The sequence below is a fragment of the Mesocricetus auratus genome, unplaced genomic scaffold (assembly GCF_017639785.1).
Source record: "Mesocricetus auratus isolate SY011 unplaced genomic scaffold, BCM_Maur_2.0 Super-Scaffold_100676, whole genome shotgun sequence".
NCBI lineage: Eukaryota > Metazoa > Chordata > Mammalia > Rodentia > Cricetidae > Mesocricetus > Mesocricetus auratus.
The window spans coordinates 110529557-110673735 of NW_024429266.1; positions in this window are offsets into that span (position 1 = coordinate 110529557).

Genomic DNA, 144179 nt, shown 5'->3' on the forward strand with positions numbered 1-144179 from the left:
GAGTCGGACCCAGGCACCATCTTCCTTTTGCACCACAGTGCAGGCCAGCAAGGCGGCATGTCCGAGAGGTCCACCATTTAGCTTGTTTAACCACATGTCTTTCTAGAATGGCTGACCTCAAAACCCTTCCTGACAAACAGCAGTTGACACCTCATGGAAATTCTGCTTGGAGACTGTGGTTCAGAGACGTAGATTGGCAGTTGGAGCCCACAATGGAAGAAACAACCCCAGAGAGAGAGGTAGACTGAGATAACCCCTTCCAGATTCGTGGGTTAGCTCATCTCTGTGAACTAAAATGGCCTCAGCACGGAACTGAGGCAGTTTTGTAATCTTCCAATAGTATAAAAAGCAATTTGAAAGACAACCATCTTTACTTAAAGAATTGTTGATTTTGTTAAGATCATTCATTTAAGTCCATTCTTGCCTTATGTTCATATACATGTTTGTTTGTGTGCACAAGCATGTGCACACATGTGCACACAAGCACTCACACACACACAGACAGACAGAGAGAAAGAGAAGGAGGGAGAGAGAGAGAGAGAGAGAGAGAGAGAGAGAGAGAGAGAGAGAGAGAGAGAGAGAGAGAGAGAGAGAGAGAGAGAGAGAGAGAGAGAGAGAGAGAGAGAGAGAGAGAAGAGGGAGTTCCCTATGGGCTGGTGTTTCCGTAAGTGCAGTCTAATTGAAATGTAACTCAGAAAAGCACTCTGGCTCACTACAAAGGTTTCAGACACAACCACTAAAAAGACTTTAGGCTAAACCTGGAAAGGGGGGCTGGGGGAACCTTATTATGCAACAGTTTCTTGTCTTTGCCAAACACTGATGCTTGGAAGTTGAGAAGAGACAGCCGGCACACCTGTGTCCATTGGCATAGAGTTAAATCGATACAAAACAGTGGGCAAACAGCCAATTATCTGTCACCTAAAGACTCACTTGAAGGGTTTGAAGGCATTTTTTTACAATTAGGAATGTAAAGCTTCCATACCTATAAGGAAGTCTTCCTCAGATACTTAGAGACATTAAGACGGTATGTAGCAAATTAGGGAGTTACCTTTTAACAGCATCTTGTAGCCTGCTGTGCACAGCCCAGGGGACCCTGCAGAGGTCTGAGCAGCTGACTCCTCACCACCCCCCACTTGTGTTTGCTCTTCCCCAGTACTCCTGGCTCCACTGTCCTGACAATCATGTAACCACATATAACAGCAGTCTTCCTCTCAGACACCCACTGGGATTTATTCTCATGGCAGTCATCATGCAGACAAGGACCAAGTTCTAGCCACACATCAGGTATGCCTGCCGGGGAGAGGAGGAGGGCATGACAAGATTCAAGCAGCATGCCCTTAAGAATTTTCCATGCCAGCAAGAATCTCAACATGATCACAAGTTTTGCTCTGTAAACAAAAGGGGTCTTTTTTTAACCTCAAAGCAGAAAATGGGACATAAGGAACAGCTGGGTAACATCCTATCACTCTCATAGATCACTTAAACCTCCATATCCTGAGACAAGGGCTCATAAGATGTTGTGGTTTGGATTTTCAGCATCCCCTGGGGCCTGTGTTGAAGGCTTGATCTCCAGCCTATGATGTCAAGTGTACAAGCTTTAGGAGGTGGGCTTAGTGGGCAGAGGTTAGGTCTTTGGTGGTATGCCTGTGAAGGTGACACTGGGAGCCAGCTATTTTCTTTCTATCTGTCTATTTATCATCTATTTATCTGTCTTTATCTATTTATCATCTGTCTGTCTCTCTGACTATCTTGGTCTTACCATCTTTTTTTTCCTATCTATCATACAGAGCTTTGCTCTGCTATCCAAATGATAGTTTCAAATAGTCATTGACCAAAACCTCTAATAATGCTTTCTTCCTTTCAGTTGCTTTATTTCAAATATTTGTCATAGCTTTGGAAGTATGTCTGACAAGCAAGGGACTTCCATGACCAACAGGCAGCGATGGGGCATGAATTCAATTAAAAGGTTCCTCTGTGGCCTTGGGAGAATGAATGCAACAGGAGAAATGGCATGTTTCTGTGTCCTTTCATGCAACCATAAAAGTGAGCATTTTAAGAGCAGTTTTAAGACAGGTTTATTTTCTTTGTGGAGTCATAACCATAATGGATAAATGGTATCAGCCAATGACAGTTTTCAGCACTTCACAATTACTCAAGTACTTCTTAGAAGCAGTTTGTATTTGGGACACATATTACCCTGTATGCTTGGAAGTGCTTCCCTACCACACACAGCCAAAGTAGACTGGATCCTAGACTTGGCTCAAGGCAGCTCACCAGACAACATCACACTTGGTCCTGACTTCATGTCTCAATGGTTCAGCTTCCCAGAGAGTCTTAGCCCATCCTGTGCTAAGGCTGCCCCAGGCATGTTAGTCTATGGAGAATAGATTCACTTCTCAAAGTCCTAGAGGCTGACAAGCCCAAGACGAAGGGGCCAGCATCTGGTGAGGGCCTTTGTGCTGTCATCCCACAGACAACAGAAGACTGAAGGACCAGAGAACATCAGGAAGGAGGGAGACAATGGGGAACACTTGCATCTAACAAGCCCACTTGATATACATCTTAGGATAGCTATATCAATCATCCCATTAAGGTGGCATCTCTCAGCACTGTTGCATTAAAGATTTAGTTTCTGGGCTAGAGAGATGCCTTAGTGGTTAAGAGCACTGGCTGCTCTTTCGGAGGACAAGAGTTCAAGTCCCAGCACTTACATGGCCTCTCTAACCTGTAATTCCAGTCCCAGGGAATCTGGCACCCTCACACAGACATACATGCAGGCAAAAAAATTACATAAAAATAAATCTTAAAAAAAGATGTATTTATGTGATGGGTGATCGTCAACTGGACAGGTTAGAATCACCCAGGAAGCAACTCTGGCCTATCTTAAAAGCATTTTCAAGAGGTTTGACTGAGATGGGATGATTCATTACATCCTCCTGTGGTTCAGGATCCCAGATTGAATGAAAAGGGAAAATGGAATGAGAAGGCTGAGGACCAGCCCTCTTTCTCAAAGCAGAATGTGATTAGCCTGCTTCAGACTCCTGTGGCCATGCTACCCCTGCCATGATGGGCTGCACCCTCAACCTGTAAGCCACAATAAACTCTTTGTGTTGGTAGGTTTGGCTGTTAGAGGAACATGGTCTAGATAACCTGGGAACCTTGGTTGAAGAGTTACCCATATCAGAATGACCGGTCAGAACTAATGTGGATGGATGATTGATGAGGGAGGCCAGAACCCACTGTGGGCAGCACTGTCCCTAGACAGGCTAGCCTGGGCTACACAAAAAGCTGCATGAGTATGAGCCAGCAGGTGACCAATATGTGACATTTCTCTGTGGTTTCTGCTCCAGCTCCTGTTTGAGTCCCTGGCCTGGCTTCCCTCAATAATGCACAGTGACCAGAAGCAGAAAAGTAGAATAAACACTTTCTCCCTAAACTGCTAAAGGTCAGAGAGGTTTTGTTTTGTTCTTTCTGTTTTTTTACAGTCACAGAGGAGAAAACTAAGAACACCCTTCCTTGTTCTTTTAATACTTATTTTTATTATTTTTAATTGTGTGTAGGTGTGTGTGCCTACATGCGAGTGTGTGTGCATGAGTGAAGACACCCGCAGAGGCCACAGGCATTGGGAACTGCAGTTACAGATGGTTGGGGGCTGCTTGACGTGGATGCTGAGAGCTGACCTTGGGTCTTCTAGAAAAGTTAGCATATACCCTTAACCTCTGTGCCATGTCTCCAGCCCATGCCCTTCCTTCTTTAAGTTGTTTTTCCAGAGGTTTTGTCACAGCAACAAGAAAATGAATAGTTGCCCACATCAACTTTGGAGACCACATTCAAGTCACAGCACCCTAACCCTAGAATCTAAAACTTCCACCTTATTACACACAGTCACCCCAACAATTCTAAAGTTTTAACCCACTTCAGCATCAGCTCAAAAGCCCCAAGTCCAGAATTTCCCCTTAAACACAGACCCTGAGATAGCGTCTCCATGCTGTGAACCTCGAGTATACAAGCCAGACTAGCCCCAAACCCACTGGTGGGGTGGGCACAGGACGGACATTTTCACTCCAAAAGGAGTAAAGAGGCAAGAAGGAAATGAGTCAGGCCTTAATGCAAAATCTGACAAAGCAGAAGCCGTGAACTCTTGAAACTCCAGGATGGCCTGACTCCAGGCAGCCGATCCCTCAGGTCACCAGGCTCAGCCCCATTAGCTTTTCAGTGGAGTCTTGCTACTGGGAATCTCCAGGCTGGTGCAGTACACAGTGGCTCTGTAGTTCTCACACTCAGTGCCACTCCTGTGGTTCCACGAAGCTCTTCCCTGATAGGATCTACAACAGTAGGGTCCCTGTGAACAGCGTCCTCACAGGTCCCAGGCTGTCTGCTGTGCCTTGGAATCTGATGGGGGCTCTCACTCTATGCACCATAAGGATGAGAACCAGGTGAGTGCTGCCCCAAATCTGCACTCCTGACTCTAAGCAGGGGCTCAAGCTGTACCCTGGACCCCGGAACCCTGGCTGGAGTGACCAGGAGCACTGTTGCCTACTGCTGAGTAGAACCCCTTGGTAGCTCAGGCAGAGAATCCCAAGGTCCAATGGGTGTTCTCTGGAACCCCGGCCCTCTGGTCCTGCTCTAGATCACCAAGAACTGTTTCAGTCTGAATGGAGTCTTTCCTGCTGTGGGCTAGCACTTGGCCCCTTCTCTTATAGTGGACAGAGGAGGGCATGTACCATTAAAAGGTGTCTTGCTGTTCTGCATTGGACTTTGCAGACTGACAGAAAAACTCCGAAATGGTGGTTTTCTGTATTCGGCTCTAAAGGTGAGCTTCCCCCTGAAAACTAAAACCTGGTTTATTTCTCACAGTGAGGACTTTGCCTCCATTTTGATCTTGCATTTCCAACACTGATACTCAAATTGGGGCAGAAGATGATGTCTTCTCTGCTGCCATTTTCCATTACACATCTGCTTGTATTTCTTTGCTATCTGCCTGCTGATTTCAGACAGATTCAACCCTCTCTCCCACACAGGAAATGGGAGTGGGGTCTTGAGGGGTTGGGGGAGACTATGAGCTCACAAGCATCCACATGTAGCATCCTTCATGGCAGGCAATGGGACCACATAGCTAAGATGGTGGGTATAGACTTGAGGTAGCTCTGGGAGATCAGTCTGGTCTCATGCTGTGTCACCTCCAGTCTTTTTAGTAATTATTAAGAAAGAGACACAACCTCTGACACTGCCAGTGATGCTGAGGCAGAAGTCACCTATACTTAGACCTCTCCCTCTGCTGAGGGACAATTCCAAACCTTAGTCTCAGTCTGAAGTACAGCCATAAGGACTTTATCCAAAACTCTGAGTTTCCCAACTTCAAATAGAAAGCTCCCACATCCCCAGCAATGAGAGAGAAGGTTGCATAAGAACAGTTATCATTGTTTTGTTAATGTCAAAGGTTAAGTGTTCAAGCCATGCTCAGGAGTTTATATTGCTGTCTTGCCTTGATCTAAGAGCCCCAGTGGTGTCATCTCTGGAAGCTGAATGCTGTTTATTTAACATACTGGTCCTTGGGATCCATTAATACAAATGGCTATCTACAATCTAAGGCTGTGCATTGCAAAGACAGATTTCCTCTGAAGCAATAGTTCCATCAGGAGTACTTTATCACTGTGACTATCTGCTTGTTGCCATCTCTTGCAATAAACAGCAACAGTAACAACAGAGGTTTCAAATGAAGAACTACTAAGGTCATAACACATCCCTGGACAGGTTTGGTGGCCCGTGTTCTCAGTATCTAAAGGAAAGCTGGCAAGTCTTCCCATTTCTACTTAGAAGTGCAAATGACGACCAACATATCATTTACTCAACAGGCTTTCATAGAGTCCCTTCTAAGGCTCAGTGTGGGAAGCCTTTGTTGGGGACACTGTCATAAAAAGGAGACAGTGACCCTTTGCATGCCATCCAACTTGCCCAAATGCTGATCCATAAAGTGAAGGTGAAGAAGACCAGAGGACTGAGTGCAGAGCACCGTGAGTCCACAGAGGGGAGGCAGCTCTAAGTTCAGCCTGCAATCGAGATGGGGATGTCTTGCATTGCATCTTGCTAACGTGTCCACCATTTGGTCATTGAGCCAGGATAGTACCTACAAAGTTCATGCTTCAGAACTGGCAGTGGAACTCCCAAAGAAAACTCAAAATCAAACCCCTCGCAATGGCTATTATATTGCATTGGGTCATATCCATAACTATCTTTGACCAAACATAGAGCAGCCCCAGGCAATGGGCTCGTCTGTGCTGCTGCTTGAGAAGACTGCCAAAGGCCTGAATTGAGTGTAAGTTGCCAGCATGAGCTGGGTACGTACTGCTGGATTCGGGGGCTAAGGAAGAACAGAAGGGGGCTCCACAGAACTTCAGGGCCCCTGGAGTTTTCAGGGGTGCTCACGCCCCAGGTTACTTTCTAATCACTATGTGAGCATGCCGCTGCCAACTAGCACTTTCCAAGAAGTACAGGCTATAGAGAGACAAAACCTAAGTTAGTGCCTCCTCAGTAACTCCAGGGGAAACTGTGGTGAAGCTTAAAGTTATGAATTGGTAACCACATGCATGAATGATCTGGAGACATGACTGTCTAGAACATATCTCATGTATAGCCACTAGAAATTAACCTGGAACGAAACCAGGACACTATAGTCATGCCTCGCTGTGAGAAACCTTGCAGGCCTTGCTGGCAGACCCAACTACATTTTAATCTTTGGAATCAGCCCACTAGGAGCATCGATGGCAGTGGGAGCTCAGTTTCCACAATCAGCTGCCCTGCTTCTCACCAGCCAGGTGGCACTCAGGATGGTCCCTGGCTCCACCCTGAAGGCGTGGATATTAGAGTTCACCAGACCAGTATAATTGAAGTGGAGTTTATTAGTAAATAACTTACACGGAAAACAGTAAGTAACTGCCGCAACATTGCTGCTCCAAGTAGACAGCTCCCGGATGCTCTCCATGACCGGAAGGGGCACCCTGATTTCCGATCCTCCCTCTTAAACCAGTCACGTCCCCACCTGTAACCATACCCAAAAGGTGTGGGCACTGAAACGGGATCTCAGGCAAATATCTCGCTACACTACCCCTTAGCAGGGTGGTACTCAGACTGTGTCTCCAAGAGCTCCAGATCCTGGGGCATGACTCTGGGTTCAGGGGGCCAGAGAAACAGTATCAGGGCAAGGCTGCAGACCTTACCTCCCATCCCACAGAGCTGGGTTAGTGCTTTAACAGGTGTTTTAGGTTGAATTTTAAAACAGGATTCTATTATCCCCAAAATGCTGAGAATTATGTCACTGGATGTTCTCAGAGGATACACTATTCAGTGATCTCTCAGCCTGAAGCCCAGTGAAAACTGACGTCTGTCCCCTGTGCTGTTACTGGGATACTGGGTGACATTATTTTACTGGGCCACATGGATACCGTCAGTCCTCACCTTGCCCTACCCAAGAGCAGGGAGGACACTGTGGCCCTCCCTGTGGCCACTCCTTACCTGAACCCCAGCCTGGAAGTGCTATCTACCTGCTATAGCTCTGACAGCGAGTTGCCAGCGAGGCCCTTCCCTCTCCTGATGCCAAGCATGCATCTCCTCCATGGTGCAGACATTTGTCACCCCTCTACCACAGAAGTGCATCACAACCTGCCCCTCCCTATCCCATCTCACCGTGCTTGTGTGTGACATGGTGGCAGTCTTCTCATGTCCATAGGCTGCTGTGTGTACATCAGCGCATCCATGTGCACATTTACATAGCATCCACACCCTCCATCTAGGTGAGAGCTGGAGACCATCTCTCTCCATCATGACAGCATCTACTGGTGGATGAGCCGTGGCCTTCTAATGTGCTGCTTTCTCTGGTTCCAACAAAGCATTCCAACTGTAAAACTAAGCAGACAGTGGCTCTGAATTGGTGCATTAATATTCCAGGGAATGCTTCTGAATCTTACTGCTGTTCTAGGAGCAAGAGTAACTCTAAATGGTTCTGGCCCTTAACTGTGTACAATTTTAGATATCACAGGAGGCTGCACAGCTAAAAGTCACTTTCATCAAGCAGAGTCCTGTTGAACGTTTAAAATGCTGTGCCAGCCGCCTCCTACTTCTTTAACGAAAGTCTGCCCTGTTAAGACTGAATAACTTCGTGGTTCATGTTACATTGTACTTTCAAGTCCCACAGTATACTCCATGTATATTAGCATTTATAGCTAGCAAAAATGATAGAGGAGAGTGAAGAAACCTAATGCACAGTGACAACAGTTTCCACTCAGAGATGCAATCAAGCTGTGGCCAACAAGAACACATTGATGCCTTGGTTGCCTCAGTCAGACCTTCCAGACCCCAGTGAAAAAGAATACTTTGTAAGCATTAATCATGTATAATGTGCGAGTCAAGCACATTCATTAGCTGCCCTTGGTTTGTATTTTTTTAAAAAAATGCAATCAGCACATGTTATTTGAACGCCTTCTTCATTCTGTATAAGAGGCCACTCAGTGTGGTGGCTCATCACACACTCTCCTGGATCTGACCAATTCACCCATTCCGCACTGTCCATTTGCGATGCGTCCTGTGGGCTGTTATCTTTGGAGCACCCAAGCCATCATACCCCACTACCCTGCACCCCCATCTACACTACATACCATCTATTACACCCCTTTCAAGCCACAGCTCAAACTACTTCTTGAGATGTCATGCTGTCCTTGAAAGCCTGTGAACACCTCTGCACAGACAGGCATCTCTCTATGAAGAAGTGTTCAGGGTAAAAAGAAAATTCACAACTGGTCATATCTAACGAGCTTTCTTTAAACTGATTTTGTATTCTAAAATAATTCCTGCCTGTTATTTTGGTTTAAAACATTTGTCTTTCATGGAATTAAGAAATACTGTCTTAAGTTGGAAATTTTAAAGTTGGATTTTTGAATCCAGTTTACATTTTTTTCTCTATTTTTTTGTTATTGTTCTTTTGTTTGTTTATTTTTTGTTTTCACATACCAACCAAAGTTTCCCCTCCCTCCCCTCCTCCCAATTCCTCACCCTGGCCCCCATCAGCTCCTCATCTGTTTCTCTTCAGATACAGCCAGGGCCTTCCATGGATATCAGCTAGCCATGGCATATCAAGTTGCAGTGAGACTAGGCACCTTCTCTTCTATTAAGGTTGGATGAGACAATCTAGGAGAAGTAAAGGGTCCCAAAAGCAGGCAACAGAGTCAGAGACAGCCCCTGCTCTCACTGTTAGGAGTTTCACACAAAGACCAAGTTACACAATTTTAACATATATGCAGAGGGCGTAGGTCAGTCCCATGCAGGCTCCCTGGTTGTCAGTTCAGTCTCTGTGAGCCCCTGTGTGCCAGCTGACTCCTACAACCCTTCCTCCTCCTCTTCTGCTGGGTTTCCCAAGTTCTGCCTAATGTTCAGCTTTGGGTCTCTGTTCTGTTTCTGTCAGTTGCTGGACGATGATGGCACCAATCTGAGTATAGCAGAATATCATTAGGAGTCACTTCATTGATTTCTTTCTTTCTTTTCTTGCCAGTTGTATTTGGTTCTAACCTAGGTCTCTGGGGTATCCGTCCTCTGGATCCAGGCCCTCAGGGGTGAGCTCTCTCTCAGGGTATGGGTCTCCATCTGGGCAAGTCATTGTTAGTCACTCACGCCATTCTGCTCCATCTTTACCCCAGCACGTCTTGCAGGCAGGACAAATTGTAGATCAAAGGATTTGCAGCTGGTTTGGTGTCCCAATCCCTCCACTGGTTACAGAAATGGCCAGTTCAGGCTCTGTGTCCCCTATTGCTCGGAGTCTTAGCTAGGGTTACCCTCATAGACTCTTGGAAGTTTCTATTGCTCTAGGTTTCTAGCTCATCCCAGAAATGCCTCCAGATTTCAGTTGTCTCTCTGAGTACTCTTTCACTCCATCCTCCCTGATCCTGACCCTCCTGTTCCCATCCCCACCCTACTTCTAGACCCCTCCTGTGTCCACTGGCAATGGACATTCTATTTCCCCTTCATAGTGAGATCGATGCATCCCCCATTTAAGCTCTCCTTGTTACTTAGCCTCTTTGGGCCTGTGGATTGTAGTATGGCTATGCTTCACTTTACAGCTAACATACACATATAAGTGAGTACATACCCATGTCAATCTTTCTGGAACTGGGTTACCTCACTCAGGACGATCTTTTCTAGTTCCACCCATTTGCCAGCAAGTTTTCTGATGTCATTGTTGTTAATGACTGAGTAATACTCCTTCGGGTAAATGGACCAATTTTTTTATCCATTCTTTGGTTGAAGGGCATCTAGGGTTTTTTTTTTGGCCAGGTTCTGGCTCATTAAGCTGTTATGAAAATACTTGAGCAAGTGTCCCTGTAGTATGATGGCATGTATATGGGTATAGGTCTAGGAGTAGTAAAGCTGGATCTTGAGGTAGATTGATTCCCACTTTTCTGAAGGAAAAAAAAACTACCATATTGATTTCCAAAGTGTCTCTACAAGTTTGCACTTCCATCAGCAGTGGAAAAGTGTTCCCCTTGCTCCACATCCTCTCCAGCATGTGATGTCTCTTGTGTTTTTTTTATCTTAGCCATTCTGACAGATGTAAGATGGAATCTCAGTGTCATTTTGATTTGCATTTCCCTGATGGCTAAGGATGTCGAATGTTCCTTTAAGGGATTCTTGTCCATTTGAGATTCCTTTGTTGAGAATTCCCTGTTTAGATCTGTATGACATTTTAAGCGAGATTTTATTAAGGGTTTTGATGTCTACGTTCTTGAGATCTTCATATATTTTAGAGATCATCACTTTTTCAGATGTGGGGTTGGTCCTTTCCCATTCTGTGGGTTGCTGTTTTGTACTTTTGAGAGTGTCCTTTGCCTTACAAAAGCTTTTCAGTTTGATGAGGTCCCACTTGTTAATGGTTGATCTTAGGACCTGCATGATTGGTGTTCGGGATGTTGATCTGTTCAGAATGGTGTCCCCAGTGACAATGTGTTCAAGGTTATTCACCATTCTCTCTTCTATCAGGTTCAGTGTAGCTGCTTTTATGTTGAAGTCTTTAATCCACTTGGACTTGAATTTTATGCCAGGTAATAGATATGAATATGCATTCTTCTACATGCCCACATCCAGTTAGACCAGTACCATTTGTTGAAGATGGTTTTTTTTGTTGTACAATTTTGGCTTCTTTGTCAAAAATCAAGTGTCCATAGTCAGGGACTTTGATTCAATTCCACTGACCCATATGTCTGTTTTTAATGCCAATACCAAACTGCTTTTATTACTATAGCTCTATAATAGAGCTTGAGGTCAGGGATGGTGACACTTCCAGAAGTTCCTTTATTGTACTTATTGTTTTAGCTAGCCTAGGTATTTTGTTTTGTTTTGTTTTTAATATGAAGTTGAATATTGCTCCTTTGAGGTCTATGAAGAATTGTGATGGAATTTTGATGGAGATTGCATTGAATCTGTTTTAGGTAAAATGGCCATTTTACTATGTTAACTATACTGATCCATGAGCATGGGAGATATTTCCATCTTCCGTTATCTTCTCTACTTTATTCTTTCAAAGAATTGATGTTCTTGTCATATATGTCATTCATTTGCTTGGTTAGAGTTACCCCAAGATATTTTATAATGTTTGTGGCTATTGTGAAGGGTGATGTTTCACCGATTTCTTTCTTAGTTCATTTATAATTTGTATATAGGGTGGATACTGATTTCTTTTAGTTAATTTTGTATCCAGCCACATTGCTAAAGGTGTTTATCAGATATAGGAGTTCCCTGGTAGAATTTTAGGGATTACTGATGTATACTATCATATCATCTGCAAATAGAGATACATTGATTTCTTTCTTTCCAATTTGTACCCCCTTGATCTCCTTCAGTTATCTTACTGCTCTAGCTAAAACTTCTATACTGAATAGATATGGAGAGAGTGGACAACCTTGCCTTGTTGCTGATATTAGTGGAACTGCTTTGAGTTTCTCTCCATTTAATTTGATGTTGGTTATTGGACTGCTGAATATTGCCTTTATTATGTTTAGGTATATCTTTTGTATCCCGATCTCTCCAAGATTTTATCATGAAGGGGTGTTGGATTTTGTCAATGACTTTTTCAGGATCTAATGAAAAATGACATGTTTTTTTTCAGTTTGTTAATATGGTGGTGGATTGCATTGACAGATTTTTGTATGTTGAGTCATCCTTGCATTTCTGGGATAAAGTCTATTTGACCATGGTAGATGATCTTTTTGATGTGTTCTTGGATTTGGTTTGCAAGTATTTTATTATTTTGCATCAAGGTTCATGAGGGATATTGGTCTATAAGTCTCTTTCTTTGTTGAGACTTTGTGTATCAGGAGGGACTGTGGTCACATAAAATGATTTTGGCAATGTTACTTCTGCTTCTACTTTGTGGAATAATTTGAGAAGTATTGGCATTAGCTCTTCCTTGATGGTCTGGTAGAATTCTACACTAAAAATCATCTAGCCCTGGGCTTTTGTTGAAGGAGTGTTGGGGGACTTTTAAAGACTTCCATATTCTTGGAGGTTATAGACCTGTTTAAACTGTTTATCTGATATTGATTTAACCTTCGTAAGTGGTATCTATCAAGAAAATTGTCCGTTTAAGATTTTCAATTTTTGTGGAGTAGTTTTTTGAAGTATGACCTAATGATTCTTTGGATTTCCTTGGTGTGTGTTATGTTCCTATTTTCACTTCTGATTTTGTTGATTTGGATATCCTTTCTCTGCCTTTTGGTTATTTTGGATAAGAATTTGTCTATCTTGTTGATTTTTCTCAAAGAACTAAGTCTTTGTTTCATTGATTCTTTGTATTATTCTCTTTGTTTCTATTTTATTGATTTCAGCCCTAAGTTGATTATTTCCTGTTATTTGCTCCTCCTGGGTATGTCTGCTTCCTTTTTTCTAGAATTTTCAGGTATGCTGTTAAGTCACTGGTATGAGTCTCTAATTTCTTTATTCAGGCACTTAGTACTATGACCTTTCATCTCAGCACTGCTTTCATTATTGCCCATAAGTATGGGTATGTTGTTTATTCATTTTCATAGAATTCTAGGAAGTCTTTAAATTCTTCCATCACTTCTTCCTTGATTCAGTAGTAATTCAGTAGAAAGTTGTTAAATTTCCATGAGTTTGCAGACTTTCTGTTGCTTCTGTTGTTAAAATATAATTACAGTCCATGGTGGTCTGATAAGAATACAGAGGGTTATTTCAATTTTCTTGTATTTGTTAAGACTTGCTTTGTGACTGAGTATATGATCACTTTTAGAGAAGATTTCATGAGGTGCTGAGAAGAAGGTATATTCTTTGGTGTTCAGGTGAAATGTTCTGTAGATATCTCTTAGATCTATTTGAGTCATAAAGTCTGTTAGTTCAATTTTTTCTGCTCCATTATGTATGGACGATCTGTCCATGGTGAAGTTTCCCACTATTAATGTGTGGGGTTCAACCTGTGGTTTGAGCTTTAGTAATGTTTCCTTTACAGTGTGGATGATGCCCTTGTATTTGAAGCATAGACGTTCAGAACTCAGATGTCATCCTGGTGGATTTTTCCTTTAATGAATATGAAATGTCCTTCTCTATCTCTTTTGATTAATTTTGGTTTGCAGTCTATTTTGTTAGATATTAGGATAGTTATACCAGTTTGAATATTAGGGCTATTTGATTGTAAAATCTTTTTCCAACGTTTTACTCTAAGGTAATGTCTATCTTTGATGTTGAGTATGCTTCTTGTATGCGGCAGAATGACAGATCCTGTTTTATATACATTCTGTTAGCCTGTGTCATTTTTTTTGGCAAGTTGAGCCCATTGACATTGAGAGCTATTAATGACCACTGATTGTTTATTCTTGTTATTATGTTACTATTGTTAGTAGTGGTGATGGTAGTAGTATAGTAGCATGTGCTTCCCCTCTTTGGATTTTGCTGGTATGAGATTATCTATTGTCTGTGTTTTGAGGTGTAGTTAACTTCCTTGGGCTGGAATTTTCCTTCTAGTACTTTCTGTAGTGTTGTAGATGGATATTGTTTAAATTTAACTTTGTCATGAAATATCTTGTTTTCTCCATCAGGTTGATTGAATATTTTGCTGGGTATAGTAGTCTGGGCTGATATCTGTGGTCTCTTAGAGTCTACAAGATATCAGTCTAGGCCCTTCTGGCTTTTACAGTCTCTGTTGATAAGTCTAGTGTAATTCTAATAGGTCTGACATTCTATGCTACTTGGCCTTTTTTCGCAGCTTTTAATATTCTTTCTTTGTTCTGTATGCTTAGTGTTTTGATTATTATGTGATGTCAGTACTTTCTTCTCTGGTCCAATCTATTTGATGTTCTTTAAGCTTCTTGTACCTTTTTTATGAAAAGGTTTATTTATCTTATGTATATATTTTATGTATCTGCATATGTGCCTATAAACAAACATTTCTCTCCCACCCACCAGTTCCCAAACAACTATTCAGAGGCTGAATGTGAATTATAAACACTCAACCAGCAGCTCAGGATTATTACTAACTAGCTCTTACAACAACCTATTTCTACTAATCCATGTACTGCCCCAAGGCTCATGTTCTTTACCTCTATCCCATTTAGTGTATCTGACTCCCCTGTCTGATTGCAGTCTTTTCTGCCTCTGCCCTTCCTCTTCCATCATTCTCAGTTTGCCTTTCCTGCTAAACGTTATCCTGTTCAGCTATTGACAAGTCAACTTGTATATTAAGCCAATCACAGTGGCATATATTCACACAGTGTAAAGGAATATTCCACAGCATCCACCTTGATGCCTGAGAGGGCGAGAGGGCATCAGATCCCACTAGTGATGATTGTGAGCCACAACATGGTTTCTGGGAACTGAACTCAGGACCTCTGGATGGGCAGCCAGTGCTGTTAACAGGTGAGCCATCCTCCAGCCCCTTCTTGTACTTTTATTGGCATGTCCTTCTTTAGGTTAGGGAAATTATCTTCTATGATTTTATTGGATATATTTTATGGATATTTGAACTGGGATTCTTCTTCTATTCCTTTTACTTTCTTTAAGCTTCCAACCAGCTCCCAAATAAAGAAACATAGTTATTATTAATCATGAATGCTCAGCTTTAGCTTAGTCTTGTTCCACTAGCTCTTTTAACTTAATTTAGCCTGTTTCTATTCATCTGTATTTTGCTTTGGGGTTTTTTACCTTACTTTCATTTTGTATGTCTTACTTTGCTGCTTCCTCTGTGTCTGGCTGGCTGGCTCCTGGCATCTCTCTGGTATCTTTGTTTTCTTCCATTTATTGAGACTAAATGACTCCTTCAACTTACTCTTCCTGCCCAGAAGTCCTGCCTATACCTCCTCCCTAGGTATTAGCCATTTAACTTTTTATTAGACCAATCAGGTATCTTAAGCAGGCAAAGTAAAACAAATATTTGGCAACATAAACAAATACAACATATGTTTACATAGTTAAACAAATGCAATACATCTTTGCAGAACTAAACAAATATTCCACAACATTTCCCCCTTTTGTCTAAGTAAAAAGCAAGGTTTTAGCTTTAACATAGTAAGACTATATACAAGAAGAATAATTATCAAGTGAGGATTACATTTACAATATCCAGTTCATTTGCTTTTGGAAAATTCAGAAAAAGTACTCTACTATCTATCCTAATTAGGTTGCATACCTAATTTACTTTCTATCTTAAATTGTAGTATCAACCCAAAATTATCTTTTTAGACCTCAAAATATTTTCTTATATAAACAATTTAAGCTTTTATATGTTCTTCAACCTTATAAACTTTACATCTCTTATGTAAGTTTCCTTTCTGAATCTGTTAACAAGAAAAACTATAACTATCTCATCTTTAACTGCAGCAGACATCTGAGAAGGATATACTATTACCTGAGTAAAGAGGAAGTGCAGAGCAAGCAACTTCCAAAACCATTAGAAATGGCAAAGACATCTGACTGCCTGGACAGTCACACAAGATTCATCTGCAACAATGGAGCATCTATCTTCAGCCTACAGGCCTAGAGTATCTGACAGACTTTTCTGTGATGCAGAAATTTTGAAGGACTCCTCCACCTTGACTTGACAAAGTTCAGCAGTCTTTTTCCTTTGTGTCCTCTTTGTCTAGTTTGTACAGCATTCTGTCAGCAGTCAAGGCAAAGGAAATGTCTTGTCCAAATGGCTAGCTTTGCCCTTTACGGAGTTCTTTGATGGCCATCATACTTTTATGAGGTAGATTTGTGCTGCCAGGAGTAGAAGTGTCTCATTAACATGAAAAGTCTTAGGTTGTTAAACATCTTAAATGTCATATTCTTCAGGCCTCTGAAGAAATTGAAGATCATTTATCTATCTAAAACGTATGTTTAACCTTGAAAACATACCTAACATGACTGCAAGTTTGGATGCTATAGATGACTAACTACTAACCTTGCATTCCTTAATTATCCTAAACAGTTTATAATAACATCTTTCAAGGAGTAGAACTTCATATTGCATTTTAAAATGAGTTGCATAGGTACAATACCTTAAGCAAGAGCAGAAACATACATTCGGCATAACAAAAATAATCTTAAATTTGTATTAGTATACAAAAATCCATACCAATGGAAAATACATGAGATGAATAGCTGCCTTTTTATCCTATATTCCTTTACTCTCACTAAATGAGGGCAAATATCCATAACCCACTGAATGGCCAAAAGCACCTACCCTACCTCTTGGTTCTCTAGACTGCTTCTTGTTGTCTGGGGGTGATGGCATGCCCAGGGGACCCTGAGAAAATTGAGATAATGGTAAAGTCCTAAGAAAACTAGTTATAACTTTTGCTGTTCAATCTCTGTGTAATGGGAAAGTGCAAGGCTTATCTAAAGTCCTGGCTAGAATACTCTGTGAGGTTGGACCATCTCAGCCAGCAGCCTTAAAGTTGTTGTGAATGCAGAACTCTGAGGAAACTACAATAGAGGCATTCTGAAAGGTTGGACTGTATGACTAAACCTCTATCCATGTCATATGAAAGGATGACATGTAATAATAAGTCTCAGGGACTCTGTAACCAGAAAGATTTATCATGTCTCATCCAGTTTCAGAGCTGTTCCCATGTCAAGGGATCAGCCTATAGACAACTGTCTTGTAGTTTTTCTAGGTTTATTTCTTTTTGTCTTAGCAAAGATTTTCAGGGGTCCCCACCAATCAAATTTGGTCTCTATTAATTTTGAAGGAATCCACAGCCCTTCATTTCCTTTGGGGGGAAAAAACATAATCTCTTCCCTTAACACAATGCATTTTCTGAATTCCATTTTAAAGTTGAGACATTCCTAAAGTATCCAGGCTGGTTTAGTTCAGCAGTTCCTTTTACAATACTATGTCTCTCAGCAGCTGCCATTCATTTACCAACATTCAAAACATTCAAAAATTCATTCAACAAAGCACAATACAGGATCAGACTCCCTATGTATTTCCCATCTTTACGTGGCTTATTCTTTTTATACTACTTTACTGTTTTCTTTAAAGATTTTACTTAATTACTTTTTTTTGAAACAGGGTTTCTCTGTGTAACTTTGGAGCCTGTCCTGGCACTTGCTGTGTAGATCCTGCTGGCCTCAAACTCACAGAGATCTGCCTGCCTCTGCCTCCTGAGTGCTGGGATTAAAGGTGTGTGTTTCCACCGCCCAGTTGTTTTTTTTTTTTTTTTTTGTTACAATGCTGTTGCTCAATGTCCAGGGCTTCTCATTGGTAGTTCTGTCTTAAGTATTAACCTATAAATATATATTTCTACAAGGTCTTATCTTACTGAGGACGCCAGCCTCATGTATCCGCCCAGTTTTTTTTTTACTATTTATTTTTCCCTAAGACAGTTTATGCCCATTTTCTTTTCTTTCTTAAGCATCTACATACACTGTAACCTGTTTAAAGTTTTTTATAGACCTGTAGCATTCTCTGACTGTGTGGTCCAAACCTTAAACTGTTAAGTGGCAGGTAGGCCCTTGCCATGTGGTTCTGTTGGTTGGCTCTGCCCCCTCCAAGCCTTAAGGCCTGGCCTAGAGGGGCACTAAGCTGGTGCCTGCACTGTGGTAGGTGTTTTGATTTAGCTTACTGTTTCTACTTAGCATGCTGGCTGCTCAAGTGCTCTGCTGCCCAGCAGTACCTCTTGAAGGAGCCATAACAAAAATTTTTTTCAGCTTTATCAGGCCCTATGTGGAAATTTGGGCCCCATGTTGGGTGTCATTTATCAATGGAATTGTCCTTGGGCTGCCAACCAGCTTCCAAATGAAGATGTGGAGATTTATTATTAATTGTGAATGCTCAGACTTAGCTTAAGCTTGTCTCACTAGTTATTTTACATTAATTTAACCTGTTTCCATTCATCTAGATTTTACTCAGGGCATTTTACTTTTCTTTCATTCTATATGTCCTACTTTCCTGCTTCCTCTATGTCTGGCTGGCTGGCCCCTGGCATCTCCCTGGTGTCTCTTTTTCTTTCTTTCTTTTGTTGAGCCTAAATGCCTTTCCCTACTTACGCTCCCTGCCCAGAAGTCCTGCCTATACCTCCTCACTCAACATTGGCCATTCAGCTTTTTATTAGACCAATCAGGTGTCTTAGGTAGGCAAGGTAAAACAGCAAGACATCTTTACATAGCTAAACAAATATTCTGCAATATAAACAAATGCAATACATGTTTGCAAAGTTAAACAAATATTCTGCAACACTATTATTCTTAGATTTGGCCTTTTTCATGACATCCCAGATTTTCCTGGATATTTTGTGTTAGAAGTTTTTTATTGTTGTTGTTTTTGTTTTGTTTGTTTGTTTGTTTGTTTTGTTTTGTTTTTTGTTTTCTGAGACAAAGTTTCTCTTTGGCTTTGGAGCCTGTCCTGGAACTAGCTCTTATAGATCAGTCTGGCCTCAAACTCACAGAGATCTGCCTGCCTCTGCCTCCTGAGTGCTGGGATTAAAGGTGTGTGCCACCCATGCCCAGCTAGATGGTTTTCTTATTAACTTTTTTGAACAATGAATCTGTTTCTTCTATTGTATCTTCAGTGCCTAAGATTCTGCCTTCCTTCTCTTACATTCTGTTGGTGGTGCATGTTCACGTACCCAGATTTTTCCATTTCCTGAATTCCCTCAGTTTGTTCTTTCTTTATTGCTTCTATTTCAATTTTTGTGTCATGAATAGTTTCCTTCATCTTTTTTCCCTTGGCTTTCTTGGCATTCTTTGTTGATTTCCTCAAGGTTTTTTTGTTGTCTTTTCCTTGATTTCTTTAAGGGAGTCTTTCATTTCATGTTTAAGGAGCTCTATCATCTTCATAAAGTTGTTTTTAAGGTAATTTTCTTGTGTGTCAGCTGTGTTGGAATACTCAGGTCTTGCTGTCATAGGATATCTGAGCTCTGGTAGTGCCATATTGCCCTGGCTGTTGTTGTGTTTTTATACTGACCTTCAGGCATCAGACTTTGGGATGATTAATTGTAGTCCCTGATTTCTGAGTTCTTCTTTGTTGGATGGGTGTTTTCTTCCTTGGTTTCTGTTTCCTCATTGGTTTTCTAGTCTTTGTGAACTGGATGTCTGGTGCCTGCTATGACCTCTGTTCTAGTAGGCAGTCTCTGTCCAAATCGAGAGCTGGCCTTCTGGTGGTTAGCATAGCCTTTGATGCAGCAGGGGGGGTCTCTGTTAATCTTATTGGTGTGGTTTGCCCCCCTCTGACTGGTGTGGCTTGTACCTGAGTGGTGGAAGTCCACCTCGGTCCTTCTGGCAGTTAGCATGGCCTTTGATGCAGCAGGGGGAGTCTCTGTTAATCTTATTGGTGTGGTTTGCCCCCCTCTGACTGGTGTGGCTTGTACCTGAGTGGCTGAAGTCCACCAGGGTTGGGGCAGGGCCCAGCAGGACTGACATTGAGCTGGAAAGGTAAGGGCCATGGGACTGGTCCCAGGGAACAGAATCCAGGGAGAGGGGCAACTCTACTGTCAGGCAGATTATGCACCATTTCTAACTGGTCCTAATTTTTATTGTCTGTCAAGTCCTCAAATTTGAAAACTACTGCTCCAAAATCCATTGAATGTCATCGATGTTAATTGCAATGATGGTTTCACAGGTGTGTGCTAAGCCCAATGCATCAAGTTGTCTATATTAAACACATTAAGCTCTTACATGCCAATCATAACTGGATAATAAATGTTCTTAAGTATGCAAATATACACATAAACTATTTATAGTGTTACCTCTTTGCACTCTAGTTCTTTTAGTCATCTTACATTTGCTGAGTGCTTGCCATGGCTCCTGCACTGGAAACTTACAGCCCAGGAAGGCTAAAGACAAATTAATATCAATGTGCTTCCAACGCCACAGCTCCATGATACAAAAATCTCAGAGTGCTGTTCTTCCTGTTCTAGAACAGAAAGAAGGTTTACTGATGGAAGACCCAAGGACTAGGGAAGAAGTAGCCAGGGATGGTGAGGAGGGAGAAGGAGAAACACAGGGGAGATTGCAAAGATCAGAAAAAAAATCCCAAACAAACCTTTGTATGATTAGAATAGGAAAAGGGAAACCGGTAAACTTCAGAATAGGTATGTTCTTTGGGAATATGTTTGAGGTACCTGCGGGCTATCCAAAGGCCAATGTCTGTCAGAAGGCAGGAGACTGAGAGTTGAAGAGGGAGATCAGGCTAGAAACAGGGGCCTGAGAGGACATGGCATCAGTCTATAGGGAGGGAGGCGTACACTTCCCGGTGGCCCGAGCATAGACAAGTTTGAGGCATAGCAGGGGCAAAAGAACCACAGAACTAGGGAGACAGAAGCGCCTCTATGTTAATTCCCATCTACTGCAAAAATAAGCCTAGATGAGGGTTGAGCAAGGCACTAATCTGAGTCCAAGTCTAGTATTTGAACTCTTTCTTTAAAAATTTGTAAGTATTTTTCCTGCATGTATACCTACATACCAGTCTTGTTCCTTAGGAGGCCAGAGAAGGCATCAGACATCCTGAAAATGGTGTTATAGGTGGTTATGAGTGCTGGGAAACAAACCTCTACAAGAACAGCAAGTTCTCTTAACCACTGGCCCATTTCTTCAGCCTAAGCAGTGTCGGTGGAACCCACAGGATAGAAGAGTGACTCCAGCCAGTCCGGAAGGGAGTGCCCAGATCGTATGGAGTGCACAGCCACACAGAGGTGAGATGGTCTGATGAGAGCATGTGGGTACACGGGAAGTTCAGAAACAAGTATAGTTAGTGTAAGACCACATCATCAAGAGGAAGAAAGCACATTGGCATACTCCTGAGCAGCATAAGGCCCCTGAGCATAGCATCCACCTTGCAATCTTTTGATACAATTTCCCCTCTCCTTTAGATCATGTCTTGTGACTAAATCTTTAACAATGTGTGTGTGTGTCCCCAAATACCCACATATTATGTAAGGCTTCTCCATTCTTCAGTCAAAAGGAATGGTGACATATGAGCTTGTTCCCCAGAAGCTCAAACACAATCTAGACAGCTTCACACACACCATCTTTCCCTTCCCAAATGAGTCACAATCCTTCAACTCAAGAACACAGCTTACCATGGCTGAGCAACAACAGCCCCTCGTGCACACGGGGAAGTGGAGCTACCCTGTAGGGCAGCAATATGCTCACAGGTGCTCTAGGCTGAGGCCCACTGTGCTGGGAATCTGGACGTGAAAATAGATGGCACATTAATTAAATTCTCAATGGCGCTCTGAGCCATTACTGAGCACAGAGCCAGGCTGGCAGAACTTGGAGTCTGGCCAGAGCCATATGGGATGGCTCTGTGTGCATAACCTTCCAGTCTCCAATTGTTCCTTATGTCTGAGGAAACTTGGAGGGCTGAGACCCTGTCTGAGAATGGGGACCTAGCATCTTCACATCCTGAGCTGTGCACTGATTCTAGACCACCACCCCCTGAGACCCGTCCCCCTCTCTCCTCTCTGAGTAAGTGCCCACCTGGCCAAGCTGCTAGGTAACCGACCCCAACCCATGGTAGTTGTTGTATCAGTTTCCATTCTGCTGCTGTGATGAAACACCATGACAAAAAAGAAACTTACAGAAGTGTTTACCTGGGCTTACGGTTGCAAAGGGAAAAGATTTCATCACAGTGGTGGGGCATGGCAGCAGGAATCTGAGAACTCACATATTTAACTGCAAGCATGAAGAAGAGATAGAGAGGGTAGATAGATGATAGACATACAGACAGACAGACAGATAGATAGATAGATAGATAGATAGATAGATAGATAGATAGATAGACACATAAACACAGACAAACTGACAGTGGGGCCAGGCTATAAAACTCTAAAGACCTGTCCCCAGTAACATACTTCTCCATCAAAACCACGCTTTCTAAACCCCCTCAGTGATTGACACCAACTAGAAGCCTAAGTAGGAGGTTTCTCACTCAAACCACCCCAGTGCAGGTGGAGGGGAGTCTGGAGCGCTCATCCTGTGGTGACACCTGTCTGTTGATAGAGCAGCTCAATTTTTCCTGTGTTGTGCCAGGCTGGTGGAGGGGACATGCCGAGATAGAGAGGTACTCCCCTGAGGCCTCCCACTCACCTCCACACAGTTTGCCACACTCAGTTAGGCAAAGTGAGACAAAACCAGTGGCCTGCATGTGCTGTGAGGTGAGATCTGCCAGAGGTGCAATTCAAGGTGTCCTCACAATTATTAAATTAGAACATAAACAGAAGTGTGTGTTGAATTTCAAAATTCAATTATAGACCAAGTTCACCACCTAAAACTGTGGGAGATAGTCTCTTCCCTCAGGGCACCCACCATCCTAGAAGGAAAAGGACAGAGGCTCTGTGTCCTTGGAAACTGCACAGGCTGTGGCTTAAAGAAGAAGGAAGGGGCCCCGTGGGGATGAGGACCATTTCCATGAAGTTGGTGACGTTTTAGTGAGCCATAGAAGTCAGGTACCACTCACTGCTTAATAGTGCAAAGTTCAAGGGCGACATGGACAAGGGGTGAGCAGAGTCTTCCTAGAAGAGGGAAGGACGCAGGCTGAGGCCAGTGAGCCACACACACAAAGACCATAAACTCGACGCAGGTAAATGAAAATACATACACGCAGTCTGGATCCACTGTGCCTCAATGCATCTCGGCTTTAATAGTGCACAACTAATTGCAGAAGTGACCATTCACAGGGCAACACAAACTTAACTTTTAAGACATGAAGAAAGTAGCATTTCAGAGGAAATTCCAGCTGGAGACCAACAATGAAAGCTGCACCTGGTGGTGCACACCTGTCACCCTACAACTCTGGAGGAAGGAGTATCAGGAGGCTAGCCTCAGCTACAACGTAGTTGGATATTTTTGTCAGGACAGCCAGCTCCCCAGTAATGACACAGGGCTTAGGCTTGTTACTAATTAGCTCTTACAACTTAAATTAACCCATTTCTTTTATGTGTCTCGGTTACCTTTACTTTGTAATGCCCATGTTGCTTCCTCTGCATCTGGCTGGCGACTCCCCATGACTCTGCCCTTCTCCTTCCCATCATCCTCTCTGTCTGGCTGTCCTGCCTATACCTCCCGCCTAGCTAGTGGCCATTTAGCTTTTTATTAAACCAATAAGGAGGCACCTTGGCAGAGACACGTCTTCACAGTGTACAAAAAAGATTATTCCGCAACACTACAAAGAGAGTTCAAGGCCAGACTTCTATGATACCTTATCTCAAACAAAAAGAAAACTAAACAATGAGGTGCTCTTCTCTGAGGAGGAAAGGCACTGGAGGGTAATAAACAGTGTGTAATACTCTGATCCAAGCACAGTAATGCTCACCTGCATACCAAGGCATTTTCATAACAAACACCTTCAAAAGCCAGTTGTCCTTGGACTGCAAAGATGACTCAGTGTTTGGGAGCACCCATTGCTCTTACAGATGACCTGGTTCCTAGCCATCCATAACTTCAATTCCAAGAGATGCAATGACCTCTGCTGACCTCTGTGGGCACCAAGTGTGTACATGGCACACATACACGCGTGCTGGAAAAACACATAAGGTAAAGTGAGTACATCTAATAAAAATCAAGTCACCTTTGTCACTCACTTTCAGTGGTGACTAAAAGAGGTTAAGTCTGCTGTGATTTGCATATCCCCAAAGTCCACATGCTAGGAACTGGACCCGAAGCAGCAGTACAGATGGGAGGGCTGTGTGACAAGGCCTTCATGGATGGACCGTATCCTGCTGCTGGAGGGTGAAAGTAGCTTGCACCCTCTGCTCTCATCCTCTCCTGCCTTCTATTACAGGAGAACCTAGGGAGAAGGCCCTGGGACACCACTGTCAGCATCGTCACCCAGGCTGTGGAGTTACGTCACCGTGGCAGACAGAGGCTGCAGTTCCTTAAGGTTACTATTCCACTAAAAGCCAGGAATTATCTATCATTCCATGAATATCTACAACACAGCCAAGGTTCTGTACTGGGTGGCAATCTCTCAGTCACCAAGTCCTCAAATCAGCCAAGAAACTGATGTCCACCCCTCCTCGCAGGCAAGGAGGCCAGGGGTGAAGGGGGTGCCCCATTTATTCAGGGGCAGGAAACTAGTAAATTAAAAAAAAATATATTAGTGCTTTATTAACCAAAAGTTTGTTTTTGAAATGAAGCTTAATTCTTTCATTTCTGTCCTTTCCTCATCAAGTTTTGTTGGGTTTTCCTGAGTCAGCACACTCTTTGTGGTTCAGGCAGGCACAATGTGGAGATTGCCCTGACCTGGCTGTCGTCTTCAAGAAAACTATTTGGCATCCCATAAGATGCTGTCTGCCCAGTTCTTCTTGTTCTTCTGCGGGAGGGTTCTGCTGGCAAGACCCAGAAAGAGTATGAAGTCATGACCCGGTTCCCACAATCCCCACAGTTATCCTTCAGCATCTTAGTGGAAATCGTGAAGATGAGACTAGGGAGTTCCAGCACAGTCACTGTAAACACAAGCATATCCAGTCGTGAGAGCCCTGGCTCCTCACTCCTCACTGTCCTTTCCCCACACGAGCTCAGGCCTCACATTCACCCTGCCAATGAAAGACACGACCACGCTGGGAAGGAGCCCTTTGAGAGCTCAGCTCTGACCAAGGTATGCAGTCATTTATTCAGGAAGGAAATGCTCCTTCCTCTAGGGAACAGAGTAGCCTGGGCAAGTGACAAGGCTCAGGAAATACAGAAACTTACAAGACACACAGGCCCCGCCCCCAAGGTTATATAACCAGTAGCAATTGCTAGGGAGGAGACCAGGGCAAACCTGCAAAATGTGAGGAAACTCTAGGAACCCAGTTTTCCTGACTGGTCACCCATACTGAGGTGGCCTTTCTGGTGATGCAGCTGCCTTTAAGTCACACATGCCCCAGTAAGTTACCCCAATAAACTCAAAGATTCACCAGCTAAGCAGGCAAAATGGTATCTTTGGTCTACTGTCAATTTCCTCTCTGGGGTTAGTAAACTTTTGTTCATGAATCCCTAGGAAAACCCACACAGTACAAGGTAAGACTGCCCTTCACCCTGCTCCCTGGTTGAAAACAGCTCCAGCCTTACCCACAGTGGTGTGGGGTGGTCCTAGAGGCTTCTCCTCTAACGTGGACCTTGAGGCCCCAACACTGAAGGTCTCCAGCCTTATTTCCCCTACGACGTGCTAAAGCCAAGTTAAGCTCAGTCCTGAAAATCATGTTTTCTGCCTCAGAGCTAAAAATAGTTGGTGAGGCTTAAAGCGGTTCTGCCCCAGTTCATTTAAGGCATAATCTCAAATATCCCTCTGTCCTAATTATGAGATATCCCCGAAGGCAGAGCTCAGGGAGAACCTGACAGCAGCACCACATTTTATTTTTGATCTTAATTCAACTCTCAGATATTTACAAGTCTCCGCAGAGCGCCCTCCACTGGCCAAGTGCCTTTGATTCACTGTATGGTGGAAATTGAAGGGGAACAGAAGAAGGGAGGACAAAACACCTAAAGAACTGGAAACATGCATACCAAAAAATTTAAGACAGCTGATGTATTGATAGACTGACAATTGTTCAACACTGGTTATCCTTTTCCTGACCCTGAACTGGACGCTCCATGGCCGTCAGAGAGAGACCCCTTCCTGCTGTGTCTGAATGGAGCTTCTTGGCCTGGGTACTGTTCTTCACGGCCTGCTGTAACACTTGACTTTCTGACCACAAAGTCAGGATCATAGAAATCTATTTTTAAAGTTATGAATAAATAAAGACATAAAATGCTTAAGAAGACAGTTTGTTTCAAGGTGCTGGTCTGAGCCACAAATTGAGCCAGATCTGAGCCTTGGGCCTCTAAGATGCCTACACTAGGCCCTTCTGTGTGCCAGTAACAAGACGCCCAAAGAAGGCTCCTGCCTGAAGAAAAGGAGCTTACCAATTCAAGTTCTGGCCCAATGTGGAGGGGCCGCTTCTGGTGGTATTCTTGTTAGCAGAGCCCCAGGTATACTGAATGTCACATGGTGAGATACTGGAGCATGAGCTAAGCCCTCTGGTCTCCCTCTTCTTATAAAGCATTCAGGATGCTCTCCCCATGACATTGCCCCAGGTGAGATGATGGTCCCTTAATCCTTCATGATGGAAACTGAGTTCAACACAGAAACCTTCGAGAGAGACTCAGCCCATTCTTTCTATGATAACTAAAAATCACCTTTCAAGCGTAGTATGGGACACAGAAATGCCAAACCAGGGCGTCAGCCTGGTGCAGGCTCCCCAGTGTCCCACCATACTTCCCCCTGCAGACACAGGGAGTCTGCAGTCCAGTTCCGTAGCGGAATCATTGTTGATTATGTGTGTTTGCTGCTTACGTGTATTTGTGTGGGTGCACATGTATACGCAGGTGTGAGTGTGTGTGTGTGTGTGTGTGTGTGTGTGTGTGTGTAGAAGTCAGAGATCAACATTGGGAACTGTCTACAGGTGCAGTCCATCTTGTGTGTTTACACAAGATCTCTTCCTGAACCTGGAACTTGCTGAGGAGGCTATGCTGGATGGCCAGATGGCCCCAGGGATCCTCGTCTCCACCCCTCAACCCTGAGATTATCGGTGTGTGCACAATTCCCAGCATGTTTCCATGGCTGCTGCAATTGATCCTGTGTCCTCTTGCTTTATTTGTAAGCACTTTGCCAGCTCTCTCCAGCCCAGCATCATTTCTTTCTGAGAGACTAAAATCGTCAAACATTAAAACCACTTCTCCCTTCCAGCCCCACTCCAAAGTAACATGATAAAGTCAAACTTTGAGAAGTAGCTGCTTTAGGTCATGGTCCAGTGACAGATGAGTGTGAAGACTCTACAGATATTTATTGGGCCTCTACTAGAGAAAAGGCCCATCCTGGGTGGTGAGGTAGGCTTTGGGGCCATTAAATCTTATAACAATTCATTTTTTTTCTGTGTCTAGGATGCTTTATAATGTCCTCAGAGTGCTCTGTTGGGAGGAGCCTTAAGCAGATGGCATGCTGGCTGCGAAGAATTCATCATGTCTATAAATCACAAAACACAAACACGAACATTACTTAGATGAGAAGTACTTACTTACAGTTGTTTTCTTTCATCCGGCTAGATTTAAAGCTTTGTTGGGGAAGCAGGAGGTGAAAATGAACCTGTGGTTCTAAGACCGAGTGGGCTATGGTCAGCCATAGACTCCATGTCTGTGTCACATGGTTGGGCTGCCCAGGTGATAGTTAATAAGACAGAGCCTGCTGTGGCTCTGTCCTGGGTGGCACTACATTTCAACCTCTGTCTTAGGGAGATTCACTGATGCTAACTCAGCAAACCCAGCACGTCTGAGACACATAAATTCATATGCTGCATGCAAAGTCCTAAAATAGAGCACTTTAAAATATACATGTACTACTTTTAGAGCTTGGTAGAAAACCCTGAAATAATTTTAAAAATGAGGTACTACAATTCCCAAAACAAAGCACCTTAACCTACAGCTGAGAGCCAGAGAGTGTACTGGACTAAAAACACAAATAAGAGATCATAGTTTGTAGAGGTGTGTAGTGGCATAGCCCTTAGCAAGGCCTGCGACCTCTGAATGAATGGCAGGGCAAGCTCGTGAGATGCCTTCAGGCACTCTGGAAGATCCTCACCCACTGGACTCAGTATTGAGTTTGGAAATCATGAAAGAGTAACTTTTTTTTTTTTGGGTTTTACGAGACAGGGTTTCTCTGTCCAGCCTGGCCTCGAACTCACAGAGATCCGCCTGCCTCTGGCTCCCGAGTGCTGGGATTAAAGGCATGTGCCACCAACGCCCGGCCTGAAAGAGTAACTTTTTATCAACTGGTTTTTAAGTGTCTGCTCATAAATTGTATGGAGAGCAATGCCCAAAAGGAGGTTCCGGTCATTTTGAAACAAGGTTCTTTAAAGGAGTTTCTGGAAAGTTCCTTTGTCCCTTATGCAGCCAGAGGCCTTCTTGGAGTTCAGTAAACTTCCTTTTTTTATTTATTTTTCAGTTTAAATTTACATAAGAAACAAGGTTGCTTCACAAGTCAGTTCCAGGTCCCTCTCCCTTTCCCTCCCCTCCTCCCGTGCCCTTCCCCCAACCTCCCCGTTATCCCCTCATTTCCCCAGGGAAGGTGAGGCCCTCCATGGGGGTGTCCATAGTCTGTCATTTCATATAGGGCAGGGCCTAGAGACCCTTCCCCAAGAGTTCAGGGTGAGAGTGCACCTCACATTGTTCTATGGGAGTCCAAAGTCCATGTGTATACTCGGGATGGGTACTGATCTGCTGCCCAAGGCTCAATAGATTACCTAGGCCTCCTCACTGACACCCACATTCAGGAGGTCTTGATCAGTCCCATGCTTGATTCCCAGGCTGATGCCTGGGATTCAAGAGTTAACCTTTGTCAGGTCAGCTATTTCTGGGGGTTCCTAATAAAAAGCACGGCTGGAGGAGTGAAGAACAGCACAGGTTTCAGCAGTAAGTGGCTACGATGCACGGGTCTTGCACATCTGATGGAAGCTTCTGCTGTGCTGTGTGTGTGTGCACATGTGTACATGTCTGCTTGTGTGTGTGCATGTATGTGTGCACACACGTATTTGCAGGGGTACCCACAAACGTGTGTGCACATGCTAGTGGAGGCCAGAGGTCACTGCAGGCTCTCCTTTGCCATTATTCTCCGCCTTACCTTTGGGATGCTGTTTCTCACTGGGCCCAAGCTTGGCTGTCTGGCTGGTAGGCCACAGGGATCCTCCTGTCTCCATGTCCCCTGCACTAGTATGCCAGGCCCGTGGCCCGTGCTGCTCTGCCTGACTTTTGACTTATTGTTTTTGTTGCTTTCACCATGGGTCTGGCACACTGAACTCAGGTCCTTATGCTTGCATGGCAGGCACTTACGAGTGGAGCTGTCTTTCTAGCCTCTAAGGTATATACAGAGAGAGTGTTTATGGCTCTGTTGGGGTAGTGAAGGCATGTGGCCAGGAGTGTCTTTATAGAAGAGAAAATTCTCTATGCAAACTCTTGCAGTGAGTGTCCTGGTGGGAACGGGAGCTTGTGTGAGGATGTCTGGCCCAAGGGATGCCTTGGGTGGTGATGGCGCCTTGGTCCCATCCCTTTGCAGCCAGCACTGCCTGTTCACTATCTGACCACCTGGATTTCTAGGCCAAAGCCACTCTAGACCAGCCCCAGTGAGCACACATCCCTGACTGGCCACTCACCCACAGGCAGTTCTGTGGATAACCATGCTCGGTCCTCAGTATACGAGTCTCTGTGGAGAAGTATGGGTATAGGAGAAGGAAAGGGCTTTAGCTAGCAGGATAAAGAGATCTGAGTGGCTTCCAGCGGGTTGGGGTGAAGTCACCCCTTCTCATATGCAAATTCTTCTTAGAAAAGGAAAGGAAGGGGAGGAAGGGGGATTTGGAGCAAATGAGTACCAAGCCAAAATTTTGCTGATTGAATGTCTGGGGTCACTGGGCAGTGATGCCAGCTGTGACAATTAACTCTGAAAGAAGTTAGGTGCCCTCTCCATGGCTCTTGGTGAAGTGCCCCTACTTGCCTCCACTGACCACAAGGAAGGAGGAAGAGGGGGAGGAAATAAAAAGGAAGGAGGAAAGTGAAACAGGAAGAAAGGGACAGAGAGGAAGCAGATGAAGGAGGGGCAGAAAAGCGGACAAAAGCAGGAGGGAGGAAGGAGCCAGCTGCTCACCCGAAGGCCAGCCGTGACGTCTTCAACAGCCCACACCTCCTCCGTCTCTACCTACTTGTTTCATTTTGAATCCTTGTGAGCCCCCAACATTCACCCATCCCATGAGGAGGTCAGTGGTGCCCAGCTCTCCTTTCCAAAGCTGATCTAGCTGCCAGCTCCACTGGCAAGTCCTGAGAAGGGACCGGCAGGGCCCAGGTAGCATTGCCATCACTCAGGCCACACATCAGTGCTCCACCTAAGACACCTCTCAGCAACATCCCCAGGTCCAGGCAACCTGCCACAGGCTCCAATAGACCCATTCCTGGGCCCATCTCAGGCCCACCCTCCCCAATGCCACTGCCATCCTAACAGCTCCTACAGATGCAGGGAAAAAAAAAACAGTGTTACCCTAGCCATTTTGCAATGCCATCGAAGCATCAGCATCAGCCACCATGTCTCCTTACAATAGCTCCCCAAATCCCCAAATCAGCAGCCAGCCCCTTCCCAGCTCCTTGACAAGCCTCCTCTGACCGCATCCCGTAGCTCCCAGCACAGTGACCCAGCCCTTCTGCCCTCCTCCTACCCAGTGTGCTAACATCCAGGGTTGCACCTGCCCCCAATGCTCTTCACATCTCCAGTTCATCCTTCATCCAGAACTGTTTCACAGTGGGGCCCCTCTGAGGTCTGGGGGTGCCGTGCACATGTATTACAGGACATGTGCTGCAGAACCCAGGGTGTAATGTAGCATGTCTTTCCTCCTTTCTCTCTCACAGACAGGGACAACCTCCTGCCTTTTGTACCCATGGGGCCTAGTGTGGCTCTACTGCCTGCTAAGTAAGGTTCAATAAGAAAAGAAACAATCCATATACACTTCTTTGCCACACCAGACCCAGAAGGCTGAGCACTTCCCAGCCCATTCTGGGAAGACAGGATCAGGGCTTTCCACAGGCAAGACCACACTCAGAACAGCAGGGCCACCGTAGAACACAGCCGGACAGCTACAGGCACAGGCACTAAGCCTGTATGGCCTACCAACCACAGTGGGGACTAAGAGAGAAGCAGCTGGAGAGCCAAACCCCAGTCCAGTCCTTGGCCATGTGATTGATCGTCCAGGCTCAAATCACACCACAAGCAAGAGGCCAATGGTGGAGGCTTTAAGACCAGCTCCAGAGCACCAGCGCGGGGACCTAAGGGCAGTAGAAGGAGGCTCACCTCCAAGGGCGGGGCATCTGATTTTTTAGGTGAATGGCTTGTTCTCTGTGGAGGAGAGGTACCAGATGCAGATGAGCAGCCAGAGGTCGTGTGTCCCACACAGGCACTCTATATGCTGGGTCTCATAGCAGCTCCATAGAGCCTTACACCCCTGCTGATTGACAAACCATTCCTGGATGAGAGAGTCCTGGCCCAGGGTGTATGGCTGACCTCTCCCCACTTGTTACTTCTTAGGATATAAGAAACAAAACTGGAGGCACATACTATGCTCCTTCGGAAACATTTGGCTCCAGACCACATGGCGTTCACCAAACTGCAGCATGGAGCTACTTAGCAGAACCAAGACCGAGCCAGCCTCCACCCGCCTCCCCGATCCGCCTCCTCCAGTACATTAAGACATTTTAGAGTTCGCTTGCAAGTTCCAACCTTAAAACCCTGATTATTTATTTATGCCCTTTTTGTCTAAGAAGTTAAATCCCCAAAGCATCTCAATTTAGATCAAAAGCAATTTACCAAACTTCACCTGGCACACCTGTGCCTTATGATTTGTTAATTACCTGCTTAGCATTTCTAGAGCTGTGAGGCAGAGATGTGGCCCCATTGGCTGCAGGGAGAAACCTCTGATACTAGCCTCCTGTGCCAGAGTGTTCCAGAACGCCTGAGGTGTTCACAGGGGAAGCTGCTCGCTCCACAGCTCCTAAGCCACATGCATTTCTCCAGAGTGAGCAACCCAACACTGAGAAAACAAGCGCATAAATGCAGGTGAAGCTACTCACATATTTCTTGGCTACCCGGTCAAATTATATAATGGTGCTAATATGTCTTATCAACAGTGCTCTGCCACACGTGGGCTCAGCAAGCCCGGCACCCACTTACTCACCCAGCACCTCGGGTTGACAATTTGGCATTAGGATATTAGGAATAACAGTAATTACTTGCTTACTTGCTTTTACGATTGCTTCAAATGAAAGAGATCATTAACACACACACACATGAAAAGATGATCTCATTTCTAAGATGGCTGTGCGTGTCTTTTCTTTCCTCCTGGTACTAAGCTAGCCAAGGGTGGTTTCGATCACCCAGCAGGAGAGATAACAGGGAGCTGGTTACCACAGCATGGTGCACTGGGAGCGTTTGCTCTTTTCATTTTCTAGTTTTCTTGAGAGACGGGAGGCACGGTCTTCTCTGAGCTCTACCATTGACAACAGGTTACAGCTCTGCCTCGGGCTTCAGGACTGCTGAAGTCACGTGCTGCCAGGTTTGGGATCCTAATTTGCTAACTACTTTTGAAGTTAAACGCAAGGAAAGTTAAATGCACCCTGTGCTTTGAAAACACCTAGAAAATTAAGATTTGTTGGCTCATGGTTGTGAATAATCAAGAATCAAGGTGTGTGTGTAACTCTATTCTGATCCCAGGCACAACTCTGAGTCTCCAGGTGGAAACATAAGCCTCCTCCCCACTAAGCAGCAGTTCTGCTGTTGGTTTTCTCCTGAAAACAGGGTCCCATGTAGCCCACGCTGGCCTGGAACTAGCTACATAACCAAGTGTGGCCTTGAACTTCTGATCCTCCTGCTCTACCTCCTGAGCGCTGAATTTAAAAGCACACACCACCATTCCAGGCTTATGTGATGCTGGGTGCCAAAGCTTCGTGAATGCTAGGTGAGCACTCTGCTTACAGAGAGAGCCTCAGCCCCCGCCCTCTGCTTATTTTTATCTCTTCAGGAAACTTGCCAGACTTTGACTTCAGGGTGTTTGCAATTATGTCTCAGCCCATTCATTCTGTTGCATGTCCCTTCCAGGTCATAATCTATTACTTGCTACCAATTGCATCCCAGTTCTACACTAAACTGTCTTCCACCCATTTCACACCCTCACACACACAACAGGGTGGGGTGCTGCAATGGGATCCTCTGCTATCAGTCTTTCTCTTTGCTTGCCTCTCCCTGGTCCTTGCCCTACTCACAACAGCACTTGAACTACCCGGCATCATTTCCAGTTTTGCTTAGTGTCCTAAGATTCAATCAGAGAGTTTTAATTATCCCACCCATCCTAGCCAGTCTCATCCCAAGATCTTGCTAGTTGAGGCTAGGGGAAAAAAGCAATCCCAGGGTTCACAGTTATGTGACTCTAGTCTTTAATGAAATAATGGACCGACCTCACAAACACAAATGAACCTGCCTTCCAATCCGACAGAGTGGGGAGCAACTCTTAATTCACAAACACACTCTGTGATGATGCAACACAGTGATGTGTTACCCAAGGTCCCAGGAAACGTGCACACAAACATTCCCATATTATCTAAACGCTGTCTGCACTCACATGGTTCAATAATACTAGTTGGACTAATACCAAAGCAACGCAAAACAGAAGCATTCAACAAATAAGGTGCACGAAAGAGTGAGCCCAGCCTCTGACTTCTTGGATTCCAGCTCCCTTGTTCACATGAAAGGCAAGAGGTTCAACCAGAACTTCGGGAAGATAATCTCCACCCATATAACAGCACTACACAGCTCCCAACACATCACAGGAAACCACAGATATTGGGAGGAAGAATCAGCTTAGATATCTGGGAGCCCAGGTCTCAGTCTCAATAAAAGCTGGGTAACAATTACTTTCAGTACACACACACACACACACACACACACACACACACACACACACACACACACACCAAATGTAAGGTAATTCCTGCATTGACCATGGATATTACTTTCCTCATTGCTGTGACAAGGCTTATGTCAGGTGAAAGAAGCCACTTAAGAGAAAAGAGGTTTGCTTTGGCTCACAGTTCAGAAGGAACAGTCCATCATGGCATGGCAGACATGACAGCAGGAGTGTGAAGCATGTAGTCGCACAGCAGGGGCTGTCAGGAAGCAGACGGCTGGCATGGAAGGGAGCTGGGCCAGAGTCCTCATCTTGTCCCCAATGACCTGCCCTTGCCAGGCGGGTCTCACCTCCCAAGGGTTCTACAACCGCCCCAGCTACCAGCTGGGGACTGCATGCGCCCGCTCATACTATTCCAGTGTGAGCCCATTGACGTCCATTGCGTGCAGCCACTGCATGAAGACTTCTCCGTGAGGTACCAGGGACCCGCCCACCAGGACACCAATTGCCTGCAGCTGGTAAGAACCAACCAAGTCAGGCAGTACTCCCAAAGACACCTGTTACATCTCTCAGCCTCAGGACCACCGGGGTACCGTAAGCATGGAGCTTAATGTTTGAGAGAGTCAGGGTCCCCTGCACCTCAGACTCCGCACTCCGTCTAGTGCAGAGCCACGCCGCGTTCATTACACAGGGCTGCTAGAGCAAGTGGCCCACATTCAGAGACTTGAAGCCATAAAACCATATGTTTTCCTAATCTGCGGGATGGAGAGCTGGGGATAAGGCTGTTCCGGAGAGAATCAGCTCCGTCCTTGTCTCCCCCTTATGGTAGCATCCAGCAAGCCTTGGTGTTCCCTAGTTACAAATGCCCCGCCCTAGCTATCCCTCCATCATCCCCACCAGTCTTTCAGTCTGTTCACATCACAGGGTTAGTGTTCATCCAGGATCATTCCCTGACAGCCTTGCTGATTCCTTATCTACAAAGACCCTTCTCCAAGTGGTGCCCCAGCTCCAGGGAGGCCCGTTGGGGTGGGAGATCCCATTCACCCCAGGTACATGCTCTGAAAGGGACCCTGTACAGAGGGGTCCTCTAGCTCCACTTTCTCCATGAGCCTCACACAACCATGACCTCTGTGGAAGGTATCAACGGCAGTGCTCCTCACACAACCATGACCTCTGTGGAAGGTATCAACGGCAGTGCTCCTCACTGCCTCAACGGCTGGTTTGGAAACTGCCTTAGAGGCCACTCTGAACTCTTGTGTGCACACATGGGCTATCACAAACATGTCAGTGTCAGCTCTCTGTGTGGCTGAGACACCCAGGTACAGCCTGTGCACTGAGACTACAAGGGTAGCTCCTGCCGTCAGACTCCGGGACAGGGACAGGCTGGTCTGGCCTTCACACCCCTTCCCACCCTCAACAGGCCTTCATATGAAATGCAGACTTTGGCAGTCAGATATTTTGGGACTTGAAAGTAACACCAGCCCTACATTAGAACTAATCAGAGTGAAGCTTGACAGACTGTCATGTAGCTTGCTTGGTAACTCCTGCTAGCATTTACAACATATAAATAAGTCATAGATATTGTAGCGAGCAGAAAGCTTGCGATGAGAGGACAAATAAGAACAGGGTAACAGGTTGGCCAACTGGGAATGTCTATCAGGGTATTACAGGAATTATTTTAGGAGGAGAGCATAAGAACGGATTTATGAGCTAGAAAGAAGCTCACACTGCACGCTCCTGCAGATGGACAAACATGGCTGCACTGTGAAGGGAGGTTTGGGGCGAGCAAATGGGACCTGAAGGACAGAGAAAAGTGCCCGGGACAGAGGCAGTTGGTATCCCTCTTTCCAGGCCTCAGGCTACAGCCCCTGTAGAATAAGACAATTTGAGGTCACCTCCCTGTTTTACAGAGCTGTTGGGATCTTACATGCAGACTCTTAGGAAAGTATCTTGTGCCCTGCATCGCATCAAATACAATCACTGTGGCACTGAGAAAAAGAGACACTGGGAAGACTGTCACGCAAGTCCCCCTCATATCCCCAGACCTCTCCTCCAGACTAGTATTTAGCCTCTAATAAGTTGAAAGACGAGCAGCAATCAATCCTGCATGTAAACTGAAATTAACAGAGAGCAGGAACCCAACTCCTGCCTGCAGGTGGACACGGGGAGGAAATGGGTGTGGGGTCTTGGGCTGAAGCCCACACATGCTACAGTATATACAGCCTCACAGCCTCCAGCTCTGAAGGCCAGGCACTCGATACAAAGAAGATAGACGGTTTGGAAGAGGTTCAGAGATGAGCGCAGCAGCAACAACATTAAGGGGCTGGTTTCCAGGATTGATTTAGGAAGGAAGATTAAGGACGCTAAGTGTGTACAGCCTTCCTAATCACCGACTAAGTGAAGACAAGACGAGCATCAGCGGATGTTTAAAGGTAGGAGTGGTAAGGATAGAGAGGATTATATAAGCAAGGTTCTCAGTTTATGCAACATCATGTAAACTGCCTTAAAAGCTATGGGGTGAAGACTTGGCTCCTCCTGTGGCTGAGCTGGAGAGAGAGGATCTTGAGCTGAGCTTCCCGTAAGGAGGAGACGCTCTTCCCAGACAGAGATGGCAGGAACGCTGAAGCTTAGAGAACAGTGGGCTGTGTTCAGAGCAGCAGACCAGGGTTTGGGTAGACGTGTAGGCTGGCCTGAGCGGGATCAGCAGAGATGCCCCTTGCCCTCATCAGAGTCCCCGGATGAAACCCAGTGTCATCATTTACTGCTACCTCATACTCTGCAGACTCACTGGCCACATACTCCTGAGACAGCCCCCTTTGATGGGCCTCCAGGATGCCTCCTATGACCACAGTTAACAGAACAAACATGGAGCTATGGGCCCAGACTAGAGATTCTCTGTGGCACACCCTCGAGTGGGCTTACCATGTCATGAGATAGATGAACATGAATGGCATTATGTCTGTGAATATTGACTTTACTATACAAGTACAGTCTGCCAACAGAACGCCTGAGCCACCCTGGCTGGTGAGTGGCACCAGAGTTGCCTCTGTGCTCCAGGCCTGCTCACCCAACTGCAGTATTCCATATCCAACCGTCTGTTCATTCTATGCGCACTGTAACCTCTTAGCCACATTCCCTGCAGTTTGTCATATTTCTGTCACACAGATCTTGTCGTCGTCGTCCCCCCCCGTCTCTGGAGCAGATGCTGTCACCTGGAATTTGCTGCTCTAGACACAGAAGCAGCAAGCCCATGTCCAAGGTGGTATTTCCTTCCACATCCTGACTAGGATAAACCTGTTGAGCACCCACACCACTGCCCATTTGGACACCTTGTGAGAGCATGTCCTTTGCATGTGAGGAGCAATGCTCAACTTTCTAAATCTGTGGATGGATGGGGCTCTGCAAATGATTAAGAGCTTCCCCCATTCCCTCCAAACCTCTATGTTGAAATCCCACCACAAGGGGACAGTATTAGGAGGTAGGACCTTTGGAATACTGTGAGATCATAAGGATAAAGACTCGCGAGTGGCATTAGTGTCCTCATGAAAGGGACCAAGAGAGCTGATTAGGACACAGTGAGTAGGTGGCAGCCTGCAACCCTGAAGACCACCCTCATCAAAGCCTGGCCACACAACACCCTTGACCAAGACCCCGGCAGGCTCAGCACTGTGAGAGCTGTTCTAATCCTCCTGGCCTTTAGCATTGTGTCACAACTGTTGAACACCCAGACCCTGGAAGCAGTGTCTGAGAGGGAAAGTCACACGTAGACGTTTGTGTACAAATACGGTAGTTATTGTAATGTTAACTTAGCTGGGCCACAGGGGTTCCAAGCTAAACATGGTTTCGGTATGCTGAGAGGGTATTTCTGGATGAGATTAGAATTCAAACCAGTAGTGTCAGTACAATAGAACACCCTGCCTAGTGTGGGTCCTTGACCAGTTAGAGAGGCCAGGAAGGGTGAAAGGAGGAAGGGACGGAGGAAAGAAGGGTAGGAAGAAAAGAAAGATGGAGGAAAAGAACAGAAGGAAGGACAGAGAGACAGAGGGAGGGAGGAATGGAAGAAGGCAAGGAAGGAGGAAGGGAGGATGGATGGAAGGAAGGGAGGGAGGTCAGTTTTTCCCTTCTGCCTTCAGATTGCGCGCCAGAATAGAACACTCAGTATTCTCCCAGCCCTGGTCTGTGACTTGCACTTTTGGCTCCCTAGTCCTCAAGCTGTCAGGCTCTGACTGGAACGGTACCACTGTCTTTCCTAAGCCATCGGCTTGCCCATGGCAGATGGTGAGACTTGTTGACCTCCACAGCCTTGTGAGCCAATTCCTCATAATCCCTGTGATTGGCCTCTTCCTCTGGAGAACTCTGGCTGCCTCAGGAATGTTCTCATCAGACAGGAGATGGGAAATGGAGAATACAGGATTGTGCAGGAAAATAAGCAACATGGTCAATGCTAAGGCTTCCGACTTGTCCCAAACAGCATCCAGGCTGGCCCTTGTGGCCTCGTGTAAACTAGGAAAAAGCATGTTCTGGGCCAGGCTACTCAATGCAGGGAGAAGCTGAAAAGCCCAGCAATAGGGAAGTGTGTATCAGCCACGGAGAGGAATCTAGGCAAAAAAAGTTCTGGAAACCCTACTTATTAAGTCTATGTCACCATCAATGAGATCTTTTACCCATTTGTGTTTTATCTCCTAAGAAATCCCTATCACACATTGTTTGTCTGGTTTTCTATTTGAGTTCACGTGTTTTCCTAGTTCATTTGCATGTGTTGTAACATATTCTAGGTTAGTCGTTACTGATAACTTCATACCTACCTCCTTTTATGCCAACTTGAAGGCTTCCTGATGTTCCTTCACTGAAGAGAAGCCCTGAGCTGGAAGGAAACCCCTCCAAATTCTCTGCCTCAAACCTGGGATCTTTCTATAAAGTCTTCATCCTCAAGAACACAAAGATAGTCAACATTTTCACTGCTGCTTTTATAGGACAGGTTTTTTAAAATAGATGTCTGTTTTATGTGTACATGCTTTTCCTGTATTCATGTATGTATACCATGTGCGTGCTCTGCCTGCAGAGTTAAAAAAGAGGGGGTCAGGATTCCTGAAACTGGAGTATGGCTTGTGAACTGCCACATGGGTGCTGGGAATTGAACCCAGGTCCTCTGAAAGAATAGCAAGTGCTCTAAAATGCTAAGTCATCCCTCCAGCCCCAGGATAGCTTAACTCTGTAACTGGTATGGAATGTAGATCCAATATTATCTTCTACCTAAGCAATGTGTTCTTCTCCCAGGTGTGGGGCTGGTCTGATCAGATACAAAATTAACACTGTGAGTCTGCTTCTGAGCTCTCCTCCTGTCCCAGTGGTCATCAGTCTCTCACCAATGATGCATGCTTTAATTTGACTCAGTTCTGTGCTCATTACTGCTTCCTAATACCTTCTAACATGGAAACACCCCCCTTTTAAAATTTATTTTTCATTTTAAATACCAAGCCCAGCTCTCCTTCCTGTCCCCTTCCCCCCCCCCATACCTCCCATCCACTCCTCAGAGAGGGTAAGGCCTTCCTTCTGGAGTCAACAAAGTCTGGCATAACAAGTTGGGGCAGGATCAAGCCCCCTGTCTGATGCATCATGGCTGAGCAAGGTATCCCACCACAGAAGATGGGTTCCAAAAAGTCCATTTATGCAATTGAAATAAGTCCTGGTGCCACTGCCTCCCAACAGATCAAGTCACATCACTATAACCCACATTCAGAGGGTCTAGTATGGTCCCATACAGGTTCCCCAGGTATCAGTCTAGAGTCATGAGCTCCCACTAGCTCAGGCCAGCTGTCTCTGTGGTTTTTCCCCATCATGGTCTTGACCTGGCCTCGTTCCTATGATCCCTCCTCCCTCTCTTCAACTGAACTCCAGGAGCTCAGCCCAGTGCTTGACTGTGGTTCACTGCATCTGTTTCCATCAGTTACTGGATGTAGGTTCTGTGATGACAATTAGGGTAGTCACTAACCTGATTAAAGGGGAAGGCCCGTTCAGGCACCCTCTCCACTATTTCTAGGAGTCTTATCTGGGGCCATCTTTGTGGATTCCTGGGAATTTCTTTAACACCAGGTTTCTCCCTAACCCCATAAAGTCTCCCTCTATCAGGGTTTCTCTTTCATTGCTTTCCTCCTCTGTCCCCATTCCCAACACAGTCTTCTTATTTCTTATCTTTTTTCTTTTTTTCCTTTTTTAAATTTAAATTAGAAACAAGCTTGTTTTACATGTCAATCCCAGTTCCCTCTCCCTCCCTTTTCCCCATCCCCCACCAATCTCATATCTGATCCCCTTTCTGCTCCCCAGGGAGGATAAGGCCTTCCATGGGGGATCTTCAAAGTCTGTCATATCATTGGAGCAGGGCCTAGGGCCTCCCCCATGGGTCTAGGCTGAGGGAGTATTCCTCTATATGGAATGGGTTCCCAAAGTTGTATACTAGGGATAAATACTGATCCACTACCAGAAACCCCATAAATTGCCCAGGTGTCCTAACTGACACCCACATTCAGAGGGTCTGGATCAGTCCTATGCTGGTTTCCCAGATGTCAGTCTGGGGTCCATGAGCTCCCCTTGTTCAGGTCAGCTGTTTCTGTGGGTTTCTCCAGCCTGATTCTGACCCCTTTGCTCATCAATCCTCCCTCTCTGCAACTGGGTTCCAGGAGTTCAGCTCAGTGTTTAGCTGTGGGTGACTGCTTCAGCTTCCAACAGCTATTAAATGAATGCTGTAGGATAGCATATAAGTAGTCATCAATCTCATTACAAGGGAAGGGCATTTAAGGTAGCCTCTCCTCTATCGCTTAGATTCTTAGTTGAAGTCATCCTTCTAGACCTCTGGACATTTCCCTAGTGGCAGATTTCTCTTTAAAGCTATAATGGCTCCCTCTATTATGGTATCTCTTTTCTTGCTCTCCTGTATTTTCCCCCTGACTCAATCTTCCTGCTCCCTCATGTTCTCCTCTCCCTTCCTTTTCTCCTCTTCTCTTTCTCCTAACTCCCTCTCCCCTCCCCCCATGCTCCCAATTTGCTCAGGAGATCTTGTCCCTCTCCCCTTCTCTGGGAGACCATGTATGTCTCTCTTAGGATCCTCTTTGTTTCTTAAATTCTCTGGCAGTGTGGATTGTAGACTGGTAATCCTTTGCTCTTTGTGTAATATCCATATATGAGTGCATACATACCATGTTTGTCCCTTTGTGACTGGGTTACCTCACTCAGGATGGTTTCTTCTAGTTCCATCCATTTGCCTGCAATTTCAAGATTCCATTGTTTTGTTTTTTCTGCTGAGTAGTACTCCATTGTGTAAATGTACCACATTTTCTTTATCCATTCTTCAGTTGAGGAACATCTAGGTTGTTTCCAGGTTCTGGCTATTACAAATAATTCTGCTATGAACATAGTTGAACAGACATCCTTGTTGTATGAATGTAACACAGTCTTCTTGATCCTTCATGTTCCCATCCCCCATCCCCTTTCTACTATCCCCTCCCAGTTTACCCAGGAGATCTCAATTGTTTTCCCTTCCTGGGACCCTCTATGTGTATCACTATTAGGGTCCCCCTTTTTACCTAGTTTATCTGGGATTGTGGACTGTAGCCTGGTTATCCTTTGCTTTACAGATAATATCCATTTATGAGTGAGTACATACCATATTTGTCTTCCAGGATCATTTTTTCTAGTTGCATTTGCCTGCAAATTTCAAGATGTCATTGTTTTTACTGCTGAGTAACACTCCATTGTGAAATGTACCACATTTTCTTTATCCATTCTTCAGTTGATGCACATCTAGACTGTTTCCAGCTTCTGGCTATTTCAAATAATGCTGCTATGAACATAGTTGAGCAAATGTCCCTGTGGTATGATTGCGAATCCTCTGGGTATATGTCCAATAGTAGTATTGCAGGATTTTGTGGTAGATAGATTCCCATTTTTTTCTTTTTGAGAAACTGCCATTCTGATTTCCAAGATGGAGATGGATGTACAAGTAGTATGTACTCCTACCAGCAGTTGGATGAGTGTTCCCCTTGATTCACATCCTCTCTAGCATAAGCTGTCATCAATATGTTTGATCTTAGCCATTCTGATAGGTGTAAGATGGTATCTCAGAGTCATTTTGATTTGCATTTCCATGATGACAAAGGATATTGAGCAATTCTTTAAATGTGTTTCAGTCATTTGAGTTTCTTCTGTTGAGAATTCTCTGTTTAGATCTGTGCCCCATTTTTAAATTGGCTTATATGGTATTTTGGTGGCTAGTTTCTTGAGTTCTTTATATATTTTGGAGATTGGTCCCCTGTAAGATGTGTGGCTGGTAAAGATCTTTTCCAATTCTATCAACTGCCATTATTGACCATATCCTTTGCCTTACAGAAGATTCTCAGTTCCAGGAGGTCACATTTTCTGATAGTCATTCTCAGAGTCTGTGATACTGGTGTTACATTTAGGAAGAGGTCCCTGTGCCAATGGATTCAAGGCTACTTCCCACTTTGTCTTCTATCAGGTTCAGTGTAACTGGATTTATGTTGAGGTCTTTGATCTATTTGTATTTAAGTTTTGTACATGGCAATAGATCTATTTGCATTCTTCTATATGTCTACATCCAGTTATGTCAGTACCATCAATTGAAGATAATTTAAGGTTTAGTAATGTTTCTTTTAACAAATTAGGATGCACATGTATTTGGGGTATAGATGTTTAGAATTGAGACTTCATCATGATGGATTTTCCCTGTGATGAATATGAAATGCCCTTCTTAATTTCTTTTGATTGGTTTTAGTTTGAAGTTTATTTTGTTAGATATTGGGATAGCTACACCCACCTTTTTTCTTAGGCCCATTTGATTGGAAAATCTTTTCCCAACCCTTTACACTGAGGTAATGTCTGTCTTTGAGGTTGATGTGGGTTTCTTGTGTGCAGCAGAAGGATGAGTCCTGTTTTCATATCCATTATGATAGTCTGTGTCTTTTTATAGGCAAATTGAGACCACTGATATTAAGAGATACTAATGACCAGTGATTATTAATTCCTGTTACATTTGGTTTTGTTGATAGTAGTAGTAGTATTTGTGTGTTTCCCTTATTTAGGGTTTGCTGGTGTGAGGTCATCTGTTTCCTGTGTTTTTGTGGGTAAAGCTAAGTTTCTTGGGTTGGAGTTTCCTTCTAGTACATTCTGTAAGGCTGGATTTGTGTGTAGGTATTGTTTTGTCGTGGAATATCTTGTTATTTTCCTTTTTAATATGTCTTTTTTTTTCAAAATTGTCCAGATAATAGATGGGCCTTTATTCTTTGAAATAAATAAACTTCTTGGGTTCCCAGAAAGAAGGAAGAAAAACTTACTAGAATTTACATTAAGACAATATTAAACTCAGCACTCAGGAAACAAGGCAGGCAGATCTCTGTGAGTTCAAAGCTAGCCTGGTTTACATAGCAAGTTCCAGTCAGTTTGTGCTACATAATCAGACTCTGTCTCAAATAAAATAAAATAAAACATTACATTGAAGTCACTGATTAATTTGGAATATACCAACATCTTTACAATGTTAAATTGTCCTATACATGAACCTAGCATATGTTTTCATTCATTAAGATCTACTTTATGTTCCATAATAGAGTTTTAATTATTTTCCTTCCTTCCATTCTTTCTTTTATTCATGTGTGTATGTATCTTTACATATGCCGTGTGTGTGTGTGTGTGTGTGTGTGTGTGTGTCTGTGTGTCTGTGTGTGTGTATGTTGTGTATCCATGGAGGCCAGAAAGGGACATCAGATCCAGAGCTGTACTTAAAGGCACTCATGAGTCATCATGTGGGTGCTGGGAATCAAACTCAGGTCTCAAAGAAGACAAGTGCTACTCACTGCTAAGCCCTCTCTCCAGCCTCTACATTTTTCTCATAAAGGCCTTTTGCATCTTTTGTCAGTTAACACAGATGTTTTGCTATTCTGAATAGTGCTTTCTATTATGTAACCTAGTTGTCTTGTATTAATGAGGGAAATACTACTGAGAAACATGGGCTAGCTTTTAATTCAGTATTCTACTAACTTTTAACAATTTTTCTGTTGGTTCAGTTAGGTTTTATGTACATATGACCATACTGTATGAATGACAGCTTTGTCTCTCTCCTTCACACCCTTAAAACATACATCCTTTAATCTAGATTTCTTGTCCTATTCCTTTGATCAGAATATGTGTTGACTACACAAGATGTCAGTCACTCTTGTCTTGATCCTAATCATAAATGACCTAACTTTTCTCTATGCTGTTCACTATTCTTTTTTGTCTGCACAGATCTTAGAAAGCTAAGGAAATATCTTTCTAGATCTGATTTTTTAGGTGTTTCCCCCAAGCGGATAGATGCTCTTTCTGTGACCCCTGGGGTCTTCTTCATCTATGAATGTATGCACTATATGGGGAGGTTTTCTAAGATAGATCCCTCCTGAGCATGATGCTTTTTATTGCATAGGAATGTGTATACATGTCTGTATGAGTGTGGGTACACCTGCTTGTACAGGCCAGAGATTGATGCAAGATGTCTTCCTCAATTGCCCTCCACCTTGTATATTGAAGCAGGTCTCTCACTTAAACCACAACTCACCAGTTTGGCTAGTCTAGATAGCAGCTTTCTCCAGAGATCCCCTGTCCCTATCCTGAGCACTGGGATTACAGGAAGGCTGCCATACCCAACTGGCACTCGTGTGGGTGCTGGGAGCCCTAAGTCTGGACCCTATACTTACACAGTGAATGCTTTACTCATTGAGCCATCTCCTGAACTACACTTCTAACACTATTGGGTTATCATTCCTTCAGACGGCCTGTGTGCAATAGTGAAGCAGGCTTGCACTGCTAATTTCTTTTATGTTCTTACAAAGATACTTGACCTTGGCCCCTCTGCTGGTCATGCCCTGCCCTGGCTTCACAGACATGGGTCCTTCTGGACACTGAAGTCTCATCTCCATGTCATATTCTCAGAAGACCCCCTCTGGCCACCCAAGCCTGTGTAGTGTCCCTGTTCTTACACTGGTATTTTATGAATCAGTTGGGGGCAGGGCATGTAGCATCCAACCCTGTGTAAGCTGACCACTTATCTGCTTTTCCATTCCTGTTGTTAAGTTCATCTGAAAGATCACAAGCACCTTTACAAGGTGATGCCCCCCCTACTGAGGACACATTGGGAACACACGAGAAGCTGGGGACTTGATGTGCAGACATTGTAAGTGGTACAAGGCACAGGTTATACCAGCAGACAAGGGACTGGCTTGCGACACCTCCAAACACCTAAAATCCCTCATAGAAATTCAGTAGTACGCTGTGTGCAAGACTTGGGCCCAGGTTCCCGAAAGGACTGATTCTGGCATGAATCACTGATACATCTTGGAACGCACTGCCAAATCCAGGCACTCAGTAAACATACCTAGGTCTGACTGTGCACAGCACCCATCAGATCATCAACAGGGCTACAGAATCAAATCCTCACTCTTCCTGGCCGTGATTGAGTCATGGAAGTTCCACACATGGCGTGCTTCTTCTTGTCTTCCACAACAACAAGAAAGACAACAAGAGCCTTTGTAGATACTTGCGGGAGGAGGATCTGCAGTTGCTGAGAAGCACGCAGACCAACCCAGAGCCTCCTGTAGGCTGCCGAGTCACATGGGAAAGGAGTAGCCGGGTATGCTGAGGTCAGAGGGGAGACTGAGAAGCGTGGCAGACAGCTGCAATCTCAGATGACTCCCTGGGAGAAACAAGCTCTTCGCTCCAGGTCCACATCCACGCTTCGAGAAGGAAAGAAGCAAAGCAAGAAGCAGGAGTCCTGGACTCTAGACACTTCCCGCATCGGTGGTCTTTGTCACTGTGGCATTCGCTCACTTTGGCTTGTGGACACGACCCTTTTGTTGTGTGTGTGAGTATGCCAGTGCCTGAGAACCTCAGACCCATGCCAGAGTTGGGAAAGAAATGTCAAAGCCAAGAGCCCACAGGGGTTTCTCCTCTGGGGTGGAGGATCCCCAATGGGGCCGTGCAAACCCTGACACTGATAGTGAGTGTCTTCTGTGCGTGATGCTCAGAGGGCTAGAAGTCAGCTTTGTGTTTGGCCGTTTCTGGCCTTTGTTTACAGATCCCCTGCTAGGAGGTCTTCCATCAAATGAAGTCCCTCCCTAGAAGGGACACAGTGCCCCTGATTCACTGCTCAAAGGCACAGGTTTCCAGGATTCTAAGAACCTAAGAATCTATGCAGCTGAAACAGTCACTAGCATTCATTACTGACTTGCTCAGTAACAACGAATCACCTCATGCCATTTGGAAAGTGTCTCACTTTTCCATATTTTGTGTTTCCCACAGACGCAAGGCTGTGTTAAAATGCTGGTAGCCTTTAAACCACATGAATGCAAGTGATTTCTCCTCCCCTCACCCAGCACGATGTGGCTGTCCTTATGGCTTGAGCTATGTTATTTGTGTACCGAACAACAGATGGTACCATCTTTTAAAGGCGAGAATGAACTCCAACTCAGGCCACTTCAGATTTTTTTTAAAGTTCCACAACTTTTTGTGATTCTAGGAAGTATATCATTAATTCACCCTGAGTGAAACTCCACAGTGTCCTTACTTGCCCTACTCTTGTCGCTGGTTGAATTTGCCACATGTTGCAGAACATGTCCTCTTCACTCCTTGTTCATAGGACAAGAAGCCAAGTGACTACTGGGTGAGACCCTGTGGGCACCTGCTTTCTTTCTCTGTGACCTTGACTGCGGCACCCACTCTAATGCCCATGTTTTCCAGCATCTCTTGCATCTCTTGCTGCTGTCAAGGTGAACTCTAATGGCTGTTGTACCCATCTATAAGTTTCTGTCTCCTGTGTTCCAAGTCAAGAGATGGGTTCACTTAAACTTACTTCTACGTGTAGAATTAAATCATCACACTTCCCCAAACATTACTGTTTCTCCCATATTTAAGCCAGCAAAGACACTATCATTTCACTAAATGACCATGAAGAAGTTCAATAGCTCCAGGTTGTTTCCTTGATTGATGGTTTTTCCAAAGCTTAGATAAAAACCTGGGTCTGGGGAGATAGCCCAGTGGGTAGATGGCTTGCCTTGCAAGCACACAGATGTGGGTTTGAATCTTAGTCCCCCAATAAAAGCTGGATGTCGTGGCATATCACCTGTAATCCCAGCACTGGAGGGGTGAATAGGGGGAGCTTACTGGAGCTTGCCTACTTGATGAAATCCAAGTTCAGGGTAGACAGTGCCACAGAAAATAAGGTAGACTGCTTCTGAGGAATGATACCCAAAGTTAACCTCTGTGTCATACACACACACACACACACACACACACACACACACACCTACACACAAAAACCATGCACACACACGAACACACAATGTACACATGTACACACACATGCACATGGCAACACACACATCCATGCACAGACAAGAAAATTCTGCTTCTTTCCAAGGCAGCTCTTCATCTCTTGCTTCTAAGCCTCTCTTCCATCAGTGTCTCATCACCTCTGTGGAGACAAGGGCTTGTGGAAGTGATCTCTTGTTGGGAGGAAGGTGAGGGGCACTGACAGGTGACCACTGGAGATTGTGAAAAGGACCCTTAGCATTCTAAAGCTGCTATGGCTCTGAGAGCATGAGTTAGGGGTAACTGGCATAAATCTCACTAAGAAAGGGGTGTATTTCTGATTAACAGTCTCCCTACAAAGTCCAACAATCTCCAACAGGCACATGAGCAACTGAGGTGGTTCACAGGCATATAAAGAAACTGTAAGGCAGCCGGGCGTTGGTGGCGCACGCCTTTAATCCCAGCACTCGGGAGGCAGAGGCAGGCGGATCTCTGTGAGTTCGAGGCCAGCCTGGTCTACAAAGTGAGTTCCAGGACAGCCTCCAAAGCCACAGAGAAACCCTGTCTCGAAAAACCAAAAAAGAAACTGTAAGGCAGAAAAGCCCCCTCAGCACACTTGGCCTAGCAAGAGGCTGCTCCACAGGTGCCAATCAGGCCCATGCCTGTAGCTGCATGACTGGCTCCAGCAGAGAGCCCAAGAGCAGCAGCAAGCTTAGGCCCTGTATGAGCTGTATTTCCCTCCCAGATCCAAATGGTCGAATTTACATAAGTCAAATGTAAATATGACATGACTTCACTGTAATCCTTTCCCAAATGCCATTATATGCATTATCTTATGAGTCCCACGAATCCCATGGGTGGATCATAGCTATTATTCCCACTTTACAGATGAGGAAATTGAGGCTCAGCAAGGTTAAGAAACTTTCCCAAAGGCAAAGAGCAAACTAATGACAGAGGTGAGAGTAAGAGTGACAGCTTTCAAGCTTGCAGGGCATTCCCGACAGCGGTGACACTTGTCCCTGTAACCAACAGGGTGGCAAGGAGGCTGATGAGATGCTTATGGGCTCGGAGGCTGAAAACAAGTCCGTCTTTTTAGTGGCCCAATTATCAAATAAACATGAAGGCTCGCGCTTTGATCTCATATACTTTTGGTCACATTAAAGTGCGGTGTAATCAAGTGAACCACATTTGGTGTTGGAAGCTCCCTCAAAGACTTCAGTCCACTATCTTAGATGTCCATTTGGGCAAACTGAGCAGCCCGGGAACATTTAAGTCCAGGACAGCAAAACTGCTAAAAGTAGTAATAGCTTACAGAACTCGGTAAACTTCTCCCCAGAGAAGTGTGAAGCTAGGAGCTGGAGGGACAGCTCAGAAATTAATGCACTTGCTGTGCAAGCATCAGGACCTGAGCTCAAATCTCCAGCACCCACGTGAAGCCCGGGGTGGCAGCACACATGGGATCCGAGGGCCCGTGTGGTAAGATGGGAGGCAGAAATGGGACCTGGAAGACTAGCTAGCCTGCTCAACAGCGAAGAGACACTGACTCAAACAAGGTGAGAATACTGACACGTGAGGCTGTCCTCTGACCTCCACACACAAGCAGTGGCACACATGTGCTGACACTCACACATAAATATCCATCCATACATGCATCCACACATGCATCCATCCATACATCCATACATACTTACATACATACATACATACATACTTACATACATACATACATACATGTTTACATACATACGTACATACATATATTCTCACATACTTACGTACATACATACTTAAATACATATATATGTACATGCATTACATACATACGTACATACATACATATATTCTCACATACATACTTAAATACATATATATGTGCATGCATTACATACATTCTTACATACATACTTACACACACATACATACATTCTTACATATATACATACATACATGCTTACATACATACTTACATACATATATTCTCACATACTTACGTACATACATACTTAAATACATATATATGTACATGCATTACATACATACGTACTTACATAGATACATACAGACAGACAGACTTACATACATACATACTTACATACACACATACATACTCACATACACAGATATTTTAAAGACAAAGAAAAGAAAAATGTGTAAAAGTAGGTAGCTGAAGGTTTTCAAAACCATGGTAGCATCTTTACGGCAGAGTCCACTTGTGACCCTCGTGGGGTTTCTAAGTCACTGGTGCTGCATCAGTGTGAAACGCTTCCTGTTCTCACTGCACAGAGTGTGGTGTCGGCAATACCATGAAGGGGCTCACGGTAGACAGACTATGAGGACAACCCTGGGGGAGGCCATCCTCTTGGGAGAAGGGAGCACAAGGTGCTCCAAGCTGGGGCGAGAAGGGGGGTTTCAGAACGCAAAGGTGGCATTTGTCATCCCGTCTCCACTAGTCACACACACACTGGTCTTCAGGAAGACGTGTACAACGTCAGGTGAAGGAGTACAGCAGTCAGGCCTTGTGGGTGACATCTGGTGCTTTGGCCTGTTATGTGTGCATGGAATGCATTCCTTCCCCAGCAGCAGGAGGGGAACTCACTCAGTAACCTAGCTGACATCCACAGTCCCCGTGGACTCACCTAGGGAAAAGCACATGTTCTAAGTTTCATGACACTAAATCCTAGCTGGGAAAGACCTTGCTAACACACGGGATGCCAAAAAGTATCACAGCCAACTAGACAAGATAGCATCAAGAGCTTTCCCTTCTCCTCCAATCTTCAATACATCTGAAGAGAGTCCCTTGTCCACACCAATACCTAAGTCATCAGAATCCATCCCTGGCTTAAGTCTTCAAGATCATCATGGGTTAAGGCCACAGGCGATGATGTGGTTTGTTTACAAGCTAACTACTCACTGTCCACCTTGCTTTTAACAGAGATGGGCTGCCATGTCACAAAGCCATGACACAGCTGGCAGTGAGGGCTTCGAGACTGGAGCCAGGAAAGATGCAGAGAGTTAAAGAAGAGGTCAAGGGTCAACAGCAAAGGGAACGGGAGCTGCTGCTCTGAATCTGAAGAGAAGGGGTGAGATGGAGAGGAAGGCGGTTGAGTCTGAAGGGAACCATTTTATGTCTAAATCCCCCCTTCCCTCTCCCTCCCACACTCCCGTGCCCCCTACTGACCCCCCCAGACCACCCTCACCCGCTCCCCAAGGATGGTGAGACCTTCCATGGGGATCATCAAAGTCTGTCACATCATTTGGGGAAGGGCCTAGGCCCTTCCTCTGAGTATCTGGGCTGAAATAGTATCCCTCCATAGGAAATGGGCTCCTAAAGTCCATTTGTGCACCAGGGATAAGCACTGGTTCCACTGTTAGAGGTCCCATAGCCTGCCCAAGCTCCTAACTGGCACCCACATTCAGAGGGTTTGGTTCAGTCCAATGCTGTTTCCCCAGCTTTATAACTGGGGTCTGTGCTCTCACTAGGTCAGGTCAGCTGGTTCTGTGGGTTTCTCCAGCATGGTCTTTGCTCATTCCTCCTCCCTCTCTACAGGAAGGATTCCAGGAGTATGGGCCAATATATCTTAAGCAGAAACAGTCTTCTCCACTCCCATCTTTGCCCTGTGAATGTGAAGCTACGGATTAATGTCTGTTTTACAGAGAAAGTGCAACCCTCCTTCTAAGTAGGCCCCTGCGCATATAAGCCAGGACTTTACTGTGCCAACAATGAAACTCCAGAGCCATGGTCCATGAACTAAAGGAGCTGTCACTTCATGAGTGGAGCTTAAGAACAATGGAGTAGATGTGAGCCAGTGGATCTACCATGGATCTGTATGAGAAACATAAATATAAATGTGCATGGGGAAACAGTGACCTCAGCCAGACCTCTCAACAATGGTGGGAGCCAGTAGACTAGGGAGGAGGAAGAGACAGTTAGGGTGGGGACACTGGGGGCCCAGATCACTGCACAGGGTCAAGGGGGAAAGACAGTCCCTTTGGGAGAGCAGACAATCCCAGAACAGGCTGTAGCATCAATGTCCCCACATGGCTACTGAAGGAAGCAAATGGGCCACATGTTCAGCACTGAGTGTCATGGGACCATGTCATGGGCCATGCCAAGAGGAGGCATGATTGCTGGCCACTGTCTGGGTTTAGTTTGATGAGCTTAGAGGAAAGTCCTTGTGTGAAGGAGGTCTCTGCTGCAGAGATTTTAATCTGAGGGCCCATAACTTTCAAGATTTCTTAATTACTGGGAAAGAGATTGTGGCTGAAGTCATTAAGATTGAAATTACAATATTAAGAAACAGAAGAATCAGAAAGCTATTAATATAATGATCTGTCTGTCTCACAACTCCAGGTTCCTGTCCCACAATTAGGGTGACTTAACTCCTTCCTCCCTACCACATCCTTCCCCAGACTGACACACTGCTCTCCACAGTTCCCGAAGAAAAATATCCAAATGCTAAATCTCCCAGCCCTCAGCACTGAAATGACCTTGCACTGCGACCCTGAGGGTCATCCTATGTTCTTTCTGGGCATTGCATGCATCCCCCTGCCCCATGACTGAATCCCTGAACTGTCCCCACATGCCTTCTCCACAAGCAAAGCATCTATTCAGTGAGGCCCAACCACCCGCCTCCTCACCCTGAAGCGAGGCCCAAAAAGAAGACATGCATTTGCCTAGCTCTTTCTGACAAGGACTAACCTGGATCCTGACACAGTACCTTGGGTTCTCAGAACATCACCGTCATCACTTATCATTCCTACTTGTCACTGCAACAAAAATCCACCATGGTGACCAGAGGAGAATCTCCAAAATATTGATCTGAAGAAAATCTGAGCTGAGCCTTTGAGAATGAGATAATGTTTGAAGAGGATTAAGAATTTTCTGGCTTTTCAGACCCTATTTCTCTTACTGGGTTGCCTTGTCCAGCCTTAATACAAGGGGAGGTGCTTAGTCTTATTGCATATCAAGTTGCATGTTTTATTGATATCCATGGGAGGCCTGGCTTTTTCTAAATAGAAACAGGGGAGTGGAAATGGGGGACAAAGGGGATGTAGATGAGAGAGGCTGGAAGGAGAAAAGTGAAGGGAACTGCAGTTGGGATGTAAAAAAAATAAATAATTTTCAATGAGAAACATTACCCATCCAGTGCCATAGAATCAGAACAGCTCTAGGTATGCCCAAAGGCTGTTTCCTTCTCCACCACATTCTATGAAAAGGAAGTCAAGGTAGCTGCAGACCCACCCCCAAGAACCCCTTATCCAATGAAGAGCCTACTTGTGAGGTTGGTGGCCCACACCCAAAGGATAAGGACAGGCCTAAATTAAGAGGTGTGTGTGGGAGCTCCACATTGGCTCTCAAGGATCTCTGCACTCAACAAGAACACAGTTTGGACAACTATTCATTTTCATTTCACTTGCAAGCAGCAAGCGTGTCTTCCATGCTCGGTAAGTGAAATGCTCAGGTGCGTGTGCACAGTCCATACATACTTGGGTCCGGCTTTGCAAGTCACACTGAAGCAATGGCAGTGCCTGTGTCCTGTGGGAAGAACATCAAGCTGTCAGAGCTGCTTTCCTAGAGAGGCCCCGTGAAAACAGGTCCTGGGAACACGTTTGCTGGAAGCGGTTAACAGCTTCATGAGTTGGCACTGACATGATTATCAGGCTCCCATGAAGAGGGAAAGGAAAGCACGGTGAGGTGGAAGGCCTGAGGTTCAAAAAGGGGGGGTATTTCCACCCCACAATGACCTGGGAAGGGAAAGGCCCCAGCCCTACACAGGCCTGAGGGAGGAGTCTGGCCTTTTCCACTCCATCTTTTCCTGATACTGTCCTTGCAAACTATGCTTTTGTTTTGTATTTTTCAGTTTCTTTTTGAGCTACATCTCAGCCCCAAATAATCCCTGAAGGGTCTCTCTCTTCTCTCTGTCTATCTCTCTCTCTGTCTATCTCTCTCTGTCTATCTCTCTGTCTCCCTCCCCCCTCCATCCTCTTTCATCTCTCTTTCTCCTGCCCCCTCCCCCTTCTCTCTCTCTCCCTCCCCCCCTCTCTCATTTGTATGGTGGTACTAAAAATTAAGCCCAGGGTCTTGTGCACATCCGGCAGGTGCTACGACACTGAGAAATATTTCCCGACATTAACAGCCTATTTTTTACTTATTTACTTATTATTTTATGCATATAAGTATTTTTACTTGAATGTACATATGAGCACTATGTGTGCCTAGTGCCTCTGGAGGCCAGAAGAAGGCATCGAATCCCCTAAAACTGGAGTTTCAGACAGTTAAGAACGACTGCTTACTAGGTGGGTGTTGGGAACTGAACCTGGATCCTCCGCAAGAATAGCCAGTGCTCTGTGCTTCTGAGCCACCTCTCCAGCCCCCAACAGTCTAGCATTAATAAGATAACTGGAAGATAGGAAGGACGAGTGCTTGTCTTGGGCAGTGGGGCCGGGACTGTCCAACAGTGACTGGAATTCCAGTGGCTGTCTGGCAGGTGTCAGTGCAGTTATAACAAGATAATTCAGGCACTGAAGCGTTGAAGTTCAAAGCCAATGACAGAAAGAAAACTGTGATACGAAGTTCAAAGTCAACTAGCAGCAAGAAGAAACTGACACTGATTCTCGAAGCTGCTAATTTGGCTCCTTACAAGGCTTTGCCTGCATCTCTGGCTGGGTGGAGCTGGTCTGTGGGTGGAGTCCCAGCTTTGAAGTTCATGGAGACAACTGTGGGGAGTGATCTTTGTGCAGGTGGAGCCAGCGAGGGACGAGGGCATCAAAGGCAAACTTGGCTGCTTGGCCCTTTGCTAAGGGTGCGGCCTGCTCGGGTTTCAGCTGCCCTAATCCATTGTGCACACCACTGTTTGCTTAGGTTTAACTCCAGGTAGAATTCTGGTTTTGTTTCTCACTTACAGAAAAAAAAAGTAGCTTCATAAAGGGAGGTTACTAAATAAAACTTTGAGAACTCTACTCACCCTTGGAAGATGACTTCTGCCTTGCAATCTGATCCCTTCTAGGTTACTGTTCAGGTGTAGAATTCCTGGGAGACCAGAAATCTCTGGAAGACGTTCTTGCAGAAGCCTACCTTGCCTTGGTAACCATTTAAGGCATTTCTGCCTGCCCAACTCAAGTTCAAGAGACCCAAAGTCTGGACCAGTCCAACCTCACAGTATGCTATCAACCAGGCAGGGGGTTAGGATGCATGAGGCTTATGAAAGTATCTTTTTAAAACCCCAATCTGCCTTCAAGGAGCTTACACTGCTATGAGCCCACACCACTCTACTATCAGGTCAAATGAGAAAAGCTAAAGCTCTGAACTAAAACTTAGGGAATAAATGCCACAGAGTGGGACCAGTCCTGTGACAGGTTGACACACACTCAGGGTCTGTTGCAGCACTCTGGTTCAGACAGCATGGACTCCAGTCTTTCTAGAAGGTAGACCACTGATAGTTCCATGTTCCAGCCCCAGCAAGCAGCAGAATTTGGCGCTTCAGGCACGTGGCTCTGGCTTTAGAGTCAAGCATAGAAGAAAAGGGCTATGAAATCTTCCTCCAGGACTAACAAAAATCACTGGGTCCAGGCATGTGTCAGGGGTGTCCCTGCATGGAGGCCTATGAAGCCTGGATGGTCTTGGAGACCCCAAAATGTTGGAGATGCCAGAGTCACTATGGGATACTTGTTGAAGAAAGCTGCTAACAGGAAGTGAAACCAGCCCAAGAGAAAGAAGTTTGTTGCAGTCAATGAGGCTGAAAGGAGTTGGCGGTCTGAAGAGTGCTTTGACATCAGACATGGAGATGCAGAGTTTAGTTTGCCCAGTTGGCTTGGGGGTCTTGCTTTGGTCAGTATTTCCTCAATACACTCCCTTTTGGAACAGTAATGTATATTCTTTGCCATTGTATGTTAGAAGTACGGGGTCTGCCTTTTTGTTTTTATTTTATAGGGGATTACAGTTAAGAGATTGCCATAAGTCTCAGAGGAGACTTTGAACTTTTGCAGAGTTGAGACTGTTATAGGCTACAAAGACTTCTAAAGTTGAATTTAATGCATTTCTGCATTATCATATGACTACAAGCCTATGGAGACCAAGGAGTAGAATATGGTGGATTACAAGATAATGGCTCCCATGGGCTCATAGGAAGTAGCACCATTAGGAGGTGTGGCCTTGTTGGAGTAGATGTGACATTGTTAGCTGAAGTGTGTCACTGTGTGTGGCTTTGAGGTCTCAGAAGTTCAAGCCAGGCCTAGTGTGCCTTCATCTCTTCCTGCTGCCTGCAGATCCAGATCCAGAACCCTTTGTTGCTTCTCCGGTACCGTGCCTGCCTGCATGCGTCTCACCATGTGGACAATGGACTAAACCTCTGGACTGTAAGCCGGCCCCAATTAAATGTTTCCTCAATAAGAGTTACTGTGATCATGCTGTGTCTTCTCAGCAATAAGACCCCAACAAACACAGCATGTCTGTTCCATTGGGGGACAGAGCTAACAAGTACCATCTGCTAAAGCACTTTCTTGTAATGACACAGTAAGTCCTTCATTCCTGGGGTCTGAGGTGCCACCTCACAGGGCCATCGCAAGGCCTAGCGTGATGGGTAGAACTGAAAAAGTAAGTCCGTAAGTCCTTGAGAAGCCTGGATACCACATCACAAAGCCATGACAAGGCCCAAGACAATGGGCACATTCAGTGCAATATGAAGCGGTTCTAGCCTCTGCCCTTGTACCCCACAGTTCTCTGCCAGGTATCTAGAAGTCTTTACATTTGTTCCAGACTAACAGAATGTGCACCTGCTTCTCAGCAGCCTGTAACTGCTCACTAATACTTGAGCCAACTAAATGTAAATCCCTCCAACATACCAATGCCCTAGTCTATAAACATTTGACCCTGGGGAAAACTCACAAGCAGGCAGGGAGTAAGGACAGAGATCTACTGCACTTAGCATACAGTACTTAATGAGCATAGTTGGATGCCACATGAGTGCATGGCCATGTGGGGACATGACAGGAGTTCCATCTTTACACGGGAGCACCCATCCTAGCATCAGCGAGACCACAGTGGCAAACGTGATAGGCTGCATTCTCCAGGAGCTTTTAGTTTCTCGTAGAACAAACCCAGGCACTTAAGAAAGGAAGCATGAGCACAGGTTACAGGGGTAAGAAGAGGTCCTAGGCTGTCCCTTGAAACAGGAAAGACTTAAACAGGTAGAGGTGGGTGTGGCTAAAGCAGGACAGACTTACTGGCTACTATAATGTCATCTATAACAGGAAAAGGGGGTGCTGGAGAGACAGCCCAGTCATTAAGAGCATTTGCAGCTTGTATTAGGGTTTATCTTGCTGTGATAAAATACCATGGCCAAAAGCAAGCTGGGGAGGAAAAGGTTATTTTATCTTATAGTTTGTACTCCATCACCCAGGGAAATCAGGGCAAGAGCTCCAGATAGGACCCCAGAGGCAGAAACTGATGCACAGGCCACAGAGGAGTGCTGCTTACTGGCTTGCTCCTCGTGGTTTGCTCAAACTGCTTTCTTATAGCACCCAAGACTAGGGGTGGCACCACCCATGGTGGTTGGGCCTTTCCAGGTCACCCATCAATCAAGAAAATGCACCAGAGGCTTGTTCACAGGCTAATCTTGAGGGGGCTCAACTGAAGTTCTGTCTTCTAAAAGACCTCTGTACTTATGTTAAGTTGATAAAAACTAGCCAGCACTCTGCACTTCTCAGCACCCACTGCTGGGCAGCCTGTAAATCCAGATCTAGAAAATCTGATGCCATCTTCTTAGATAACACACACATGCATGTACACACACACACACACACACACACACACACACACACACACACACTGAATCTTTAAAAGTAAAACAGGAAAAGGCTGTACTGAGTACTGAGCAGAGATGGAGGCCACTTCTTGGGACTGGGAGAATATTCCAGCCATGAGAGATACATTCTGAAGGATACTATGGTGGTTACTCTGTGGTGGTGTTCTATTACTCTCATATGAGAAATGCCTGGAGGCCTCCTATTAGACCAAATATAATGGCAGGCTTGATAGACATGAGAGTTTAGCTGAAGCATGTGGACAATCACACGTCGTGAATCCTGACTGGCCTAGATTTTGTGGCTGGACATCACTGTGACTAGAAAATGGAAACTGCTAAGTACCTCATGAGTGAGAGATGCTGGCCCTCAGGATCAATGCGCCTGCTACAGAGGGAAATGAACAGGGAAGCAAAGAACAGGCTCAAGAGACAGATGACAGACAGCGAAACATCAAGAGCAGACGTGGAGTGGAGTGGAGGAGCCTCTTGGTAGCCTGCTGCTAAGCAACAAGTCCTACCTCCCCACGCTGTGTATCCCCAGGCACTTTGTCAGCTGTATTTGAAGGCCAGGACCTGGTCCATTGTTTCTAAGGTATATAGACGTCTTTTCATCTTCAACCCAAATGAAGATCGTTCGTCCCACAATTGCCTGTATTTACACCTAGAAACCCCCTGAGCCTCAGCTTCCTGTGCCCACTTGCTGACCACCCAACCCGGAAATCTAGGGAGCTTCTCAGACTACAAAGGTCCAATCCTAGCTCTTTAGCTTTCTGCCCACATCTGCAACTTCCACACCCATTTCCACAAAGGAAATGCCTTCCAGACAGCAGCTCTCACTGCACACTTTGGACCTCTTGTCCCTTCTCCTTTGGTCTCCAGGATCTAGAAGTAAAACATACAGCCTCACTTTCAAACCATATTTGTAGAGCATCCCTGTTGAGCACTGTCCATTGTAACTGGGTATCTGCCCTCTGCCTGACACACTAACCTCAAAGAGAAAAGCAGGGACTCACAATGATGCTGTAGAAACACTCCTGATAGGTCAGAGGTAGTAGACACTCAGCCCTACACAGACACATGAATGGGTAAACGGTCTGTTACACAATATTCTCCATGCCTAGAAATCGGGACATTTGGTCGTATGCTACAACATACATGGACCTCGAAGGCATTATGCCCAGTGATATAAGTCAATCACAAAGGACAAATACTACATGAATCCACCTCTGTAAAGGTACCTAGAGATGGACAATACGGTGGCTATCCCACCAAGCAAATGTTCTAATGCCACGGAGCTGCGCACTGGAAATGGTAGCAAGGTAGAGTCTATGTGTAGTTGGAGCTTTTCTGTCCTGCCCGTCAGTCCCACAGCCACTCATAAAATAATCACTCAGAGGCCTAATACTAGTTATAAATGTTTGGCCAATGGCTGAGGCTTATTACTATCTAGCTCTCACAATTAAAGTAACCAATCTTTATTAATCTGTGTATCTCCATGTGGCCCACAACTTACTGGTGATGTTAGAACATCTTTCTCCTTCGGCAGCTGGATGGAGTCTCTCTTAACTCCACCTTCTTTCTCCCTCTGTCTCTGCTTGGATTTCCCACCTAGCTATATTCTGCCCTGCCATAGGCCAAAGCAGCTTTATTTGCCAAATAATAAAAGCCACCCATGTTTGCAGCATACAGAAGGACCTCCCACATCACTACACTGTGTATAAAATCAAAACAAGGGGAACCAGAACAATGATATTCCAGTATAAGTCATGCGACACAAAAAGGCTCCCATCTCCTTTCATCTTTGCTTCTCTCCCTCTGTCTGGAGTTCCTGCTCACTCTGTCAGTCCATCCATTCCCTGGCCCCAGGCCCCTCCCCCAGCCTCCTTTGGTGACACATACACCCATAGCCTTGGAAACCCTCAGAAATTGTCTGCTGAAATCCAAGCCGTACTTAGGCCTCTGTCCTAGCCTGCTACAAGGTACCTTCCATAACACTGACCTCACTATCTGACAGAAGTGGGTCATGTGCTCATTTGCTGTCCCTGTCATTAGAGAAAGCCAATTTATTTACACCAGGTTTGGCCTTTCTACATTTAACATAGCTAGAGACACCAAAACTGTTTGGCATGCAAGGTAGACCCTTCCTCCCATATCTGCTGCGGGAGTGAGTGAATGGACAGATGGACAAATTAATGAGTCAAGCTTATTATGCCCAAGAGAGGAGGAGGCCGTTTCCTAAGTTTTTTTGTTTGTTTGTTTTTTGTCCTTCATGTGTATCTAACACCATTAAAAGAAGATCACATGACAGGTGCATACAGAGCATGGGATATCCTAAATCATCTGGGAGTGACTTGTTTACCACGCTTTCTATAAATTACTACGTCATGAACATTGTTTGAAAGTTCCCAAGTAAAAACATGGATGAATAATAAAGAACTTTAACAGACGTAGACTTAAAGCCTAGCTGAGAAAGTTGGCAGGAGCAACACTGTCACATTTTACTCATAGGGCACTCTGTAATAAAAGACCCAGATACCACTGCTGCTGAGATTTCACGAGGCTTCAAAAACCTGAACTGAAGAACTGCATGTTTGAAGGTCCAAACAGGTCTGAGAACTCCTCTTGAAAAATGCCCATAATATTCAAACAAATAGCTGGATGTTTTGGAAGAGAATAACATTCTTTGCTCCCAGTATTTTCTCTAACCCTCAGCTGTCAACACCAGCTAAGATCCCACCTATCAGATGCCACTGGTACCTGCCTTCCCCTCACCCACCAGCCACTTAAAATACTTTACTTCCTTTTAATCAGAATAAGCTCCGATTATCTCCCTTCAAACCAAGATTGTTGTTTTCATAACGCTAACAGTCTGAAGCGAAGCATAGCGAAGGATCCGGGCTGGCCCCCTTCCTCCTGGCCTTGGAAAAGCAGCCCCAGTCTTAGAAACAATGAAGCACATGTGAGACACAGGTATGGCTATCACATGACAGGAGGCAAACTGTGTGTAGCTTCAAGGAGAACAGTACACGGGGTTGAGGGATAGAGACAGAGAGACAGAAACAAAGAGACAGAGACAGAGACAAAGAGAGACAGAGACAGAGACAGAGGCAGAGCCTTTAGGCTAGAAGTGAGTTGTTTCTGAGCATTAGTGGAAGCAAAGAGGGTGGTAAAGTTGGGTTCTGCCTTCGCTTGCTTCTTTCTAAGTGGGTAGAAATAAAAGAAAAATGAGTTCATGAGCTCAGAGGAACACAGGCACCCACCTGGGAGACAAAAACTCAGACTTAGAAAGTGAAACCTTTACCTAAGGCTCTGAGGTCAATAGGCCTTCATCAAAGTACTAAGTGGCCCCTCCACCCAAGCTAGAAGAAACAGGAGAAGGGTTGGTTCCAGTTCTCCGCTAAAAACCATTTCTCTCAAAGTATTTTCAAAAAGGCCTCAGCTCCTGTTACCTGCAAAATCTGATTACAGACGAACCCAAGAACATTGCTTCTTAGTTGGCGTCATGGGCCAGAAGAAACAGAAAGGTCAGTCCCTGGGACCAGATGGACCCATCCTGACAGCGTCTCTCTACTCTTCACGTCACGATAGTCAGCTCAGCTTTGCTCGTGGGTGTGGAAGTCACGCGGGGGAAGGTCCTCCCTTTATCTGGAGACATGGGCTCTCAATGCAGCCTACCCAAGTTATTCACAAGCATGAGAACTTCAAAGCAAAGTATCTGCTACATACCCAGCCTCCCTTCATCGGTTCAGACTGGTGGGTTGTTTTTTCAGCCCAGCTGGCACACCCATGCCTCTGGACCAAGGCTCTCCTCTAGGGGGTCCTTGTGGAGTTGGGCTAAGATGCTGCCTGCACAGAAAGCTTTAGTAGACCACCATCTACCAGATGGGATGAAAAGGAGAGAACAGTGTGTCACCTCACTAGAGAAACTACCAGCTATGCCACATGTTATTGTGACAAGGCCTTACACAAACAACACTACAGCTTGTCTTATTCAGTATTATCGAACCAAAAATCCAGTTTGGGCTAGGAAGACGGCTCTGAGAGTAGACTGCCTACTGAGCAAGCATGATCATTTATGTTCAGATTCTTGACACATACGTAGAAGCCGAGCACAGCCAGCCACACAACTGTAACCCCGTTACTAGGGAGTGGAGACGGGCAGATCCTGGGGCTCGCTGGCCAGCCAGTCTAGCCAAAATGGCAAGCTCCAGGTTCAATGAGAAACATTGCATCAAAAAAAAAACCCAGTGGTGGAGAAGCAATTGAGGAAGATACCTGACATTAGCTTCTGTCCTTCCCATGTACCCACGGGAGCATGTGTTCACAGATGCACACACACCCTTGCACACACAGAGACATGGCATTGTGTGTGCAAAGCCATGTTTCTGCAACTGACTTGTGATTAGAGTTTGCCACTGGAATGAGTGGTTTTCAAGATTTTTGTCACATCATTAATAACTTCATTCAAAGATCACACATCCTTATTTCAAACAAAGCATTCAGCCATGTAGTCAACATCTTATTGACCTCACTTACAAACAACCTCTGACAGTCAGGCAGACGTATGAATAATTGCTTATTGCATATTTTTACTTTAAACTATTTCATGGATGTAGTTAATTATCTTTCCACAGCTGCACAAGGAAGGCACATGAAAACAGGGATCTGTTTTTAATCATTCTATAGGAACAAATGTATAGAAGCATTGTAAGGAGACAGATTTTTTGTATATTACAATAATTGCATGGTTTTCCCATGAGTTCCCTGAAATGAGAAATCGTGCAGCTTTCTCCAAGCCACAGGTTTACCTGTAAAGGTTGAATTATTGGTAATTCATTTAAATTTATAATACGAGAACATAATTGACTGGTGACCTGTTCCAACACCACGTGATGTACCTCAAAGGCTCCTGAGTTGTATGTCTCGTCGGCAGATGTTTACTATGGGTCACACACGGACCCAGAACTGCCAACTGCAGTGAAGTGACCCGGTCTTTTTATGACGTTAGTGACAGTGTGGCCCAATTCGGTGCCCTTCCTCAGTTCTGTCAGCCAACAATAAACACCAGTAAGAAAATGAGAAGAATCTTAAGATACCAGACAGCATTCAATAGAGTGAGTTAGACCAACAGCGACTCAGTCTGTAGAGCAAAGGGCATGTAAAATAACCACAACTCCAAAAGAAAACCTACACAGAACTCAACGCAAAACCCCAAGGCTATGTGACCTCCTCCCTCACCAAGCCAGGTGACCTGAAAAACCTCTGGAACCCCCTTTTCTCCCCCACACTGTAGCCTCAGAGTTTTGTAAACAGCTGAATAGGAAATGTCACTGCCCACATGTACTGTGGCTGCCAGGTGTCTGAGTTACTTCTGTGTAAGTACATTTTCAGGAGAATTTAAAACTTTATCAGTAGATACATACATTTAGCTCAATTAGACTTTGCTTTGTGAAGAGTGATCGTTCAGTTCATTGCCTGTGTCAGCTTCACTTTGCAGGATTGGAGGTGAAGAAAGGGGAGATCTTAGAAATCAGAGCTCTATTTATCTCAACAAGAGTCAAGTCAGAGTTCTTGCAGGGTCTAGAAATTATGTCAGCGCTCTTTATAAAATTACTGGAAGTACAGAAAGCTAATCTTTATAAAAATATTATACCTTTAGTTTGCTTCCTGTGGAAAGGTCAAAGGGCCTAGAACCAATTAATGGCAAAAATCTTCTTCACGCCACAGCATAATTTAGTAGTGACTATGTTTTATTGTTCTTCCAATCTCTTTGAGACAAAAGCTACTGCTGTTGTTACCTGAGCCCATTTAGACTTTTACACAGTGGACTAACATTATATCTGAAACAAAAACAAAACAGAAATTCTGCAAATTCTCTCACAATGGATTGGTCGTGACAAATAAGCTGCCAAAACCCACATTCCTGCTCTATAAGACAGAGGCAAGTGGCCAGCCCTGCCCCACAGTAAATGGCTAATTAGATGAATGCTTTGTGTGAGGGGAGAAAAGGACAGTACCCTTCGGACACTGGTCCCTCTCTGGGTCGGCACGGTTTTTTGTCACTTAAGAGTGAAGTGGTTTTCCTGCCAGGAATGGTTGGAATTCTTGAGCAGAGACAAGCTGAAGTCAGGATGACAGGAAAGAAAAGCTCCCGAGTCAGCGACAGTCATCAACTCTGTGGTCCTGTCTGGCTTGCACAACAGACTGCACTTCCTGTCAAGACCAGACATTCTTGCTGACTCCTAGGGTGCCCAGTGTATAGCTTTCTCCAGGATGAGGGTAGTGAGTCAGAGCTACAGGAGAACTGCAGGACCCATGCCTTTCCTGGGCAGGAAGTCCAGGACTGAAGACTGAAGTCATGCAAACAGTGGGGTGCACGGGTCAGCAGCTGCTGCAGAGCACCCACTTAGCCAGTGGCTCACTTCTCCACCATAGTGTGCACAGGGGGTCTAGGTATGGATGCCATTGCGCAGGAACAGTTGGAAGAAGAAGGCTCCCGAAATCTTTGAGTGGGCACTTGGTCAAAGGAACCACTAAGTCAACATCAATATTGTGACCCAACCAGAAAGCTAGTCATAGTCCATGACTCAGTGGATGGATGAGAGGCTGATGGAGGGATTGGAAAGTGAGGGAAACTGCCCTGCCACCTGCAGGTGACAGAACGTCTGTCCCTTCCCCATCTGTCTCTTCTCTGGCTTCCTTCCGCTGGATGCCCTTTTGTGAGCTAACCATCTTCGCAGCTCTTGCTGCCTTTGTGAGCCCAGTCTCTTGCTTAGCTTCATACTGGTCTCTGCTGTTTTTAGTTTGCAGCTGTCCGGTAGGCAAGAATCACAATCCTTGCCTAGGCCAAAGTCCAACACATTCATCCTTGGGCGTAGGATTATGTGTTTGAAACAAGAAAAAGTTCCACAATTTATTCCTCCCCAGCTCATTGTCAACACCTAAATTTGGTGACTGTAAAACTTATGACGAGCCTCCCACATACCAAAGACTACCTGCCATTCTTTATAGGCTATGCAGAGGTCAAGAAGCACCCAAGGGCATAGAATTGGCAGGTAGCACAGAACCAGCTGGAAGCACAGCATGGCAGACCTCTCAAGGGCAAAGTCTGTGTGATGAAGTAAAAGGCCCAGTACAAGACAACCCTAGAACACACTTAATCAACACTTGCTGGATAATTGATGGAGTCAATAAATGTCAGATGATACAATAAAGGGCACACTTCCCTTCCAGGCTGAAAGATGTAGGTCTCCATTCCACTGTAACAAGATTTTAAGGGACAGTTATTAATTCTTTACAGAATGGCCAGGGTGAAGACATGGCCTCCAATGAGCATAATTAATATGCAAGAGAGTTTACATCATTCTCCCATCAAGAAACCCTTCACTAGGGCATGGTGTTCACTCTTCTTGACTATTCACTTGGGTGGTGGTCCACATTTTTAAGAGACTATTAACAATCCTGACTGAAAGCTGACCGTAGATACCGACTTTGGGTACGGGAAGCCTGGAACACTGCCTCATAGGCATGCTGCAAAAACCGAAATGGGGAAAATTAAGCAAGGGGAATGCTGAAGATGGGCAGAAAGACATGCTGCAATGCTCCCAACACATCTTACTCTCCAGAAGCTTAGATCTAGAGATTTTAGACTCAGACAATCCAACACTGATCCACAGCCCTGACCTTATTCCCTAAAGATCATGTCATACAAATTCTATTTCAAATGTCCACCCGGCCTTGTACCTCTCTCCGCCTCCCCTTTCAGCTCTTCAACCTCTCCCGGGTGAGTTTACCTTCCTCACTTAATTGGCATCAATAGATACCCCTGCAACAGGATTTGAAAGAGTGGCCCCCAGATCTCCTTTGTCACTCTGTCCCAGTAGCTGCCTGTTACCTCCCTACAGCACCCTCTGTCTTATGAACAGAGGGATGAGTAGTCTTGCCCCAAGAAAGAAAAGACTCTCTCAACTTCAAAATAGACATTCAGCAGGAGAGGTATTTTGGTAAAAATAAGGGATCATCTGAAAGAATGTATAATCCAAGCTGTAATTTCAACAAAGGAGCTAACCTGATTGTCTGAAGCACCTGGGGTGCACATTATTCTGCTTTAGCTGTGAGGGTAAACAGTGCTTTCAAACCTGAATGCATCAGTTACAGAAGTTACATGGGACATCTTCCCTTGTCCCTTTGCTTCACACGGCACAAAGTTCAGATCAAAGTTCCAAAGAGGATTTTGTTTTTTTTTTTCTGTTAATTGTAATGTCACGGTGGACATTCTTAATTTTAATACTCTTATGAAAACAGGGAAAGCCCGATTTTTCTGGATAAATGATGTTCAGCACATCCAATCGCAGGCGTCTTTGTTATCTATAGACACAAAGAACATTGGTGAGTTAGAGGGCCAAAGAAAATGAAAAGAAAGTGAGGTGTTCTGTTTTGAGCTGGGTTTTTATATTTGATTCTTTATGTGTGCTTGAATGTACTTGCCATAGCACATGTTTGGACATCAGAGTACAACTTGCAGGGGACAGTCCTCTCCTTCCACCGTGGGGGTCCCAAGGATCAAACTCCAGTCGTCAAGCTCAATATAAGCATCCTTAACCCCCAAGCCATCTGCTAGGCCCTGGCTGTGTTCCTTTAGAATGTTCTTTTAAGTACACTCTGTGGACTAGGCTAACCTCAAATTCACGGTGATGTTGTAACGTCAGGATTACAGACATGTGCTAACCTAGGCTGCTGTAGATGTAAATTTTTTCCTTCACTGGTTTGTCACCAAGAGCTGGGGCTCTGGCAGCAACCCAATCATTTATAGAAATATCATTCTGCATTTATTCCTCCAGTGGAACAGCCACTAACATTCTAGTATTAGTAGCCCTTAGGAAATCACTTTTCAACAGGTTACAAGGAAGAGGAAATCTTTTAAATCGTAAGGGGACCAAAGGCATCTGAACTTTCCTCGCGCAGCCTCTGGGAGAGTTGTTTCCCTGGCTCTTCCCCTCCAAGTTAGAATGTAGGAGGGAGGACTCCTTTAGTTCCCATCAGGGGAACAGGAGCCATCAGTGCAGGCTCTTAACCTCTCATCCACAAACTGAAAGGTAAAACAAATTCTAGTAAGCCCAGAATTCCCCTTAGCCATAACCCCCCAATTCATTTTTAAAGTAACTAGCTAATGCATGGTATAAGAATCTATGGCTTGGCGCCCTCTGGTGCCCACAGAAGCTGATTCTGGCAACGCAAAGTATTAATTATTCTTTGTTAGCTAAGGTGCAGAACATAGAAAACACACACACACATAACAGTTGACTTTCAACATATGAAATCATGAAATGCCAACAACGAACCCAACCAAAATATAAGCTTGGAAACGGTTAGTTCTCGACAGCAAGGATCTTATTTTGAGAAGGACTATGTAAGGTTCTTCTGCTATTAACCCACCAGAGACTTCCACTGATCCTTCCGGTATACTCCGGAAGTGGGACTGCTGACACCTCCCATGTTACCAAAACTCCTGACACGGGTACTTTCCCATTTACTGAGGCCACACAGTATTCTCCCTAGAGGCATATATCGAAAGGTGATTTGAAGAATTGAAAGTTAATTCTTCACAGTTCAATAAGGAAATAAAACGGAAAACAGCACAGAGCAGAATAGGAGCATCCTTGCAATGTACATCTGTCTACACACAGCATGGGAAGAAGTCTATCCCAGCAGGTGTCCCCAGTCTAAGAGAAGTGACCGCCATGCCTAGGCACACAGATGCCATGAAAGGAGGACAGTGGCTGCTTGTCTGGAGCTGTGAGTGAGGTGGAGTGTTACCCTGCCAGTCTTCTCCTTGGCTCTAACTTCTCTTGGTTTCAGTGTAGCGTGCAAACAACTCTCACGCCAGCTTTCATCTCCCCTGACATCCTGTTATAATCCTTGGATACTCCAGTAAAGCAGACTCAGGTCACTCAGGATGCTACCCTGACTGTCCTGCTCCTGTTGTGTTGCTTACGGAGAGCAACCTTCAGGATTGCCTTTTCCCATCCTGCACTGCTACCTTCTCTTCCAGAGAAACTCAGCTGAAAGCCATCTCCTCTGAGAGTCCTCCCTGACTCCATCAGCATGGCTGCCCCTTCCACGCCTCCACAGATAATAGCCATCATTCTAATTCCATCTCATACTTGGTCAATTGAATCAAGCATCCGTGTCCATGGCCTGCAAGCTCTCAATCCACTACATCCTCTAGGAAGAGGGACAAAACAGATTTTAGACCAAAAAAAAATAGGACCAATAAGAATCTATGACAATCTTTCATTCTCTGAAAAAGTTTCATTGCAGTTTGTGTGGCCTGGGATTCATATGTTGGAATTGTAATCCCCAAAGTCATATGTTAATGTTATCTAGAGACAGGCCACTGGGAAATGACTGGGTCATGAGAGCAGATCATATGTGATCTTTCACAGGTCAATGGATGGTGAGCTATTCTAGGAGAGGCCCTGTTACATAAACCATCTCTGTCTCTCTCTTTGTCACCCCCCTCTCCCTCTCCCCATTCTATGGATGATGAGACCTGAAGCTCTCACCAGATGTGCTGAGTAGACACTGTACAATAAAGCAAAAAAACAAAAACAACAACAACAAAAAAAACCTCTGTTCTATAGTTACTACTGGCCTCAGCCATCTTGTTACAGCATCAGAAAACAGACAAGGCCAAGGACCTTGTCATTTCTGCACACATGATAATGTCATTGAAGTGAGTCGTGCACGGGCAGATAAACATGTAGACCTTGATCTGCAGTTTTCTCTTAGTCTACTTTGATCTCAGTTTCCTTGTCTGGTCGCATATCCTCATTAGGTGATGGCAGGAAAGCAGGGAATGTTCACATAGGCACTCTTTTGGAAATTTTTGCTGAAAGGTCTGCTGCCTCCAGCTAGCTTCAAGAACAGATTCTAATGTTCTGAAGATGTTGTCTTGCTGCTCTGTGATTTTTAAAGCTCCACCTAGCCGTAGGCCCACAGTGGGGAGGCATCTCCCTTATCTTCAGACCATCCTAGGAGAGCACAGGTACTCTCAATCTAGAGTCTCTCAGCCCAGAAGCTCTGCTGTGGCCTCCAGCAGCCCACAGTCAGAGCAGAGAGGCACTCCCTGCTGCCTGTGAAGCTCAATAACAATATGACTAGGGACTAGGTCTTTGGGTCCCATCTCACACTCATACTATTCAGAGAAAGCTCTTTCATGTGCATAATCAAGATTGCCATAACAACTGTGTGGGGGAAGTAAGGGCAAAAGCAATGGATGGATCTCCCCTACATGACTGCCTTTTTGTAGACAATAAACTCAGAGACTCTCAGAGTATGGGGAGTGGCGGGCTGTAGAGAACCTAAACTAACTTCTTCACAATACAAAAGAAACTGAGGCACACAAAGCTCTATGGCTCCCCCAGGTTGGGTTCTGGATGCAAAAAGTGCTGATTGCCTATTGGTTCCTAGAATCAGACGACTTCCAAGTGTCAGCCAATGCCATCATCCAAGTCTGAGATTCCTTATTTGAGAATACCTATCTCAGATTCCTGGCCCCCTTCCCCACTATCCACCCAGAAGCCTCCTCACTGTGCCATACCACCTCTTCTGGAACCCAGAGCAACTTCCCAACCTTAGTACATGACCTGTCCAGCCCAAAGCCTACAGTTCTATGGCTGCTTCTTAAATCCACCGCTGCCTGACAAACCTGTTTTACACACCCTGCTAAACTCACATGCTCCTCAAACCTGGAAGGTGTCCCAGAGCTAGCTCTGCCTGTCCAGTGGCTAGAGCTTGGGTAGCATGCCCTCAAGGAACTGTGTTCCCTGTATGATGTGATACCATGCTCCTGTCTGTGATGCAATGCTCGCCTACTGCGTGACTCAGAGGTCTCCCTCTGTATAAACTCTGTGAAGGTGCAACATATGCCATCTTGTTTCTGACTTCACTGAAGCAACCAGTATCCAATGGATATGTTTGTTATTTTTTATTGAAAATAGAATCTTCTTTCATGCAATTGATCCCAACCACTCTTTTCCCTCCCTCCACTCCTCCTAGCCCCCCCCACCACCACCTCCCCTCTCCCCATTATATTCCTCCACTGTTTCATTTAAAAAAGAACAGGACTCCAAGCAACAACATCCAAACAAAACAAAACAAGATACAATAAGACAAGACAAAAGCTCTCATATCGAGGCTGGGCAAGGCAACCCAATAGAAGGAAGAGTCCCAAGAGCAGGCAAAAGAGTAAGAGACACACCAGCTCCCACTGTTGGGAGTCCCACAAAAATAACAACCATAGCGCATAGGCAGAGGACCTGGTGCAGACCCTTGCAGGTCCCTTGTTTGCTGCCTCGGTGTCTGTGAGCCCATATGTGTGAGCCCTGCTTAGTTGGTTCATTGGATCGTGCTCTCCTGGTGTCCTCCAACCCCTCTGACTCTCACAATTGCCCTGCCCTCTCAGCAGGGTACCTGGAGCTCTGAGGGGAGGGGCCCAGTGGAGACCTGCATAATGTCCGGCTGTGGCTCTCTACACCCACTCTCATTTGCTGCCAGAGGAAGCCTCTCTGATGATGACTGGACAAGGTATCTATCTGAGTATGAGCATAGCAAAGCATCATTAGAAGTCGTTTTATCGATTGGTTTTTGGTCAGTTGAGTTTGGTTCTACCTAAGTCTCCGGACTATTCAGTCTCCAGTTCCTAGCCATATAGGCAGTATGGAGCATAGACTCCGTCTCATACTGTGGGCCTCAAGTTAAACCAGACATTGGTTGGCCACTCACATAAGTTATAGACCACAATTGCCCCAGCATATCTTCTATTTTTTGTTTGTTTTGTTTTCCTTTTTAAATTTAAATTAGAAACAAGCTTGTTTTACATGTCAGTCCCAGTTCCCATTCCCTACCCTGCTCCAAGTCCACCATCAACCCCCTATCCCATTCAGTTTCTACTCCCCAGGGAGTGTGAGGCCTTCCATGGGGGATCTTCAAAGTCTTTAATATTGTGTGGAGCTGGGTCTAGGACATCCTCTGTGTGTCTAGGCTGAGAGAGTATCCCTTTATGTAGAATGGGCTCCCAAAGTAAATTCGTATACTAGGGATAAATACTGATCCCTGACAGAGGGACCATAGATTGACCAGGCCTCCTAACTGACATGCACATTCGGGGGTTCTGGGTCAGTCCTATGCTGGTTTCCCAGATGTCAGTCTGGGGTCCATGAACTCCCCCTTGTTCAGGTGAGCTGTTTCTGTGAGTTTCTCCAGCCTGGTCTTGACCATTTGCTCATCACTCCACCCTCTCTACAACTGGATTCCAAGAGATCAGCTCACTGTTTAACTGTGGGTGTCTGCTTCTGCTTCCATCAGCTACTAGATGAAGACTCTAGGATGGCATATGAGGTACTCATCAATCTTATTATTGGGGAAGGGCATTTAAGGTAGCCTCTCCTCTATTGCTTAGATTGTTAGTTGGAGTCATCCTTCTAGACCTCTGGACATTTCCCTAGTGGCAGATTTCTCTTTAAAGCTATAATGGCTCCCTCTATTATGGTATCTCTTTTCTTGCTCTCCTCTATTCTTCCCCTGACTCAATCTTCCTGCTCCCTCATGTTCTCCTCTCCCCTCTTCTTCTCCGCTTTTCTTTCTCCTAACTCCCTCTCCCCTCCCCCCATGCTCCCAATTTGCTCAGGAGATCTTGTCACTTTGCCCTTCTTTGGGGGACCATGTTTGTCTCCCTTAGGGTCCTCCTGGTTTCCTAGTTTCTCTGGCGGTGTGGATTGTAGGTTGGTAATCCTTTACTCTATGTCCATATATGAGTGAGTACATACCATGTTTCTCTTTTTGTGACTTGGTTACCTCACTCAGTATGGTTTCTTCTAGCACCATCCATTTGCCTGCAAATTTCAAGATTCCATTGGTTTTTTTTCCCGCTGAATAGTACTCCATTATGTAAATGTACCACATTTTCTCTATCCACTCTTCAGTTGAGGGGCATCTAGGTTGCTTCCAGGTTCTGACTATTACAAATAATGCTGCTATGAACATAGTGGAACAGACATCCTTGTTGTATGAATGTGCATCTTTTGGGTATATGCCTAAGAGAGGAATTGCTGGATCTTGTGGTAGACTGATTCCCATTTTTCTGAGGAACCGCCATACTGATTTGCAAAGTGGCTTAACAAGTTGGCACTCCACATCCTCGCCAGCATAAACTGTCATTGGTGTTTTTTGATTTTAGCCATTCTGACAGGAGCAAGATAGTATCTCAGAGTTGTTTTGATTTGTATTTCCCTGATGCCTAAGGATGATGACCACTTCCTTAAGTGTCTTTCAGCCATTTTAGATTCCTCTATTGAGAATTCTCTATTTAGTTCTGTGCACCGATTTTCATTGAATTATTTGGTGTTTTGGTGACTAGCTTCTTGAGTCCTTTGTAAATTTTGGAGATCAGCCCTCTGTCAGATGTGGGATTAGTGAATATCTTTTTCCAATCTGTGGGGTGTCTTTTTGTCTTGCTGACTGTGTCCCTTGCCTTACAGAAGCTTCTCAGTTTCAGGAGGTCCCATTTATTAATTGTCAATCTCAATGACTGTGCTACTGGAGTTATGTTCAGGAAGCAGTCTCCTATACCAATTTTTTCAAAAGTACTTCCCACTTTCTCTTCTAAGAGGTTCAGTGTGGCTGGATTTATGTTGAGGTCTTTTGAACCATTTGGACTTAAGTTTTGTGCATGGCAATAGACAGGGACCTATCTGTAGTTTTCTACATGCCAGCATCCAGTTATGCCATCAAATTTGTTGAAGATGCTTTTGTTTTTCCATTGTATAATTTTAGTTTCTTTGTCAAAAATCAGGTGTGCATAGGTTTGTGGATTCATCTCAGGGTGTTCAATGTGATTCCATGGGTCTACTTGTCTATTTTTGTGCCAATACCAAGCTGTTTTCAGGACTATAGGTCTATAATGGAGCTTGAAGTCAGGGATGGTGATGCCTCCAGACGTTGCTTTATTGAGCAGGGTTGTCTTGGATATCCTAGCTTTTTTGTTTTTCCATACAAAGTTGAAAATTGTTCTTTCAAGATCTGTGAAGAATTATGCTGGGATTTTGATGGGGATTGCATTGAGTCTGTAGATTGCTTTTGGCAGGATTGCAATTTTTACTACATTGATCCTACCTAGAGCTTGGGAGATCTTTCCATTTTCTGGTGTCTTCTTTAATTTCTTTCTTTAAAGACTCAAAGTTCTTGTGATACATACAGGTCTTTCACTTGTTTGGTTAGGGTTACCCCAAGATATTTTATGTTGTTTGTGGCAATTGTAAAGGGTGATGTTTCTCTGATTTCTTTCTCAGCCCTTTTATTGTCTGTATATAGTACGGCTACTGATTTTGAGTTGATCTTGTATCCTGCCACCTTGCTAAAAGTATTCATCAGCTGTAGGAGTTCCCTGGTAGAGTTTTTTGGGTCACTTATGTAAACTATCATATCATCTGCAAATAGTGAAAGTTTGACCTCTTCCTTTTTAATTTGTATCCCCTTGATCTCCTTTTGCTGTCTTATTGCTCTAGCTAGAACTTCAAGTAAAACATTAAAGAGGTATGGGGATAGGGGACAGCCTTGTCTTGTTCCTGATTTTAGAGGAATTGCCTTGAGTTTCTCTCAGTTCAGTTTGATGTTGGCTGTTGGTTTGCTGTATATTGCTTTTATTATGTTTATATATGTTCCTGTTATCCCAGATCTCTCCAAGACCTTTATCATGAATGGGTGTTGGATTTTGCCAAAGGCTTTTTCAGCATCTAGTGAGATGATCATGTGATTTTTGTTTCTCAGCTTGTTTATATGGTATGGTGGATTACATTGATGGATTTTCGTATGTTGAACCTTCCTACATCCCTGGAATGAAACCTACTTGATCATGGTGGATGAGTTTTCTGATGTGTTCTTGGATCCGACTTGCCAGTATTTTACTGAGTATTTTTGTATCAATGTTCATGAGGGATATTGGTCTGAAGTTCTCTTTCTTAGTTGTGTCTTTGTGTGTCAATGTTATTGAAGTCTGGTAAAAAGAGTTTGGCAAAGACCCTTCTGCTTCTATTGCATGGTATACATTGAGGAGAATTGGTGTAAGCTGTTCTTTGAATTTCTGGTAAAATTCTGCCATGAAACCATCTGGCCCTGGTGGAGGGGGGGATTGGTTGGGAGACTTTTGATGACTGCTTCTATTTCCTTAGGTGTTACAGATCTGTTTAAATTGCTTATCTGTTCTTGATTTAATTTTGGTAAGTGATATCTATCCAGAAAATTGTCCATTTCCTTTAAACGTTCAAATTTTGTAGAGTATAGCTTTTCAAAATATGACCTGATGATTCTCTGGATTCCCTCACTGTCCATTGTTATGTCTCCCTTTTCATTTCTGATTTTGTTAATTTACATGTTCATACTCTGCTATTTGGTAAGTTTGGATAAAGGTTTGTCTATCTTGTTGATTTTCTCAAAGAACCAACTTTTTGTTACATTGATTCTTTGTATCATTTTCCTAGTTTCTACTTTATTGATTTCAGCCCTCAATTTAATTATTTCCTGGCATCTACTCGTCTGGGGTGAGTTTGCTTCCTTTTGTTCTAGAGCTTTCAGTTGTGTTGTTAATTCTCTAGTGTGGCTATTCACCAGTTTCTTCATGTGGGCACTTAGCGCTATGAACTTTCCTCTTAGCACTGCTTTCAAAGTGTCCCATAAGTTTGGGTATGTTGTGTCTTCATTCTCATTGAATTCTAAGAAGTCTTTAATTTCTTTTTTTTATTTCTTCTTTGACCCAGCAGTGGTGCAATTGTGCATTATTCAATTTCCATGAGTTTGCAGGGTTTCTGCGATTTGTGTTGTTGTTGAATTCTAACTTAAAAGCATGGTGGTCTGATAAGTTACATGGAGTTATTCCAATTTTTTGTACCTGTTGAGGTTTGCTATGTTGCCAAGTATGTGGTCGATTTTTGAAAAGGTTTCGTGTGGTGATGAGAAGAAGGTTTTGTGTTTGGATGGAGTGTCATATAGATGTCTGTTAAACCCAATTGTGTCATAACTTATATTAGGTCCTTTGTATCCTTGTTAAGTTTCTGTCTTGTGGTCCTGTCTAGTGGTGAGAGTGGGGTGTTGAAGTCTCCCACTACAAGTGTGTGAGGTTTTATATGTGCTTTGAGTTTTAGAAATGTTTCTTTTACTAACATGGATGCCTTTGTATTTGGGGCGTACCTGTTCAGAATTGAAACTTCATCTTGGTTGATTTCTCCTGTGATGAGTATGAAGTGACCTCCTTCATCTTATTTGATTCATTTTAGTTTAAAGTCTAATTTGTTAGATATTAGGATTGCTACCCCCACTTGTTTCTTGGGTCCATTTGATTGGAAAATCTTTTCCCAATCCTTAACTCTGAAATAATGTCTGTCTTTGAGGCTGAGGTGTGTTTCTAGTATGCAGCAGAAGGATGGATTCTGTCTTCGAATCAATTCTGTTAGCCTGTGTCTTTTTATGGGCAAGTTAAGACCATTAATATTGAGGGAAATTAATAACCATTGATAGCTCATTCTCCTTTGTTTTGGAATGGTTGGTGGTAGTGGAATTGTATGTGAGTTTCTACCACTTTTTCTTTTGCCTGTTGGTAAAGTGGGATTATCTACTGCCTATTCTTTTTTCTGGCTGTAGTTAAATTCCTTGGGTTGGAGTTTTCCTTCCAGAATTTTCTGTAGGACTGTAATAGTGGATATGTATTATTTAAATCTGGTTTTGTCATGGAATATCTTGTTTTCTCCATCTATAGTGATTGAGAGCTTTGCTGGGTATAGTAGTCTTGGCTGGCATCCATGGTCTCTTAGTGTTGGTAGAATATCTATCCAGGACCTTCTGGCTTTCATAGTTTCCATGAAAAAGTCGGGTGTAATTCTGATAGGTTTGCCTTTATATGTAACTTGGCCTTTTTCCCTAGCTGCTCTTAATATTCTTTCTTTATGCTGTATGTTTGTGGTCTTCATTATTATGTGTCGAGGGGATTGTTGGTTTTTTTTTTTTTGATCCACTCTATTTGGTGTTCTGTAAGCTTCTTGCACCTTCATTGGCATTCTTTCTTTAGGTTGGGAAAGTTTTATTCTATGATTTTGTTGAATATGTTTTCTGCCTCTTTGAGGTGGGTTTCTTAACCTTCTTCTATACCTTTTATTCTTAGGTTTGGTCTTTTCACGGCGTCCCATATTTCCTAGACATTTTGTGTTAGTGGGTACAAGCAGGTCCAATACTCCAATGGGTCCATGATGGATGCAGGTGGGTCTGAAACACTCCCTCTCCCAGTGGGTGGAGGCAGGACTAGCACTGCGATGTCGGCAGACTCTGGAAGGCTTGATCTGCCTGGGGCAAGCTGACCTGCCTGCAGTCCCCAGGCCAGGAGATCACCTGCCCGAGCATATCTTGAAGTTATACAGATTATAGGTTGAGGTTTTTGTGGCTGGACTGGTATCCAAGTTTCTCTTTCCATAGTCTGCAGAGAAATTTCCCACACCAAAGAGACTAGAATTCAGAGGTAGAGGCTCCATAAAGCACCAGCTTGACCTTTCACTATTCAAGAAGTTGTGTGGATGTTGTCCTCAGCAATGGGTCCCTGCTATCAGTTTACAGATAGCAGCCCTCTGTTCTAGCGTCAGCCTGTGTTGTTTAGGGGTCTCCACAAGACATCTGCCAACAACTTAACCAAATGCAACCTAGTCCCACCACTGGAAGCATTGTCTAGGTTCAAATGATGACCAGGTCAGACTCCCTATTTTCTATTACTAGGAGAGCTCACTAGGATCAGCCTCATAGATCCACTGTACTAGGTTTCCACACCACCCCCCAAAGGTCTCCCAACCCCAACTGTCTCCCTCCCCATCTTTCCAGCTCCTGTCCTCACTGACCCCTAGTTCATTGGCAAAATTTATTCTATTTCCCCTTCCCAGGGATATCCTTGCAGTCTCTCCCACCCCTCGCAGAGCCTCCTATTTAGCTAACCTCTTTGGGCCTGTGGATATTAGCTTGGGCCTGTGGATATTAGCTTGATTATCACTAACTTAAGAGCTAAACTTAACAGCTAATATCTACTTATAAGTGAATACATACCATATTTGTCTTTTTGGGTCTGGGTTACCTCACTCAGAATGATGTCTTCTAGTTGTGTCCATTTGCCTGCAAATTTCATGATGTCATTTTTTAATATCTGAGTAACGCTCCATTGTATAAATATCCCATATTTTCTTTATCCATTCTTAGGTTGAGGAATGTCTATATTGTTTCTACTTTCTGGATATTCTGAATAAAGCTGCAATGAACATAGATGGGATGATTGAGCATCCTTTGGATGTATGCCCAAGATTGGTATAGTTGGGTCTTGAAATAGATTTGAGTCCCAGTTTTCTGAGGAACTGTCATATTGATTTCCATAGTGGTTGTACAAGTTTACATTCCCACCATCACTGGCAAAGTGTTGCTCTTGATCCAAATCCTTGCCAACATGATCTGTCACTTGTGTTATTGATCTTAATTGAACATTTAATTTGACATTCGTTATAGGCTTGATAAAAATTGTCTTTATTATGTTTAGATATGTCCCTTGTATCCCTAATCTCTCTAGGACTTTTATCATGAAGGGGTGTTGGATTTTTGTCAAAGGCTTCTTTCTGCATTGAATGAGATAATCGTGTGGTTTTTTTCTTTCAGTTTATTTATATAGTGAATTTGTAAGATTTCTATTGTTGTTGATGTTTTAGCTTTATCCATGGTTCTCTGATAGGATGCAGGGAGTTTTTTCAATTTTCTTGTGCCTATTGAGACGTGCTTTGTGTTTGAGTATGCGGTCAGTTTAGGAGAAAATTCTGTAAGGTGCTGAGAAGAAGGCATATTCTTTTGTGTTTGGGTGGACTGTTCTGTAAATATCTGTTAGGTCCATTTGGTTTATGACATCAGTTAGCTCCAGCATTTCTCTTGTTTAGTTTGTCTGGATTACCTGTCCATTAATGAGAGCAAGGGATTTATGTCTACCACTATTAGTGTGTAAGCGCCAATATGTGATTTAAGCTGTAGTTGTGTTTCTTTTACAAGTGGGTGCCCATGTGCTTGTAACATAGATATTAAAACTTAAAATGTCACCTTGGTGGATTTTTCCTTTGATGAGTATGTGGTGTTCTTGCCCATCTTTTTAAAATTAATTTTGGCTTGAATTCAATTTTGTTAGATATTAAAATGATTACACCAGCTTGCTTAGAATCTCCTTTTCTAACCCTTTACCCTGGGGTAATGTCTATCTTTGATGTTGAGATGTATTTCTTACTTGCAGCAGTAGTATGAATCCTGTTTTCACATCCATTCTGCTAGTCTGTGCCTTTTTATTGGGGGAAATGGGATCATTAATATTATGAGTTATAAATGACCATTGATTATTAATTCCTGTTATTTTGGTGTGTGTGTGTGTGTGTGTGTGTGTGTGTGTGTGTGTGTGTTTCCCTTGTTTTGGTTTTGCTAGTGGGAGATTATTTATTTCCTGTGTTTTCATGGGTATAGTAAACTCTTGGAGTTTTCCTTCTAGCACCTTCTGTAGGGTTGGATTTATAGATAGATATATTGTTTATATCTATTTATTTGATTTCATCACAGAATATCTTGTTTTCTCCATCTGTGATGATTGAAAGTTTTGCTGGACATAGTAACCCGGGCTGGCATGTGTGGTCTCTTATGGTCTGCAGGACATCTGTCCAAACCCTTCTGGCTTTTAGAATCTCCACTGAGAAGTCAGGTGTATTTCTAACAGGTCTACCTTTATATGTTACTTGGTCTTTTATCTTATGCAGCTTTTAATATTCTTTCTTTCTTTTGCATATTTTCTGTTTTGATTATTATGTGGCAAAGGGACTTTCTTTTATGCTCCAATCTATTTGGTGTTCTTTGTGCTTTTTGTACCCTTATAGCCATCTCCTTCTTTAGACTAGGAAAATTTTTCTATGATTTTGTTGAAAATACTTTCTGTAACTTTGAGCTGGGATTCTTCTTCTTCTATCCCAATTATTCTTAAGTTTGGCTTTTTCATAGTGTCCCAGATTTCCTGGATATTTCATGTCAGGAATTTCATAGATTTGACATTTTCTTTGACATATATATCCATTTTTATCATATCTTCAATGCCTGAGATTCTCTCTTCCATTTCTTGTTGGTGTTTGCATTCCTAAATTTTTCATTTCCATATTTGCTTAGTTTGTGCTTTCTTTATTACTTTTATTTCTATTTTCAGCTAATGGACAGTTTTGCTCATTGTTTTCAATTGTACATTTTTTCTTGTCTTTATTTATTATATAATTATATTAATGAGTATTATATTACACATTGTATATTATATATTAATATTATAATACATTATGCAAATTATTCATTTATAATTTATGCATTAAAGAGATGTATTCATTTCCTTCAGTTGTTTGTTTCCCTGGCTTTTTTGAGGGGTTTATTATTTATTTTTCTCCCATTGTTTGTATTTTACTGGATTTCTTTACAGAATTTATGCATTTCTTCTTTAAGAATTTCTATCATCTTCATACAATTGGTTTTAAGGTCATTTTCTTGTGCTTCAGCTATGTTGGAAGATTCAGGGCCTGGTATGGTGGAATAGCTGGGCTTTGGTGGAGGCATATTGCTCTGACTGTTATTGATTGTGTTCATATACTGGCATCTAGGCATCTGGGTTTAGGGTGCCAGATCTAGGCATCTGGGTCTAGGTGGTCATTTCTGCATTTGTCTTTGAAGGATGGGTATTTTGTTCCTTAGTTTCTGTTTTCTATGTAGATTGTTCAGGGAGTATGTTAGCTGTATGTTGCCTATTTTACTTGCCTGCTTCACTGTGTGTTCACAGGGAATGCTTGTTGGTATTAGAGGCTGGAGGAAGGGGAGGCCAGGGGAAGATGGCCTGTTGCAGCACTATGGGTGACCCTGAGGGCTGGGTCTTGGGGAACAGAGAGTAGAAAAGGTCCACAGGCAATCTACCTGGTCTTCTAGGGGCAGAGCCTGGCCCAACTTGGGTGTTCAGTTGCAAAGACAAGGAGATGGGAGGCTGGGGGAACCACAAAAGGCATAGGGGGCATGGCTGCAGCTAGTGTTCTAGTGTAGTGCTAAGGGTAACCCTGAGGTTTGCTTCTGGTCTTTCCCAATAGATAGGTTTTAATGTCCACTGTCCAAAGTTGAAATATAGTAAAACAACTTATGTCAAAGGTCTAAGACCCAGAGTGTGTACATACAAATGTATTCGTGTGTGTGTGTGTGTGTGTGTGAAGAAGAAAGAAATGCAAAAATACAAGCAGAAAGATAAACTGACATATACAAAGATGAATTTATGGCTCTCAAAGATGGCAGTGATTTTTTATAATCATCATTAAATCATTTATTTTATGTGTAGGAGTATTTTGCCTGAATGTATGTCCTATACCACCTTTGTGACTGATGCCTAAGGAGGCCAGAAGGAATCCAGATCCCCTAGAACTGGAGTTACAGGGGTTATGAAACAAAGTTTGGCTACTGGGACTTGAACCCAGGTCCTGTAGTCAGCAGCCAGTGCTCTTAACTGTTGAGCCATCTCTTCGGTCACGATGGCAGTGATTTTTAAAATGGCAAATAGCAAATATTGGTGAGGACATAGGGAATTACAAGCATTGTGACATTGATGATAGGGACAGTAAATGGAACAGCCAGTATGGAAAATAATTTGTAGATCCCTCAGAAACTTACTGTATGACTCAGCAATTTCACAACTAAGTCTATATACAAAGACATTGAAATGGGTATTTGTATTAAAACACATACAAACCTTTATAGCAGCATTGCTGGTAACAGAAAAGGTGGAAATAGCTTAAATGCCCAAAGAGTGAGTAAATAAAGAACATGTGATATAGCCACACAAACAGAACATTATTCAGTCATGCATTAAATGTGTTATAGGCATGAGAATAAATCTTAAAAACATCCTACCGAGTTAAAAATCCAGATATAAAAGATCACGTATTGTATGATTCCATTCATAAGAAATGTCCAGAATGGATAAATCCATAGAAACATAGAGAAAGTTAGGGCTTATCAGAAGCCAGAGCAGGAGGGAAGGAGAGCAATGTTTAATGGGTAGGGATTTCCTTTTGGGGCAATGAAAGGGTTTGGGAACCTGAGTTGTTGGTTATACAAATGTACCAAATGCCACGGGACAGTTCACTTTTAAATGTTTAATCATTTAGTAACCACTAAATGTTTAATTAGCCATGTAAAATTTCACCTCATTATAAAAGATGGTTATATTTAGTTTGGAATTTATTAGGGATAAACATAATTAGACCTTTTCTTGTCTCTTTTGTTGCGGAATTAAGACATGTAGTCAAATTTAGAGTTCCCACTTCAGGCCAGCCCCTTAGTTTGCTAAGCATCACAAGGAGGAGAACATCTCCTGCAGGAGATGTGATGAGGATGTCAGTCCCATGAGTCAGTGCAGAAGAAGGTGACAGCTTGGAGACTGGGTGCAGAAGCACTGCTGTCCTGGGTCATTATGGAAGCAGCTCTACTGGCCTGCTCAGAGCTCCCCAACAGCCTCAAAATGCAAGACGCTGCAGGTATGAAGCCTCTCCTATAGGAACACAACATACTGTTTCAAAGGAGAAGAGACTTAGCAAGGCATTTGTGTCTGCTCCCTTCCACATCCAGGACTAGAGCTGAACTCTGGATGGGAAAGCTTCCTCTCCCCATGCACAGGGACCAGAGTTCTTGCTGTGATGCCTATGCAGCTACATAAGCAGCCTCTGTGCTGTGGAGAGTGATGCAGACAATGGTACCCATGGTGCTTGCTGGCACCCTGAGAGCTCACTGTGTAGAATCCAATCGTCATACCTTTCTGCTTGGCCCTTCCCAAGATATTGAAAATGACAACACCCCCATCCCTGCAAGATACCCCTTCAAAAGAACAGAATCCGGAGGCTGAGTAAACAGTGTGTTTGACTCCCATGCCATAGATGACTAAAGGCATTGCTGGTATAGTTCAAACGTACTATCTCTGCTGTGCAGTTAATAGTAACAAAAGAGGAAAGCTCAATGTGTATAAACTCAGCAAATTATCAGTGTGTTTCAGTGTTTGTCAATATGGGAGGGAGGGAGTGTGCATTTGAGTATGTGTTTGGATAAATGTGTGAGGTGTATGTTTGGATGTGAGTCATAGGTGAGTACGTGTTTGGGCATGTAAATGTTCAGATATACACGTGTGTTTAGTTGTGCATGGGGGTTGTGTGTGTGTTTGGGTGCTAGGAGTGTGTGTTTGAGTGAGGATGAGTAAGTGTGGGTGTGTATGGAGGAAGGAGAGTTAGGTTTGGGTGTATGGAATTGTGTCTGGGCAAGGGTGTGTTTGCATGTGTGAGTGTGTATTTTAGTGTTTTGGTGTATTGAGTGTATATCTGGGTTAGAATAAGGGTGTCTAGATGTGTTTGGATGTGTTGAATGTGTGTCTGGGTAAGAGTTTGTGAGTGTATATTTGGGTGTTTGTTTGGGTGTGTTGAGTATGTGTCTGGGTGAGGGTGTGTGAGTATATATTTGGGTATGTTGAATATGAGTCTTGGATTCCAGAATAGCCTTTTTACTGTAGAAGAAACCAAAGCAATGGTTTCCTTTTCAAAAAGAAAAAAGAGGGATTTTTGCCACTACAAAGTTTTAGGAAACAGATCCTTCTGATCTTATACTAACTATGAAGGGTGACCGAACACCTCCTAAGACAGCAGCTTGCCGTTGGTGCTGTTGAATACATGCAACAACGCCTGTGAGCACAGTGGCTTTCTGCAGCAATGCCAAGTCTCCTCTTTATTCAGAGAGCTTTGAGACAGAAGCAGGTGACTCATCAAGGAGGAAACCAGCATGGCTGAAGGATACCTGGTGGTAACTGGAGAGGTGTTTGCTGTGGGGCATCTTAAGGTGCTCTGAGCTTCCCTAGACAGGTGATGCCGACCAGAGATGGAAAAGTGGAGGGAAGGAAGCACAGCATGGCTTAAATTATCTTTCTGAGAGAAGCACTCTGCAAAGGAGAGGCCCAGACTGACTGAGACTCTCTCCCATGCCATCAGGAGACTGGGTGGACTTCCAGAGCTTGGGAAGAACAGAGGTGAGAGTCACTGAGGTGGGTCAGAGCCTGCAAATGAGCACCAGATGGATGTTAGACATCCTCCTCCTCCTCTGGCTTCTCCAAGTTCCAGTACATGAAGATTCCCAGCTTAAGAGGCCAGCACACCGTAAATCTGGGGTTGCTTCTCACATGCTTTTGTTTTTGCTATTTTTTTGTAAATAAGTCTCATATCAGGCAGAACTTACTGTGTAGCTGAGGATGACCCTCAGACTCCTACTCTTCCTGCCTCCACTTGCTTAGTGCAAGAGTTGCTTTTCTTGAACAAATTAGTTCCATGCTACAGACCCCGGATTATTAAGTGACCTGTAAGTCACTGTACTGCCTTGTTTGGTTTTCTTCCTCAAGCCTACAATTTCCAATTCACCAAAATTCTCCAAGATGAGGTTTTAAATTAGAGCAACAGATCAGTGATGACGACTCGGAAATAGCATGCTGGGATAGTTATACAGAAGTCCAAAATCACATTTTAATCCACAAAAAAACCAAAATTCACTGTTATGGTACTCATCTTGCCATTTTTCTCTGGACCAATAAGGCATTCAACAAGAAGCTTCATTCTATAAAAATCACAGCAGAACATCCCTGCAGTGAGAAGACAGACCAGAGACCAGCAATCAGCAGGGCACCCAGAACTTCATTTCAGTTCAATTCCAAATCCTCTCCTCCTGTACTTTATATCCACTCTCAGGTGATACCACTGGCTGATTAGTAGACAAGTTCCTTAACCTCTCCCATTCACAGGATCTGAAACAGGAAGAAAGAGGGGGGAAAATGGAGGAAAAGGATGACTTTGGTGGTGCACATCTTTAATCCCAGCACACAGGAAAGAGAGACAGGCAGATCTCTGTTGAGTTCCAAACCCACTGGGGATACATAATGAGACCCTGTCACAAAAATAATCCACACCCCAAGAAGAAAAAATTCTACAATGTTAAAGAAAAATACTTATTAATACAGGTAAATTATAATAACACGTTAACAATAAAATTTTACACAACAGTATTTTCACTGTATAAATGTGTATGAATATATGTTCATATGTACATATATACACAGATATTTACATTATAGCAACAATTAGGTAAAAGACAGAGCTTTGAAGTTGTTTACTGAACAAACATATTAAAAACCTTACTACTTGGTGCAGCAGTGGGGTAAATTTTGTTTTCTTGTATTTGGTTAACTGTATTTTCTGTAAGAAAATGTACTACTTAAAGGATTTCCTTTTGAAATGATTTTAAAACAGAAGTTTTAGAGTCTTGTTCTAAACATCTTGAAAATTTCCCTCTTTTTGAAAAGGAAACATAAGTTATCGAGAAGGAAATAGACGAGTGTGCATGGTGTAGAACCCCAGAGGTGAAGAAGCCCTGTGGGAGATGAGAACTAATAGGAGCTGAGGTCATTGTGATCTCAGACATGAAGGGTGGTTCAAAGTGCACAGATGAAAGAACATCTATGAGGAGAGAGGCCCCGGCACATCTCTCCCTGGAGACAATGCTTGCCAACAGTCCACCAAAGGCTGGGTACAGGGCATGTCCATCATCTCTCCCTCACGCAGGGATCAGCTCACTCAAGAGAACTCATAGTCCCAAAGACAGAAAGACAGAAAGACACCTGAGTTACCTGTACTCCATGGGGACCTCCACACTCAAACTATCAAGACACTCATCCTCCACACTCTGTCTAGGAAGATGGTCACCCTCTATATTCAGGTTACGGAGTACCAATTCTCTACACCCAGACTAAGAACACACACTCTACAATCCAACTAGCACAGCACTGGTCCTCCACAACACTCAGTTATGAACATCCACCCTTGACACTGAACTATAAAGACAACTGCCCTCTATGCTCACATGATGGACACCCACAACCATGTTCAAATGAGGAAGATGCCTACTCTCCACACACAGATGAGGTAAACACTACAGCATGCTGGTTTTAATAGCTGCTTTTAGACAGATTTATAATGAGAATACAAAACAAAATATAATGAGTAGAAAGTTTTGAAAAATGAGTTTAGCAAGAAAAGAACATGAACACATGGAAAGTTTCAGACATGGCAGGACAAACTATGTGGCTACAATCTAGAGAGATCTGTGCCACTAATTAGGAGCCGTGGCCCTGTGTTAAGGAAATAAGTAAAACATGAAATATGAAAACCCCAGGTATAAAAAGGCAAGTGAATCCAAAATATTTTCCTGTAAAAAGAAAGTGTCTGAAAAGATAGTAGCCTGGAAGTATGCTGCTGGAAAAGGACCACTCAAGGGAAACGTTTCCCTAGGGTCATCCAAACAAGGACTCAGAGCCTACCCTGATTACATCCCAAGCAGGCATCAACACTTATCCAACTTCACACAGTACTGGTTTTTCATGGATGCAGAATTCAGGGGTTACAAGGTCATCAAGGGTTGCACAAAGATTCAAGAGAAAAGCCAAAGAGGCAACATAACAGGGAAAGACTCCTTACACGGAGGCCCTAAAAAGTCAGGGTGAAGTCGAGTGGATGCAGACCAAACTGCAATAGAGACCCCAGGACAGTGGAGATGCCGAGGACTCAGACCATCTACAGAAGAAAGCTGTGGGCACGGAGTGGAGTGAGGCAGAGAGAGAAGCTCTGTGAACTACAAATGGCAGAACCATATGGGCTGTGCTGCCCAAGCCTATTTGAGTCCCTATTATGTAACCACGTGACTAGACTATAGACAGTGCTACAGGATTTAATGTTTATCCTAATGAGCATTGATCTTGCTATGTTCTGGTCTTCCTTGTCTTCTCATTAATTCCTTTTGGAGTAAGAATATTTACTCTGTCCAGTTGCATATCAGAAGTATGCGACTTGATCAATTTTATGTTGTAGAGGCTCATAGCTGAGATAGTACCTTTATTCTTGTTAGTCTTGGGCTTTTTATTATTGTTCAAGATTATATTAATTTTCCTCAGTCTCATTTTTACACTATATTTCTAAAATGTTCAATAAGCTGGGTAAAGCTTCACTTATTAATAGTATTGAAACTACTAAGATTGAGAGCTCTTCAAGTTGGACTAAATGCATTTTGCATTCTGAGATGGCCATGAGCCTTCAGAGCCAGAAGTAGATAATATACATTACAGTACAGATGAACTATATATCAGATTGGGTTGACACTAAAAGAAGACACTTTTCCTGCACGCAGACAAAGAAAATACCCACACTGTATACTTAGGCTAGGAAGATATCTGCCCTCCACTCTCACTAGGAAGACCCTGTACTTCTACAGAGCATTCTGCATTCTATAAGAGAAATTATATTTCATATTACTTATGGGATTTCAGGCCCTTTGAGGCATGGTTTCATAAGCTCTCTATACAACTAAAACTCTCTTGTCTGCATATTTATCTAGCACAATGAAATGTAGACCTAATAAATGTTGTTTGAGGAAAAACGATGTGTCTTTAGAAGTCAAATGAAAAAGACATTATAAAGGGCTCAAATAGTACCTACTATGAGCTTTGGGAGTTAATTTAAACATTATTTCCATATGTACCAACTGCTTATGTGAGTAGGTTGGTTACCTTGTCTACTTTTACCTAATTAGTTAACATCAAGCATGGTCCAGGAGTAGTCACAACTGGCCTCTCTTCTAACAGGCAGTAAGGCTACAGAGGACAGCAGAAACTCTCAATTGCTCTTCAACACCCTCCACCATTAAAACCACAATCTTGAATTCCCAGAATTAGTCATTTAAACTAATAAGATGGTAAAATTCAAACGTATTTTCAAGTTTATTAGGACATAACACCACTGTCAGTTCCATACTTGGTTTCATAGGTTCTCTTTCCGGTAATAAGATAAATCTGAGTGTAACTCTAGATGGCTTACAACAATATAGACACATTTAACCAACGGAAGAAAACTTGAACATCAAGGAAATTGTTAATATGACTAAAAAAATTTATGCAATACATGCACCTAAAAGGATGGGTGGGTGGGTAGATGGGCAGTTGGACAGATGGATACATGGTTATGTGCATGGGTAAATGTATAGGTGGAGAGACGGGTAGAAGAAAGGAATTGAAGAAATAGAGGGAGGGAAGGAGGAAGGGGGAGGGAGGGAGGAGAAAGAAGAGAGTAAGGGAGGATATCAATTATAAAATTTACGCAAAAAATCTTTGTTATGTATAAATTTCCTGTTAGCCACTTCAGAGAAGAGTTTTGCTGTCCTTATTTGAAAGAACATACAGCTTAAATAAAGGAAAGGCTTCTTCAGTTCCTGAGTTAGGAGAAGGGCCATGTGCAATGTGAATCTGAACAATGTTATCAGCGGACACACTACTAAAATCATAAGTATAAGTTACATAGGTTCTTTCTTGACCCTATAGGCGTAACATACCATCACAATTCTACACAGGAGTTGTGTATCCAGGTCCCAATGCACACATCTATAAAAATACTCCTTCATCTAAGGCCCAGGTAACACTGCAAAAGAGAATATAAAAAAATTATAAGAGTTGGAGGCCTAGGGAGTTTGCTGTGAGACTGTATTATATTCAGGAATTAATGGAAAAAAGGCCATATACTTGAAAGAGAATAAGGAGATGTATATGGGAGGTTTGGAGGGAGAAAAGGGAAGGGGGAAATGATGTGCTTTATTGTGGTCCCAAAAGTAAAAGGAAAAAAAAACATAAAGGAATTGTCCTGGAAAAGGAATGGTTAAAGTGGAGATAATAAGGCACACTGGCAAAATGACAAAAAAAAAGACTAGTACCTATTCTAAGGTCACAGTGATGTGGCTTATCCATCTTCAACACTCGAGTTATGAACACTGAGTGCTATGTGTGTAGCACTTCCCTGAAGAATGTTTCACACATCACCAGCTCAGCCAAGTTTTCCAAAATGGTTATAGGGAAGCCTCAGATGGGGAATTTAACTTTGTACATAGCAGAGAGGAAACTCCACAGCACACTGTAAATGAAGGATGGTGATGTCCTGATGCTGTAACATTCTGCCCTAATTAAGCATGATTAAGCTATCTGGGTCAGAGATGATGCATTTCAATTCACATCTACTCCACAGTAGATCTTTAAAGCCCTTCTTGTGTTGTATGAACCAATAGATTACATATAAAATGAGCCACTAAAGAAATGAAGTTACTAAATAGAGTTTTAGTATGTAGTATCATCTATCAACATAGCAAGGAAAATCAGCAAACATTACAGCTAGGATTGAGAAATGATTTCATTCTAGATACTCTTGAGCATGATTTGATATAACTCTGCATATTCTGGTGTCACCTGACAAGAGACATTTGACATGTGCCAAGGCAATAGAGTGGATCTCTGAAAGCTACAGTGGTTCTAAGGAAGTAGGTGTCCTCTCCTGCCCATCCTTATCTTCTGCAAAGGCAACACCAATCCCCAGTTTCTTCTAAGAAGGTCGAAGGTGTTTGATAAAGAAAGTGCTCAGAGCAGGCTCAGAGCTTCTTAGTGGGTACAACCCTGAGCAACCACCATACAGCTCTCAATCATGGAATTGTCAGTTGCATTCCTTTGTCTAAGAACAAATTCAAGCAGCTAGCTGGCGACTACTCTAGCCACAGTTAGTAAGAAGCATACCTTGTCTGTTCCTCCCTCACTCTGCACAAAACTCAACTCTAGATGGACCAAGGATATCAACAAAAGATCTGGTACCCTCAGTCTGATAAAGGAGAAAGTAAGGAATACATTTAAATTCACTGGCACTGGAAAAGACTTCCTGAAAAGGACTCTGAAAAAAATCTTTATCATATACTCAGCTGACAGAGGATTGGTATCTAAAATATACAAAGAACTAAAAAAAACTGAACACCAAGAAAAAGAAATGACGTATAAGTGGACTCTCAAAAGAAGTGCAAATAGCCAAGAGTTATGCTCTTCCAAGTTTTTAATATCCTTAGCCATCAAGGAAGCACAAATTAAATTTATTTTGAAATTTCATCTTAACCTTGTCAAAGTGGCTAGGATTTTTTTAAATAACAAATGCAAACACTTACTACTGGTAATAGTACAAACTGGTACAACTATAATGGAAATCAGTGTTTATGTTCCTCAAAAAGCTGGAAAAGATGTACCACACAATTCAGCTATGCCACTCTTTGGAATATACCTAAAATATTCTCTATCCACTATAGAAAAACTTGTTCATCCATGTTCACTGCTTCTCTATTCATAATAGCCAGGAAATGCAAACAGTCTAGATGTTCATCAACTGATGAATGGCTAATAAAAATATGATTAATTTATAGAATATTATTCAGCTATAAAAAATTATGTTTCTGGCCCGCATTCTGGTGCCCTGCTCAGAGCCACTTGAGGTCTGGGGACTGTGCACTGTGGAACCCATTCCAGCAGATCCAGCCCACCAAGAGACTGCCAGCTTCCTAGTCCCTTTCTCCTCCCAGGGGCATGCTTCCAGCCAACCTTCAAGTGCCCTGCTTGGAGCTGCATGAGGCCTGGGGACTGAGTTATGGGGATCCCATCTCAGTGATCCATCCCACTCAGAGACTGCCAAGGCCCTGGTACCAGTCCTGCCTTCACCCACGGGGAGAGGAGAGTCATCAGAATATTGGGAAGAGGAGAGCCATCAGAATATTGGACCCACTTGCATCCACCGGAAGGGAACCTTAGACCCGTAACCCATAGGGAGAGGAAAACACTCCTCCTACACCCACTGGAAGAAGGGATGGGAAGAAGACAATATAAAAACACATTAGACAACAGAAAAACCAATATGACACAAACAGAGTCTAGGGACTCTACACCAGCAAAACCTGAACATCCCAATGCAGATGAAGCAAAAGAGAATGACCTTAAAAACAACGTCATGAAAATGATAGAGGCCCCCAAAGAGGATATGAGAAAATCCCTTCAAGAAATGGAAGAAAAAAACAAACCAAAAATACAAGAAATCAACAAATCTCTAAAAGAAAGTCAAGAAAAAACAATCAAACAGATGAAGGAAACAATTCAAACAGTTCAAGATATGAAAACTGAAATAGAGACAATAAAAAAACACAAAATGATGAAATGCTAGAAATAAAAAGCTGGGTAAAGAATCAGGAACTACAGATGCAAGCATAACCAACAGAATATAAGAGATGGAAGAGAGAATCTCAGACATTGAAGAAACACTATAAGAAATAGATTCATCGACCAAAGAAAATCTTAAGTCCAACAAATCCCTAACAAAAAATATTCAGGAAATATGGGACACCGTGAAAAGGCCAAACCAAAGAATAATAGGTATAGAAGGTGAAGAAACCACCTCAAAGAGGCAGAAAACATATTCAACAAAATCATAGGAGAAAACGTTGCCAACCTAAAGAAAGACATGCTAATGAAAGTACAAGAAGCTTACAGAACACCAAGTAGAGTAGATTATAAAAAGTCCTCTTACCATTTAATAATCAAAACACCAAACATACAGAATAAAGAAAGAATATTAAGAGCAGCTAAGTCAAAAAGGCCAGGTACCTATCAGGATTACACCTGACTTCTCCATGGAAACTCTGAAAGCCAGAAGGTCCTGGATAGATACTCTACCAACACTCTGAGACAACGGATGCCAGCCCAAACTGCTATACCCAGCAAAGCTTTCCATCAATATAGATGCAGAAAACAAGATATTCCATGACAAAAATCAGATTTAAACAATACAAACCCACTAATCCAGATCTACATAAAGTTCTGGAGGGAAAAATTCCAACTCAAGGAAGTTACCTACAACCAGAAAAACATAGGCAATAGATAATCCCACTTTACCAAAAGACAAAATAAAAAAGGGGTAGAAGTCCACACATAATTCCACTATCAACACAAATCCATGAAAAAAAAACAAGAATGAACAATCAATGGTATTTATTTCCCATAGTATTAATGGTCTTAACTTGCCTACAAAAAGACATAGGTTAACAGAATGGATATGAAGACAGAATCCATCCTTCTGCTGCATAAAAAGAAACACACCTCAAGTTCGTAGACAGATGGTACATCAGAGTTAAGGGTTGCAAAAAGATTTTCCAATCAAATGGACCCAAGAAACAAGTGGGATAGCAATCCTAATAACTAACAAATTATACTTTAAACTAAAATCAATAAAAAGAAATAAAAGAGGTCATTTCATATTCATCACAGGAGAAGATCCATCAAGATGAAGTCTTAATTCTGAATATCTGATGCCCCAAATACAAAGGCATCTACATTCATAAAAGAAACATTACTGAAACTCAATTCATACATAAACCTCACACACTTATAGTGGGAGACTTCAACACCCCACACTCACCACTAGACAGGACCACCAGAAAGAAACTTCACAAAAAACAAAGGAACTAATAGAAGCTATGACCCAATTGGGTTTAACAGACATCTATAGAACATCCAAACACAAACAAATATACCTTCTTTTCAACACCACATGGAGCCCTCTCTAAAATTGGCCATATATTTGGTAACATAACAAATCTCAGCAGGTACAAAAAAATTGGAATAAGCCCCTGTAGCTTATCAGACCACCATGCTTTAAAGTTAGAATTTAACAACAACACAAGTTGCAGAAACCCTGCAGACTCATGGAAATTGAACAATGCCCAATTGCAACATTATTGGGTCAAAAAAGATATTAAAGACTTCCTAGAATTCAATGAGAATGAAGACGCAACATATCCAAACTTATGGGGCTTCTTGAAAACAGTGCTAAGAGGAAAGTTCATAGCGCTAAGTGCCCACATGAAGAAACAGGAGAATAGTAACACTAGAGAATTAACAGTACAACTGAAAGCTCTAGAACAAAAGGAAGCAAACTCATGCCAGGAAATAATCAAATTGAGGGCTGAAATAAAAATGTAGAAACTAGGTAAACAATACAAAGAATCAATGTAACAAAGAGGTGGTTCTTTGAGAAAATCAACAAGATAGACTAACCTTTATTCAAACTTACCAAACAGCAAAGAGTGAACACTGCAAATTAACAAAATCAGAAATGAAAAGGGGGGCATAACAACAGACACTGAGGAAATCCAGAGAATCATCAGGTGATACTTTGAAAACCTGTACTCCTCAAAATTCAAAAATCTAAAGAAATGGACAATTTTCTGGATAGATATCATGTACCAAAATTAAATCAAGAACAGATAAACAATTTAAATAGACCTAAACCCCCCTAATGAAATAGAAGCAGTCATCAAAACTCTTCCAACCAAAAACCCCCCAGGGCCAGATGGTTTTAGTGCAGAATTCTACCAGAAATTCAAAGAACAGCTAATACAAATTCTCCTTAAAGTATTCCACACAATGAAAGCAGAAAGGTCATTGCCACACTCTTTTTACCAGACTTCAATAGCCTTGTTACTGAAGACACACAAAAAACACAACTAAGAAAGAGAACTCATGAACATTGATGAACAATATTCAACAAAATACTTACAAATCAAATTCAAGAACACATAAGAAAAATCATCCACCATGAACAAGTAGGCTTCATGCCAGGGATGCAGAGATGGTTCAATATATGAAAACTCATCAATGTAATTCACCATATAAACAATCTGAAAAAGAAAAACCACATGATCATCTCACTAGATGCTGAAAAAGCCTTTGATAAAATTCAACACCGCTTCATGATAAAGGGTTTGGAGAGATCAGAGATAACATGAACATACCTAAACATAATAAAAGCTATATACAGCAAACCAACAGCCAACATCAAACTAAATGGAGAGAAACTCAACACTATTCCTCTAAAATCAGGACCAAAACAAGGCTGTCCACTCTCTCCATACCTCTTTTTAATGTTGCACTTGAAGTTCTAGCTAGAGCAATAAGACAAGATCAAGGGGATACATATTGGAAAAAAAGAAGTCAAACATTCACTATTTGCAGATGGTAAGTGACCCAAAAACTCTACCAGGGAACTCCTACAGCTGATAAACACCTTCAGCAAAGTGGCAGGATACAAGATTAACTTAAAAAAGGCAGTAGCCTACTATATAGAGACAATAAATGGGCTGAAAAAGAAATCAGAGAAACATTACCCTTTACAATTGCCACAAACAACATAAAATACATTGGGGTGACGCTAACCAAACAAGTGAAAGACCTGTATCGCAAGGACTTTGAGTCTTTAAAGAAAGAAATTAAAGATACCAGAAAATGGGAAGATCTCCCATGCTCTTCAATAGGTAGAATCAACAAAGTAAAATGGCAATCTTAGCTGGGAAGTGGTGGTGCACACCTTTAATACCAGCACTCAGGAGTCAGAGGCAGGTGGATCTCTGTGAGTCCGAGGCCAGCCTAGTCTACAAGAGCTAGTTCCAGGACAGCCCCCAAAGCCCCAAAGCCACAGAGAAACACTGTCTCGAAAAACCAAATCCCTGACTTTAAGCTCTATTATAGAGCTACAGTCCTGAAAACAACTTAATATAGGCACAAAAATAGGCAGGTAGACCAATGGAATCAAACTGAAAACCCTGATATGAACGCCTATGAACACCTGATTTTGACAAAGAAACTAAAATTATGCAATGGAAAAGTGAAAGCATCTTCAACAAATGGTGCTGGCATAACTGGATACTGGCATGTAGACAACTGCAGATAGATCCATATCTATCACCATTCACAAACTTAAGTCCAAATGGATCAAAGACCTCAGCATAAATCAAGCCACACTGAACCTCTTAGAAGAGAAAGTAGGTGGTACCCTCAAATGAATTGGTACAGGAGAGTGCTTCCTGAACATAACACAAGTAACACAGACACTGAGATTGACAATAAATAAATGGGACCTCCTGAAACTGAGAAGCTTCTGTAAGGCAAAGGACATAGTCAACAAGATAAAACAGCAGCCCACAGTGTGGGAAAAAGGTCTTCACCAACCCCACATCTGACAGAGTGCTGATTTCCAAAATATGCAAAGAACTCAAGAAGCTAGTCACCAAAACACCAAATAATCCAATTAAAAAGTGGGCTACAGAACTAAATAGAGAATTTTCAATAGAGGAATCCAAAAGTGCTGAAAGACACATAAGAAAGTGCTCAACATCCTTAGCTATCTGGGAAATGCAAATCAAAACAACTCTGAGATACCATCTTACTCCTGTCAGAATGGCTAAACTCAAAAACACCAATGACAGTTTATGTTAGAGAAGATGTGGAGAAAGAGGAACACTCCTACACTGCTGGTAGGAGTGCAAATTTGTACAGCCACTTTGGAAATCAGTATGGAGAGTCCTCAGGAAAATGGGAATCAGTCTAACACAAGACCCAGCAATTCCACTCTTAGGCATATACCCAAAATATGCATATTCATACAACAAGAATGTCTGTTCCACTACGTTCATAGCAGCATTATTTGTAATAGCCAGAACCTGGAAGCAACCTAGATGCCCCTCAACTGAAGAGTGGATAGAGAAAATGTGGTACATTTACATAATGGAGTACTATTCAGCGGAAAAAAACAATGGAATCTTGAAATTTGCAGGCAAATGGAAGGCAATAGAAGAAACCATCCTGAGTCAGGTAATCTGGTCACAAAAGACAAACATGGTATGTACTCACTCATTTATGGATTTTAGACATGAATCAGGGGAGTGCCAGCATACAATCCCACTGCCAGAGATTCTGGGAAACAGAACCTTCATCCAGCGACTGATGAAAGCAGAGGCAGATTCCCACAGACAAACACTGAACTGAACTCCTGGAATCCAGTGTCAGAAAGAGAGAACTGATGGGCAAAGGAGTTAAGAGTGGGCTGGTTTAACTCACAGAAACAGCTGACCTGAACAAGGGGGAGCTCTTGGACTCCAGATTGATGGCTGTGTGGAAAGCATGGGACTGACCCAGACCCCCTGAATGTGGGTGTCAGTGAGGAGGCCTAGGTAATCTATGGGGCCTTGGGTAGTACTTATCTCTGATGTACAAATAGACTTTGAGTGCCCATGCCACAATATGGGATGCTCTCTCAGCCAGGACTCTTGGGTGAGGGCCTAGGCCCTTCCCTGGATGAAATGACAATTACTGGAGATCCACCATGGAGTGCCTCACCCTCCTTGGCGATCAGACTAGAGATTGGGTGGGGGGCTGGGGAACCTGGTGGGGAGGGAGGGGGAGGAGGGGAGGGAGAGCTGTGATTGACATGTGAAACAAGATTGTTTCTAACATAAATAAATAGATAAATAAATAAATAAATAAATAAATAAATAAATAAAGATCCTCCATGGAAGGCCTCACCCTCCCTGGGGAGCAGAAAGGACATGGGATAGGAGGTCGGTGGGGGGCATGGGAGGAGGGATGGGAGAGGGAACTGGGATTGACAATGTAAAACAAGCTTGTTTCAAATTTAAATTAAAAAATATATTATGAATTTTGCAGGTAAGTAGATGGAACTGGAAACAATCATTCTGAATGACGTAACCCAGACTCAGAAAGACAACTACTACAAGTTTTCTCTCATGTGTTGATGCTATTTTTGAAGTTCTTGACACGTGAGTTTAAATTGGAGTAGCCATAGTAAGCAGGAGACTAGTAAGGGGTCATAAGGGGAAGATTGAAAGAAAGGCGGCTAGAATTCAGGTAGTAAGAATTGGAGGAGGGGATTCATGGAACAGGAAGAACTTAATGAGATGGATGGATAGAGGGCAGGGTAGAAGATGGTCCATGGAAAAGGATGACTACATTAAAGACTACTGAAATGGTCTGGAGAGATGGCTCCAGTTAAGAGCACTTTCTGCTCTTCTAGAGGACCCAAGTTTGAGTCTTAGCACCCGCATTTGATAGCTCACTACCATCTGTAACTTCAGCTCTAGTGGGTTTGAAGCCTCTGACTTCTGTGGGAATCTACATTCATATGCATATACCCACATACAACTATGCATAATTAAAATATTTTTAAAAACCATTATAAAAGCAAGACCTTTGAAAATTCCATATAAAAACCTACTACTATAGAAGCTCCTTAAACATACACACACACATACACACACACACACACACACACACACACACAGAGAGAGAGAGAGAGAGAGTTACTCTATAACTAGAGGACAATGCCTTTCTAAGATACCACAGCTATCAAATGAAAAGTCCAGTGTCGAAAACAAGTTACCTCTTTTTGAGTTGTTGATCAATAGTGTCTCATTGATGCCCCCCTCACACACACACACCTTATAGGTTATGGCCATTGTTGTTGGTTACAGTCCAGAACTTCATAGTAATATCCTATTGCTGAAGACACCACATATGTGAAAAGCAGGATATGAAGAAACCAAGTTGGTACTGACTTGAAAGCTTTATCCCTACTATCTTTCATAGCGTTGGAAGGTTCTGTCATGTTACTAGGAAAGACAAGTCATCAAAAGTCTTATCCATCTGTGAACCCTGTGAACTACAATGACACCTAATCTGGCAAAATATTCCCACTGGTACAATAGTGTCTTGAATGTCATAAGGATAAGCAACAACTTTCTTGTTAAAGTCTACTCCACATGATGGAACTTTGCCTAGTACTGTTTTTTGTTTGTTTTATTTTTATTATTAATTAAATTTATTCATTTATTATATATCCTAAACACAGTTTCCCCTCCCTCCTCTCCTCCCATTCCCTCCTACAAGCTGCTTCTGCCCCTCCCTCCAATCCTCTGTTTCTGTTCAGAAAGGGGCAGGCCTCCCATTGGTGTCAGCAAAGCATGGCGTATCAAGTTTAGGTAGGACTAAGTTCTGTTCCTTGTGTTAAGGCTGGGCAAAGTGAGGAATAGTTTTCTGGAAACCAGCCAAAGAGTTAGGGACAGGCCCTGCTCCCACCACTAGGAGTGCAATAAATAGATCAAAGTACACAACTGTCACATACATGTAGAAGGCCTAGGTCAGTCCCATGCAGGCTCCCTGGTTGTTGGTCTAGAGTCTGTGAGCTCTTATGAGTCCAGGTTAGTTGTTTCTGTGGGTTCCCTTGTGATGATCTTGACTCCCCTAGCTCATACAATCCTTCTTCACTCTCTTCTACAGGATTCCCCAAGCTTGGCCCAGTGCTTGGCAGTGGATCTCTGCATCTGTTTCCATCAGTTACTGGATGAAGACTCCCTGATGACAAGTAGGGTAGTTACCAATCTGATTACAGGAGATGTCATGCTTAGTACCATAAACTGAGCCAAAAACCTGTGGCTGACTAAGTCTCAGGCCCTAGAGTAGAAACCAATACTATTATTCTACTAGTAGCTGTGACTGTATGAATAAGACCTGTACAAGATTAAGCCAACTAACCAAAGCCCAGCATAGGTGGGCTTATGAAGACACACCCCTATCTGAGGAGCAACTGGCAACTAATGGCTTCTGGGGAGGACAGTCATTTTTCTTTAGGGATGTGAGTCCAGAAAGGCTACCCATTCTTCAGTAGATATGCCACATCCATGCACAGAGAGACAGCACTGAATGAACCCAGTGAGAGCAGGGAAGTCAGGAGGGAGGAATGGTGGAAGGAATAGGAGAAAAATTGGAATGGAGATCAAATACATTATTTGCATATGTGAATATTAAATATTTTAATTTAAAAACAACACCTTGTTCTATGCCAGTGTTTTTTTCATAAGCAAAATTATTCTCAAAGAATACATTATTTTTTTCAGTACACTAAACTGAAAAAAAAATTACATTGAACCAAAGCAGATAGTAATTAGGGACTGTTTTTCTAAATGGCAGCCTTTGGCCCACCACTGTTACAAGGTTCAAATCTGAAGTATCCCACACAGATTCAAGTTTTGGATCATATTTCCAGATGGTGGAGCTACTTGGGAACTAGTAGGTGAATAGGGTTGAGCCTTTGAAGGGTACAGGCCAGCCCACAGCTCAGGCTGCTCTTTCCTTCCTGGGTCACCATAATGAGGGCCTTCTACACATGACTTCATATCCATGATCTGTTCTGCAGAACATCCCTACTATTAGGGACTCAAAGTCTGAAACCATGAGCCAAAATAAATCTTTCCTCCTTAGTTTGTCAGTTATTTTGTTCACAGTGACACAAAAGTAATTTATAATCTACAGAGTAGTACCTAGGAGTTGGGAGTCACAGCCTAAGCCTTAAGCCAAAGTCACACATGTTCTTAATTACTTTCTATCACCACTGTGATAAAAATACTCCAACAAAAGCAACTTAAAGGAGTAGGAGTTTATTTTGGCACACGGTTTAAGAGTATAGTCCATCGTGCCCAAGAAGTCATGGGGGCAGAAGCTTGTGGTACATCATTCCCATCAATAAAAAGCAGAGAGAGAGATAGATAAATACTGATACTCTGTGGGTGTCCGGCCTGTGAAGTCTGAGACTCAAGCCCAGTGAATGATGTTACCTTCCATCCCAATTACTCTAATGAAGATAGTTCCTCAGAAGCAAGAGGTAAACGTGTCTAAAACAGCCCCTCACACATGTGCCCAGAAGTGACCCTAGAACCGGTCAAGATGACCAGCCACGCTAACCATCACAACACATCACTGAAAACTGCCTCCTCTGATTCCTAACCTTTTATTTGAAGAAGAGAAGCAAAGGCACATGCATAAATCTCAGCGGTTCCTCTACATCTCAGGGCCAGCCCGCCTGCCCGACAGCCCGACAGCCCGCCAGCCCGCCAGCCCGCCAGCCCGCCAGCCCGCCAGCCCGCACACCTGAGCATGGGACAAGGAGAGTAGAAATTCAGGCTTTTCTGTGCTTCACCTCCAGTGCAAAAGTCCTTACAGAATCCAGAGTCAAACACCAAGTTACAGTGCTCCGCCAGGGCGGTGTGCCTTGCTTGGCTTTCCAATATTCTGCCCCCTAATTACATCTGCCCTGTCAGGTGAAACTGTTTTTCAGGCAGTGTGGGCAGACCTGGGGGAGAGTGTAGGCCATTTGAAGGAGGAATGTATAATAAAAGCTTTGGTTGAGTGCCCAAGAAAAGAAATGTTGACAGTGAAGGAAGGACTGAACTCCCGGGGTTTCAGGTAGGAACAAGGACTCCACTGGGAACTGGAGTAGAGGAATTTACATAATATTCTAGAAAACAATGTGACTCTTCTGTCTGTATCCAGAAAAGTTTAATAAAGCTGAATTAAAATTAATTAATTTGGTAGAGGGAATTTTAAGACAGCAGAACATTCGGGACATGGCATGATTACTGCTAGCTGCTTTTATCCAAGTTTACAAAGAAAACTGATTTAAAAACTGGAGCAGATCGGCCCATCAGCTCTCAGCAGACTTCTCTCCTTGCAGTAGATTGGAATTAACAGAGCCCCACAACTGGACAAGGTGTGGGGAGTGAGAGACGTTGGAGCACACAGTTCTACCTGGGACGTCCTCAGCAAACCCCTCCACTCCCACTCGGGGCTCAGGATCTGTGTGGAAGACGAGACAGCAAGACTGAAAGCTAGAAAGGTGGATGGCGTCCAGGAAGCAGTGCCCTGCAGACACATCAGGACTGATGCACATATGAACTCACAGACGGTGACAGCAAGCACAAGTCTAGTCAAACCAGACAAAACCCCAGCGCTGAGAGCAGAAAGTAGACACACACACACCCCTCCATAAGAAGGTGTTTGCAGTGGACACCTGCTTGGAAAGGGAAAATCAGGTTTCTCCAACAGTGTAACCCTGGGTACATCAATCCCACTGTAGGGCAGCTTCTATTCTATGCCCAGGAGAAGTTGGCAACACAAGAGGGACTCCATGATTTTCCTTTGGTTTCTGGGCTTCTTTTGTTTGGTATGGGGGAGGGGCCTTTATTTTGTTTTAGTATTTTTGTCCTTTTGATTTTTTGTTTTCATTTTTGTCTTGTGATTTTGGAGGGGGGGGGTTGGATGGGTAGGAAGGTGGTGAGGATTTGAGAGAAGTTGGGAGGAGAGAAACAAGATCAAAATACATTGTATGAAGAAAATAAAAAGAATGAAGCAGAAGGACACGAATAACGTCACTTTGGGAGCACAAGTGCATTGTGACCTGAAAGCAAAGGCAGACAAAGCAGCTGTGAATGTCCAGAGGGACAGACACAAAAGGTGAGCAATGCACTTCACACTGGCCCTGCAGAAAAGGAGCCTTCGGGTGCACGGAGCTCCAGCATGTAAAAATGCGCTTACCCCAAAGAGGGTGCCCCAAATTGTACTGTTGGGTATGATGCTAACCACAACCCCCCACCCGCCGGGAAAATGTACAGAGTTCATCTTCTCAGGCACTCAGAGGCTTCTGCAGCTTCTCAGGCACTCAGAGGCTTCTGCAGCGTGATCCGGGGCTGAGAAACAACTACTTTTCACACTGGCATTTCTTGGTATCATCCATGCGGTTGCTGGCTTTTCAGACCTGCAGAATGCAAGAGGTACCAGGTCATGGTGGGCTGCACCTCGGTTCCTGAGAGAAGCCTGGCAGGCAGGACAGTAAACAGCAGGGTCAGATTCCTTGCCAGTAGCCTCTGAATGGCCTTGCAGGAAGTTTTTAAAGGGAAGCTTAAGTCACAGTTGAGACTCTGGGACACTGGAGACGCCAGGGTTGGGGAAACCCCGCTGAGGAAAGCTGTAGGACTCAGAGGGACTGAGTCAAGGGAAAGGCAGCAGGTGCTGCTTGCCAGTGCCAGGTGACAGGGACGGGGCTGCCTGTGAGCCCTGAATGCCAGGCGCAGAGCTATAGGAGCTAATGATCGCCTTGCTAGATTAATACTAGTCTCGCTTAGATTTAGTATTTCCTTATTGTCCTCCCCTTTTTGCATATCTCTGCCAGCAGAGCATCTGCACAGCACTGGCCCGAACAGTGTCTAAGGCAGGTGCCTTGGTCTACCCCGGAGGTCACCACAAACAGTCCTCAACAGCAAGCCTTCCTGAGTCAGTGTGTTTTTCTGGAATATTTTGTGTGCCCGGAACATGCTCAGCCTAATTATACAAAGACGGCGGGAAATGCAAAGACGGTGGGGTGCCAAGAGGGCCTCAGCCCAGGAAAGAGAAGTCATGACTAAAAGCCCCTAAAAGCACATTCTGAGTTGTTCCACACAGCATCTCCAGCGGAGAAGCCCAAGTGTCCACCACAGATGCCCACATAAGAGAGTTCTCCATTAATTGGCCTACTTTGTGGTTGTACTATCAAAACAGTTGTACAACCCATGCCTGGTTTCATGTTCTTCTGGGTCTTGTTGATTATACAGCAGGCTGTTTATGGGTGTCCTCTCCTGTGACTTTATCCAGTTGCATCCCAATCTTTGTCTGAGGCTTACACTCAGGAAACACAAATTCAACCATCAGAAAACCCATCCTCCCTCCCTTTCTACCAATCGTGGATATGTTCACAAGGAGCCCTGATATTGCAAAGTTCTTTGACTTGGCCATGGTCCTCTCTATCACCCAAAGTCCAGGTTGGACGAACAGAGGTTGTACAGTCAACACACGCTATGAAAATGTAATGACCTCTTGCAAGAGACCTTCCTCTGCAGGGCCTCTGCACTTACTCCTTTCTGGATATCTTTAAACATAGTGTAAAACTGTATTACAGACAGCCACATGTGTGCTCTGACTTCTCTGTAGATATGGCTGAGGTCTTTCTAACAGGCTCAAGTTTATCTAGCTTGTGTGAGTCTCCCGTTTCCTCAAACTCTTCACATACTCAAAAGTTCTGATTACTCATTCCTGTGACCACATCTGTCCTTTTCAGGGAGCCCTCTAGTCAAAACAAATACACATCCATTTTTCTTTCTCTTAGCTTTAAAGTATAATTTATACATTTTTAAATTGTATATGTTTTAGGTATGTAATATGCTGTTTTGTATATATATATATATATACACATGTATATATATATTGTGAAGCAATTGTAAAAAATGACAATGAACTCAAAATTAAGTCATAAATGCTAACTGTGCCTTTGTGCACTGTTAGAGGCTGTAATTACCCATTTGATTCTACTTAACTGTAGAATCTCAAAGGAAGGGACTTTTATCTCTTGGACATTCTATAGTTAGAAAAAATTCCATTAAATATCTAGTATTAGACCATTTCCTGGCCAGTGTTCGATTATTAATTTGAGCTGATGAGACTACATAAAATCTTATTGGAGAAGTAGCAGAAAAAGAAAAATGGAACCAGTCAAAGTCTTCTCTGCCCTTGGAAAATGCCCTGTGCCAGCTGCATAGTCATTACATTACAGTTAATATTCTCTTAGTATTTTAAATCATTGATTCTATTGAATTTCACATGTATCTGCCAGGCACCTGTTCAAGTTCAACATGGCCTAAACATTATGAAGGTAAAAGATACACCAAAGGTAAAATCCCAATCCCCAAACTGTTATAAATATGACTGGAAAAGCAATTTACTCACACATGAAAATTTTGATCATATCAAAACATTTACGAGGGCCGGAGAGATGGCCCAGTGACTAAGAGCACTGACTACTCTCCCAGATGGCCCTGGTTCAGTTCCCAGTACCAACATGGAGACTTTCAACAGCTCCCTCATTGCAGTTCCAGGAGATGTGACACCCTCTTCTGGCCTCTGAGGGCAGTGCACACATGATGCAGACAAAGCACTCAGACATCACACATACATACATACATACATACATACATACATACATAAATGTAGAGGTATAAATTCATTAGTAGTCAGTATGTAGTTCTAAAAAAGCTACACATACTGAAGGAAAACAATTGTATGTACCCTGGAGGAACCATGCATGTTATTACTTCACTTCCTGATTTTTCTAGAATGTTCGTTTCCTAAGATACCTCAAGGGCATCCTTGCTCAATGTACTCAAGTCTCTGCTACACTTTTCTGCATCAATGGGGTCTTCTTAGACCACACTAATAATAGCAGCCTTCCGCCTGCCCTTCCCTGCATCTCCTTTCCCTGCAGGCATTCTGTTCCAGCACCTGTCAGTGCTAACTGCTGATTCTCTATAAACTAGAAGTTGCCATCTTTCCTCTCCATGGTGGAAGTCAAACTCTGTGAAAACATGAACTCGTGTGCTCACTCTTTGTCCCTCTTGTCTGCAACACTGCCAGCTCACAGCAAGCATTCCAGGCGCACTTCTTGAGTTAATGCTGCTTGAGGAATGAATCATACAATGCCACTTACTTCATAGTCTGATGTCATGTGAATTAAGACCTTTTCCAGGAAAGACTGTACCTCCCCTACAAAATAGTGAACTTCCCAGGAAGCACAAGCCACCTCTCCCAACATCAACTCAGCCTTGTGAGACATGCCACCAGGCTGCACCAGTTTGCTGACTGCCATGACTGTCCCAAATAAGCACAGAATCTGTACAAATTCAGGCACACTCAGATGTGGTCATCTGTGACGAGTGGACAAAGACACTAGTGAACACATTCTAATTCTGAACATCTGTTCTTAGACAGGAACTAACGTTAGACGTTCACACAATTGTTACAGATAAATTCCATGTGTACCTGAGCTATGTTTTCTAAAGATCGATCCTGTTCGGTATGACTCTTAAAAAAGAGAAACAAAAGCAATCAGACAGAAGTGTTATTTCCTAATGTCATCCAACTGCTCTATGGTCAGAAACTGCCTTCTCCCTATTGTGTTTTTTCCATGTTTGTACACTGTATTGTTGATAGATTGTGTGTGTCTGTGTGTGTGTGTGTTTCAGTCCTTGTATTCACACTGAGGATCCTGAGTGAATCTATGAAGAGTCAAGGAACTTGAGTGGGAGGGCAGAGGCTTTGGTGTCAGATCAATGAGGGCCAGCTTTTTTCCCCTTGCTCATTCTGCAATGCCTGGGATCCCTAGCTCATCATGGCCTTTCCCAGAGCTCTTTTGGATTCACTACCTGCAGTGTACCATGGAACATCTCTGGTCTTCACCTTGCATGGCTTTCTGTCTAATATCTAGCCACATTCTCAAGTCTGGGGTTTAGGCCCTCTGTCAGGACTAAGTGAATGGATACTCTCTCAACCTAGATACAAAGGGGAGGGCCTAAGTCCTGCCCCCAATAATGTGACAGATTTTGATGATCCCCCATGGAAGGCCTTACCTTCCCTGAGGAGTGGATGGGGGGCTGGATGAGGAATGATGGGGGGAATAGGAGGACAGAACGGAGAGGGAACTGGGATTGATATGTAAAATAAGATTGTTTTAATTTAAATAAAAATTTTAAAATAAACAAAGACTCTCCTATATTGCCTAGAGGACTCACGGTCTAATACACAGACTGACAGCAGCTCTATCTTGGCCATAGGCAGGCAACTGCAATGACTACATTCTATGCCAAGAATCTGGAGCGATCTAGCAGGCAGTTCCAAGCCCAGGGACATCATCCACGCGGACACAGTTTCTGTTGTATTCTCTGTCTACCTGAGTAAATCTGTCTTCATGACACAGCAGCCTCTAGCTAAATGCCAACAAATGAAAGCTTTTATCAGTTTCATTAAATATTAAAGCAACTCTACTATAACAAGAAGGTATTCAAACAACAAAAAAGAAGAAATAAAGAAAAGAATGCTGGAGAAAGCCTCCTCATCCTGGGATAGAGAGGCAGCCCAGTCTCCCTTTAAGGAGCTATTACAGATTGTACAAGGCAGACAAACCTGAACTGCTCATAAAGAAACTGTTTTTTCACTTCTGTTGCTGTCTGTCTCCCTCTGGCTGGAACTTCTGATCATGGCAAGGTATACAGTCAATCACAAGACATCTTCCTTCTAGAAAGGGGGCAATTGCACTGTCCTCGGGAATGAAGAGCTATTGGGTCAGGACTGTGCTCTCTCCACCTTCTCCGTATGAACCAAGCTCTGAGGACACCTCCGTATGACTAATTCCTTCTTATTCTAAGCATCCTGTTGCCTATTTTTTTTCATGAACCACTATGAAGCCTTAAAACCAAATCCTTGTAGGAAAGGAAAAGAAAAGAAAATCCAACCATGAAATGTTTTCGATTTTATATATATATATAAATATCCCTACCCCCAGTCCTTACCCCAGATCCTGGGTACAAAGCAGGTTTTATTAACATGAGGCAAGTGCTCAATTTAAAGAGGATGGTGGGCATTAAAGCAGATTGTTTTATGTCTCTGACACGAATACTCCGGGCGGATGAACTATCAAGGCCTGGGTTTAAGTGTGATTAATGCCTAGTCCTTGGAAAGCATCCAGACTTATTAAATCTGATGGAGTAAAACAGCATAACTTTCTCGTATTATTTCCAAGAGATGTGATTAGCCTGGGCATAGCAGTGAATGAAACTGCGGGAGGGAGCCCTTCAAGGGGAGGGGAGCACCACCGTGTTTACAAAGAATTAAACAGAGAGAGGGACAGGAGGGAGCCCTTCAAGGGGAGGGGAGCACCACCGTGTTTACAAAGAATTAAACAGAGAGAGGGAGCATTTTTAGCATGTACAGGCAGAGTTCAATCACCTCCACCCAAAGAGAGTAAAGGCTGAGAACAGTCAACACAACCTTCCTCAGCTCTGTGATTTCCTCCATATCCTAACAGCATACCTATTAGATGAAGAGAAAGAGAATAAAAGCCTCTTCCTTCCACCTGAATGAATAATCAATACCCACATGCACCATACATACACATACACACACACACACAGACAGATACTAGCACACATACACACATCCACACACACACACTAGTGCTCACACATACACTAGCACACACACATTCCACACACACTAGCACACACACACACTAGCACACACACACATCTGTTATTTCACATGCTGGGTGTCCCAGGAGTAGCAAGAACCTATTTGCTACCCCCTTGCCACAAAGCAGAAGCATAGAGTCATCACAGCCTGGTGTGGTTCATTCCAGCCCATGATGACTGATAGGTGTGACAATTCAGGGACAGTGTCTATGTCACCTTTTTTATGATGCTGTTTGTCTCTGGGGCATATGGTTCAGGAACAGTGCACACTCTCCACAGATTCCTCCAGTTTCTCTGAGTAGAAAAAATGTCCAAGGAACCAAACCCACAAGAGAATATTATAGGCAGAAATGAATGAATACCCTCCACCCCATATCTAGTACAAGAAAAAATTATCCAGCATTGCCCCAAGCCAGGAAGAAATGTCATGGAAAGTCCAGAGTACCCCTGGCCACTGGAGACACATTCTTAGTCCAGTACACCCTGTGTACTCTGCTGTGACTTTAAATTCTAGAGATAAAAACACTTGGATACTTGGACTTAGGGCTCTTTTGTAAGAAATGGGAGCATAACAAAAGTGTTTGTACTATCAGAGCCCAGCCCAGTCAATGACAAATCCCAAGCAAACCTGAATGTGGGAAGGGAGGACCTCCCCCCACCTGGGTCTCTGAGCTGATAAAAGAATAACAAATACAAAAAATCTGCCAAACAACAAAGCTTCAATTTATTATACATGCTCATCAGTTTAACCCAAAACCCTTAAAAGCCTGAGGCTGATCCAGCCCCTTTAATACCGGTCCTGAGCACGCCCGGATCAAGGCCCGGCCCAGCCTGCTTTGTCTGCGAAGATGAAAGCCAGGCGAAAACAGGTGAAGGCTTTTTTGAATCATCACCTGCAATTAAGCAAAGGAAAACCAAGAGGTAAGCTGAACTCCCTTTACAAAGACACCCCCGCAGCAGGTGGACACTTGTGCAGATTGCCTAGTGTCTGTCTGCCGACAAACTCACCAGAGAGGGAGTCTTCTCAGAGGACCCCTGGCTGACAGATGTCTAGGAGGAAAAGTACAGGGACACAGGCACACAAGATACACAAACCAGACACAGAGGAACCCAAATGCACACCCAAATGCACAGAGAGAGGTACAGTCTGAAATACACAGTTGCACGTGAAATACACACATACCTACACATAGAAGTATGAACGGACAAGACACAAATGCACAGATACATACATCAAACAGCACCATACAAACGTGCAGTCAAATGTACACACAGAAATGCATTCAGGCAAAGTCACATATACAGACCAGACTTAGAGACTCAGACAGATACCTAGATGATATACATACAAAATACACATAGGCATTCATGGTTACACACAGATACAACTCAGAGAAACTAGACAGACTAGACACACATCCACAGAGTATACAATGTATACAGAGAGAAAGAGAGAGAGATTCCTAGATGCACACACAGATCTACTCTACCAATTCCTAATAATCTAATAACTACTGCTGAAGTTTTGCTGTTGTTGTGTTCTAAGAGGAAAGGAGTATGCCAAAGCACTCAGAGTGGTCTGTTTCAGGGAGTGAGGTTTCCATGGTGCAGCTGCTTCCTCATTCTCAAAGAGCACCACGACTCTCAAAGTGCCACACTCCACGCCACACATACCACCATTGTGCCACTTTGCAGCTTCTGATAGAAAAGTTCATCTGGCTGAAGGTGTCTGGGGTTCACATTCACGGAGGAGCTGTTTTCTCTGACTCACAGCCTGGATCAACCTGAGAGATCTCCCGTCTGTGTGTCCATAGTCCAATAGAAAAGGCTCTGCCAGCCCCTACTTGCCTATCAGCAGTGTGGATAGTGGACTCCGTATCAGGAAGCATGTTTTCAAAGGAATGTTCTATAGAAAGAAAACTGTCACTGAAATAGGTTTTAAATTCTGTGTAGAGCCACTGAAACATCCCAGTGGACAGTCTTCCATAAGGTTTGACCTGAGAAGTCCCAAGTACATCACAAGGACATGAATGACACAGCCATGAACCACATCACACCACCATCTTATCACACTCACACCTCTAGTAAGGAAGAGAAGATGTTTGGTATCTGCACGACACGTCTGTGGACACCCAGTGTATGGTCCCCTTATAGGCTGTGGCTTCGGAAAATCTAAGTGAATCATAAGAAACCCACAACAGAATACAAGGCTGACTTCTACCACAGTGGCTTCAAAGCTTAGCCTTCTCTAAAGACGGCTTGGGAAGAGATCACGAGCCACTCCTGTGGATCTACTCAGACCTTCTCACCTTCCAAGCACTGCCTTCAACCCGAAAACCAGTGAGCCCGACCGAGCTGAAGCTGGTTCCTACCACAGAAGCTAACAGTGCTGATAATGCCTGAGGCTAACAGAGACTCGAGGGGTTTAGGACTCTGGGAGGAATCCTCTCCAGATGTAAAGTAGCAGATGTTCTCCAATGTGACTTGACTTTGAAATCTCCCACTCAACGAGAAAGCAGACGATGGCAGACATTCAGCTGTGGCCTCACATTGCTCTTGGGTTTCTTCCCCAAATATCCCAGGAAATCCTTTGAACTGGTTCCTTTCCATCTCTCTGGGAACCATCAGGTAGGATTTTCATCTCTGTTCTAATCCTTCTTTCCTCTCCCTACAAGACCTGTACCATTCACCACGATCTGCACCATACATGCAATCCTTCTCACTCAAATATAAAACTGGGTCTTCTGGATTCAGTTGCCTCTCCAGAAGCACCTGTGAACCCCCAAACTTCCTAAACTAAACTATCATTCTATCCTGGAGGATTTTTTTAATTCATGTACTAAGTATGGGGAAACTGGGGCAAGCTTCAATTGCCTGTCTGCAAGGGACACTTAATAATTATATGCTTGTGTGCCCTTCCAACACTGGTAGTTCATGATTTGTAGGAAGGAATTCAAATAACAGGTTCTTTCTCTAGTAATTCTCAAGACAGCTTAGGTCAGAGCCCAGAACCTAAGATCCCTGGGGTCCATGCAAGATTTGGCATGGTTGAGCAAGAGAATGTCCCCCCCCCCCTCTGCTGCATATGGGAACGCGGGGCGGGACTCTTGAGCCCTGGAATAACTTTTATAATGAAGGAACAAATCACATCCTGTCACGGTAGACCTGGCCAAGCCTGTGGTGCCCTGTGAAGACTTGTCCAGATAGTCAGACAGGAACAGCAACTCAGTGCTGGACTGCAAGCTCTGCTGCTTCTGCCCAATCCTTTCTCCCACCTTTGAAAGGAGGAAAGGCAGTCCATGGATTACTCTGGAGAAAAGTGTTCCATCTGAGACGTTTCCTTCACCTAGAGACTCTGCCTTTAGCAATAATATCTCAGGACGTTAACAGCATGCCCCCTGTTTTCACAATGTTGTTCTAGACTCTCCATCTTCAGCTTTGTTTACCCTGTGGGCTTTTAAAAAAACTTTTAGCATCTGGAACATCCGGGTCACTTGACAAGAGGACCTTGGTCTTGCACACAGAGTCCCCAAAACCCAGACAAGGGAGTAGGAGACTTGTCAGGTAAGGCCCTCCTAGTCTCTCCATTGGTAGTCAGCCTCTGACGTCATTCATATACCAGCAGTCACAGGGTGCCCCTCGTCACACTGTTTCTGAAAACGAGAAATTACGTGGAAGCTGCCTTGAGCAGGATCGTGTGGGAGATCACGGAGACACGGGCTTGGTGTCCAAAAGGGACGTGAAGGTGGGTACCGGGAAGCACAAGGAATGGCAGTTAGCTCTGTGTAGGGTGTGGGGGCCTGTGGAGGTCACGTTTTATCTGGGAGCAAAGGAGGCAGAACTGAATAGGCACGTGAGGAGGGCTGGAATCAACAGACTCTGTAACCCGCCTTCCTGCACACCTGAAGGGAGTCCTGGTGCACAGGACTCATCTTGAGCCACATCAGTGCTTAGAAATTTGCGCCAAAGGCTCCAGAAGAAACCAGGTACTATGATGGCACTGGAGCTGAGGCCAGAGCCTAGAGACAAAGCTTCAGAAGCCTTAGGCAGAGAAGCCAGTCTGTCAAGGGGGTGGGGGGATGTGGTAAAGATATAAACAGCAAGGCTGTCCATCGCTCAAGCTTCTGACCATTTGACCCTATTTCTGGTTCACAGGGGTCTCGGCTGTCTCTCATTTCCTGTCTTTGGCACTGATGAGTTCCCCGGTACCTTAAAATGCCCCCTCCTCCTCTTTTTAAATTAAGCTAGTTTGAGGGGATTTATGGTTTGCGCAATTGAAAGAACTCTGCAACAAGATTAGCTGTGAGCACACAGAGCGCGGAGCAGAGGGCGGGAGGCAGCTGCAGGTGGCCAGCGGAGAGGCTTCAACAGTGGGTACCACAACGGAACTGACGTCTTGCCCTGATTACTCCCCTTATTGCCCTCTGCTCTGAAGCCACCACTGACAAAGCATCAACCACAGGACCAACGAGTATGAAGCACACATTGCAGGTAAGAGGGTGTAACACATTATTTCCTGAGTGTGTTTAAGATTAAAACAAACACTGAACTATAAATCCTTAGCCCTATGGAAGCAGCTCTTGAGGGCAGAATCCCGAGCGACCAAGACACCTAGCAACAGAGATCAGTTCTGAGTGAGTAAGCCTAAGCTGTCACCCAAACCCTCCTACTCCAGTACTTTGTGTTCACCTTAAGCCAAATGAGTGACAACTTCACCGCAGTGCCATCACAGCACTCTTCATCTAAGGAAGGAACTCAGCAAAGAAGAACTGGGACACACACACATCTCCATTGCCCATGCTCCTGCAGGGGTGTTTGTGTTGCACATGAACCAGTATCTAAAACAGGATATAGGTGAACTGATGAGCAGCATGTTTGACTGGGATTGCAAAACCTGGACATCTGCCACCAGCTGTGTGACTATGATTAAACTCCTAATCCCCCTCAGTTTGGCAGTTTCTTTACTTTTCCCAAAAAGACGTGGCCTGCTAAGAAAAGGCTCATATGATGATGGGCAATCCAGTGACACCAGGGGTCAGTTGAGGAGTATCTACTTTACCTCCCATGTTAGCACTTCATTAGTCTCTTTTCTGCTGCTGAGATAAAACACCATGACAAAAGTAACTTTAAAAAGATAGCATTTAAATGGTCTTTTGGTTCCAGATGGTTAGTTAGATTCCATGACGGGAGAGTGATATATCATGGCAGCACAAACAACTAAATTCACATCTACAACCACCATCAGGAGGCAGAGACACACATACTAGAAGTGACACAAAACTTTTGAAACCTCAAAGTCCACCCCCAGTGACACATCTCCTTCAATGAGGCCACACCCCCAATCCTTCCCAAACAGTTCCAACAACTGGGGGACCAAGCATGCAAACACATGAACCTATAGGGGGCGCTCTCATTCAAACCACCGCAGACATGTTGTTGTTGTTGTTGTTTGTGCAGGTCGAGAAAAAGTTGCCTCATATTAAATTGACAGGATTATTTTATAATACAACTTTTTTCATAATATTGGCAACCAAAGCAGAAGATTAAGTAAAGTATTTTAGATTAGATTTTAGATTACAGTGATTCAAATTTGTTAGTCACTGGACAGAAACCCTGAAGAAATCAACTGCTTCAGAGGTTTCCATCCATGTTTGCCTTTGAGCCTGTAACAACTCAGGGCACGTTGGCGAAAACACATATTGGAGGAGACTGCTTACCTCAAGACAGAGAGAACAGAGTGCATCCCTAATATCCCTTTCACGTACACAGCCCCAGTGACCTAACTTCCTTCTGCTAGGCTCCACCTCCAAGAGAAGCCACCACCAGCTGAAAGTCAAGCCGTCAACACATAAGCTGTGAATAAGCATATAAAATTCAAACCATGACAGATCCTCTCTGATGAAGCTGGACAGTGATCACCAGCTGCAGTCCTAGTTGGTCTCCCAATTATGAGGGTTAACTTTACAATGCATTGTGTGGCTAATCTATGGTCCTCGGTAGTTTAGGAAAACCAGATGCATTTTTGACCTATGACATTCTTTTTTGACTTATCATGTGTTACATGTGTTTGTGGGATGCAACCTCACTGTAAATCGAGTTGCACCAGAGTTGACTTTCATATTTGTCTTCTTAAGGAGACAAAAAACGATGTATAGATTTAGGCCACTATTTGCAATTAGGCTATCCTCCTTTACCTATGATCTGCACAGATGTATCAATAGGTTTACAAAAATGGGCCCACATTCTCCCTTGGGTGTGCCAGCACGCTGCCATGACACCAGCTCCCAGGAAAGTAAGCACACCTCCACTGAATGTCCAGAAAACTCCATATTCATAGCTGACTGAAAACTGCATGTGGGAAATCCAGAAGGCTTGTGAAGGTCTCAAGCATGAGAGCGTGAAAAGCTGCTGTGCCTTTAAGTGTGGTTGACACATGGTTCGTGGGACAGAGGGCAGAAGCCCTGCCAGCTTGAATGTTGTAGCATGAGCTCTACCAAGATCATTAGTGCACTTAGTGCAAACCACGTAAACACTGGGAAGCTAGACCAAAAGCAAAAAACAAAACCCTAAACAGAAATGAGTTACTGTACAGCAAGGAGAGATACTGTGTACACTAATTCCAGGAAAGCTCATTCCACACTCAGGAACAAACCAGACCCTAATCCGTCCACTGTATTAACTAAATTATCTATCTTCAAATACAAATTATAATACATATAAAAATAAAATATAGCTCAGATTTATGGAAAACTAAGAACCAATCAAGATAAAACATTTAAGTAGAGTAGGAAATTAAATTTTGCAGACAAAATTTAAAAATTGAAATCAAAATAGTTTCAAAGTACTGAAGAAAAATGTACTAAGCTTGGGAGAATAGACAGAAAACAGACAAAAGTTGGAAATTATCAACAGAACCAGACAGAAATGCTAGAGCTAAAAATTGCAGTAAGTGACATAAACACCAAGTTCATAGGTGAGTTCACAGCTGACAGGAGGTGGCAGAAGAAACAATAACCTTGAAGACATATCAATGAAGAATATTCAGCCCAGAGGACAGGGAAAAGAAAGGCTGAAGAAAAGGGAACAGAACCTTGTAGAAGGCTGTACTCACAGGCAAGCGTGCAACAGGGATCCCAATAGCAGAGGACAGAAAGGGGCAATGTTTAAAGAATGGTGTATACAGCCTCCCGAACATGGTGAGAAACAGCAACTTAGCATTTCCATTTCCAGCTAGTCTATCATTCAAACACAGTGAAGGTCTCTCTGGATAAAGACAAGTTGACACAGACTGCTGGAGCTTCCCTGTGGGTCATAGTAGGGGAATGGCTTAGGCTTAATGAGAAGCTTCAGATTCACAGAAAAGAATAAAGCAAACTAGAAATGGGAAGTATGTATGTATATGTATGTGTGTGTACTTAAATCAAAAATTATAAAATCATAGTGCTCTATTGCTAGACTTTAGCATAGAGTGTGTATGACCATGAATGACATACATTTTTGCATTTATATGCAGTGCATATACATTCAACTCCATTGTTATGCATGTGGAGGTTAGATACAGACAAAAGATGCTTGATGAGTGTGTACATTTGTGTGTAGAAATAAGATAAAGGAAGGAAGACGGAATGAAGCTATACTCATACAAAGTGGATTTTTTTAATCAGAAGAATGTTGTTATTAATTTGTAATACATTGTGGTAAGTTTAAAAATATTTGGGCCCTATAGCAACCACAAAATAACAGACAAATAAATTACACAAATAAATACCACTAAAAAACACTCAATGAAGCCAGGTGGTGGTGGTGGTGGTGTACACCTTTAGTCCCAGCACTCAGGAGGCAATGGCAGGAGGATATCTGTGAGTTCAAGGCCAGCCTGGTCTACAGAGTGAGTTCTAGAACAGCCAGGACTGTTTCACAGAGAAACCCTGTCTCAGAAAAACCTTTTAAAAAGAAAAGGAAAGGAAAGAAAGTCAATGAGGTGCTGGAGAGACGGCTCAGCAGTTAAGAGCACTGGCTGCTCTCCCTAGACGACTCAGGTTTGGTTCCCAACATCCACAAAGTGCTTCACAACTATCTATAGCTCCAGTTCCAGGGGATCTGACATCCTCTTCCGCCATCCTGGGCCACCAGGTACTCACATAGTTCTTATATGTACATTCGGGCTAACACACATAACAGAAAATAAAAATAAATATTTTCTAAAAAGCAGGGTGAGCACTCGGGAGGCAGAGGCAGGCGGATCTCTGCAAGTTTGAGGCCATCCTGGTCTACAGAGCGAGTTCCAGGAGAGCCTCCAAAACAATACAGAGAAACCCTGTCTCAAAAAAACAAAAACAAAAAGCAGGATGGTGGCAGTGCACACCTTAAATCCCAGCACTCAGGAGGCAGAGACAGGAAGATCTCTATGAATTCAAGGTCAGCCTGCTTCACAGATCAAGTTCCAGGGCTACATAGTGAGACCCTGTCTCAAAACAAAACAAAATAAAATGTTCTGCTTAAATATTTAACACACAAAAGGGAGAACAACAGACCTGAATTCAACCACATCAGTAAATACATTAAATATGGTCTTACTAGCCACTCCAGTCACAAGGTAAAGGTTGCCAGACTGGATATAAAATAAAGATCCATTGTATGATGTCTTCATAAGGCACAATATAAATTCAAAGATACAAAAGAGAGAGAGAGAGAGAGAGAGAGAGAGAGAGAGAGAGAGAGAGAGAGAGAGAGAGCACAGTGAAAGGGTTTACAAACTGAGTACAACAGAGGGCGTGGAAGGGTTATATAAAAATCAAGCAGAAAGTGTTGAGATAAATAGTATTAGTTAAGAAAAAGAGGTATGCTGCACTGTTGGCACAAACAATAAAGTAGGCATGCATGTCTATAACTTCAGACAAGAAGAAGAAATAGGCAAATAATTATAGGTGATGGGCAGATACTTAACAGTTACTTCCTCCGTGACCATAGACTGAATCAACAGAAAAACAGGGAAGATGCAGAAGACTTCATCAGTCATCAGAACTGGGGGCAGGGAGTCCCTGGTCAAGGCTTGCCTAGCATAGGATAAGCTGAGGGTCCAACCCAAGCACAAAAAAATGAGACAGAGAGAAGAAAAGAAAAAAACTATTGAGAACTGCAGACAACAACAGAAAATCCACATTCTTCTCAAACACATGTGGAGCATTTGCTAGGACAGGCCACATGCCACTCTGTAAATCAAAGTTCACCATATTTAGAAGACTGAAATAATTAAAAGTATATTCTCTACACATGTTGGAATCAGCTTTTAAATTGAAAACAGAAAATATGTAAATATTATGCAATATAAATGACCAACAGATCAAAGGATGACTCTTAAGAAAAATATACCTTGAACAAAGTGAAAAATGAAAGCACAACATACCAAAATTTGTGAGATGCAGCTGAGGGAGAATTTAGAGGGAAATTCGCTACTAAAAAATTACATTAGAAAGAGGAAAGTTTGTGGTTGATAATACATAATTCCACTTTAAGAATCTAAGAAAAGAAAACATGTAACCTAGAGTAAGAAAGAAAAAGATAATTACGATAGTACAGAAGTCAATGAGTAGACCACGGGCAACCAATAGATAAAAGTCAATGAAGCCAAGAAATAGCTCTTTGAAAGACTGACAAAATTTACAGACCTTAAGATCACATAAGGAAAGACTGTATTATGGTTGGGTATAGGAAATGGAAGCCATTTCTTATTAAGTTAAACACACACTTACCAACAGACTCATCAATTCTACTCCAGGCACCTACCCAAGAAAAATGAAGAAATATGTCCACATGAAAACTTTTATGTGAATACTCATAATAGCATTTTTCATAATAGCCCCAAACTGGAAAGAACCCAAGTGTCTATCAACTGATGAATAAACAAATATCATCCACGCAAGCAGTGAAATATCACTCAGCAATAAAGACAAATGAACTATTGCTACAGCTGACTACAGGGGACGTGGGGGGATCTGAGACAATGAAAGGGTCCTAAGCTTTGTTGTGGTAGTTGGTGTGTAGCTTTACACTTATCCTAGCTCAATAGAGATGCATTTCATGTAAACCATCGTTAGTAAAGCCTGTGTGGGCACATGTATGTATGTGTGTGCAGCCCCACACTGCTACCTGGCAGACATGCTAATTGAACTGATCATTCCAGCCTGCTTATTATTTCTAGCTGTCACTCTCCTATTCACTTGACAGGTATATGCATCTCATTTTCTTAACCACCAATCACTTGCTGTTTCAGATCTAACTACTTATTTTACCATTTCTCCATACTCTGATCCCAGGAACCCATCAGAGCCAACTGACCTCTAGTTTCTGTGTTGCTCTCTCCAATCCTCTTCTTCCTCCTGCCCATCCCATCTGGTCTTTCTGAACTAAAAGGGCCATTTCTCTCCTTGTGATTCAAGAGCCTGTCCTTTCTACACCATTTTTTCTTGCATGCTGTGCACTAGGCCAAGCATGTGGCTGCCCTGTCATTTCCCTTGGGAGTGGTTGCTGGATTCATTATCCACACATTTCATACACCATAAAGGATACACAGTCTTCCTGAGTATGTGAAAAGCAGAGTGCATGCTAGTCATGCATGTCCCTCCCACCTGGCTGTGACTACTCCAACTTCCTAGTGCCAGCAGTTGCAATATTTCCTCAGCATGCCTCTCTAAGCTGTTATGATCCCCAATGGCTGATGAGCCCTGATTTGTTCCCAAAGACACTTCCCTGCTATCAGATCAGGCCCTTGCCTCCCTACCTCGGAACAGGGCTGTAGACGTGCTCTAGGTTCAGCCTTCAAGCTGCCCCTCTGTAAATTCTTAAAGAATTTATCTTCTCGAGGCAGACTCCCTCGGTTAAGTACTGAGCTGAACTCAAGAAAGCCAGTAACAGAGAGGGAGGACTGATGATCAAAGGGATTAAGACTGGGCTGGTTTAACCCCCCAGAAACAGCTGACCAGACAAAGGTTAACTCTTGAATCCCAGGCATCAGCCTGGGAATCCAGCATGGGACTGATCAAGACCCCCTGAATCTGGGTGTCAGTGAGGAGGCCTAGGTAATCTATTGAGCCTTGGACAGCAGATCGGTACCCATCCCAAGTATACACACGGACTTTGGACTCCCATAGAACAATGTGAGGTGTACTCTCACCCTGAACTCTTGGGGAAGGGTCTAGGCCCTGCCCTATATGAAATGACAGACTATGGACACCCCCCATGGAGAGCCTCACCCTCCCTGGGGGAATGAGGGGATAACGGGGGGGGGGTGTGGGGAGGGCACGGGAGGAGAGGAGGGAAAGGGAGAGGGACCTGGAACTGACTTGTGAAGCAACCTCGTTTCTTATCTAAATTTAAACTGGAAAATAAAATTAAAAAAAAAAAGAATTTATCTTCTCACACTGACTCTGAACTGTCCCCTAAGAATATCTTCAAAGAGACTCTGGCCCCCAGAGGTCACCTCACGCAACTTCCTGTCTCCACCCTCTTCCTGAGATCTCCCTCTGCTACACACTCAGGGTGATGCAAGCAATGTAAGACTCTTTCTCTCAAGTGGCTCTTGAGCTGCCTCCTGTGTCGCTGACAACAAGGTGCCCAGCCACAGGTCAGCCAGTTCAAAACTGACTCAGCAAATGCCTACCTGCTGTGTGTGCACCTTGTCCCAGTGATATCACAGCCACTTCTCAAAGGCAGAGTTTTACTTATCTGAGTTTGAAGGACACAGTGCCTACGATTCCATAAGCAATCAGCAAGGTTTTTACTTGAATAGCCTCCCATTCTTCACAGCGGTATGTGACACCCCCCAACACTGCTGCCATTTGCATGCCTTATTCTGACATGTCCATGCATGGTCATTGTAAACACACTGAGTGCCTTGCTCTGAAGGCTACATTTTATCCCAACCATTCATGTCACTTTGAATTTTATTTTGGAAAAGGCCCTGCTTGTCCTGGAGGATAGAGCCTGTTGCTCAGTTGGACAGGAGGTTTCTAGTCATTCTCAGGGCCCACGCCTTGATTCTTGCTGTTCCTGTATATGCTTCCTAGCTCATTAGCCTAACCATCCCATCCCCCAACCCCAATCAATACTTCCCTCCATTATGGAGTAGTCTGTTCCCTTCAAGCCTATAGGGTTTATTGTCTCTACCATAAAGCACATTTTAGTGTTTCAAATGTGACACTCTTCTGCTTCTGACAAGATTATAAACTACTTGCTACAGAGGGCAATTATTTAATTTGTAGCCCTCACAAAACCCAGTACAATCCAAGAACAATATTGCATGCTGTTGAAAGACCCCTATGGTGGAACCCTGGCAGAGAAGTGTGAGAACATAGAAGTCTTTTCCCCCAACCATCCCAATCTACTCTTTTTACTTCCACTATGTAAGTTCACTTAAAACTGGGCTCTAGATGGCTTCCAAAATTACCATACTTTCATTTCCATTATAATTATTTTCTCAAGAAATAGTTCCTGGACCTTTTATTGTTGTTATTTATGGCATAATTTAAAGGCAAAAACAAAGTTGCCTATGTTTGAGACAGGAAAGTTTTGAAAATGGAAACTTGCATTTGTTTCCTTCAAGTGACCTCTGAGAGCCTAACACTAGGAAAGTTGTTCTCCCCCTCCAAAAGACACCAAGAACCAAGGAAAGAATGGACATGGGGAGTTAGCATCTGTTTGAAATACTATGGGTCTCTGTGAAAGAGAAGCCCTTTCTAGAACACGCCAGCAGGGTCAACACTGTGTCAATGGGAAACTTAATGAGGTACACGTTTTCTCATCATGGACACTGTTACTAGAACACCAGGGAGGGGAACTAAACCTTTAAATTAACCTTACAGTCCTCTTGCCCTACACTCTTCCATGTGTGCAGTCTAGGTACTTAAACGCAAACCTTAGAAGCCTCTATATCAGTAGTTCTCAACCCATGGAGCACAATGCTTTTGGGGGGGAGGTCAAACAACCCCTTTACAGGGGTTCACCTAAGAACATCAGAAAAGCAGATATTTACATTGTGATTCATAACAGTAGCAAAATCACAGTTATAAAGTATCGATGAAAACAATTTTATGGTTGGGGGTCACCACAACATGAGGAACTGTATTGAAGGGTCACAGCATTAGAAGGTTAAAAACCATTGTTCTATGCAGTCAACCCTTGGCCTCTTCTTCATTCATGTTGTTCAGGAAGTCAGTCTGTCTGGACTTAACTCTCCTCTAAGAAATGGAAAAAAATATGAGTGGTGGCAATGTGAGCATGAGTACTTAACTCCTGTGTTTAGTAACACCACAATGGTTGTCACACACCAGTACCACTGGGTTTTGTCACATATAGTTGGCTATACTGTACATACTCCATTTACATGACTTTCTTGAGATTCTGGTGCCTACACCAGAGAAATGAGCTATGCAGAGTCTCATCAAGCAGTGAGTTTCAACAAGGACTTTTTCATAGTATCTTGGAAGGCATTACTGTGAGGACCTAGGAGGACAACACAGTAAGGACCTGGGAAGACATTTCTAGAAGTACCTGTATGCAAAGAAGATATAAAGAAAAACACAGTCACCTCAGAATAAACAGTTATTGAGCATTGACAGACTGCAGCTAACCACAGAAGCTTTCTACATATGAGTTTGACATCTGCAGAGCAATGAAGAGGAGAATCTTCACACATACATGGAGCCAGAAAGACTAAGGGCAGACTAAAGCAGTCAAGGTGCATACTGGATCCTTGCTCTGCCCCTCAAGGTGGTGGGGGGGGTTGTGGAAGACAAACCTGTTGGGGGAGATAGTTCTATATGGTTTCTAGAAGATACTTGGGTTAGATAGTAGCAGGTGGATGCCTGGGATATCAGCCTGTAGGAAGAAGTCCTAACAGTCACACACAGTTCAGGGGAAGAGAGATCTTGGTATCCTAAGTGATAGGACCTGTTTCCAAGTGTAATTCCACTGACAGATTGCCTAGCACTGTCCCAAAAAGAAAGCATTGCTACAAATTTCTCTTGCTAGTTCCCACTTTACTCCCACTGTCCTTTCTTACTTGAGTTTTGAATTTTCTACAATTTGCTGTTATATCAGCACCTTTTCAACATTATGCATTCAAAGATCTATTAGATTTCCAGTACTGAGGTATGCTACTGAGTTAGTTGGTTATATTTAGCTTATTGTCTGTACTTGACCTTTTTTTATTTTATGCTCAAACTCAGAGTCCTCATTACACTTACCTTTTAAAAATCAACAACGCAATAGTGTGCTCTCGGATAACTGGCTAAGAAGTGTCATGAACCAAAACTCAAACGTCAGACATGAAGCAACTTACCATCAAGGAGACCACACAGAGTGAAAAGGCAAAGACCAAAACCATCTTCTCTCAAAACAAGCTCATTTTTCCTAAACACAAACATGGCACAACCTAACACATCATTGGTACTTACTATGCAGCTGGTGATGGTGTTATGAACAGGTGGGTCTATGAGCTTGTGAATCATGGTGGCGGCAGTCAAACTGCACTCTCTGTGTGATCATCACCTATCTATAGGGAAGGTGTACAGAGGGACAGGTCAAACAGAGTTGAAAGACAGCCTGCTGTATGTGTCATGACTGTCTGCTGGCCACATGCCTGCAGCTGTTAAACTGCATCTCCCCAGTGTGATACCCGGTGCCTCAGCTTGCATTTGGTAGCACTAGCTTTGAAAGGGAACAACAAACATCAAGACCTTTCAAGTGTCTTCTTGTCCATCTGTAGAAATAAAAAGTAATGAAGTCTATGAACAAATTCACTCCCTTAGGAAAGATTTTCAAATAAAATCTCTTTCAAAAGGAATAAATGCTATGAAGGTGATTATAAACACATGACATTAATAAGTACCTGAATTATTGATAAGTATAAATAAAACTCCATCCAATATCCCACAATTTTATTAAGCCTTGATAAAGGCTAAAGATTAGCACCTGCTTCTCACAATATTTAAGAACATTAGGGCTTCCCTTTTTAAGTTAATTTTTGTTACATTTATTCATTCTGTAGGGTGGGGCATATGTGTGGCAAGGCCAGGGGACACCTTGCAGGACTTGGTCTCACAGTTTACCGTGTGGGTCCTAGGGCTTATATTCAGGTCATCAGACTTGGCGACAAACACTTTTACCCACTGAGCCACCAAGAGAATAGTTTCTAATAAAGGCTTTTCCTTGTAAGTGAGGCTGATGCTCTCAAGTGCTCCCTCTGTGTCTGTGTGTATGTCTGTCTCTCTGTCTCGTCTCACTGTGTGTGTGTGTGTGTCTGTCTGTCTGTCTCCTTCTGTGTGTCTCTGTCTCTCTACCTCCCTCTCTCTGTCCTTCCCTCTCTCCTTCCCTTCTTGCATTCCCTCTCCCACCTCCTCCCCCTCTCATTATGGGGTTGATACTTAGAGCCTTGCACATGCTGGGAAAGTGCTATGCCACTGAGCCACACCCATCCCCTACTTTGCTTTTCATTTTCAGTGTGCTTCTTTTGTGTGCTAGTGGTATGTGTTCAGTAAGCATTAAATAACTACGTACTATAGAGATCTTGGAACAGTGTGTAGCACTAATAAAGTGTTCAATAAATATTAACTATTTGCATATTTCTTTAAGATGTCAAATGCTTTAAATGTGTTGTCCCATTTAATCCCTAAATGATCCCTTTGGCCTTGGTAAAGTACCCTGATATACATTTTGGTCAACATCTCTCAATAATCCTTGGCACTCAGTACTGTGATGTTCTGGGAAAGCTGTTTCCTAAGCAATAAATGAAGTAATTCAGCAAATGCAAAGAAAGGTTTTCCCAGTTTGGAAGAGTAGCTCCCTGAGACAGCTGACTTTTGAGGGTTCCTTCAGTAACAAAGCTGCCTCTAAGGAGACCAGAGAAAACTTGTCAAGAAGCACAATACCAACAGTTTTCAAACAACACACATCACAATAGCCACAAAGGGTTCATGCTTAGGCCTCCTTGGGAGAGGGAATCTGAGGTGCCTGACAAGAACAGAAATGATTGCGTATGGACCAAGTAGAACATGACTGGCAGTCACCTTCCCTCCTGTTGAGTGTGACTTCCCGATCTGACTTGCATTTGCAGGCACATGCTGAACTGTGTGAGTGCAAAAATCGCACTGTGTAGCCTCAGCAAAATCTAGACAGAGATCTTCTGAGTTTTTCTCCCCCATAGACTGTTAAATACCAAATTATAACTATAACCTTCTCCATGAGTCCAGGTTCCAAAATGGAAGCTGGATTTCTGTACTGTGTGTCCTAACATCTTTTTCCCTGCCAAGTTTTAGTAGAGCTAACGCTATGCAGACTTGATTACATAGTGCCAAGCACTTTCCATTAATGAGTTCATTTATTTGTCCTGTTCAGGATTAATCATCAATAGTCATGAGTCTTGTAAGATCCTTGGCTAGCACCTGGCACTATGATCAGCATATACTAAAGGCTTGATTAATTTGTGCAAATTAGGAGGAAGAACAGAAAGAAAGAAGGATGCAAATATGATGGGAGAAGACAGGAAGCCCGAGCTTCCTCCCTGAAAATGGAGAGACAAGGAAAGGTCACCCACAGAGAAAGCAGGAGCCAGAAGATGCCCTCAGCCCTTATAAAAGGTCAGAAGACGTGAGATTCCTTTAATTACTGAGATTCTGCAAACCTAAGTATGATCCACCAGTTTCCTTGCAGAAAAAGCAAGTGGCTTATAAAGGAGGTGGTAGCCCATGTAGTCACTGATTAAACAAGGAAAACTCTTAGCGGGGCCATTGCAGCAATGTTAAGAAAAAAAAGCAGTAGATACCTTCATCATATGAGTGATGTAGCAAGAATCATAACCAATACTACACTAGTCAGACCCCACCCTTGGAGCATGAGGCAGCCTCCTTCAGGCTCCTTCCTGATCCAGCCAGGCATGACTCAGATCCCTCTGCCTGTTCCATCACAACTCACTTCTATAGGCAAAATGTGCAGGGAAAATGAAAAAAAAAGCACCTGCCATCAGAGTCATCTATGCTAGGATTGCCGTGCATGAGAAATCAGAAGGGTTAGCAATGTTGGTGTCTTCATTTGCTTCCTTTTGCTGTAAAGGTAAAAATTTGACCAAAGCAACTTTGGGAGGAAAAGGCTTATTTCATCTTAAAGTTTGCAGTGCACCATGAAGGGAAGTCAGAGCAGGAGCCTCAAGGCAGGAACTGAAGCAGAAGCCATGGAGGAAGGCTGCTCACTGGCTCACTCCCCATAGCTTGCTCAAACAATCCAGGACCATGTGCCCTGAGATAGCACAACCCACAATGGACTGAGCATTTATCAATGGACCAAGAAAATGCCCCCACGGACTTGCCTACAGGGCAACTGAATGGAAGCAATTTCTCAAGTAATATTGCTTCTTCCCTAATAACTCCAGCTCATGTCAAATTGACAAACTACCACAGTGGGCTATCAGAAATACTCAGTGTTTTTGAGATACTGAAGTCCCTAAAGAAGTTGCTTGCTTGGCATTGCATAGCACACAAACTAAATACAAGGGATAGTTTAAGGGAGTACCTGTTTTTAGGACTTGACAGAGTTTCATCCTATTGCTGAAGACACTACATTCTTGAGTCATAGAACAAGGAGGAATCAGGCTAGTACTGGCATGAAAGCTTTATCCCTACTGGATAGTTTTCATAGTGCTGGAGAGGAGGAGAAAAGTAACCTTCAACCTACCCAGTTGTGAACTCTGAAAGCTATAATGACTATCCTGGCAAGACATCCCCACGGGTGTGATAATAACATGAATGACATGGGAGTAATCAACTACTTTCTGGTTGAGTTTAAGACCCACTCTATAAGATGAAATCCATACATGGCATTGTTATTAGAGCCAAAACCCTGTGGGTACACAGGTCAAAGACCCTATAAGAGAACCTACTATTATTCTGCTAAATGGTCATAGTGTTAAACTGACTTGTTATTGTACCCATAGAATAGTTCATCTTTTGATTTTCATCAGAGAAGCTTCTTTTTTGGTATATGAAAATTAATACTGAGAACTACAACTGTCCAGGAAGAGACAGCAAGAGACTGAGGAATGCTCAGACATGGGTGGGACATCAATATCATACCCCTTCTCCCAAGGCTCAGGGACCACTGAGGAAAAGCACACAGAAAGACTGTAAGAGCCAGAGGCAGTGGATGAATGAAAGGAAGCAGTGCTTTCCTGAGGCAGCAGGGAGTTTGCACACACGAACTCTGATGATTGTTGCATCACATAGATCTATGCAATCTCAACCCAGACAAAATCATGGAGAATGGAGGTGTAGGTGGTCCTATCCCTAACTGAGTAGATATTAGCAGCTGACAACTGTTAGGAGACTGAGAGATGGTGAGTTCATTTTCCTTAAGAATATGCCACCCCCCATAGATCAACCATGCTTGGTGGAAGTCCACACATCCAAGAATATGTACATCGCAAATTGAAGTTAATGTATTTAATTTTTTAATTTTTTCAAGCCTTTGTTCTACATTCCAATAACTGTTTGACAAAGGTGGGGAACAAACCATGAACAACTCAATAAGTAAAGATCCCTATAATGCATATCACAAGAGACCAGCAACTAGTTAAAAGGACAAGGGTTAATTTTTCACCTCATGGGCACAGAATTCAAATGTCTGCAAAGCTGGTGAGCAAACAGGTGGGTAGACAGACAAATGGATGCCTAAGTGTGTGGACGGGATGGTTGAACTGGTGAATGGGTGTATGCATGTATTAACGATGGGTGAGTGGATGAACAGATGGATGGATACTCTAAAGAAAAATGTACAGAAGGTGTGTGGTTTTTAAACTCAGGCTTAACGAGTAAGGCTTAAGTAAGACTGACGAAAACAAAAAGCTTAGGAAAACAGGGAGGGACAGTCAATGTCTTTAGTTGCATACTCACTGATTGACCACTAGGGTAGTTCCAAATCCACAGTCACATGGATGACTCTGGTTAAGCACAAGTGAGTCACAAAACAAAACAAAACCTTGTTACTGTGAGAGAGAGATTTGTAGAAAAGACGGGAGGTTAACATGGGTATGGGGGAGATAGAGAATAGAGGGTGAGACTAATAAGAATGCATTATAACATGTATAAAACTGTCAAAGAATAAACTTAATAAAAAAGTTCTACTCTAAAGGTTTATGTAAAAATGGGGTCATTTGGGGGCACAGGATTCAGACACTGAGTTTCTTATATTGGATCAGGAGGACATGTCAGAGCCAAGATTTTAATATATTTTTATTAATTCTTTGAGGATTTCATACAATGTATTTTGACCATGCTTACTATTCCTCCCAATAACTCCTCCCAGATCCATCCTACCAGCTCCCTATCCTCTCTCAACTTTGTGTCTCCAGTTCTATTTTTAGAAGATAGCAAGTCCAGTTTGTGTTACTGATATACTCATGGGTAAGGGACATCCAGCACATCCACTGGAGCATTAGAGGCCTACCAGAGTCCACACCCTAAAGAAAGCTGACTCTCCCTCTCCCAGAAGTCACAGCCACCCATTGTCTTCAGCCAGGGGTGGGGCTTATCTTAACTGACTTGCTCTTGTGCAGGTTTCTGCTACTTGTGCAGTAGTCCTGTTGTTCGGAAGAACTGCTTTGCTCAGCTCCTCCCAAACCTCTGACTCTTTCTACCCCTCTTCCTGGGTAATCCCTGAGCCTTGGTGGGAGTGGGGGAGGGATGTGATATAGGTATCCCTTTGGTGCTGAATACTCCATAGTCACTCAACTGCATTCTTACTTCTTAAATACATGAATTCATGACACTATTCACTGAGTTCATGAGTCAAACCCTGAGATGGGAGCTCTACGCTCCATCATCTAACACCTAATAGCACCACTAGGGAACCTTTGTTCCTTCCTTCAAACCAATGATACTCTGAGGCTGAGTTTAGTCTCATAGTAATGTACTACACAGCTGTTAATATAAAAAAGTCAATCGGTGGTATCAAATTGAAGACACAGATGTAAATCCACACACCAATGGACACCTGATTTTTGATAAAGAAGCCAGAAATATACATTGAAAAAAAAAGCATCTTCAACAAATGGTGCTGTTCTAACTGGATGTCAGCATGTAGAAGAATGCATATGAACCCATATCTATCACTCTGCACAAAACTCAAGTCCAAGTGGGTCAAAAACCTCAACATGAAACTCTGTAGTACAGCTTACAGTACTTGTACTTCTTAATTCTTTAATATGTGAATTCATCACATTACTCAATGAGTCCATGGGTCAAGCCCTGAGGTGGAAGTTCTACACTCTATCATCTAAGCCCATCAGCACCACTGGGGAGCATTTGTTCTCTAGATCTCCCTTCAAGACGATGCCACTCTGAGGCTGAGGTTAGTCCCACAGTGCTAAGGGCAACACAGTCCCAGACTGTGCCCAATGTTCTTGGGTCAGCCTATATGGAAACTGTACAGACAAAATGAAATATTCTTTAAGAGTCCTGACCCAGACAAATTGCAAACTTTTCAATATAAGGAAGATGAGTTTTATTTACTGGTATTTGTCTTTTGGGACAAAAGTAACATAGTCATGAAGTTTTACAACCAAAGAAGATAAATGGCAAGACGCGGTGAACAGCAGGTTCCCTGCAAAAGGAATCAACTGTGATACTCCTCATGACACATATCCTGTTTACTGAAGTTCAAGATGGAGCTTTCTTATAATGTTCCAGCTTTATTCTATGCATTTTATAATGATTAGAATAATGTTACTCTCTAATGAGTTCTGGTTCTTCATGAATTTTTAAAGGTTGTCACATAACTAGTAAAATCTCAGCATTAAAGTTGAGACAGCATCCCTCCACGTGGAATGAGCTCCCAAAGTCCATCTGGATGACAGGGATAATTTCTAATTCATTGCCTGAGACCCCAAAGGATGCTGAGGCCTCATCACTGACACCCATGGAGGAGGGCATAGGCCCTGACCTAGATCATATGACAGACTTTCCAGATCCCCCAACAAGGGCTTCACCCTCACTGGAGAGTGGAGTGGGGATTGGGGAAGAGGTTGGGAGAGGGTTGAAGGCGGGCAGGAGAGGAGGGGAGGGAGAGGGACCTAGGACTGATATGTGAAGCAAATTTGTTTCTAATTTAAATTAAATTTTTAAAAAATTAATTAAAATGAAAAAAGTATCTTCCCATCCTTTTTTTTTGTTTTTTGGTTTTTCAAGTCAGGGTTTCTCTGTATTGTTTTGGAGGCTGTCCTGGAACTTGCTCTGTAGACCAGGCTGGCCTCAAACTCACAGAGATCAGCCTGCCTCCGCCTCCCGAGCACTGGGATTAAAGGCGTGTGCTACTGCTGCTGGCTGGTCCTACACTCACGTACATGTAGGCAGCACTAGTTGTTCTTAAGGGTTATGGGAGGTGGAGGAAGAAGACAAAGTTTATAGGGTGCAGGAGGGAAGGGACCTGGTAGGATCGAGTGGGGAGGAGGTGGGTAACATCAACATACATTGTATACATGTAAGAAACACATTCTGAAAAACTGTGCCTCTGAAACAGCATGATGATACATGTCTGTCATCTCAGTATTCCAGAGGAAGAGGAAACAGATAATGCTAAGTCATCTTTGATTATACAGAAAGTTGAAGACAAGCCTGGGATAAATAAGACCCTGTCTCAAATAAAAAGAAAACAAAAGAAATAGGAGGGTTTTATTTTATTTTATTTTGGATCTTAACCCTCTGTCAGATGTGGAGTTGGTGAAAATCTTTCCCATTCTGTGGGCTGCCACTTTGACCTATTGATAGTGTCTTTTGCCTTATAGAAACTTTTCCATTCCATGAGGTCCCATTTATTAATTATTGATTTGAGATTGGTGTTCTGTTCAGGAAGTTGTCTCCTATGCCACTGTGTTCAAAACTATTTCCCATTTTCTCTTATATCACGTTCAGTGTTTCTGTTTTTATCCTCAGGTCTTTGATCCACTTGGATTTGAGTTTGGTGCAGGGTGATAGGGTTTATATGCATTCTTCTACAAGATGACATCCAATTACACCAGCACAATTTGTTGAAGATGCTTTCCATTTTAATGGTTTTTTTATGAAAAATCTTTTTTTCTGGCTTCCTTATCAAAAATCAGGTGTCCATAGGTGTGTGGATTTATGTCTGGATCTTCAAATAGATTCCATTGATTAACATGTCAGTTTTTGTGTCAATTCTAACTTTGTAGTATGGCTTGAAATTAGGGATGGTAATACCTCTAGAGAGAAGAATTAAAAAAAAAAACAATAACTTAGTAATGGAAACAGTACTTAGTAGTATTTTAAACATAACTGTGCTAAATCATCTTTCCTGATTAAAAAAAGCAACTTTTGTAACCAAAATATAAATAAATAAATAAGGTGGAAAGAGAGAGAGTAGGGGAGAGGAGGGAAAAGGAGGGGAGGGAAAGAGATGGAGGGGGAGAGAAATAGAGAAATAACTGTCTGTGTGCAGTTATTAAACACTGACTTTACTGCTTTCCCCCTTTAAGTTCTGACCCCTGAGAACAAAGTAAGTGCTATTGTAATCATCAGATATTGTCACTCCAAATCACCATCCTTCGAGCATAACAAGTTGAGTTTTCAAGAACTAAATCTACTGATGCTAATTCTGTAGACCCAGTTTCATCTCCTTCATGGAAAAATGAATGACGGCATCAGTTATTGGACTAGTGTTATAATTTTATTTTATATGAAGTGATATCTAGAAGACCTGACTTGTCTGATTCACACATCTGCAGTCTGAACAAAAAGCCTGGAGGGTGGGCAGAACAGCTCACCTCTGCAGGCACAGCTAAGCCTAGGCCATGAAAAAGAAGCAAAGACTAGGAAGGATGTTGATGTAGGGAATTCAGAAAGGGAATTATTAGAGAGATAAGAGGAATGGTTGTGCCTAAAAATAGACCTTTCAAAGGACTTGAAGGACCTTCTGGTCCCACACTTCCTGGAGTATGTTTACCAATCATGAGTCACAGGATGTGGAAGAGTGCTGCACACTAGGAAAAAAAATGTCCCAATACCCAAACAACTTTGAAATTTTTTCATTTTGATCGCATTACCACAGGTTAGTTAGTTGGTTTATTTGTTTTGTTTGTAATCCAAGGTTTTTAAATGTACTTACTCTCCAGGACAGAAAGAAAAATGTTCAATGTTTTCCAAAGGTACTGACCATGAACTTTTCCACAGAACATATACAAGCTTAAAAGAATCTGGCTTCCTATGCCTTCAGATACAGCTCAGTTGGTAGAGGTCATTTTTCACATGTCTGGAGCCCTAGGGTCAAGGCCTGGAACCGCAGAGACTGGAGGTGATCATAAACATGTATAGTATGTAGTTTCAGCATTTAGGAGGTACAGGCATGAAGGTCACAAGTTCAAAATGGTCCTAGGTCTCACATTCATGTACACATATGACTCATGTCAGACTTGACAAGTCTGAGAACAACATGGGCTATATAAAACTTTGTCACAAAGATAAAAACAAAGAACTTAAATTCAGAATCAGGCCGAATAAACCTAAATTGGGAATCGGCCATCAGGTCACTCCCTTTCCGTTGTCATGGAAGTAATAGGATCCAGATGTTATTGGCAGTTTAAGACTGGGAACTCAGGACTGCCTTCTCAAACCTGTTTCCTTTAGCATCCTCCTTGCCATGCCTATGTAATACTTTCAACTCATAAATGACAAGGTACACTGTGTTAGGACAGTGAAAGGTCTGGAAAGTCTACGAGAATCACTCACATGTTGATGGCAAGATGGCCACCTACTGTGTGGTGCTAGGGTGAGCATTTGGGCTTTGGCTTTTCATTTAATTGCATCAGAGATCTGTATGGAGAAAATTAGAAGCCTCAAGATTGCCCAGTGTTGCCAGGTGGTGGTGTCACACACATTTAATGCCAGCACTCAGGAGGCAAAGGCAAATGAATCTCTGTGAGTTGGAGGCCAGCATGATCTACAATGTGAGTTCCAGGACAGCCAGAGTTGTTATGCAGAGAAACCCTGTCCCATCATCATCATCATCATAATGATAATGATAATAATAATAATAGGGATTGCCCAGGGTCAGCAAAGAAAAGGGTAGGAAAGCAGGAGTTGGGCGATTTAAATTCTATCAAGAATAAAAGTAACACAAACACAGAACTGACTCTCATGCTCAGGACTCAGTAAAGATTAGAGGGCAAATGATGAGTGACATGAGACTTGAATTTTAGGAAGAAGCATCAGAAGCATGGCAGAGTGTTGCACAGGTGTGGCTGAGCTCCTAGAATTTATGATATGAGACTTTGCCTCTTCAGGGTCTTGTGTTGCTTCATGGCCAGGCTCCTCCTCTTCTTAAACTATACCGGGAGTCTCATCAAGACTTCTACTGACCCTTTTAAAATAAAGTCAAATTCAAGAAAGTAGAAGTAGAAAAATGTCTCCCAGAACAAGAGATATCAAGTGCTTCTTGCCATAAATTTTTAACATAAAAAGGCTAATGTTAGCCAGGTAGTGATGGTCCACGCCTTTAATCCCAGCACTCAGAAGGCAGAGGCAGGCAAATCTCTGAGTTTGAGACCAGTCTGGTCTACAAGAGCTAGTTCCAGGATAGCCTCCAAAGCCACAGAGAAACCCTGCCTTGAAAAATCCCCCATAAAAAGGCTAATGTTTTATTTAAATCAAAATTAATCATGATTACTAAATCAGTATTCCTTCTCCATTTTTTCTCTCTAGTCAGAAATGAGGGATAGGGTTTTCTGAACTTCTAAGTAAGATTGCTGAGCTTCAATGGGTGTGTCAACAAGGCAGCTTTCATGACATAACAATTTATTGCAAAGATGACACCAAGAACATTCTTAAAGGATAGAATTTGAGTATGTCAGACCCTAATATAAAATTTATGGTTAATTACAAATCAATGTTTCATCTTATATGAGATGACTTAGACCCTCAGAATACAAAGTTTAAAACTGTTTTTCTTCATACAAGTACATGGACATTTATGTCCCTTGCTTGCTGCCTGCTTCATATATCCGGTGCTGATAGACCATAGATATTTAGTGAATGATGACTAAACAAGCAGGCTTGGGTTACTCCAAGTGTGATGAGCTTCCAGGACCCATATGGCTTTGCATCCTTCTATCAGGTATCCCCTGAAGGTTAGTATGTTCCTTTGCTGTGGGTGGCAGAACAAAGCACCACTGGCTGGGTAATTGAATAACAGGAACTTGTCCGTCATATCCCGGTTGCTGAAGGCCAAGATCAAGATGCAGCAGGTAGATTCCTTCTCAGCTGGTAGATTCTCTCCTTAGCTGGTGTGATGGCTGATGTTGCCAAGTTGACTGGAAGAGATGAATATGACTGGTGAGATGCATGTCTAATGAGTCACATGGGATAAAGGCTGAAGAAGAAAGATGAATGTGAGCAGCACAATCCAGTGGACTGGGAAGGTAAAATCCAGAACACTACACAAGTTCCTTTGCTTCCTGAGCATTTGTATCTATTCCTGCTGCCATTGTCTGCTGTCAGACTTTTCTTCCACCTTTCTATATGATCTTATTGCCAGCACCTCTCCTGGAAGTTTCTAGTCTTTCAGCATGGTATTGAGACTACCAAGGACCCAGCTTCATGGACTATGAACCATTAGGTTCTCTGCCTTTCCAAAGTACTAACAGCAATTGTAAGCCAGTCCAAAAAATCCTGGTACATTGTGTCCTCTCACTGTGCTCTCACGTGGTTTTGCCCTGTGTGCATCTGTGCCATAATCCCTTTTTCTTATAAAGACACCAAACTGCATTAAAACCTACCCTAGTGACTTCAGTTTTAGTTAACCACCTTCAAGTTATGACATAGCTGTGTTTATGTTGGGATGCCTTGTGTGAAGTCTTTCTCTTGCATGAATCAAAGCTGAGGAAATAAATCCTTGAAGGATTGACATACAACAAGATACTACTTTGTCATCATAAGCAAGGATTCCATTTAGGGTGTCATCCACAGCCCATGCCATGATGACTATCCAGACAACCATGAGTTTGAATTTTGGTTTCTATTTTTATGTCAACCCAGCAAGAGAATCATCTTCTGTGAAGTGACATGGCAGCCTATGCTGAGAGTTACCATGGGTGGTATCTCTGAGTACACATATCATCCTCCCCAGAACAACAGTATGAGAAGGGTTCAATCTTCTCCATATCTGATAACTCTTACTTCCACACATACATATTCCATCAAGTACAGAACTTTGAGTCTTTCAAAAAGATCAAGTTTTGCTTTTCATATTCTCACAAAAGCCCTGTGAGGAAGAAAGCACTGATCATATCACCACTTAGTGATCACAATATAAGAATAAGAAAAACTGGGCTTCAGGGACCAGAACTAAAATGACCTATCAAATTGAGAGCACATAGACTACTGGGTGATCAATGCCAGCTTTGTGTGGTATGGTAATGGCAATGTGTTTACATGGGGACATAATTCTGAATGCATTTGTCCTGAAGCCCTATGGGGGTGATGTGTCCCAGTATCCATAACATCCTTCCTTTACTTTCAGATGCTTCAGCAAAATAATATGGTAATATGTTAGTGACTAATGAAAGTAATTGGTAGCTACCTATTGGTTTCCAGTGTCTCATTTCTCTTTTTATTCTTGAACATTTTCATAATAGAAGAAAGAAGTCATTTATCACTACTGTTTGGCACACACCCTAATTCCTAGAATATTAATTATAGAAGCAAACTGAGATCTACTGTAGCTAATTGTGCTTGTTGGGGTGGCAAGCAGGGAAGAGCAGTCATCTCAGTCTCTGTATTCTTAATCCGTCATGCAGGAATTTCAAACAGTTCTATCTGAGTCTGTTACACAGTGTCTCCTTGCCTCATTAGTCTTAAACAGTGGCAGCCAAAGCCTTGAAGAAGAACCAGCTTGAAGCCAGACAAAGGCATGCCCTTGAGAATGACATTTTAGAAAGACTTCAGAAGGTGTGCCAAGGCAAACAGTGCCATCCAGGAGAGTGACTGCTATCAGCCTTGCCCTCTGCCTGAGCCTGTGCTTTGTCTTCTTGTTTTATTTGTTTTTTGAGAATTTCATACATGAGTATAATATTTGTATTATTTCCTCCCCTCCCTCTCCTCACTCCAACTCCTCCCATAGGCCCGTATTCCCTCTCAGATTCATAACCCTTTCTTCTATAATTACTGTCTTACATATACACAACTTGAAGGGATTTTTCCTTTGTCTGACACTGGGGTTTTTGTTAGATGGTCTGTGGCTCTTAGAGGGAGCACAATCACCTCATATGAACTTCATTTAAACTATAATTTTATTTTTACCTTCAGATTCCCCCCTTGCAAATACCGGATGTCCATGGCACAGTCTCACCAGACAATGTTACAAGCTTCTTCTCCTGACTAGGCATGTCTTGGGCACTTAAACACTGAGACTGGTCCCTTGATTTCGTTCCCTACTTCCTGCTAGCTTTCATCAATTCAACTTTGTTAACTGGACCATACAAAGATCTGACAAGAAAATTCCATACATACATGCTAAAGGTAATTAATTTTGTGGATAGTTAAAAGTTAACATTCCAAAATCCATCTAAAGATTCAATCCAATCCCCATCAAAATTCCAGTGTAATTCTTCACAGGAATTAATTAAATTTTACATGAAAACAAAAAACACAGGATAGAAAAAAAATGGTCCTGAACAACAACAAAAACTGCTGGAGATATCACCATGCCAGATTTCAAGTTATACTACAGCACTATAGTAATAAAAACAGAATGATACTGGCATAACAACATATATATTAATGAAAGCCCACACTCATACATCCACCTGATGAAATAAAGGGTCCAAAAATACACACTGTAGAAAGTAAAGCATCTTTTTAAAACATTGCTAGTCCAACTGGTCAACCACATGAAGAAATGAAACTGATCCTTATCCTTCACCCTGCACACAACTCAATTCCAAACACATCAACAACTTCAACATAAGATGCGATGCCTGAATCTGACCCAGGAGAAAGCAGAGAATATATCTGAATTTACTAGCAAAGTAAAAGACTTTCTGAACAAAACGTCACTAATGTAGCCATTAAGACCAACAGATGAATGAGACATCATGGAACTAAAAAGTTTCTGTACAGAAAAGAACACATTGTTTGAATGAAGAGGCAGCATATAGAATGGAGGTAAAAAAAATCTTTACCAGCTATTCGCTTGATAGAGGTTAGTATCCATACTATACAAAGAATGCAAAAGCTATCCAATAGAAACAAACAAAAGTGAGAGCTAGAACTAAACAGAGTTCTCAAGAGAGGAAAGACAGATGGCTGAGAAATTTTCTTAATGGTCAACATTGTTAGTCACCAGGGAAATGCAAATCAAACCAATGTTGAGATTTCATCTAACTCTAGTGAGAATTGGCTAAGATATTTTTAAAAAAGAAAGAAAAGAGGAGAGGAGAGGAGAGGAGAGGAGAGGAGAGGAGAGGAGAGAAGAGAAGAGAAGAGAAGAGAAGAGAAGAGAAGAGAAGAGAAGAGAAGAGAAGAGAAGAGAAGAGAAGAGAAGAGAAGAGAAAAAAGCAACAAATTCTGGTATGGGTGTAGGGAATGTGGAATACTTACTCATCTTTTGTAGGAGTTCAAACTGGTGAAGCCATTATAGAAATCAGTATAGATGTTCCTAAAAAAACCCTAGAAATATATATTATATATACCACATTATTCAGCTACAGAGATGCCCATCCACATTCATTGCTACTCTATTCACAACATCCAAGAAACAGAAACAGCCTAGATGTCCATCAATTGATGAATGGACAATGAAAATGTGATATATTTATACAATAGAATATTATTCAGTCACTGAGAAGCACCAAATTATGAAATTTTTAGGTAAATGGATGGATCTAAAAATCATCTTTCTGAGTGGAGTAACTCAGACACACAAAAAAAAAAAACAAATGCCCCATGCTATCTCTCATTTGTGGGTATTAGCTTTGAATCTAAAGATATGTGCATTTCATCTGGAACGCCTGTAGAGGTCAGGAAATTAGTAAAGGCTATCAAGGGAGAGGTGACAGAACACTGTGATGTGCATGGGAAAGGGGGAATAAGGAACAGTGCGGGCTAAATTAGCATAAGGGGTGGAGAGCAGGGTAGAGGAGGGAATTCAAGGAGGGATAAATAACACCTAAAGATCTTTCGAAAAGTTATATGGAAATCCACTACTATAGAAGCTTCATAAAATATATACACACACATACGTAAAAAAGTTAAAATGGAGTTATCCTCTAACAGGGTGATGATGCCCTTACAAGGCATCACACAAATAAGAAGCTCTGTGCCAGGTTGGGTTACTTCTTTGGAAGTCACTGGTCAGTGAAATCCTACAGATGCCTAAATACTGCAGGCTACTGTTGATGATCTTGATTACCCTCCAGAAATTGGGGGCTAAGACCCTGCTGTTGAAATCAACACATACTTGAGTTATAGAACATGGAAAAACTAAGCTGCTACTAACATGAACATTTAATCCCTATTGATTAACTTTCATAGTGGGAAGGTGCTATGTGTGATGTCAGAGAAGAAATGTAATATCAATCTTATCTGGTTGTGAATCCTGATAAAATAGTAACTGGCCCAGCAAGACCTGCCACTGGTGCATATAGTAGCACAAACATTACAGGAGTAATCAGTCCCTTTATGATTGTTGTAAGGCCTGTTCCACAAGTTGAAACACATACCTGGCACTACTATTAGGGAATAAATCTGTGGCTAGACAGCTGGTCATAGACTCTAAAGGATAACCAACTACAAACACTCAGTTAAATGGGCATAGTGTTAAACCAACTCCTAATGACTTATCATATACCCATACTAAACCCTCATCATAGAAGCTTCTTATTGTGGTAAATGACAATTAACACAGACACCCACAACCGGCCAAGTGTAGAGAATAATAGACTGATAAGTGCTCAGCCTTAAATATGATGTCTATAACACACTCCTTCCTCCAAGGCCCATGGATCATTGTAGAAGAGAGGGTGGAAAGAGCGTAAACACCAGAGGTAGTAGATGACTACAGGGAAAGTGTTTTTCAACACAGGAAGGTGTTGCACCTATGAATTCTCAGTGGTTATAATAGCATGTGCAAGACCCATGCAAGTTCAAGCCAAACAAAATCTCAACATGGATGGGGAAAGTGGGTATTATGTCCCAACCTTGGTGGAGGAGCTTTTACCTATCGATGGGTTCTGGGAAGTGGGGATTCAGTTTTCTTAAAGAGTATGGCATGGTAGACTGAACACGCTCCAGTGGATGGCCATACAACCAAGAGTACGGAGGCAGCACAAATTGTTCTTGGTAAGCTGGGTTTTCTTAAGGGTACAGAGATGGGTGCGTAGAGAAGAGAAGTGGATCTGAGAGGCGTTAGGGGAAGGGAGAGGGGTGGATATGAGCAAAATACATTGAACTAAACACTCAAAGAACTAATAGAAAAATAATCAACATTCGCTGGATATTGCAGTCATCGACACAGGTCCATTTTGATAAGACATTAATGAATTATTCTAAACCAGCATGATCAATGGATACAGGGTGTGAATCTGAGTAGAGTACTCAATAGAGTACACATGTTTGCAGCTGTGTTTGTGCATGTGTGGATGAAGGACTGCACTGTTCTTTCATAAGGCTTGCACTTTTCCCTACTTGAACTACATTGATCTGACAGGAATAGTAAGCAGAAACCACCAGGATCAGGTATGTGTTGCTTACTTGTGGCATGGTGACCAAAAAGCTTTCCATTGCTGCCTTGTTCAGCTACTTTAAAATTAAAACTGCACATGCGAACACATATGCCATTTATTTTTAAATGTTCATTTAAATAAAAACATTGGATGACAGGGTTCAATTCATGGAATGGGACTAGGTCCATGTTACAGTCTATGTAAGATACTTGGACCCTCAGAATACTAAGTTTAAAGTTGTGTTTCCCTCAGGCAAGCACATGAGCATTTATGCCCCTGGTGCCCATTGCATGTACCCAGTATTGATAAAACATAGCTATTTGGTGAATGATGGCTAAATCTGCAAGCTTGCTTTTCCCCAAGTGTGGTGAGCTTCCAGGATCCATATGGCCCTCCTATCCTCCTGTCAGGGAGCCCATGTTGGGCAGTATGATCCATTGCTGATGGTGACATAACAAGGTATCACAGTAGGGGTAGTTTAAATGATAGAAACTTATTCACCATATCCTGGTTGAAGAAGTCAAGATCAAGGTGGATTCCTCCTCAGGCTTCTCTCAGGCTTATGGATGGCATCCTTCCCTTGAGTGCTCACATGGTCATCCTTGAGTGTTGTCTGTCCTGAGCTCCTCTTCCCTTAAGTGTATCAGTTACATTGGCTTAGGGATAACTCTGGTGAACTCCCTCTTTACTTCATCATCTCTTTGAAGGTCCTAGTTCCAAATGCATTTGCATTCTGAGAAGTTGGGACTTCAGTGAATGAATTTGAAGAATATGATTAAGAACATCGAAACCCATTGGTCCTTTAGAAGTCTATCAAGGTACACAAGCTCTGAGTTCCCATATGAAAGTCTAGGCTACCGGCTGTTCCAACAGAGCCATTCTCAAGTCGTAACAGTAGTGATGAAAAAAGAGAAATAGAACAGAGATACAGTTGCAACAGAGCACATGAGTCAAGCTCTGCTGTTCTTAGCAGAGAGCTCATGTGCTGAAGGACTAGCGTTCGGTGCAAACTGTGAGCTTCTGGGCTCACATCTCCACAGGGCCTTAAGCACGTCTTCACTTACACAGAGAGCTGGCGGCAAGCTCTCCCCATGACTAAAAATAACCTCTAAATTTTTATTACATTTGTTTCTTTGCTTGGTGTGTTTCTAGATCTTAATTCATCATTGAAGGAAGTCAGGGCAGGAACTTACAAAGGAAATGAAGCAAAAATCCTAAGAAATGCTGCTTACTGGCTCACTCACTGGGTCATGCTCAGCCAGCTTTCCTATACAGCCCATGTTCACCTTACTAGAGACAATGGAACCCACTGTGTGCTGGGTCCTCCCCATATCAATTATCAATCAAGACAATCTCTCCCAGACATGGCCACTGCCCAATCTGATTGAGGTAATTTGTAATTTTTTTTTGCTGAGTGTCACTCTTTTTTTCTTTTTTTTATCAATTTATTTTTTACATTCCAGTTCCCCTCCCTCCTTTCCTCTCTCCACTCCGCCCTCCTCCCATCTGCTCCATGGAGAGGGTAAGACCTCCCATAGGAAGTCTACTAAGTCTGTCCCATCATCTAGTTGAGGCAGGACCAAGGCACCTCTTCACCCCCACTCCCCTGTCTCTAGGCTGAACAAGGTGTCTATATGGATAGAATAGGCTCCACTAAATCAGTTTGTGCATTAGTGTTTGGTCTTGGACCCACTACCAATGGTTTCGTATATTGTCCCAGTCACACCATTGTCACCTATATTAAGGGAGTCTAGTTTGGTCTTATGCAGGTTCCACATCTGTCAGACCTGAGTCAATGATCCCTCACTAGCTCATGTCAGCTGATTCTGTGGGTTTCCCCATCATGGTCTCAACTCCTTTGTTCATATTATCGCTCCTCCCTCACTTTGATTGTACACCAGGAGCTGGGCCCATTGGTTAGTTGTGGATTTCTGCATCTGCTTCCATCTGCTTCTAGAAGAGGGTTCAAGCTTCTCTAGGGTTGTGGATTATAGGCTGGGTATCTTTTGCTGTGTGTCTGGTATCCGCTTATGAGTGAGTACATATTCTATTTGTCTCTCTGGTTCTGGGTTACTGATTGAGGTAATTTTTCAACTGAGGCTGCCTCTTCTCAGGTGACTCGAGGTTGTGTCACACTGACAATAATAATAAACCAGCATCTTGTATGTATGCGGGAAGTAGAGTGAATACGTATGCCAGTCAGGGACAATTTAGGGGAGCTGATTACTTTATTCTACCATGTAGGTTCCAGGGATTGAACTCAGATCATCAGGCTTGGAAGCAAGTTCCTTTACCTGCTGAGAATCTTGACAACCCCAGAAATCTCAATTCTTTCATTTCCCCTAAAGCTGCCTCACTCTGCAAATTTCTCTATCTTTATGCCTTAGTCAGCTCAGCTGTCACATCAAAGTATCCTAGGCCAATCAGTTTATAAACAAGACATTTGTTTTCTTGGGATCCACGATTAAAGTATTGAGGATTCTCCTTGGGTTCTCCCCTTGTTGGTTCTTCCATGACACAGAAGAAGCTCTAGTGTCTCTTCCGCATTAAAGATCACCATTAATCAGGTGATCCATACTGTGATCATATGCCCCAATCTCTGAATATAGTCACCATGGGGATGAGAATGTCAGTACTAGAAGTGAGAGAAAGCACACAATACTTGTCTTTCAGTCTGATTCTCTCAATCACTATGTGATTTCCAGTTCCATCCATTTTCCTGTGAAAACAAAATTTCAATCTTCCTTGTGGCTGAATACAACTCTATGGTATATACACCATATTTCATTTATTCCTCTGTTGATGAGCACCTCACCTTGTGCTAGACCTTAACTGCTGTGAGGAGTGCTGCAATAAACACAGATGTGCACAAGTCTCTCGAGTGAGTTGACTGAACCTTTGTGCAATATGTCCAGAAGTCGTTCTGAACTTAATTTTTTTTAGAAATATCCACACTTACTGCCATAGTGGCTACACTAGTTTATTTCCACCAGCAATGGATAATAGTTCCTTTCCCCCTACATCCTTGTCAGCATTTGTTGTTTCTTTTCTTGATGATGGCCATTCTGTCTGGAATAAAATAAAATCTCAGTGTAGTTTTTGTATTGCAATTCCCTGACAGTGAAATTTGGTGAATGTGTTTTTGTATTTATTGGCCATTTATAGTCCTCATTTGAAAAATATCTGTTTAGCCCATTTGCCCATTCATTGACTGGACTGATTATTATTTAAACTTTTTAGTTCTTTGTATACTCTGGATATTAATCCTATGTTGGATGAGTAGTTGGAAAACATTTTCTCTCAGTTTCTAGTGTGTCTCTTAATTCTTGCTTTGGCTTTGGGGGGTTTGATTTTTTTGTTTGCTGTGCTAATTCTTTTTGATTTTTGAAATCTACCTGCCTATGTCTATATACAACATTTTTCTTACATTTTTCCAAAGAAGGCACTAAGTTTCGGGTCTTTCATCTGGGTCATAATCCATTTTTATTTGATTTTTGTATAGGGTGAAAGATAGGGATCTAGTTTCAGTCCTTTGACATATGGATACCTAGTTTTCCCATCATCACTTGTTAAAGAGGCCATGCTTCTTTCCAGTGTATGTTTAGGTACCTTTCCCAAGAATAATATGGCTATGTCTATGTGGGACTGTTTCTGGGTCTTCTATTTTACTTCATTGGCCTATGTGTTTGGTTTTGTGCATGTGAAGTACTGGTTTTGTTATTATGGCTCTGAGATATAATTTGAAATCAAGTACTAAGATTTATCTAACATTACTGTTTCTGAATAGAATCACTTTGACTCTATGAGGTCTTCTGTGCTTTCATATTAATTTTAGGAATGTTTTGTTTCTGTAAATGATGTCATTGAAATTTTGATGATGATTCCATTGTATCAGTATGTTCCTTTTAGTGATGTAGCCATTTTAACAATATCAGTTGTGCAAATTCAGGGACATGGGAGGTTCTCCATCTTCTAGTGTCTTCTTCAGATTCTTTAGTGATTTACGGTTTTCATTGCTTAGCCCTGAAGTATACGATAATCTCTATATGGTGATCTTCTGCCTTTACCTACACTGTAGTACTTCACTCTTCATCCAGATGACAGCCTTCCTTCTTTAGTACTTTGTTACCACTCTGATTTTAGGAAGTTCTGGAAGGATTATCAGGCCCCACAGGAACTACCTTCAGTAGATGCTTATGTAAACCCCACACCTAGAATGAGGAGTTTTTAAGGCTGTTTTGCTTCAGGATTTGAGCTCCTGAAAATGAAGATTGCACTTCTTTAGACAGAGCGAACAATTTGTTGATACTTACTTATATAAACTCTTGAGAGTTGTACATTGGACTGTCTTCTATCCTTGAAGATACCACAATGTCCTAGTTAGCGCTGTGACATCAACACTTCCTTGCTCTCCCTGCACTACTCCATGTCAAGACAGACCCAAGATGAGCTCTATCACCTAGACTCTTGTGAGTGTGGCTTTTGGCCCAGTTTGTTGGGAGATGCAAGTAATACCTACATTGCTAGATCTCATTATAACCAGACAACCTGAATGACCATCCCCATCCCTACTTCTCCCAGATCTGCTGGGCCTGTATAACAGTCCTTTTGTTGCTGCTCTCTGGGTGTCTCAGCTTCATGAGTTTGCCTCCTAAATCACAGTCAAGCTCCTAACCCCACACCATAGGTGATCCTCAATTTGATACAACTTCATTTGCATTCTGGTTTTGCCCAAACCTTAATTGCACCTTGTATTATAAGGAAGAAGTTCATCAAATTGTGTTCCAATCAATAGACAATGTGCCTCTTCATCCCAAATAAGTCAGAATTCCCACATTTTAAAGAGTTGGCAAGTGGCTGGAGGTCTCATTATCTGAAACAGACAGAGAATGAAGACACTTGTCATAGGTGTGATTGATACCTTCACTGTCCTGACTCGGACACTCACAGTCTTCAGTGTGATCCCTTTTCATAAGTCATGACTCGATGTCAGTTGATGCTGGGTATGCTACAAAACACCCAGGAAAACTCACATTGTGGTGGCAAATTTAGCCACCCAGGCTACTTGCCTGCCTCCATAACCTACTCCTGGGTTAGCTACCCAAAGGTTCTCCCTTTACTGGCATGTCCACAAGACCCCATCCCTGAAAGGACATTACATCTTACGGAATGGCAGATAGAACATATCAGACAATGAGGCTGAGCCCCTCCAGTGATTTGCGAAAAGAGGCCTATGAGAAGCCTCTCCTCCCAATTCAGCAACATTCTTTTAAACATCAAGTGACCCTATAACATGGTAGTAAAGATGCCACTACCTCTTTGCTAGAATAGTCTTCTGAAGGGGAGGCAGTCCTAGTCTCTATGATAGGAAAAGAGATTTTGACCTAAAGCTACATGGTTCATTCAGGTCCATGCTTTTCCTGTGAGCTTTAATCAAATCCTCCCAGACTTTCCTAAATCCAAATGCCCCAAACAGGGTCAAGCAATGGGGGAACATGTGCTATTTACCCCAGCCTGTGGCTGAGGACTTTCCAAGCACCTATAGTATGTTCCCATCAGAAGATTCATCGACCATCAAAGGGCTCAGAGCCGGCTAGCTTCATCAGAGCTGGCAGGACACTAGAAAACACTCTGGCAGCAGCACAAGCCTTCACATGAGACCAAACAAAAATGCAGGTTGTGAAAGATGCTCCTGGGCTGGCGGAATTCCCCTCATTAGCAGGAAGTCAGGCTACTCCATCCAGAGCACGCCTCTCTCTGCATGCCTGGACTCTACTCTTGCTGTCAACAGGCTTGCTCCTGACAAGACAGCATCACCTAGTGGAGGAGTGCCAGGAGGACTCAGGATACCTGCATCCCTGAATTCCTGGGGTCTTGGCCCTTAGCTAAAAATGGAGATAATATGTCATCACTCCTCACTTCTTAAGCATTATAAAGACAAGTTCATCCAGGAAGGACTTCTCATTTCTCAGCAGACCATAAAGGTAGCATGAGTCAAGCTGCAGTTAGACGTTCTCTCTCATGTTGCTATTCAAGCTAACTGTGCAATTAAAGCTTCAGGTGGGCCAGAGGGTAGGGAGGGGAAAACTTTGGGCTTCTGTGCACCCCCTGCCTTCCAGCAGTCTCTCTGCCCCAGGGACTCTCATGATGTTACCAAACATCATCACTGTTTCCAAAAACACTATGGGAAACCCTGTATGTGCCTAATGCTTGGAAGCTGAGGGCTACTTCTCAGGTCTGTGAGAATCTTCCAGCATATTCTCCCAGGGCTATCATTCCTCCCTAGTAAACCTTTCCTTAGAAGATTATCTGGACTTACATAAAACAACAGCTCAAGAATCTAGATAAGTAAAAGATGGAAGAACATTTATAACTGACCAGAGAGAGTGAGGGCAGTGTTCTGGCAGGCATATTTCTAACTATAACTCCTTTGGGTTTGACATCAGCTCAGGCTTTGCACTGACAGACAGGGATGTATCCAGATTCACCCAGCAGAAGCTCAGTGCACACTGAGCTACCTTCTGCAAGACTAGACCTTAGTAAGATACTACTCTGTTTTTAGTTAGTTTTATGCTGCCATGAGACTCTTTCTACTCTGGAGTTTTAATAAAAGTTTTTTTCAGTGATAATTCTTTTTAATTATTATATTTTTCTCAATATATTTTTATTTAAATTAGAAACATGCTTGCTTCACATGTCGATTCCAGCTCCCTCTCCCAGTCCCTTTATGATTGCTGTAAGGCCTGTTCCACAAGTTGAAACACATACCTGGCACTACTATTAGGGAATAAATCTGTGGCTAGACAGCTGGTCATAGACTCTAAAGGATAACCAACTACAAACACTCAGTTAAATGGGCATAGTGTTAAACCAACTCCTAATGACTTATCATCATACCCATACTAAACCCTCATCATAGAAGCTTCTTATTGTGGTAAATGACAATTAACACAGACACCCACAACCGGCCAAGTGTAGAGAATAATAGACTGATAAGTGCTCAGCCTTAAATATGATGTCTATAACACACTCCTTCCTCCAAGGCCCATGGATCATTGTAGAAGAGAGGGTGGAAAGAGTGTAAACACCAGAGGTAGTAGATGACTACAGGGAAAGTGTTTTTCAACACAGGAAGGTGTTGCACCTATGAATTCTCAGTGGTTATAATAGCATGTGCAAGACCCATGCAAGTTCAAGCCAAACAAAATCTCAACATGGATGGGGAAAGTGGGTATTATGTCCCAACCTTGGTGGAGGAGCTTTTACCTATCGATGGGTTCTGGGAAGTGGGGATTCAGTTTTCTTAAAGAGTATGGCATGGTAGACTGAACACGCTCCAGTGGATGGCCATACAACCAAGAGTACGGAGGCAGCACAAATTGTTCTTGGTAAGCTGGGTTTTCTTAAGGGTACAGAGATGGGTGCGTAGAGAAGAGAAGTGGATCTGAGAGGCGTTAGGGGAAGGGAGAGGGGTGGATATGAGCAAAATACATTGAACTAAACACTCAAAGAACTAATAGAAAAATAATCAACATCCGCTGGATATTGCAGTCATCGACACAGGTCCATTTTGATAAGACACTAATGAATTATTCTAAACCAGCATGATCAATGGATACAGGGTGTGAATCTGAGTAGAGTACTCAATAGAGTACACATGTTTGCAGCTGTGTTTGTGCATGTGTGGATGAAGGACTGCACTGTTCTTTCATAAGGCTTGCACTTTTCCCTACTTGAACTACATTGATCTGACAGGAATAGTAAGCAGAAACCACCAGGATCAGGTATGTGTTGCTTACTTGTGGCATGGTGACCAAAAAGCTTTCCATTGCTGCCTTGTTCAGCTACTTTAAAATTAAAACCGCACATGTGAACACATATGCCATTTATTTTTAAATGTTCATTTAAATAAAAACAATGGATGACAGGGTTCAATTCATGGAATGGGACTAGGTCCATGTTACAGTCTATGTGAGATACTTGGACCCTCAGAATACTAAGTTTAAAGTTGTGTTTCCCTCAGACAAGCACATGAGCATTTATGCCCCTGGTGCCCATTGCATGTACCCAGTGTTGATAAAACATAGCTATTTGGTGAATGATGGCTAAATCTGCAAGCTTGCTTTTCCCCAAGTGTGGTGAGCTTCCAGGATCCATATGGCCCTCCTATCCTCCTGTCAGGGAGCCCATGTTGGGCAGTATGATACTTTGCTGATGGTGACATAACAAGGTATCACAGTATGGGTGGTTTAAATGATAGAAACGTATTCACCATATCCTGGTTGAAGAAGTCAAGATCAAGGTGGATTCCTCCTCAGGCTTCTCTCGGGCTTATGGATGACATCCTTCCCTTGAGTGCTCACATGGTCATCCTTGAGTGTTGTCTGTCCTGAGCTCCTCTTCCCTTAAGTGTATCAATTACATTGGCTTAGCAATAACTCTAGTGAATCCCCTCTACTTCATCTAAATCTCCTCATGAGATTTTAAAAAGCATTTTTATTTGTATTTTTCAAATAAAATTTATCC